At 51.3% G+C, this 137,170-nt stretch overlaps 7 protein-coding genes, 2 non-coding genes and 1 pseudogene across 23 annotated transcripts; 2 read left to right on the top strand and 8 right to left on the bottom strand.

The window, feature by feature from the left end:
- Window positions 1-20,031: 20,031 nt before the first annotated feature.
- LOC144457603 (transmembrane epididymal protein 1-like) lies at window positions 20,032-21,368 on the bottom strand (annotated as a pseudogene).
- A 13,598-nt stretch (window positions 21,369-34,966) lies between these two features.
- Window positions 34,967-35,900, bottom strand: LOC110221246 (transmembrane epididymal protein 1A-like). Its single transcript, XM_021005680.1, has one exon. The coding sequence runs from the start codon at window positions 35,898-35,900 to the stop codon at window positions 35,013-35,015; it is 888 nt and encodes a 295-aa protein (XP_020861339.1). The 3' UTR covers window positions 34,967-35,012.
- A 10,487-nt stretch (window positions 35,901-46,387) lies between these two features.
- Window positions 46,388-59,449, bottom strand: CHRD (chordin). 2 transcript variants are annotated; one of them, XM_021005787.2, is made up of 23 exons: window positions 58,853-59,449; window positions 58,507-58,610; window positions 57,929-58,058; window positions 57,493-57,621; window positions 57,181-57,280; window positions 56,887-56,974; window positions 56,284-56,425; window positions 55,724-55,864; window positions 55,461-55,543; window positions 55,230-55,377; window positions 54,843-54,949; window positions 54,569-54,688; window positions 53,536-53,692; window positions 53,140-53,360; window positions 52,505-52,618; window positions 52,086-52,415; window positions 51,874-51,967; window positions 51,690-51,746; window positions 48,278-48,381; window positions 47,645-47,747; window positions 47,338-47,489; window positions 47,050-47,146; window positions 46,388-46,900 (listed from the first exon to the last, which is right to left on the bottom strand). In XM_021005787.2, the coding sequence occupies exons 1-23, from the start codon at window positions 59,166-59,168 to the stop codon at window positions 46,848-46,850; spliced, it is 3,090 nt and encodes a 1,029-aa protein (XP_020861446.1). In that variant the 5' UTR covers window positions 59,169-59,449; the 3' UTR covers window positions 46,388-46,847. The 2 variants fall into 2 exon arrangements, with proteins under 2 accessions (XP_020861446.1, XP_020861444.1); XM_021005785.2 differs by having other exon boundaries at window positions 47,338-47,492; window positions 58,853-59,448.
- Window positions 59,450-60,390: 941 nt separating this feature from the next.
- THPO (thrombopoietin) lies at window positions 60,391-67,056 on the top strand. The gene is given in 9 exon segments (XM_021005788.2): window positions 60,391-60,439; window positions 61,826-61,986; window positions 61,988-62,077; window positions 63,281-63,382; window positions 63,384-63,480; window positions 63,910-64,040; window positions 64,184-64,270; window positions 65,761-65,928; window positions 66,108-67,056. Coding segments are annotated over 9 exon segments (1,569 nt in total). The 3' UTR covers window positions 66,792-67,056.
- Window positions 67,057-70,132: 3,076 nt separating this feature from the next.
- POLR2H (RNA polymerase II, I and III subunit H) lies at window positions 70,133-76,744 on the bottom strand. Of its 3 annotated transcripts, XM_021005797.2 has the most exons (6): window positions 76,582-76,599; window positions 75,562-75,621; window positions 73,073-73,156; window positions 71,296-71,389; window positions 70,911-70,994; window positions 70,133-70,523 (listed from the first exon to the last, which is right to left on the bottom strand). In XM_021005797.2, the coding sequence occupies exons 3-6, from the start codon at window positions 73,119-73,121 to the stop codon at window positions 70,406-70,408; spliced, it is 345 nt and encodes a 114-aa protein (XP_020861456.1). In that variant the 5' UTR covers window positions 73,122-73,156; window positions 75,562-75,621; window positions 76,582-76,599; the 3' UTR covers window positions 70,133-70,405. The 3 variants fall into 3 exon arrangements, with proteins under 3 accessions (XP_020861456.1, XP_020861454.1, XP_020861455.1); XM_021005795.2 differs by lacking the exon at window positions 75,562-75,621 and having other exon boundaries at window positions 76,582-76,744; XM_021005796.2 differs by lacking the exons at window positions 75,562-75,621; window positions 76,582-76,599 and adding an exon at window positions 76,378-76,575.
- Window positions 76,745-79,754: 3,010 nt separating this feature from the next.
- On the top strand, window positions 79,755-104,670 carry CLCN2 (chloride voltage-gated channel 2). Of its 7 annotated transcripts, none has more exons than XM_078154675.1 (24): window positions 79,756-80,497; window positions 83,540-83,696; window positions 83,854-83,985; window positions 84,493-84,621; window positions 84,731-84,864; window positions 84,999-85,076; window positions 85,209-85,319; window positions 85,628-85,753; window positions 86,516-86,541; window positions 86,689-86,790; window positions 88,257-88,341; window positions 88,754-88,909; window positions 90,749-90,818; window positions 91,335-91,445; window positions 92,981-93,194; window positions 94,307-94,440; window positions 95,979-96,151; window positions 96,829-96,946; window positions 97,196-97,269; window positions 97,437-97,496; window positions 97,685-97,723; window positions 97,826-97,930; window positions 103,812-103,898; window positions 104,072-104,670. In XM_078154675.1, the coding sequence occupies exons 1-24, from the start codon at window positions 80,438-80,440 to the stop codon at window positions 104,264-104,266; spliced, it is 2,676 nt and encodes an 891-aa protein (XP_078010801.1). In that variant the 5' UTR covers window positions 79,756-80,437; the 3' UTR covers window positions 104,267-104,670. The 7 variants fall into 7 exon arrangements, with proteins under 7 accessions (XP_078010799.1, XP_078010801.1, XP_078010802.1 ...); XM_021005776.2 differs by having other exon boundaries at window positions 79,758-80,497; window positions 85,241-85,319; window positions 86,457-86,541; XM_078154673.1 differs by having other exon boundaries at window positions 79,755-80,497; window positions 84,731-85,076; window positions 85,241-85,319.
- FAM131A (family with sequence similarity 131 member A) lies at window positions 104,604-114,080 on the bottom strand. 2 transcript variants are annotated; one of them, XM_021005783.2, is made up of 7 exons: window positions 113,930-114,080; window positions 112,256-112,316; window positions 111,122-111,264; window positions 110,078-110,171; window positions 108,750-108,932; window positions 108,455-108,583; window positions 104,604-106,771 (listed from the first exon to the last, which is right to left on the bottom strand). In XM_021005783.2, the coding sequence occupies exons 4-7, from the start codon at window positions 110,145-110,147 to the stop codon at window positions 106,302-106,304; spliced, it is 852 nt and encodes a 283-aa protein (XP_020861442.1). In that variant the 5' UTR covers window positions 110,148-110,171; window positions 111,122-111,264; window positions 112,256-112,316; window positions 113,930-114,080; the 3' UTR covers window positions 104,604-106,301. The 2 variants fall into 2 exon arrangements, with proteins under 2 accessions (XP_020861442.1, XP_020861443.1); XM_021005784.2 differs by lacking the exons at window positions 112,256-112,316; window positions 113,930-114,080 and adding an exon at window positions 111,363-111,446.
- Window positions 114,081-114,637: 557 nt separating this feature from the next.
- On the bottom strand, window positions 114,638-135,833 carry EIF4G1 (eukaryotic translation initiation factor 4 gamma 1). Of its 5 annotated transcripts, XM_021005599.2 has the most exons (33): window positions 135,706-135,833; window positions 133,887-133,944; window positions 133,621-133,714; window positions 133,270-133,356; window positions 132,039-132,215; window positions 131,773-131,872; window positions 130,935-131,047; window positions 130,092-130,184; window positions 129,952-130,018; window positions 128,983-129,825; window positions 128,516-128,607; window positions 128,245-128,431; window positions 128,020-128,153; window positions 127,743-127,913; window positions 127,452-127,640; window positions 127,124-127,321; window positions 126,882-127,028; window positions 125,855-126,091; window positions 125,633-125,737; window positions 125,334-125,493; window positions 124,975-125,075; window positions 124,765-124,867; window positions 124,532-124,634; window positions 124,212-124,444; window positions 123,999-124,117; window positions 123,732-123,904; window positions 123,458-123,583; window positions 123,265-123,346; window positions 116,289-116,387; window positions 116,020-116,154; window positions 115,852-115,933; window positions 115,614-115,754; window positions 114,638-115,246 (listed from the first exon to the last, which is right to left on the bottom strand). In XM_021005599.2, the coding sequence occupies exons 3-33, from the start codon at window positions 133,678-133,680 to the stop codon at window positions 115,065-115,067; spliced, it is 4,839 nt and encodes a 1,612-aa protein (XP_020861258.1). In that variant the 5' UTR covers window positions 133,681-133,714; window positions 133,887-133,944; window positions 135,706-135,833; the 3' UTR covers window positions 114,638-115,064. The 5 variants fall into 5 exon arrangements, with proteins under 5 accessions (XP_020861258.1, XP_078010798.1, XP_078010797.1 ...); XM_078154672.1 differs by lacking the exon at window positions 133,621-133,714; XM_078154671.1 differs by lacking the exon at window positions 133,887-133,944.
- Window positions 125,139-125,214, bottom strand: LOC144458121 (small nucleolar RNA SNORD66). The gene has a single exon (XR_013487673.1). It is a non-coding gene; the product is annotated as a small nucleolar RNA SNORD66 (small nucleolar RNA).
- Window positions 128,708-128,784, bottom strand: LOC144458122 (small nucleolar RNA SNORD66). The gene has a single exon (XR_013487674.1). It is a non-coding gene; the product is annotated as a small nucleolar RNA SNORD66 (small nucleolar RNA).
- Window positions 135,834-137,170: the final 1,337 nt, after the last annotated feature.

Genomic DNA, 137,170 nt, shown 5'->3' with positions numbered 1-137,170 from the left:
GATAACCACAAATGCGGTTGACCTTAGGTCTCCACGTCATTTAAACTGCTTCTGTTCAAGAACTATGAATTTCCCCTTTTTGATCATAATCTCCTTTTCACCTGGCACTCCCCCAGCCTAACTCCACCTAAACCTGTTTGTTCATCACTCCCCAGTTCTCCCGGTCTATTAAACCTGTTTCAGTCTCACTCCCCTCCCTTCTTTTTCTTTCTCATTAGCTGCTTCAACAATAGACTCTTCTGCAATAGTGTGCCTACTCTGGCCCAGACCAGAATGGGATTCTGGCTCAGGGCTGGAACAAAATGAGATACCCACAGATGGTCTCCTATTTAACAAAAGGAGGTGAACGTAACAACAGCATGGAAGGCACAGTCAGCCAAGATCCAGCGCTGAGCCGTCCAGGGGCAGCTCCCCTGCTTCCACACGCTTTGCTTAGTCAGAAGCACATGTCGGGCGTGAGGAATCACAGACTCTTCACTTACTCGGCTTTTTTACCAAGAAGACCAGGAGCTCCACCCACTGCAAGAAGTCTCAGAATTATAAAATACCTGGAGTTTTGAAGGAAAAGAGTAGTGAAGGAAGAGAGAGAACAAATACGTGGGACCTCTCCTTGGTAAAGGTCCTCAGAGTCAGTGGCTCTTTATTCCCCGTGGCCAATTACAGGCGTGCTTTGCCATCTGAACCAAATATGTCCCTGGGCAGCTAGGTGGATGCAGTGCTGGGCCTGGAGTCAGGAAGACTTCCCTTCATGACTTCAAATCTGGCCTCAGACACTTACTAGCTGTGTGCCCTTGAGTAAGTCACCTAACCCTGTTTGCCTCAGTTTCCCCACATATGAAATGAGTTAGAGAAGGAAATGGCAAGCCATTTTGGTATCTCTGCCAAGAAAACCCCAAATGGGGTCACAAAGAGTCAGGAGCAATTGAAATGACTGAACAACAAGCTATCGTATCTCCACTCTATCTTCTCTTCTCCAGGCTAAGCATTCCCAGCTCTTCCTTCCCTCACAGGGCATGGTCTGGAGGCCCTTCACTATCCCCGTTGTTCCTGTCTCTGTAGACACAAGTCACAAGTTGTGTGGTGACCATAAGTGAACGGATGACTCCAAATGGGTCTGACATAAGCAGAAGACAGCAGAACTCTAAATCGCCTGATCCTGATCACTGTGAGTCTCTTACTCCTACCTAAAATCACATTAACTTTCTTGGGAGCCTTGGTGCCCTGATTCCTATTGACTGTGACACCCCCCATCTCTAGATCTTTTGAGATGACTTGCTCCCGAGTGGCAGGAAGGACCGTCTGAGAGGAGAGAGAGCTGACATAGAGAAGAGAAGACATGGGAGAGACGTGATGGCTATCATCATGTTTCCCTGTGGTAGAAGGCTCAGATTTACTGTTTGGCCTCCAAGGACAAACCTGGGAACAAGAGGTTGACATTGCGCAGACAGAGGTCAAGATAGTCTAGATAAAAGGAAGAACTTCCTAATAATAGAATTCTCAAAAATTCAGTTGGGCTGCCCCAGGAGGGAGTGGGCATCTCCTCATGGGGGGGGGGGTCCAAGCAAGGGACAGGCGACCACTTGTCAAGTGTGCTCGGGGGGAGGGGATGCTTATTCAAGTGTAGCTTAGGACCCCAAACCAATGATTGGCATTCTGTGATTCTAGAAATGGTCTCCGTCCAACAGTCGGTCGGTCAACAAGTGTTTAGTCTATGTGTCAGAAACTATGCCAAGCTGGAAATGCAGAAGAAAACCATGATCCTGCCTTCATGGAGCTAACATTTTAATAGGAGAGAAAGTATGCAATGAAATGATGCCCATGCAAGACACGTCCAGTGTAAATGGGAGACAATCTCAGAGAATGAGGCACTAGTAGAGATAGGCGGACACTGGCAAAAACACTGTAGAAAGTGGGGCCTGAGATGACTCTTGAAGGAAGCCAGGGAGGATGGGAAGTAGAAAGGAGGAGGAGCACGGAGGTGAGGGGGAGCACTTCAGGCACTGGGGACAGCCCATGCAAAGGCAAGGAGTAAGTAGACGGAGTATCAAGTATGGTCTATAGCAAGAAGGCCAGTGTAGCTGGATTATAGACTGCATGGGGGCTAGTACAGTGTAAGAAGACTGACGAAGTAGGAAGGAGTCAGGCTATGAGATGCCAAAGAAAGAACTCCATCTTTGATCCTGCAAGAAATAGAGAACCACTCAAGTTTATTGATCTAGGAAGTGACGTGTGTGTGTGTGTGTGTGTGTGTGTGTGTGTGTATGTGTGTGTGTGTGTGTGTGTGTGTGTGTGTGTGTGTGTGTGTGTGTTATGTGAAGGGGCGAGGGTGTCATCGGCAGACCTGTGCTCTGAGAAAATCACTTTGGCAACTAAATAGGGGATGAAGGAGAGAGGTCAGCCAAAAGCTGCTTATAATAGTCCAGGTCAAAGGTGATGAGGCCCTGAACCAAGATAATATCTATGTGAGTGAAGGGAAGGGGTCATATGTGAGAGATGGTTTAAAAGTAGAAAGGACAAGACTTGGGCATGTGATTAGGTATGTGAGAGAAATGAGATTAAGTAGATGATGACACTGAAATTACATGGACTGGTGACTGTAAGGATCATGATGCCTTTGACAGAAAAAAGGAAATTTGTGGGGAAGGGAGTTTTTTTGGAGAAAGATAATGAGTTCTGTCATGGCCAAGTTGAGTGGGAGATGCCTACAGGACACCTAACTCAACATGTCCATAGAGCATATGGTGATTTGGGAGTTGAGCTCAGGAGAGAGGTTAGAGCTGCATATGTGATCTGTGAATCATCCACATAGAGATGATAATTAAACCCTTGGGAGATGATGAGATCACTAAGTGAGACAGACGGAAAAGAGAAAACAGTCTTGAGAAGACCCAGAGTTAACAGATGTGACCTAGATGCAGATCCAGTAAAGGAGACTGCGAAATAGTGGAGGAGGACCAGGGGAGAGCAGTCACATAAGCCTAGAGAGGAGACAGTATCCAGGACAAGTGAGTGATCAAAAATGTCAAAGGCTACAGAGAGGTCAAGAAGGGTAAGGATGGGGGAAGGCCATGAAATCTTATCATTGAGAGATCATTGGTTACTTTGGAGAGAACAGTTTTAGTTGAATGATGACGTTGGAAGTCAGTTTGCAGAGGGTTTGGAAGGGAGGAGAGAAGGAGTAAGCAAACCACTAAGGATAGAGAGCTTTCTCAAGGAGGTTAGCCAAGACAGGGATGATGGCTAACCAGCATGGCCAGCTCCAGTGAAGAGTTTGGTAAAGAATGAGGGAGACAGGGGTATTTTTGTAGGCCACAAGGAAGGAGCCAGTAGATAGAGAGAAATCAAATAGTAGACAGTGGGGATGATAGTGGGGACTATCTACTGGAGAAGACAGCAGGGCTACACTTTGATCCAGCAATACCACTACTAGGTCTGTATCCCAAAAGAGATCATAAAAGAGGGGGAATAACCTACATGTACAAAAATAGTCATAGCAGATCTTTTTGTGGTGCCAAAGAATTGGAAATTGAGGGGATGCCTATCAACTGGGGAGTAGCTGAACAAGTTGTGGTACATAAATGTAATGGAATACTATTATGCTATAAGAAATGATGAGCAGGTGGATTTCAGAAACCCTAGAAAGACTTACATGAACTGATGCTGAGTGAAGTGAGAAGAACCAGGAGAATATTGTACACAGTAACAGCAACATTGTACAATGATCAACTATGATAGACTTAGTTCTTCTCAGCAATACAGTGATCCAAGACAATTACAAAAGACTCATGATAGAAAATGCTGTCCACATCCAGAGAAAGAACTATGGAGTCTGAATGCAGATTGAAGCATACTATTTCCACTTTGTTTTTTGTTTTTTCTTTTTCATAATTTTTCCCTTTTGTTCTGATTCTTCTTTCACAACATGACTAATGTGGAAATGTGTTTAACATGATTACATGTATAGCCTATATCAGACTGCTTGCTATCTTGAGGAGGAGGGATGAAAGGAAGGGAAAAAAAATTGGAGCTCAAAATCTAATAAAATTGAATGTTGAAAACTGAAAAGAAAAAAAAAATGTAGCTAGCCAATGAGGAGTGAGTCCAGGCATAGTAGCAATGACTGGATAGACATCTGTTGAGGAAGGCTGGTGTTAAGTCTGTTCAAGGTCTTCACTCGAGGTCCTACCTCATGGCAAATTGTGATGTGTCCTGGGAAGTCCGCTTCATAGCAGGCAGGAGCAGAATGAGGTACGGAAATAGGACAAATGGTATATTTTCTACATGCCCGTGTATGGGGCTTGTGTATCAATTCCCTATCGGCCATTTTGGTTACACTCTTTCCAATACAAAAACTAATTTTCCTGGTGAAGAAAATAGGACAATGAGTTGGACAGCTGCACCATTGAACAGATTGCCATCCACCCACCATCCTAGCCTCTCTTTGATTCTCTTCTCTTCTCCAATGTTCAATATAAAAAACCTGAGCAGGTAGGTGGCTCAGTGGATAGAGCACCGGCCCTGGAGTCAGGAGGACCTGAGTTCAAATTCAGCCTCAGATACATGACACTAGCTGTGTGACTCTGGGCAAGTCACTTAACCCCAATTGCCTCACCAAAAAAACAAACAACAAAAACAATATAAAAAAATTTTTTGCAACCCTTTTCCTCCATATCAGATTCCTCCAGAATCAGAATTCCATTCTTGGGAGCTCCCCTTTCTTTCTGGGATGAAAATGCTAGTCCCTGGGATTCTTTCAACCAATAGTTTTTCTGTTTCCCTTGAAATCTATTCTCCAAAACCCTCAGGTTTGTGACAATCTATGGTCTGTTATGTGGTTTTTAATTTCCAATCTCATTCTCACGGCACCGTTTTCTTAGCCAGCTGTTTATTTTGCAGGCTTTCATTTCTCTCCTGCAGCCCTTCCCTTAATGGGCACCAGTAATGCATATATCACCTGTGCTCTGCAGTCTCATCATTATCCTTGGCAATGATAAACCTCTCTGATTGGATCATTCGTGCCCCAGTGAGTCATCAGGAGTGGTCATTCACATGACAGGTGTGGAGAGGTTCTTTATTTCTGTTCTGGGTACGTGCCCAGGAAGAGAGCACACCTCTCTCGTCACTGTTGCTGTTGGATTGTTTCAGTTGTGTCTGACTCTTTGTGGCCCCATTTGGGGTTTTCTTGGCAGAGACACTGGAGTGGTTTGCCATTTCCTTCTCCAGCTCATATTAAGATGAGGAAATTGAGGCACACAGAGTGAAATGACTTGCCCACGGTCACACAGCTAGTAAATGTCTGAAGCCAGATTTGAACTCATGAAGATGGGCCTTCGTGACTTCAGGCCCAGTGCTCTATCTACTGTGCCACCTAGCTGCCTTCTCTTATCACTAGCCAGATAAACAGCTGCCTCAGCAGAGAAGCACCTACCACCACCATGTGTCTCTTCTTCCCCTGACCCTCACTGAGCATCTGCACACACATCATCATTCCTTGGAAGACAAGGCTGTCTCCTCCAAGCATCCAGTTCCCTTCTCTTTAGGAAGAGCCTTGTAGCTTTTCTTCAGTCCTTCTTCCCTTTATGCTAAGCATGACATGCTGCAACCCTCCCCCAAAACACACATCGTTTCTTACCTGCCTCTTCAATTTTTTCATTCTTGTTTTCAAAGCAATGCCCTTCTTTACACACACACACACACACACACACACACACACACACACACACACACCTTACTGATCTTCTTCCATTACACGGAGAAAGAGGAGGCCTTTGTTACACTATCCCTTTTACCCCTTCCAGAAGGGAGATCAGCTTATGCCTTGAGGAGAAGCCTGGGTCACACTGGAGGCAGCTGAGCATAAAATTTTCCTTCTCCTTCATACTCTCTGGAAGTGAGATCTTCAGTCCTATGCAGTTCTTGTCAGGGACTCTTGTGGACCCTCACACACACATTTACACACAAACCACATTTGCCCATATTAACCACACACACCCCAACTTATGTACAAACACTTACGCCTACATAATAGCACTGATACCTTATGCTGTTGTGCCTTCGAGGCTCCCACAGGGCTTTACATAAATTACAGCAGTTGATTACTCAGTCCCTGAACAAGGCTTTATTGCTTGCCTTCTATGTCTGAATTGCCATAGTAGGCACTGGGGAGGTCAGTACAAAGAATGAAATGATCCACTTTCATAGGGAGCTCACATTCTAATGAAGGAGGAGGATCAGTAAGGACAGCCAGAAAAATAGGCAGCATACACACAGAGTGATAAATACAAATGAGAAGCAGGTAGATACAAGGTGATCTGGGGGAATGGGCTCTAGTAGTGGAGGGGGAACAGGAAATGCTACAGCTGCCTCCCAAAGGAAGAGGGGAGCTCTCTGAGTGAGGGGGAGGCATTCCAGTCAAGGGGGACAGCTCGGCTTCATCAGACAGCCAAAGGGGCCAGAACCTCTGAAGTACATGCAAAAAAGCCACGTATACACATTGACATGACCCAAATATACACAAAACCCCACAAACACACAGTCTGATTACAATAGTACTTTATTCCCAGGGAAAACAAACATGGCTATGCCCGGTATATGATTCAGGCAGTCATGGGAACAGAAGACAGACGGAGCCCAGCTCTGCAGGACAGCCATACTTTAGGCAGGGTTAGACTGGGTGCCCTCTGAGATTCCTTCCAACTCTCAGGACCAGCTTTGGAGACGTACTTGCTTAGCGTGTGAAGTCTGGACAGCCTTAGCCTCCCTTCTCCAGCTGCTTCTTGGTTCTGGGTGTTTTATCTCCATTCCACAAGAATTTCAATTCCTTCTCTTCCTCAGGAGAAGCGTCCGCCGTGTTTTTCCTGTGTGTCCCCATTCTCGCCCCCATACATGGCATCTTTCCATGAGCCACATATTCATTTGTATCCCAGCAAGTTGCCTGTTGCCTCACTAGTACTTTAGATGTTTGGTGTGAACCCCTAAACACGTGTGCTCGATTCAGGACATTGCATGGATCCACATTTGGGGGAGGACACTCTATACGAATGGGAATTAAAGTAAGAAACCAGCAGCGTGGCATTGTAGACTGGGGCTCAGAAGACAATTTAAACCCCACCTTTGTCACTTTCCTCGTTGTGAACTCAGACAAGTTGGATATCCTGGCTGAGCTCCTGTCTTTCCATTTGGAAAGTGACAGGGCTAGACGATGTAGCTCCCAAGCTCCCTTCCAGCCCTGAGGCCTACCGTCCTAAGCTTAAAGCAGTCAAGGAAGCAAAAAGGTGTTGAGCATCTACTCTACAAAGTCTCATTGGTACACATTCCCAACACCTAGCAGTGCCCCAAGCTGGGTGATGGAAATACAAAGGGAAAAAATGGGCTCCCTTTTCTTCAGTAACAAGCTCTACAAAGCACTTTCTTAGAAACAACCCTGTGAGATGCACAGTGCAGGTGCTACAAATCTTGATTTACAGATAAGGACACTGAGGGTCATAGAAGGGAAGTGACTTATCCAAAGTCACAAGGCTTGGAAATGTTGGACTGGAACCCAGGTTTCTCATCTCCAAATCCAGTACCATCTCATTACATCTCACTGCTTCTTAAGATGAAAATCAATAGAGTCTCTGTTCTTAAGGAGTTCAGAGTCTTATCAGGAAAATATCACACACACACACACACACACAGAAATGGACACAAGGTAAGAGGCGTGCATACATAGATGAAGTCAAACAGAGGGCTAAGAGACAAGAGAGGTCAGATTCAACTCTGGCTGCTGGGACTTGAGAAGATTCCAAGTGAGACCTGCATTGGGACTTTGAGGAGGAGAAGGAGTTCAACAAGTGGAGATATAGAGAAGGTCTAGTTTTAGGTATGGTATTAGTTGCACAGATTTTTAAATTTTAAAATTTTTTTCAGCCAAAGACAAGGTTTATTAGAACATTGTCATATTGGGCAGACTCTTAAGGGAGTCTGAACATGAGTAAGCAGTTGCTAGATTATAAGAATCTAAGCAGTGGCTAGATTTTAAGAATCTGAGCAGTGGCTAGATTATGAGAATCTGACCAGTGGCTACATTATAAGAACCGAAGCAGTGGCTAGATTTGAAGAATCCCAGCCCATTTTTAAACTTTGAGTTCCAAAATTCTTACCCTCCCTCTAGACTCTCCCACACACATTGAGAGGGCAAGCAATATGATTCCCATTATACAGGCATACCTTGGAGATATTGCAGGTTCAGTTCCAGACCACTGCAATAAAACAAATGTTGCAACAAAGTGAGTCACATGAATTATTTTGTTTCTCAGTGCATATAAAAGTTATGCTTACTCTATACTGTCGTCTATTAAGCATGCACTAGTATTATATCTAAAAAATGTGCATACCTTAATTTAAAATATTTTATTGCTTAAAAATACTAACCATCACTTGAGCCTTCAGTGAGTTGTAAACTTTTTGGTGGTAGAGGGTCTTGCCTCAGCGTTGATGGCTGCTGACTGATCAGGGTGGTCCAAGTCGCTGAAGGTTGAAACGACTATGGTAATTTCTTAAAATAAGACAACAGTGAAGTTCGTCACATCAATTGACTCTTCCTTTCACTTGAACACTTGGGGCCTTTGTAGAGTTATTAATTGACCTAATTTCAGTATTTTTGTGTCTCAGGAAATAGGGAAGCCCGAAGAGAGGCGGGGGGGGGGGGATGGGTGGGTTGGTGGAGTGGTCAGAATACACAAGATTTCTTGATTAAGTTCACTGTCTTATATGGATATGGTTTGTGTTGCCCCAAAACCATGCCATTAGTAACATCAAAGATCACTGATTACAGATCACCATAACAGACATAATAATACTAATGAAAAAGTTTGAAATATTGTGAGAATTACCAAAATGTGACACAGAGATACAATGTGAGCACATTATTGAAAAAAATGATGCTTGTTGTGGGTTGCATCAAACCTTCAATTTGTAGAAAGCGTAATGTCTGTGGAGTGCAATGAAATTAGGTATTCCTGTACGCATGAAGTCATGCAAAACATATATCTACATTAGTCCTGTTGCTCTCCCAATAAAAGAAAGAAAAATAAAAATAGATGAAAAAAGGTAAAAACAGTATGCTTCAGTCTGCACTCGGAGGTTCATCAGTTCTCTCTTTGGAGATAGATGGCAATTTTCATCATACACAGATCTTAATCCTAGGAGTTGGAAGGGACCCAGGAGTCATCTGGTCCAAGTGCATACCCCACCACCACTGCACCGAGAATCCCTGTTACAATATATCTGATTTGTGCTTTGAAGTCCTCCCATGACAGGCTACCTTCTCCAGAAGCCTTTTCCCCTTTTTTCTATCATTAAGACGTTTTTCCTGACTTCAAGCCTAGATGTACCTCTTTGTAGCCTCCAAGTTCTGCCCTTCAGGGCCAGCCAAAATGAGCCTAATTACTCTTCAATATGACAGCCCTTCAGATCCTTGAAGCCTGATATCATGTCCCTTCTGAGCCTTCTTTTCTTTAGGGCAAGCTCTCCAGCTCCTTCAACCAGCCTTCCTAAGGTATGGACTCAAGGCCTTTCTCCATGCTGGTTACCCAGACATTCTCCAGCTATCTTTGCTAAACTATGGCGTGCAGAACTGAACAGGAAGTTAAGGAGAACATCTAACAGGACTTACACTGTCTTATTCCTTCAGGCCTCTCATAATGCAAAGATCACATTTCCTTTTTGGCTGCTATATTATTATTGATTCATATTAAGCTTACTATTCACTAAGCCCTGCCAGATCTTTTTTTGAAAAACTTCAAACTAACTATGTTTCCTCTATCTTGTACTTATGAAGTTGGTTTTTTGAGCCCTTGAAAAACTTTACATTTGTTCCCATTAAACTTCACCTTATTATATTCAGTTCAATGTTTTATCTTTTAAGATGCATTTCTTTGAGTTCCTGACTCTTCCAGTGTGTTGGCTATTCCTCCCAACTTTGTGTTATCTGCAGATGTAACAGCACATTGTTTATCAATGTATATCCAAGTCATTAGGAAGACTCATCTTCATGAGTTCAAATCTGGTATCAGACACTTACTAGCTCTCTAACCCTGGGCAAATCACTTGACCTTGTTTGCCTCACTTTCCTCATCTGTAAAAGTAGCTAGAGAAGGAAATGGCATATGACTCCAGTATCTCTACCAAGAAAACCCCAAATGGGGTCACAAAGAGTCAGACACAACAGAAACAACTGACGACAACAATCCAGGTCATTGATTAAAATATAGCACAAAGATAATCAGAGATCCCTGAAGCACTTCTCTGGAGACCTCCTTCAAGGTTCAGGGTGAGCAATTAGTGAATGTTAGTTGAGACCAGCCACCAATTCCACATCCATCTAACTGGGTTATCAGCCAGCTCACATTTCTCTCCATTTTCCACAAGAATGGCCTGAGATAGCTTGCCAAACACTTTGCCAAAATATAAGTAAACCATATCTGCAGCATTTCCTCGGCTTATTCAATTAGTAACACTGTCATTTAGAAAGAGAGAGAGAGAGAGAAAGAGAAAGAAAAAAGAAAGAAAGAAGGAAGGAAGGAAGGAAGGAAGGAAGGAAGGAAGGAAGGAAGGAAGGAAGGAAGGAAGGAAGGAAAGGAAAGGAAAGGTTAGTTTAGTGTGATCTCTTTTGGATGAAGACTTGTGGGTTCTTTGTGATCACTGTTTTGTTTTCTAGATGTTCACTGATCACCTTGATATCAATTAAAAAGCATTTTTAAGCACCTACTACATACCAGGCACAGAGTACATACAGCAACTGGAATAATCCTGACTCTCAGGAAATTTATAGCCTATAATAACATGTCCTAGAATTTGGGCAGGAAGTGAAATCAGGCTCACTGGCCTCTGGTTTGCAGACCCTGTCATCTTCCCTGTTTTTGAAAATCAGGACAACACCTGCCCTTCAACAATTGCGTCTGCCAGGTCTTGTAGTAGCAAAGGAGAGCATTCATTTGGGCCAGGTGACTGGAAGGGGCCACAGGTGCTCTTTTGATTATCTATATTAGGATTCAATGCAACATTGGCCATTTTCTGCTTGGTCATTTCTAGTCCAAAAGTCTTTCTCCTTGGTAGAGAGAACAGAAGTAAAGGAAGAATTGAGTTGGTCTCTGCCTTCTCTCTGTTGACAGCTGTTGTCCCATCCACCCCAAGCAATGATCTTATCCATTCTTCCATCCTCCCCTCTTTTCCTCAATAGATCCTTTTTAAAAAACTGACCCCATTTATTTTTGTTAGACTTCACTTTCTTAGCAGACTCAGCTCATTCTGAGCTTTCACACTCCTCATGCTATTATTACATGACCACGTGATCTCTTTTGTATTTATCCACTTTTACATCCCCTTGCTTTTGTCTTCTGTTTGCATCTTTTTAAAAATCAAAATATTGATGAGATCTCTGCCAATCCACATTGGTCTCTTCAAGTCACTCCCATTTCTAGTTCTCTTTGGATTTGTCCTCCCTTTGACGTTTTAATTTGACCCTCCACGATGTGGTCCCAACTTACCTTTTTAACCTTATGATGCATTACTCTCCCTTACTAGATCTCTGATGCAGGCAAATGTGCCATCCTGCTGTTGCTTACAGGCAACATTCAATCTCCTCTCCCAGATCTAGAATGGACTTCTTCCTCTTCATTACCTCCTTTGAGGCTCAATTCAATTGACACTTCCTACATGAAGATGTCCTGATCCCTCAGCCTCCACTGTCTCCATCTAAAAATATTACTTTGTCTATGCACACACACAAACACATATAATATTCAATATGTATCTTATGTCTAAAACATATAAAATACATATCAAGGATATAATGTGTAAATATATAACATGTTAAGGATGTAGCATATAATGTATGAGTGCATCACGTATATTCTGTAGATCCATGTCGCTCCTTTCTGTTTCTGTTTTCATTGTTTCGTGGTCCCAGTGCCTGGAATGCGGCAGGCTCTTAATAAGTGCTTCTTGATTAGTTATGTCTCTGTGTTTTCAGAATTTCATGCTTTAATTTCTCATCTCTCCTGAGCTGATTTCCCCTGGAGGATTTTAGTCCGTGAGATGCTACATCCCCTTCCCTCAAACTCATTGAAATCTACTCTTCCCAAATCTAAGGGGCATGCCAATCTGTGCCCGGCTTTCCTCTCCTCTGTCTCAAACTCAATGAAAGAGTAGGCATCTCCTCACAAGCTTTCCATCATTTTCACCCCAGCAACTGGTTCTCCATTGGTAAGAGTCAGATGCGGAATAAAAGTTCTTCTTTTTGACCAGCATTTGTCAATGGAAAGTTTAAAGCTGCTTTTGTCTAGCCAGTCCAATACTTTCACAATCTTTCTTCATGCTTTTCCAAGGTCTTCCCAGAGACATGATGTCATCAAGGCATAACAACATTTGCAGGTAATTTATGTCTCAATTACTTTTTCCTTCCATCTTGGAAAAGTAGCTGGTTGCCCCTGTGAGATATGCTCAAATTTGTAAAATCTAGATGGGTAGATGAAAGCAGCCCTCTCTCTCTTCCTCTGTCACAGAGATATTAGTAGGCACTGCATAGGTCCAACATAAATCTTTCTAACAAACTACCCAAGGCATCTTCAATTATTGGCATGGTATATCAGTCCACTTTGGTTCTTTTGTCCCAGATGCAGTTGTCAACACACACATATATCTTTCCCCTCCTCGTCAATACCACTACTGTGGGTGGTGTATATGGGCTGTTGGACTCTGTGATGACGCCATTCATAAGGTTCATGAGATGTTCTCTGAGATCATTCATCACAGACAAAGGGATTTTAGTTGGATGTTATGAGTCACTTCTTGGACACATCTAATATTCCATTCATGCATTGAGAATATATTTGTCTTCTTGCCAAGCTTCTCTGTCAACCACTCCTTCCTTTCTGCTGCTTTGGGGGAATTGTCCAAATCACATTTCTCTGGATGTATACATTTCAGAGTTGGAAAGTCCAGGACTCTTTCACTGTTCACTGCAACAACCTAACTCTATCCTCTTGTAAGCTTCTTCACAAACTGTATGGATGGTCGTGTATGAGCATTGTCTTCCAATCAGTTTGCAGTATTCTGACAGTATCTGAATAGACTGAAATTCATTCCAGCCAAAGCTGACATTCCATTTATGCAGGTTGAATCTGGACATACCAGGACTTTGGGGAACCCAATCTTCCTCCCTCACCACGTCTAAATCTGGTCAGTATGCTCCAGAAAAAAAGGACCCCACAATGGCAGAGCATTTGTAACAATTTCAATACTCCCAACCTGTCTAAGATAGTATCCAAAGGGATTTACACTCAGGAATTGTTCCACAGCCTTCTGCAATAGAAGATCGTGTATTTACTCTGTGGAAAAATGAGCCCAATCACTGTTGATATCACTGCTGCTGGGGCATGATTATGTGTATATACTGTATGTACTATATGCTATGTATATATACTTTAAGTCTTATTTGAGCCTCATCTCACTGGTCTTGTGACCCAGAAGTAGAACTGTCTGGGGTGTGTGTGTGTGTGTGTGTGTGCACCAGATTCTTTATGCCTTCACAGAGGGGAGTCATTGGTGATACATCATAGAAATAGAAGTAGTGCCCCTGCTGACTGTAGACTTTGAGGTCATTGCCAAAAACAAGCAGGGCAGAAGAGGAGCAGTGTCTGTGGTGGAACAAAATTATTTCATCATTTTGCCAACTGGGTAAGAGATCAGAACCTAGGGGGCACAGTGGATAGAGCACGGGGCTTGGAATCAGGAAGACTCATCTTCATATATGTTCTTGTAGAAGATGCATCACAGCCACTTGGCTTTTGGAAGACAGGCAAGTGAAGGGCATGTGAATCCCACTGATGCCTCCAGATGGTGGGAAGGGTGCTTCCAGAAAAAAGGACGTGTCCATCTGAGCTTGGAGCACTTCTGTTGCTCTGCCTTCCCCATGCTAACACAAGAACCAGCACCCATCAGAGGGTCAAAACATGAGACTTCAACTGCAGTGATTTGAGGCCACATCTAGCATCTTTCTATCTTTCCTCAAAGAAGGAATTTGTGATCTGTAGGTGTGACAATTCTGGGTCGCCTCCAATTCGGCCAAGGCTATTTTCAGTGACAGTGTGAAAATGTATGTAGAGAGTAATCCCTCAATTCCCCTCACTTAAGAAGAAAAAAATATCGATTTCTGTGGATAACATGTGTGATTCCCAACAAAAGAGGAATGTAGGAGAACTTCATTTTTATGCATTCCAAGATTCAATGATTTCTGGCATTGACCAACTATTTGATTAAGGACCTTGTAAAATGATGGCTATAATGGGAAAGCAGCTGAGCTTAGACACAGGCAGAGGCATATGACAAACATTGCCAGCCAATTTCAAGTGTCCTGGAATGAACTGGAAGCTGATGTGCGATTTGCTTCATGGTAATGACAGACATCAGCACTGATGGGCCATAGGAAATGGATCATCTTTCACATTCCAGGCTCTTTAATAGATCCTTCAATGCTTCGCCATCTTGCCTATTGTTGAGAAGGAGCTTTTTCTTAATTAGCATGACTTAAAAACAAACTAACTAAGAAATAGAAAATCCCAATAGTACTTTGACTCACTGAGAATTTGGACTATTGAATAATAATAATTGGCCTCACCTCCACAGTTAATTACAAGAACATAATTGAGAAATTTCAGTCCATAACATCCCATTCTCCAGAATAGGAAGATGCAAAAGCCTTAGTCTGTTTCATGTCGTTATGTGATTAAAGAGCAAGCTCATGAAATCTGACAGCATCTTTGCACATTCCTGGTTATGGCTACAGCAACAATTTCATATTTGCATCCCACTTTAAGTAAAATTTAGTTGTTCGTTTATTTAAAAATTCAGTTTAGTTTCTTTACTTTGATGAATGAAAATAATATTCTTTATTAATTTAACATTTGATAAATGTTCATCTTTTTTTAAAATAAAAAATAAAAAAGGTCTGGCTGTACTTCTTAGCAAGATGTGTCATATCTACTCATGTTAATGACTGCCAGTGGACTGAGAAGAGATGAGAAAGTGGCCCGCCCTCCCCCTCCTCGGAGGCAATGAGTCTGGGACACTTGCATTTGCTGTCAGACTCCGCTGATGACTTGGTTAGTTTTGCTGAATAGCTTTTTTTTTCTCTTTCTAGCTTTATTGTCAGTCACAAGGAAGCTTTTCTGTGTGGGGGTGGGAAAAGGAAAGGAAGTTGATACAAAAGCAAAAGATGGCAATAACTATTTTAAGAGAGCCACCCCCTTACCCCTGCCAAAAAAAATAGGGTGGATGGGTATGACTGGATGAAGAAGGTTCCTTGTGAGTGGTCGAGAGAAAAATGGGAAAAGAGATTTCAGGGAGCTGTACTCTCACAGGTAACATCCCATTCTATCACCATTCACTGGATCTGCATGGGGACATCTTCCTTCCCCTTCTCTAGATTTGAGGTTTATTCAGCAGATGTGCCGTAGGCTTAACCTACTACTTGGGTTTGAAGCTTAAAAAGCAATAAGCACTTGGAGATCACAAAAATCCAATTAAAACCAACTTTACTAACGAGGCCTTAAAAGGACACACTTCAAAGTTGAAAAGGGTAATAGTTATTCCTTTTTGCCCTTCCCAATGACCAGATCAGAAAATTCAAGAGAGGGTCCCCAGGGACAGCAAGAGCTCAGCAGCCCCTTAGCACCCAGGCCAGTGGAGCTCTCTGGAAGCAGGAAAAATTTGAGTTTTTATTCTCTGCCCACCACCATCCTTTTGCTAAACATTTAATATGTCAAGTAGAGGTTTAATCAGAATTATCTCCCTACCCCTTAAAGGAACAGACCACACTTCTTCCTCTTGCTGCTGGAGCAGCTGCCTGGGGTGTGAAGAAGAGGGGAGGAAGGTGGGATAAAGGAGACAGGAAGTAAGGGGGCAAGTGAAAGTGACAGGAGAGAGAAGCAGCCCCCCAGAGGTGACAACACAACCTTGCTCTCAGAAATGCACCATGGTTCTTTCCAGCATCCCTGCTTGCTAGCCACATCAAATCAGGCCAGCTCCTTGCCCAGAATTGTTCGGGGAAAAGAGGTAGCCCTATATACCTCTGGGTCATTCCATCTATCTGGATCTCCAAAGCCGGTAAAGGAAGACACTCTCCCTTCTTCCTATCGCCCTGCATTTAGGGTGATAGTGCCAAAGGGGAAGGCTGACTGAGCCAGGAAGAGGCAGCTTCTTAGTAGGTTAAGTAAGGAAAACAAAAAACTGTCTTTCCCAAGTCCCCTCTTTGTTCAGGCACAGGATATGCTAGCTCTCCCTTGAATATCTGTTGGGGAGCCAGGGGAGGAACGGATTTCTCTCCTTTCCACTTCTCAGAAGTAACTATGGCGGCTTCGTGCACATGGCCAAGAGACCACGCTTGTGTGTGACTGCTTCTCAATTCTCCAGCTGCCCCTTCTGCTTGGTATTTCTTTCCCTGAGCACAGATGAGCAAACAGCCATTGGGACAGACAAACTTTTCCAGCCTTGGGACCGACTTCATGAGATCAAGAAGTTTGGAGTCCTTGAATCAGGTTCTGGTTACCCAGCAGGACTTGCTTCTTGAGAAGGGTGACCACTGCTGCAAGAGGATGCACCAGGCATGCCTGACTGGCCGCAAGGTATGGACTTTGAGCTGCTGCCCAAATAGTGCAGATTTAAGGCAAATGTAAATATTTGTCCAATGCTCCCTCAAGTTGCCTGAGGAGTACTACCCCTAGGGAAAGCAGAATAGGGATGATGGTTCATAATTCATGTTTTAAGCATGTGCTAATGCATGTTTTTATGAGTCTTAAGTTTTAAGAATTTGTATTATTTTGTATGGTGAGTAACTTCTAAAAGGTACCTTGATAATTCTTTTTGGGGAGATCCTGGACGTGAGCCAGACTTAATCTTTGTTTCAGAGATTTATCCCAGGTTCTCTTTGAGGTGAGGGAATAATGAGCCTGAGATTGTGAGACAAGCCTGATCTTCCCTGTGAAGGTTCTGACTTCCCAAAGACTGAGCCCAGGATTCAAGGGAGACCTGAAGAGAACAGGCTGGCCCCAGGGCCTCAGGTAACACAGGTACACAGGGAACTGGAGTGGGAACTCCTTAGGAACAAGTGGGACTGACCAGACGCCATTTGTCTCCCTTTGTTCTGGAGAGCTCTAGCTTAGATTCTAGCCACCCTACCAGTGGCCGTGGTCTATATCCACCTGAGAAAGAAGGAGGATACAGATAAAGCTACGCAGCCAAACTGGTCAACAACATCACCCTTATGTGAATCAGACTACGCGTGGGACTTAGGATGTCATCACCATCATTATCATAGCTTTCACATGGAATTTTGAGGTTTGTACAGCTCCTTACAAATATTATCTCATTTTGTCTTAACAACCCTGGGTATAGGTGCTATTCTTTTTTTATATATCAGAAAAGGCAATTTCATAGACATTACTTTGAGTACATTAACTCATAAATTTCCATTGAACAGCAAGGAAGGAAGAAAGCATTTATTAAGTGTCTACTAGGCACCAAGTGCTGTGCTAAGGGACCTTACAGATATTATCTCATTTGACCCTCACAACAACCCTAGGAGGGAGGTGCTATTATTATTTTCCCTTTGCAAGTGAGGAAATTGGGGCAGACAAATTTTAAGTGAATTTCCCAGAGTCCCACAGCTAGGAAGTATTTGAGGACAGATTTTAACTCAGGTCTTCCTGTCTCCAGGCCCAGCCCTCTATCCGCAGTGCTACATAGCTGCTTCACAGGCCTGGTTAGACCCAGTAATCTAGGGGTTAGAAGGTACCTCAGTGGCCATCAGATCTAATCTAGTCCTGATCAAGAATTCACTTCCCATCATCAACATGGGGTCATTTAGATCATTCAACTTTTGCTTAAAGATCTCCAGTGAGGAGGCATCCATTGTTACCCAAGGAAGCCCATTTCACATTTGGATGGCCTTCATGGATAGAAAGCTATTCTTTGCAACAAGCCTAAATCTACCTCTTTGCAACTTTCACCCATCGTTCCTAGTCCTGGCCCCTGGGACCAAATACAAATCTATTTTCTCTTCTGTCTGACAACCCATGAAATAGTTGAAGGCAGCTGTCATGCTCTCCTCTTACCCTTCTCCCCCAAGTCTTCTCTCCGTCATGTTAAAAAGTTCAGCTTCCTTCAACTAATCCTGATATGGCATGATCTCGAGGTCCTTCAACATCCTGATCCCCTTCCTCTGGATGTTTTCCAACTTACCAATGCTCTTCCTTAAATGTGATGCGCGTAAGTGAACACAAAGCTCCAGATATGGTCTGACCAGGACAGAATAAAGCAGGACTAATACCTTCCTAGCCCTATGCATTTCTTTTTTTTTTCCTCCTTTTTGAATTTATTTGTTTATTTATTTATTTTTCATTTTCAACATTCACTTCCACAAGATTTTGAGTTCCAAATTTTCTCCCCATCTCTCCCCTCCTCCCACCCCCAAGATGGTGTGCATTCTAAATACCTCTTCCCCTAATCTGCCCTCCCTTCTACCACCACCCCCTTCTCTTATCCTCTTCCCCTTCTGTTTTCCTATAGGGCAGGATAGATTTCTATGCCCCTTTGCCTGTATATCTTATTTCCCAGTTGCATGTAAAAACAATTTTTAACATTTATTTTTAAAATTTTGAGTTCCAAATTCTCTCCCTTTCTCCCTCCCCACTCACCCTCATTGAGAAGGCAAGCAATTTGGTATAGGTTATACATGTGTAGTTATGCAAAAATATTTCCATAATGGTCATGTTGTGAAAGACTAACTATATTTCCTTCCGTCCTATACCGCTCCCATTTATTCTATTCTCTCCTTTGACCCTGTCCCTCCTCAAAAGTGTTTGCTTCTGATTACCCCTTCCCCCAATCTGCCCTCCCTTTTATCATCCCCCCTCTCTTAACCCCTTTTTTTCCTTTATGTTAAGATAGATTTCCGTATTCAATTGAGTGTGTATGTTATTCCCTCCTTAAGCCAAATCTGATGAGAGTTAAGGTTCGCTCATTCCCTCTCACATCCACCCTCTTCCCCTCCACTGTAAAAGCTTTTTTCTTGCCTCTTTTATGTGAGATAATGTACCCCATTCTCCTTCTCCCTTTCTCCTTCTCCCAGTACAACCCTCTCTCATCCCTTAATTTTATTTTTTAGATATCATCCCTTCATATTCAATTCACCCTGTGCCTTCTGTCTCTCTCTCTCTAGATATATACATATATATTCCCTCCAACTACATAGGTGCTATTCTTATTTCTATTTTTAGACAAGAAAACTGAGGCTAAGAAGGGATAAGTGACTTGTTCAAGGTCACACAGCTGGTAAGTGTCTGAGGCAGGATTCAAACTCAGGTTTTCCTGACTCCAGGAAAAACACTGCTGGGCAAGTCACTTAATGTCTTGGTTCGCCAGGCAACTCTATTGTGATCGGTTGTGGTAGTAACCTGCAGTGTTAGAAGGGATTTCTTCCTCCAAGAGTTCCTTCTATCAATGAAATCCCAGGTCCAGTGGTTCTCTCTGCCCTATCCTACATGTATCATCTCCTTTGAGCCTCACAAAAACCTGGGAGAAAGGAATTATTCCCATTTTACAAACTGAAAAGCTTAAGTGACTTGCTCAATATCACATAGGTCAGAGAAAAACATGAACATTATTCTCTCCTGGCTATGGGTTGAGCACTCTCTCCACTATACCATCCCCACCACCCTGTCCACTTCACTGTCAGTGCCTCCAGCCAGCTGTCACAGAAGCAGCGCTTCTGCCTCCCTTCTGCCACCACGTTCTCAGAAGTCCCTACAGGATGGCCAGGAAATCCTTCTTCCCATAAAGACAGACAGATAGGGCAACAAACCTTCAATAGTGCTAATAATTTTATTTTAAAATTACAATAACAAAAAACCCCCTAATTTCAATCAAATGAAATAATCTCTGTGGGAAAGATACTTTGCCACGCTCAGCACTGAGTAAATGTTCTGGGAATACTCATTCCATGGTGGAGAAAAGGCACAACAGCTGGATTCTACCCTCATCTTGACTCATCTCAACCAGCAGCTTCTTTATCTCCTCAATGGTGGGGTCTCTGGGGCACAGGTGGTACCCAGTACTCTTTGCCCTCTACTAAGACAGGTACCATTGGTGCCAGAGGCTGCAGAGCCCATAGATGCCAACTATCATCAGAGCAGGTAGGACCAGATGCCAGAAGAAGAAGGTGGTAAGGAACATGACATCTCCAGGTTTATCTGTCCTCCAAGGATGTCCAGTAACTGGGCAACAGAATGAGTTATCCCAGTGTATAAACCATGAGTCAAACAGGAGCATGTGTATCTTGAACACCCAAAACCCAGGCTGGCCAGAGAACCAAAGCTCAGCCCCAGAAGGATCAGCATGTTGGACAGCACCAGCAAGAGGTGGGCATGGACTCCCAGGGTATCCTTGTCCTGAATGTGGGAAATGAGGAGTAGCATGGTCCCTTGGAAGGCCAAGGCCAATATTCTACTCCAGCTTCATCTGCTACCTGGTCTGCCAGCCCTGACTTACTATGTCCACCACACCACTAATGAGGAAGAAGTCATACATTATCATATGTTGCCAGGAGTTGTGATCCAAGAAGCACTGCCTAGGGTCTTCCCAGTCCACAAGGGCAAACCCATTTGACCCCAGTAGTTAGAAAAATCCACGTAAAATGCCAGGCATAGAGCCAACAAGCTTCACCAGATCTTCAGTGGGGAGCTGTTATAGTCAGCCTTGTGCTCTCTTGTCCAGGGGAGAAAGTGGGAGAATTAGGAGCTGCTGCCCCCTCATCATGGCCAAGGATGCCAGCATAGCATAGAGTCCACCAAGAATCAAGATGTCTTCCAGGGAGCAGGTGGCACTCAAGGGTTATCATGGGAGCAGCAGATGTTCAACCAATGCTAAGGACAGACTGAGGAGCCCACACATTACATGGCTGCTCACAAGGAGACGATAGAACATTTGAGGCAAGAGAAGAACTACCAGTTTAGCCCCACCCACCCTGCCCACAGGGCAGGGACCTTCAATTCCTCAACACTTTGCCACCTCTGTTATCACACAGGAACTGGCTAGGCTGCTCCCTCAGCTAGCAGCACTTCAGAAAGCAGTGCTAACAGCCTCTCTTCCACATTGGAGTATGAGCTTTCACTTGCCTCATCTCTCAAGGCCACTAGCTCTGGATTCTAGCAGCCTGGCATGGACTCTGGTCCGCACACATGGAGAGGGGAAAAGGGAGCTCCAACATCACCGGGGTCTCATCTTTGGTTTTCATCTTTACTTTTGATTATGAACTGAACAAACACGAACATTTCGATAAACAAAGAACAGACAGGAGGATATTTGTATATGAAGCTATGAACTTTCCCTCCTGTCGTGTGTTTTAAGTTCAATAACTCAATAAGCACCATAGTAACCAAAGTGCTTGTTTGCATTTCCTTCTGAATTTCCTTTCTTCTCTCTTTTCTGTATTATTATAACGTTCCATTGAAGCTCTTTTCTTTCTTTTGCATCAGTCTCATTTTGTCAGGATCCAAGCTTCCACTGATATTTCAACTCCTTGGCCACACTCTTTCCCTGCCCCTTTCCCTACCCTTTTCAATGTTGTGTTCTCTAATTTGACTATAAGCTCTTTGAGGACAGGGACTGTCTTCTTTGCTTTTTTATATCCTCAGCACTTAGCACAATGATGGCACATAATAAGCTTATAGTAAATCATCTATCTATCTATCTGTCTGTCTACCACCTATCTGTCTATCTGCCTATTTATATATGCATCATCTATCTGTCCATCTGTCTATCTATCTTTATATTATTCACTAGAAACACATTGGAACTAGACCAGGAATTCAGAGTTGGTCCAATATAAGGAAAACTATAAAATAGACCATATTAATAACAAAATTAAAATTTTAAACCATATGATTATATCAACAGATGCTGAAAAAGCTCTTGACAAAATCCAATACTTATTCCTGTTTTTCAAAAAAAGCACAACAAGGGCAGCTACGTGGTGCAGAGGATAAAGCTCCTGCCTTGGAGTCAGGAGGACCTGAGTTCAAATCCAACTTCAGATACTTGACATTTACTAGCTGTGTGACCCTGGGCAAGTCACTTAACCCTGATTGCTTCACCAAAAAGTGAAAAAAAAAAGCACAATAAAGTATTGGAATAAATTGCCTTTCCTTAACATGGTAGGCAGCTAAAACCAAGAGCAAACATGATAGGTCGAGCACACATATTGGCTTTAGGCTCATTCTCCCAACCTACCCACCACCTAGTGGATCTGGTCTCCAGAGCAAGGCTACTGCTCCTCTCAGAGTTCTAGGAATAACCCTGAAGGGTTCTCCAGTTCTACAACTCACAAGCTTCCATCTGGTGTGTTATCATCAATAGCATTCACCCAGTTAATATCTGTCTCCCCAATATCAGTCACTAGTTAATATCTCCACACTGACACTGAGATGAGTTGCTATCCTCAATATCAATTAACCAGGTAAAATCAATTTGCTTTTACCAAGGGATATTTACTAAGTAAGTGTAATAAGACAAAAGTACAAAAAAGTCCCTCTGGACTGGGGCACACATATCCTCTCCATCCCTGGGAAAGGGGATTCAAATTACCAAAAGCATTCTTGCCACCAAGTCTACTCCTGGGTGGGACATAGCCAATGGATGAGTTGTTCCCTTACATGAAGGATGTGCAGTCTTGGTTGCTTCACTCTTGGCCTGGGCCAAACGTGTTGCTCCTAAGAATTGGCTTTTTACCAAGCTCTAACTTAGGTAAACTCTGCTATGGCTCTAATTACCGGACCTTGGGCGGCTCTTCTGACCTCCTAAGGCCACAAAGGTTGTTATTTAGTCCATCCCATCCCTGATACTCATTCACTTAAGATCAGGAGAAATTAGACACAGCAAGGACAGAAGAAACATAGGTCCCGTGCCTTCATGACCACATGGAAGCTGGGTAGGAAATAAGGCAGCACCTGCCACTGACATTGACACGATCTCTCTTCCCTCCAGGAGGTCCATTCTTCTTCCTCACTTGAAAATCGCCTGGAGGGGATGGAAATTTCATCTGTCCATGACTTTTTATATGTGTACTCTGTTCTGGCTGAACTGCCAATTGAAAGGCTTTTCATCATCATGGGATAAGCTGAAACAAAGAATATCAAAGTATGTTCTGAAGTGGGGAAGTAAAAAGCCTCACCTCCATCACACACCTCCAGAAATAGGCTCACCAAGCTTCCATGTGATTTGACATCAGACAGAGTATGTTGTGCATGCAGAAAGGACTTGGCCCCTCATTGGCTAGTCCATACATTACATATGTAATGGAGAAGGTATAATAAAATCAGGGCTAAAGCAAGGGTATCTATTTTTACCAGTGTTATGTATACCGTTAGAAATGCTACCTATAGCAATAAGACTAAAATAAGAAATAGAGGGAATGAGTATAGACAAAGCAGCAATCATCAAAACTATTTGTTAGTGACTTTTAAAAAAGAGAAGAACAATGAAACAGATTGAGTAAATGACACTCAGGGACAAATTAGCATAGTAACATAATGGTTGATAAACCCAAAGACCCCTTGAATAAGGAAAAAAGACTGCTTGCTTGACAAAAACAGTTGGAGGAAATGAAAAATAGTGGCAGATAGTAGGTTTACATCATTTACCAAGATAAGGTAAAAATGAACAAATAAAAAGAGTGAGAAGGAAAAGATCTTTCATAGCAATGGATAGGGAAGTGTTCATAACCAAACAAGGGACAGAGAGACTCACAGAAGATAAAATGAACAATTGTGATTACCTAAAATTTATACGTTTTTGCACAAACAAAACAATAAAGGAAAAAGTTAATTGGGAAAAATATATTTGCTGCAAATTTTTCTGATAAAGAGAAACATAAAAAATTTAATATACAAGACATATAAGACTAAGAGCCATTCTCCAATAGACAGTCAAATGATATGAGCAAGTAGTTTTCAAAGGAAGAACTTTAAGCTATCAAAAACCATGTGAAAAAGTGCTAAGTCACTAACAATTTGACAAACACAAATTAAAGCAACTCTATGGTTCCACCTCATGCTATCAGATTGACAATGAAAACAGGAAAATGACAGTTGTTGGAGGGAATATCGGAAAACGGGCATATAAACGTGCTAGAGGTGGCACTATGAATCGATTAATGGAATCTGGAATGCAATTTGAATTGTTCCCAAAAAATCCCTGAATTGTGTATACCCTTTAACCCAATAATACCACTTATGTCTCATAGAGATCAAAAAAAGGGGGGAAGAACCCATTTGTACAAAAATATTTAGAGCAGGGGTTTTTTTGTTATAGAAAAGAACTAGAAACAAAAGAGGTGCCCACCAACTGGAGAAATACTTAACAAATTATGATATACGAATATAATTGAATATTTTTGTGCCATGCGATATGACAAAAGGGATAATTTCAGAAAATCTCAAGACTTGTATGAAGTGATTCAGAGGTAAATGAACAGAACTGGGAGGAAAATTTATACAATAATAACAACAGTGTAAAAACAACTTTAAAAGATTTAACAACTGATGAATGCAATGACCATTCACAATTCAAGAGGGCCCTTGACAAAGCATGCTACCAATCTCCTGACAGAAAGGGAATGGACTCAAGATTCAGACAAAGACATACATTTTCAGATCCAGTGTGGGAATCTGTTTTGCTTGACTATATATTTGTTACAAGGGTTTTCTTTCTCTTACATTTTTGATTTTCAATTTAGTAAGGTGGGAGGGAAAACAAAGCTAGGGATAGTATAACAGGAGGAGGAGGAAGAAGAAGAAGAAAAAAAAAGAGAGTCCTTGAAGCATATTTTAAAATACACAGAGGAGAGTAGAAGGGAGGCCAGAAAGAATCACAGACAAGTAGGACAGCTTTGAAAGTTACATAATAAGTTGATCGTTTCAAAGAAAATCAAGTTGTATATAGAGATTTTACAGTTTTATATATGGTTTTCTTCTGTTCTACTATGTTTATTGAAATGGGCATTTTCTTGGGTGCTTATTAAATTCAATGCAAAAATTTCTAGAAAGACAGAAAATTGCTTGTTTAAATCTTTTGATCATTGTCTTTTGAGAAATGGCTCTTCTTGTATATTTGCATCAATTCCCTCTATCTCTTGGATAGCAGATCTTTGCCAGAGAAATTTACTGCCAGGATATTTTTCTCAGTTAACTGTTTCCCTTCTTATGTTAGCTACATTGATTTTGTTAGTGCAAAAGCTTTTCAATTTTATGTAATGAGACCTGTCCATTTTATCTTTTACAATCATTTTTATGTCTTGTTTAATTTAGAATTCTTCCTCTATCCATAGCTGCGGAAGGTACTTTTCCACTTTCTCCTCAAATTTGTTTATAAAACTTTTTATATTTCAGTCATATGTCTATTTGGGACTTACTGTAGTATGTGGTACGAGATATTGGGCTACACCCAATTTCCGTCAGACTACTTTCCAATCTTCCCGGATGTTTTTCGCTGAATGAGATTTTGTAACCTGGTATGTCACGTCCTTTGGTTAACACTATACTGCTATGTTCAGTTGCTTCTCAATCTTTTTCACCTAATCTGTTTCACTGCTGAACTTTCCTGTTTTGTAACCAGGACCAAAAAGGTTTGATGATTGCTAGCTAGGCTCCCTTTATTCCTATTCCTTTTCATTATTTCACTTAGGATTCTTGACCTTCCGCAGGGTGAACTTTGTTATTATTTTATCTAGTTCTTGAAAGAAGCCCTTTCGTAGTTTAATTGGCATCACATGAAATCTGTTAATTAATTTAAGTAGTATCTATTTATTATGTTGTCAAGGCTCAGTAATGAGCAATTTACATACCTCCAATTCCCTTTATCGAATATCATTTTATTGTCTGGTAGTCAGTAAAGAATATGTGTCTTATTTCACTCAACAAGGATCATAGATTTGAAGCTGAAAGAGTCCTTAGAGGTCACTTTGATCTTGTGTGATCCTCGTGTGGTCAACTGCTGGGAGCTGACCTTGTTCTCTGCTTTAGCTCTAGCAGGGAGGGGATGAGATCCTGATGGTCTCAGGCACCATTCTTATGAGAGATGAATCCAAGTCCCCAGGCTTCCCACCAAAATACCCACAGGTTTCCCAGTCATCTTATGTGGTCCCTGATGGGATGGAGAAGCTCACCACTTATTAAGATTGGATTCCTCTCCTTTGTCTTTCATCTTCACTGACATGTTTCCAAGGTGAGCTGGGCTTAGCCAGAACCTTGACTGTCACCATCTTTCCCAGAAAAACTGTGACTTTGCCAGTGACCTCAGAATCACTAAATCCAATGGCCCCTTATTGGTCCTCATACTTCTGTGCCATATTTCACCCTGCCAGCCCTCTCCTCCCTGGGCTTTTGTGATACTGCTCCCCCATAAGTTTCCTCGTACGTCTCTGGATACTCCTCAGTCTCCTTTACTGAATCATCATCCCTATCATTCCTCTTATACTTGGGTCTGCTCCAGGACTCTTTCTTTCTCTCCACATGTTCTTGTTCATCTCCTAGGTTCCCATGGATTCGATGGTCCCCTCTACAAAGATGGCTCCCAGATCCACGCATCCAACACCAGAATCACTATTGAACTTCACTCCTAGAGCACTCTTTTTGGAAATCTTCAGCTATTTCCAGGACACTTCCAAATGGATGTCCCACAGGCATATGGAACTCAACATGTGCGAAAGAGCACACTTTAACCTTGCCCTTCCCCCTTTCTGGCTTTGTTATTTATGCTGGGGGTACATTATTCTACCAATTAACCTGGTTCATAGCCTTGAAATTTTCTGGCACTTTTCCATGCCCCTCAGTGTCCCTCGACTATGCAATAAGCAGCCAAGTCTTGTGGAATCTCCATCCACAACATCAGACTCAGCGCTTTCTTTGCTTTCAAACCCCAACCCACCAAAGTCAGGCCCTCATTACCTCTCTCCTAGACCACTGCAATTGCTCACTAATTAGTCTGTTTGCCTCCAGCCTCTGCCCCCTCCCATTCATCCTCCTCTGAACTACAAATCAATATATCCAAAGAATATACCCAAGAAACTCCACTGGCTCCCTCTTGCCTCTAGAATAAAATACAACTTTTCTGGCTGTAGCTCAAGTTTACTGCACATTTCTCTCTTTCCCTTTATACTCCATGGGTGGCTTGATGTTCTTTGTATAGGACGTTCTATCTCCTGTCTCTTTACAGAGGCTGTCCCCCATGTTTATAATGCACCTTTCCTTATCTCTGCCTCACAGAATCCCCACCTCCTTTCAAGGCCCAGCTCAAGGGTCACCTCCCACATGAAGTCTACCCTGATTCCCCCAATTACTGCTGCTCACCCACACCCTATATAGATTTTGTGTTTATTTTCATGTGTACATGTTTCCCTTACCCTCCCTGATAGAATAAAGGCTCCATGAGGGCCTGGACAGTTTTCAACTTTGTCTTTCTGTCCCAGGCACCTGATACAGGCACTGCTGAGTACAGTGTTTAATGAATGCTTACTGAGTGAACCAGCTAAGGGTGTCAAAGCCAAGGATGACTACAGCCTGTGGAAAACAGGGTGTTAACCGAACAGTGCCTGAGATTTCATATCACAGTCATTAGCTAGGGGCTGTAAGGGATTTTATTGATCATCTCTTCCAACCCCCTCATTTTCGACTCCACAATACTTGAAAATATCTGCACTTGGTAGTACCATCACCACTCCAAGTTGTTGTTCTATGTCACTCCTCCCTTGCACAGCCAAATTCCTAGAAAAAGCAGTTCACATTCAACAATCCGCTTCTCACTGCCCCCTCTGTCCTCATCCCCTTGAAATCTGGCATCCCTCTCCACCGCAATGGTGACATTGCTCTCTTAAAGGTCACCAATGATCTCTTTATTGCTAAACCCAATGGCCTTTTCTCAGTCCTCATCCTTTGTGACTCTCTGCAATGTTTCAGACGAGTTCCCATCCTCACTCGGATATGCTCTTCCCTGGATTTGTCACCCCTTTATTTTTTGGTTCTACTTTTATTCATTAATCAGATCTTTCTCACTCACCTTTGTAGGTTCATTGCTGTCATCCTCCCCCTACCCATGGGTGTAGCCCAAAACTGTCACTGCTCTCTGCTTTTCTTTCTACATTTTCAGTGATCTTATCAGTCTGCTTGGTTTCAGCCATCACCCCCACATGGAGAACTCCCAAATCTACATGTGCAGCTTTCATCTGCATTCTGATCTCGCCTTGAATGTCCACAGCCTATTGGATCCCTCCGCCTGGATAGTTGTCCCTTAGGCATGTCCATTTCAACATTCCCAATTCTTTTCTCTGCCAGAAAGTATGGGTTTTTTTCTTCTTAAATTAAAATGTTCCTTCCCAGTTTTCTTTAGTGATTGTATCCCAGACTGTGGGTGCACCTCCAAAGATTTGTCCTGAGCCCTCTTTTCTCCATATACTCTTCTCTCTCTCTCCCTTTTTTTTTTGTTTGCTTTTTGGTGAGGCGATCAGGGTTAAGTGACTTGCCCAGGGTCACACAACTCGTAAGTGTTAAGTGTCTGAGGCCAGATTTGAACTCAGGTTCTCCTGACTCCAAGGCCAGAGCTCTGTTCACTGCACCACCTAACTGCCCCTCTCTATATATTCTCTAAATGACCTCATCACCTTCCATGGTTTTAATAATCACCCCTGAATGCAAGCTCCCTGAGGGCAAAGACTACCTTGCTTATTTCTATCAGTATCTCCAGCACTTTAGCATCATTTCTGGAACATAATAAGAACTTAATAAAGGCCTTTTCACATTTTCATTCATTCATTTTGACTTTGACTTTCATTCAAGTATTTTGACAGATAAAATCCTGGCAATGAGATTTACCTCAATTCCTGTGGAGACTCTAAAACCGAGGTCTTTGAAGAGATGGTCACTGAACATCTGAGAAAGGTACAGGAGATGACAAAGAGCCAACCTGGCTTCATCAAGAAGACGTCATGCCAGACTCAGCCCATTTCCTTTTTTGACAGGATTACTAAGCTAGTAGATGAGGGGAATGCTGTTGATGTCATCTGTCCAGATTTTAGCAAAGCTTTTGATAAAGTATGTCATACCTTTCTTATGGAGAACATAGAGAAATGTGGAGTAGAAAATATTATAATCAGATGGAGAAAAACCCTTTATTGAACCAATCAAAGAGTAGCTATTAATGGTTCACTATTATTGTGGCAAGTGGTCTCCAGTGGAGTACTCCAAGTATCTGCTGCTCACTGGGACTGGCTCCTTGCAGGCATGGAATCCTCACTGCATGGTCTCCCTTCCTCAAATCTCTTCTCATTCCAGTACATCTTCTAATCAGCTGCCACAGTGATCTTCCTAAAGTGTTGGTCTGACCATTTTGCCCCCTTATTCAATAAATTCCAATGGCTCCGTATAACCTCCAAGATCAAATATAAAATCCTTGGTCTGGCATTCAAAGCTCTTCATTACCTGGCTTCTTCCTACCTTTTTAGTCTTCTTACACTCTACTCACCTCCATGTTCTCTGCAGTCCAGTGAAACTGGTTTTCTTCCTGTTCCTTGAATATGACATTTCATTTCCCAACTCCGTGCCTTTTCCCTGGCTATCCTTCATGCCTGGAATTCTCTCCCTCCTTATCTCCATCCATCCCAGATTCCCTGGTTTCTTTCAGGTCTCAGCTAAAATTCTATTTTCTTCAAGAATACTTGCCCAGTTCCCCTTAATGTTAGTTCCTGCCCTCTACGGATTGTCTCCAACATTGGATGTGGAGGGGTCAGCCTTAGCAAGAAGAGCCACCTCATTATCAGAGATGAGAGTGAAGGAGGAGATGATGGGGGATGATATCAGGGGAATGTAAGGTAAGGAAGAGAAGATTTCAGTAAATACCCCAAAATTTTTCACTGACATAATGAAGTGAGATCGTAAGTAGATAACATTGGGGAAAGACAGTCATGGTAGGCTTGAGGAGGGAAAAGAAGGTTTGGGACATTAGATGTGGTGAGTGGAGTAGGGAATCAATTAGTGGGCAGGGGTGAGTTTGCCTTACTACAGCAACTAAGGGCCCAGTTGAAATTAATGAACATAAATTTGTAGTGGCTGCATCAGGCATGGTTTCATGATAGTCAACAGCTATGTTCAGTAGTGGCACATGAGCAAGAGCAAAGGAGGTGAATAGTAGCAATAAATCGGGTTTGAGGTTTGGCAAGACATTATCAGAAATAGTCCAAGGAAAGAGGAATTCAAGTGTAGAGAACAGGGTAAAATTGAACTGGTTCACCAAGAAGTCAAGACTGGGAAGAGAAGAAAATATAGCCAGAGTAAGGATAATGCAGGAGTACTGAGAAACAGATTAAAATTCATGGTAAGGACAAAGAGTAGGGATTAGAAGTAAAGCACAACAAGGAATGAAAAGATAAAAGATTATGATGAGACAAAGGCAATTCTGAGATCTTGAAAGTGGAAGTGGAACCATCACTTGTGGGTGATGGCAAAATCAAGAGCATGACCATCCCTGTACGTAACGAACATAAGTGAAGTGAAAGGTTGTGTTACTGGAGTTAAGTGGATTGAAGAACTGATTGGTGGTCAGGTGTGCAACATGATCTAAAAGAAGCCAGGTTATAATGAATGCCCAAAGATGGAAAGAGCAAGAGAGAAAACAGTGCAAAGTGAGAAGGGTTTTAATTATGGAACGAGTATTTCAGAGGGCACAGCGGAGGGGGAGACAGATCTACGAGGGGACATTGGGAGGCCAAAATGGTTAGAAATGAGGACAGCTAGGGTCAGAAAGGAGGTTTGTTCTTTAGCAGTGGGACGTTCAGTATCACAGGGAAGGGAAAAGTAAGAAGGAAATGAGAATATTCAATCTAACCATTGAAGAATGAGTGCCTCTTGAGCATAAATAACAACATATAGGTAGGACTTTTCAGATTTGCAGACTGCTTTACACTGTTATCTCCTGTGGTCTGCATAGCAACCCTAGGAGGCAGGTGCTGTTATTATCCCCATTTTACAGATGAGGAAAATGAGGTTAAGATAGATTAGTGACTTACTCAGGATCACACAGCTAGCAAATGTCTGAAGCAAGATTGAACTCGGATCTTCAAGCTTCCAAGTCCAGCACTCCATCCACTACGCCACCCAGTAAGAAAGTCAAGCAAAGAGGCAGGGGACAGTAACTCAGGGAAGTACGGGAACCATGCGTACTGGACTGGTCCAGAAGCCTACCAAGGAGGTAAGATGTAGCATGTCTCAGGTCAACTGTGAGCAGTGTCTGACCACGTGCTGACCCTGAGGGTGTCCAGAAGCCTAGTAAGGAGGTGAGAGCAAGTGTGTGCCAGCTCCTGGGCCAGCTACTGGAGCCTTTTTCCTTTTCCTGACTTGAAGTTTATCTTACTTACTAAGAGAATCCAGCAGGGATTGTGGCTATTCAGAGAAATGACCAGAACAATAGTAAACTTATTGTACTTCATATCTCTTCTCTGTTTTATTCTCACATGCAACAGTCACACAGTCCATAACTATTTCTTTTCTACGCTAAATTTTGTTTGCTGGCTATTAACATTTTAAATGGTTTGCTAAATTAAGGGAATTTTGATTACCTCTTGAATTTGTGTTTTTGCTATGGAATGTGATGAGGAGTGGGGGTGAGCATAATTGATTGCAACCAATTTACCTGGCTGTGAGATCACCCTCCCAGTTCATCAACAAGTTGGCCAGGGGCTCAGAGTATTTTATGGATCTTATTGAAAGTCTGTATTTTTAGCTTTGCAGAAGAAAAAAGGCCATGTGAAACTGAGACCTTTGTCACTAACTAATCTCATTTCCAAGCAGATGGGTTGCCCTGAGTTTTTCTCTTCTACCTGAGGCAAGAGATTGGAAGGAGTATGAAGAGTGCTCCTCATCCAAACTGTGGCTTTGCTGTCCTTCCACACACCTCCACTGTGGCGTCTTTTGGATATTACAAAGAAAGGCAAAGATGCTGCCGTGTGTTGAGAGAAGAGGGAAGAAAGGAAGGGAGGGAGGGAGGGAGGAAACAAGCATTTATTAAGTGCTTACCATGTGTCAGGCACCGTGCTAAACACTGCAGACATAAATACAAACTAAAAGGAGGACAGTCCCTTCCCCCAAGCAGCTTACATTCTAAAGGGAGAAGACAGTACACAAAAGGGAACTGAAAAGGGAGGGAGAGAGATACAGGGAGAGGAATGAAGGTAGCCTGTATAGAGGCATAGTTTTGAAAACCAGAAAACCAGGAACAGGGCAGGTAGAATAATGAAGGCAGGCTGGTGCCCTGGGCCCTTCCACAAAATGGAGGCTCCAAGAGAAATTCACCAATGGAAGAAGAGGAAGATGGGCCTTGTGAGCTGGGGCAAGCTTGTTAGGCTTTTCAAAGGCAAGAAAGCCTCAGGCACTGAGAGAAGTTCCAAGATTAGCCAACAGTAGAGGGATGACTGCATGATTTCGAAATCCCAAAAGCCAGGAACAAATCAGGGATGGGAATTCTTAAGATAGAAATTGTCCCTGAGGTTCTTCACAACTGCAAAGGCAAGCCTGTTCAACTGGAGTGGATAGAAGAAAGCACGTCAAAAATGTGTGCATGATTTAGACATAAAGGGTGATACTATAAGCAGATTAGGAGAGCAAGGAATTGTTTACCTGTCAGATCTATGGATAATAGAAGAATGTATGACCAAACAAGAGAGAGAGAACATTATGAAATGCAAAATAGATCATTTTGATTCCGTTCGATTAAAAAGTCTTTGCACAAACAAAGCCAATGCAACCAAGACTAGAAGGGAAGCAGGAAGTTGGGAAGTAATTTTTACAGTCAGTATTTCTGATAAAAGCCTCATTTCTAAAAGATATAGGAAACTGACTCAAATTTATAAGACTCTAAGTCATTCCCCAATTGATAAATGGTCAAAGGATATGAACAGGCAGTTTTCAGATGAAGAAATTAAAGCTATCTATAATCGTATGAAAAAATGCTCTAAATCGTTATTGATTAGAGAAATGCAAATCAAAACAAGTCTGAGGTACCACGTCACCCCTATCAGACTGGCTAACATGACAAAACAGGAAAATGAGAAATGTTGGAGAAGACGTGGGAAAATTGGAACGCTAATGCATTGTTGGTGAAGTTGTGAAATGATCCAATCATTCTAGAGAACAGTTTGGAACCATGCCCAAAGGGCTATAAAACTGTGTATACTCTTTGATCCTATCACAACTAGGTCTGTATCCCAAAGAGATTATTAAAAAAGGAAATGGACCCACATGTACAAAAATATTCATAGCAGCTCTTTTAGTGGTGGCAAAGAATTGGAAATTGAGAGGATGCCCATCAACTGTGGAATGGCTAAACAAGTTGTGGTATATGAATGTAATGGAATACTTTTGTGCTATAAGAAATGAAGAGCAGGCAGACTTCAGAAAAACCTGGAAAGATTTACATGAACTGTTTGCTAAGTGAAATGAGCAGAACCAGGAGAACATTGTACATAGTAACAGGAACATTGTGTGATGACCAACTTTGATAGACTTAGCTCTTCTCAGCAATGCAAGGATCTAAGACAATTCCAAAAAACTCATGATGGAAAAATGTTAACCCACATCCAGAGAAAAAACATGGAGTGATTGCAGATCGAAGCATACTATTTTCTCTTTTTGGTTTTTCTTTCTCACGGTCTTTTCCCCAGGTTCTGATTCTTCTTTCACAACATGACTAATGTTGAAATACTAATATAATTAATACATGTGTATTACATATAATATGTTAATATGATCATACATGTATAGCCTATATCAGATTGCATGCTCTCTTGGGAAGGGGGAAGGGCAGGGAAGGGGAAAATTTAGAACTCAAAATCTCATAAAAGTGAATGTTGAAAACTAAAAAAAAAGAAAAAGACAGAAAAAAAAAAAGACAGAAAGCACCTAGGATGCTAACCATAGATAGGGAGTTGCAGCCATCCTTGTGGTCTTGTCCCAGGAAGGAAATGGACGGCTGCTGCCAGGATGGCACTAGAGCAGAGTGGACCCAGGAAGGAAATGGACAACTGCTGCCAGGACAGAACATGGGCAAGCCAGGGAATGCTTAGGTTGTGGAGGCCAGCAGATGGGCAGACCTCTAAGAGAAAGGGACTCAGGGGAAGAGGTGGCTGGTCAAGGGGATGTCATTCATCAGATAGAGAGGTGATTCTCTTGCACATCTTGACTATAAAGATAGACAATTGCTCATCATGTTAATGCTGCCAAGGGGAAAAATTTCTCACCTCCCTGGTGTGCCAACCCCCAGGGACTGCACTCCCCTTTCTTTCTGTTGGAAATAGCTACACAGGGGCCCCAGAGCACCAGCCCCCACTTGTGCCCATCAATCCATAGTGATGATAGTACACTCTTCCATGGGGCTTTGACATCTGCAAAGCACTCTACGCAAGTCACCTCATTTGAGCCTCTCATCCACCCTGAGCAGTAGGTCCTATGAGGGTAAGCTCCATTTTAAAGCTGAAGATACTGGGTCTTAGAGAAACTAAGTGACTTACCCAAGGTCACACAGGCAGTAAAGTGGGAGAGCTGGGCTTTGGAGCCTGTCTTCCTCTGCCTTGGGGAAGCCATCCCTGCCACCTTCTCTACCACACTGAGACTCCCTCTGGCCAAACAGCTCAGGCTGTCAGAGGACCCCTCCTCCTTGGTCACCCTGTTTTCAGAAATCTACATGAAAGAGTCAAGAAATTGCACTCACATAAAGACAGGCAAAGCAAGAAGTCTGAATCATGGCTGTCCTTTTTATTGAAGAAAAAACATCCTTCTAGGCTGGAGAAAGGTTCTCTGCCACACTCTGTACCAAGTGAATATGCCAGGAATACTGAATCCCTGATGGGGAAAAGGCACAGCACATAACTATCTCACACCCTAGATCCTACCACTCTCCTGATTCATCTCAACCAGCAGCTTCTTTAGCTCCTCAGTGGTGGGATCTGTGGGGCACAGCTGGTACTTAGTACTCTTTGCCCCCTGCTGAGGTGGGTACCGATGTTGCCAGAGACTGCAGAGCCCATAGACGCCAGCCATCAGCAGAGCATCCAGGATCAGGTGCCAGCAGAAGAAGGTTGTGAGGAACATGACATCTCCAGGTTTATCTGCCCTCCAAGGATGGCCAGTAATTGGAAGAAAGATTATGCTCCCCAGGTGGACAAACCATGAGCCAGACAGGAGAAGCATCCAGACCTTGAACACCCAAAGCACAGGCTGGTCAGGGAGCCAGAGTTCAATAGTCAGCACTTGAGCAATCAGCATGATGGGCAACACCAGCAGAAAGTGGGCACGGGCCTCCAGGACATTCTTGCCCTCAGTGTGGGAGAGCAGGAGCAGGGCAGTTCCTTGGAAGGCCAAGGCCAGGGCAGCCTGCTCCAGCCTCACCTGCTGCCTGGCCAGCCAGCTCTGACTCACTATGTCCACCAGACCACTGATGAGAAGGAAGCTGTATATGGTCACATGTTGCCAGGTGTTGTGATACAAGAATTTCCTCTCAGGGTCTTCCCAGTCTATAATAGCAAGCCTGTTCGAGCCTAATGGATAGAACAAAGCACCTGCCATGCCAGGGATGCAGACAGCAACCTTGATCAAACCCTCAATGGGGAGCTTCTGCAGCCAACCCCTTGCTCTCTTATCCCGGGGAGGAAGTGGTGAAACCAGGAGCCGCTGCCCCCTCAAGATGGCCAATGATACCAGCATGGCATAGTAGAGTCCAGAGAAAAACAGAAGCAATCCAGGGAACAGATGGCCGGCAAAGTCAGTCATGGAGGCCCCAAAGCCAAGGACAAAGGCGAGGAGAACAAATTCTAAGCGACTGTTCAGAAGGAGAAGCTGGCTGTGTCAGAGGGAGAAAGAGCCTGCCCACTCAGTGCATATACCTCCAAGTGGCCTCCACACCTTCTTGGGCTGCTCCCAAGGGAGGGACTAGAAGAGCTCAGAGGAGGAATCCATCCTCCGAGGCATGTCCCTCACCAGGCATTGACAGGAGCTCCTCCCTCAGTCCTGCCAAGGGCCCTGACTCCTCTCCACCTTCCAAGATGCTGCCAGCTAAGCTGCCTGCTCTAGTCTCTACCATCCTGCGCCTCTAGCCCTGGAGAGAGAGGAAGGAGTTGACCTGGAGTTCCTAAAAGAGTTGGTGCACCTCCACGTACAGCACCGAAAAGAACCGAGACTCTGATAAGATCTGCAATCAGCGGTTACCATCTCACAGCACAAAACTCACCCACCGGGTCTGGCGCCCTTGTCTTCCCTCCTGTCAGCACCTGTCAGACCGAGAGTCGTTGCTTGGCTGTAGTTTCCTTTTGAACCAATCAGTCTTCCTTCTCCCCCCTTTGGAGAGCTCACATGCTCATTGTTCCTCTGATTCCTCTCACATTTTCTTTCTCCAAGCTCCTCTGTTCTCCCTCGTTTCTCCCCCGCATGTGGCACTCGCTGACCAGTGCCCATAGCAGCCTGTGTAGCGTTAGGGCAGCATGCAGTCCTCACAGCACAGCAGACTGTAAGCAAAGTGAATGGAGCGGGGCTTGAAGGCAAGATCAGCAATTTCACTCCTTCTTGGGCTAGCTGCTAACTGGGTGATCTTGGACAAGGTCTTAACCTCAAGCACACAGGATCTCTCTAATCCTGTTTCTTCATCTTTGAAATGAAAATAATAGTGCCTTACAGCCTACCTTGTCATTAAAAGGCTCAAATGACGGAATGTTTAGAAAGGACGTTGCAAACTTTCAAGCCCTACAAATATTCCAGGTATTATTACAATTGTAGCCTTTTGGACTTGGGAGATCCTTATCCCAACTCACATTCACACGGTTGAGTTGGGTTCCCAGAGGGCTCTCTGCCTGCGTCAGCTCTAGGGATGCACCTAAAGAGTTAGGAAGACTTTCTACCACTATCAGATCACAGCCCCCATTCTAGTGGGGTCCATGATGCCAATCGCCCAGTAAATGTCTCCTCAATATCATCAATACCATTGATTGGTACTCCCATATCATGGTACAGATTAACATCAACTAGGTTTTACCAAAGGGATATTGACTAAGAACTGAAGTATAAACATAATCCCCCTGAACCAGGGACACACTCTACCCTAGACCTCCTTGGTCCCTGGGGAGACTGACTCAGACTGAAAACATTTGATGTGCCAAATTCTTTTCCAAAGTTGGCACAGCTGATGGACAGGGTTTCTCCTTTACTTGCAGGAACCAGCCTCTTGTCACTGTTGCTGGGTCGAGTCGAGGAGGCCACTTTATGCCACCTTTCTTATTGGCCCTGGCTGCCCTCAGACTCTGGTATGGACTCCAGTTGACAAACCTCTGGTTCTCTCGTGACCTTTGAAGCTCACACGGTCCCAGACTGGTCCATTCCGTTTCTAACACTTAGGACAGGAAAGATGGGGACAGAAGCAAGAGCAGAGCCATGTGCTCATGGATTTCTGTCAACCTGGGGGAAGGGAAGGGGAGAGCAGGACACAGATGCTCTGCCCACCTGGAGGCTTGCAGCAATCTCACTTACAGCTTCTGACTCAAATGCAGCCAGGCAGGAAAGAGGCAGAGTTGCCTCCATGGGAATCTTTTGTATGCACACTCATTTCTGAGTCAGCAGCCAATCAAAAAAGCACCAAGGAAGCAGACCAGAAGCAGCCGTAGAATGCCTACCTGCACACGCTCCAAAGTAGAGAACAAGGCCTTGTGTTGTGTGTTCCAACAAACAGGCTCACCAAACATGCCCATGCTCCCAAGACTGGGCTCTGATCGGTCAATCCCCATTACATTAGCATCAGAAATCCATTGGCTAATTGGCCATAGGGTCCAGGGCCCTTTAACTTTATGATGTGGTCCTGTCTTAGCAGGAGTATGATCATTCCACCTCCTTCTGGAATTGACAGTCCTTCCCCTGTAGCCTTGGGCTCTAACAAGTGAGCGTTTCATCTTTTCTTAGTGAGTGTCAAGCCCTCAGTGCCATTTCACAGCCATCTCCAAGCCTCTACTTGCATCCAGAAGTGAAGGGCCCAGCCCATGGCCCTGGGCTCTGATAGGTGACCATTTCATCTTGTCACACCAAGGAGTCTCAAGCCCTCCATACCACTTCCTTCTCCTTCTTATACTGTGACAGGTAGCAACCACCCTCTGGGCCCACTTTCCAACTCTGGCTCAGAGAACACAATTCAGATCAGGACCACCATTCCTCGTCAGGATATGTCAATCATTCATCTGTCTGAAGCACCCCTTCCTGATGTGTGTCATCTTTCTCTGTTAGAAAGTAAGCTCCCTGAGGGCAAGGACTACCTTGCTTATTTCTATCAGTTTCTTCAGCACTTTAGCATCATTCCTGGAAAATGAAAAGAACATAATAAAAGCCTTTTCATATTTTCCTTCATTCATTTTAACTTTGACATTCATTCAAGTATTTTGACAGGGAAGGTCCTGGAGATGAGATTCACTTTCTTCTACTTGGACCCATAGGGTAGAACTTAGTGCAAGGAGGGACAGTTACAAAGAGAAAAAGTTGAATCTGCAGCTGTGGAGACCAGCCCATACTCCAAGAGAATCCTTGCTGTAACAGACCCAACAAATGGTCACCAAGCCTCTGCCTTCTTTAGGAGCAAAGGAACCTTGGCTCTTGTACAACAGCTTCCGGTGGTTCTGGGTGAAAGACCCCCTCCTGGATCGCTGTCTTATTGTGGCAGAGGGGCTTGTGTGGCACAGTGAAAGCAGGAGGCATGCCATGCAGGGTCACCCAAGACAAGTCTTGGTGCAGAGTTCTGACAAAACTGGAAAAGGAAACGGAAACCCCACCAGTATCTTTGCTAAGAAAATCTATAGACAGTACAAAAATGATCAGAGATAACATTGGAAGACGAACCCCTCAGCTTGGAACGTATGCAGTAGGCTACTAAGGAAATGGACAGCTGCTACCAGGATAGCCCTAGAGCAGAGTGGAGTCTGCCTAGCACCTAGCACAGTTCCTGAACCACAGCAGTTGCTTCTTCATTCAGAGAAAGGAAGTTACTGGCCCAGCATCACAAAGCCGCTATCCAAACTGACTCCATCTGATTCCAAATGCATGGCTACAGTCCCCCATAAAATACAGTAAGGCCCTCTCCCCAAAGCACCCGCCTGGCAGCCTCCTGGCTGCCACCCACTCTAGGCTTGACTCCACCCTTCTGTGTCTGGGATCCCAGGCATCCAGACCTTGAACACCCAAATCACAGGCTGGTCAGGGAACCAGAGTTCAAGGTCAGTACCAGAGCAATCAGCATGATGGGCAACACCAGCAGAAGGTGGGCACGGGCTTCCAGGACATCCTTGCCCTCAGTGTGGGAGAGCAGGAGCAGGGCAGTTCCTTGGAAGGCCAAGGCCAGGGCAGCCTGCTCCAGCTTCACTTGCTGCCTGGCCAGCCAGCTCAGACTCACTATGTCCCCCAGACCACCGATGATGCAGTTATACATGGTCACTTGTTGCCAGGTATTGTGATACAAGAACTGCCACCTAGGGTCTTTCCAGGCCGTGATCGCCAATCTATTTATTACTGGTAAGTAATCTGTGGTGGCAGCTGTGCAGATAGTAACCTTCACCAGACCTTCACTGAAGAATTGCTACCAGCAGCCCTGTGGTCTCTTGTCCCCGGACAACCGAGAGCCATTGCCAAGCATTCCAGCATCTCACAGAGTCCAAAAAGGAAAGAAAACAGAACCAGGGACCAGAGGTCCCATGAATGTGGTCATAGAAAGTCAGTGCCAAGAACAGAGTGAGAAGCACAAAGTGAGCAGGACTGCTCCCTAGGAGACAGAGCCTCTGAGCTATGGAGACCAGCCACTACTTGGGCCTCGCCCATCCTGCCCACTTGGAGGATTTGCAGTGCCTCTGGCTGACCCTATCACAGCTATGGGTCCAGGATGAGCTGCCTCATCTGCTCCAAAGGGTTGGACTGCCACAGCTTCAGGAGGGACTCCATCCTCCGAGCCATCCTGTCATCAAAGCATTGACATGTGCTCTCTCCTCAGTTCTGCCACTGTCCCTTCTATTTTGCTGCTTCCCAGATCCTACCAGCTGAGCTGCCTGCTCTAGCCCACACCCTCCTGATACTTTAGCCCTGGAAAGGCTGAGAGGTATAGGCTATACGATGCCCAAGCTATTACCAAACTGCCGCTCATGCCATATTCCGTAATTGAATTTCAATTCCAAAATTGAACCGCTTCCATTTGAATTGTCTTAGGAAGATTCTGCAGATGACTTGGCAAGATAAGGTACCAGGCACTGAGGTCCTTTCTTGACCTGAACTTCCCAGCATTCAAATTACTTCAGAAGGCGCAATTCCAATGGGCTGGCCATGTTGTCCAGATGCCAAACGTTTACCTGAAAGATTATTTTACAGAGAACCCACACAAGGCAAATACTTACATGGCGGTCAGAAGAAGTGGTACAAGGACACTTTCAAGGTGTCTCTGAAGAACTTTGGGAGTGGTTGTGGGATATGGGAGACACTGGCACAGGGCCACCCAGCATGGCACGCCCACAGCAAAGAAGGCGCTGTGCATCATGAGCAAATCAGAGTCACAGCAGCTCCAAAGAAACATGGGATGCACAAATCTAGAGACATCTCCATCCTAAACGTTCCAACAGACTGTTTTGTGGCTGACCTCCGGTATAGCCTCCTGAGCTGGTCATCAGCCCCAGGTGGACACACTGTACTTTGACCCCCAACATAGTGACATCATTTCGGCCCTCTTCAAGTACAAAGGACAAATGACAACAGTAACTAAACTGCTAAGAGACTAGTTTGATCTCCTTGCAGTGAGGCGTCATCAATGAGCACGCAAAGATCCTTCCTCCCCAGGCCTTTGACACCGGCAGATTTGGTTTTAGGGCCATAGGCTGTGCAGCTATTGCACTTCCATGGCCTTGGGACTTGTCTCCTTCCTATCTATCATCTCTTCCCTATTTTTCTTTCTATCCCCTTTCAGGTGACAACATTTTCCCCCATTCTCCCAACTCTCTTCCCCTTCCCTTTCTCCTTTTCCTAATCTTCTCCCTTTGTTCTTCCTGACATCTGGCACCCACATAACGGACACCCCTTTGTGAGAGAAGGACCACCCTCCAGCTGGCATCTGGAATACAAAGTATGGTAGAGAGCGTATCAGAGTTGGGGTCAGGAAAACAGATTTTAGGACCATGGGCAAGTTAGAGGTTAAGTGACTTGTCCAGAGTCACACAGCTTGTAAGTGTCAGAAGCTGGACTTGAACTCAGGTCTTTCCATCTACATAGAGCCTGGTGCTCTATCCACTGTGGACCTAATTAGCACCTGATAATGATAGAATGGCAGAAGAGTGTCTCATGATCCTAGCACAAGGTAGCCCTCGGGCTCTCCCTGGGGGATAGTCCTTCTCCCCTCATCTCTTGCAACTGAGCAGAAGTCCCACGTAAGGAGACTGGGGAATATGTTCCATACTTTGTGATGTCTATGTTGGCACCCTTCCTCCTTCTCCTCTGCTTACCCTGCCTGCCATGCACTGTTTCAGAAAGAGAGAGAGTTCCTGGGGCATGACTGCGACAGCTCCTGCTGTTGATGCAAGAGACTCAGGTGGGACATGGGAAGAACCACATGGAAAGTGAAAAAGAGCCATGGATAGGTCTGTACCCACAGAATCCTGAAAACATCAGGAGCCCATCACAGAGGAAAGAAGCTGGAACGGACTGGGAGCTGGAGGATAACAAGACTCGTAGCAGCCCAGCCTGCCTGCTTTTGGAATCACTTTGAGCTGCTAGGTTGGAAGGGAGAATGGTTCTCCTCTCTGTCTTACACACTTTCCCTCCCTTGTCCATGGTCCTGTCTCTGTCTGTGTCCTGAGATGCCCATGGTCTGAGATGAGCTGTGTTTAGCCCTTCTCTCATCCCTTTGCCATAAACTGCTGGTGCCTGTTGGTGGCATTCATCCAGCCACATCTGAATTTGGGGATGCAATTGGGGGAGAAGGTTTTGGAGGTGACTAGTGGCTGATGGCTCCATGAAGGCACACAATCTATTTCTCTTTGGCTTTTGCTCAATACATAATTACCCAAATGATCACAACAGGGAAAGCCCCTGTGTTCTGTGATAGCATCAGACTGAGAACTGAGAGAAGGGAGCCCAGATGGGATTAGAGCTTCTGAGAGACTTAATGGAGAACCTCGGCACCATATGACCATATTCTGGGTGTCATTTCATCTCATCCCCTAGACTGATTTTGGACCCACCTCTTGAGGGATAATCCACTCTGCTTATCTCATCTGCCAGCAATGGGGTCTGAAGCCTGATTTCAAATCCCATTTCTGTCATTTACTACCTGTGTGACCTTGAGTAAGTCATTTAACCCACAGGCCTCAGTTTCCTTATCTGTAAAATAATGGGGTTGAACTAGATGGCCTGTCCAGCAGCAGAGCGGCAAAACTACCATCCAACGAAGTCACGGGTAGGGAAAGAAGCCTTGGTACTTGTGAGCTAAGTGCCCTCTGGTGGCCACTTGCAATATGGCAGCCTCCCAGAAAGACCATCCCATTCATGATAGAAGCCAACAGCAGTTATAAAAGCAAAGAGTGAATAGTATTACAATAGCCTTAGGCTGGTATCCTTTGCCTCCATTCTCCCGAACAGAAGATTTAGTCAATTAAAGGAAAGATCTTAATTCCCGGTAGCTAAATCAATCGAGAGAGTATACTCGATCAGCAATATATCGCTGATTTAAGTCAAGAAAGAATATCCTTTTAATAGCCAAATCAAGAGAAGTTGTGCCGTTAGGTTATCTGAAACCAAATTAAGAGAATCCCCTAACCGCAAGAGGTAGATACATTCATGTTCTGAGAAGACAGATCTTCTTCCAGGGGGGTGCCATCAGTAACATTGTTATTCCGTTTGATAAGTCAAAAACCTTAGTTGAGCTACATGTTTTTGTTTCACGTTGCTTCAGGAATTTCATTTTTTTTTTGGTATGTCCATTGGTAGTTTGATTGGTATGGTATTAAATCTGTAAATTAATTCTGACAGTGTCATCACTCTATTGCATAGTCCAACAATGAATAGCCAATATCTCTCCAATTATTTGTCTTTATTTCTGTGAAAAGGGTTTAATAGTGGAATTTGTCCAAGTTCTGAGTGTGTCTTTGTAAGTGGTCTGCCACGACCCCGCTGCATTTCAGCTGCCGTTCCCTCCCCCAGGCACATTGAACATGGCATAATAGAGTAGATCACACATGCACATTTGACTATATATATAGTGCATAACTCATTATCATAGAAGCAAAAGGGATAAAAAAAAAATCAGGTATATTTATATCAGGTTTTTCATTTGTTTTGCTAGGCAATAGGGTGAAGTGACTTGCCCAAGGTCACACATCTAGTGTCAAGTGTCTGAGGCCAGATTTGAACTCAAGTCTTTCTGAATCCAGAACCTGTGCTCTATCCACTGCGCCATCTAGCTGCCCCCATAATATAGTTATTTTTGTTTTGTTTTGTTTTGTTTTGTTTTGCTAGGCAATGGGGTTAAGTGACTTGCCCAGGGTCACACACTAGTAAGTATCAAGTATATGAGGTTGGATTTGAACTCACATTCTCCTGACTCCAGGGCAGTGCTCTATCCACTGTGCCACCTAACCTCCTTAAGGTTTTTCTTTTTTTTTTCTTCTTTTTTGTGAGGCAGTTGGGGTTAAGTGACTTGCCCAGGATCACACAGCTAGTAAGTTTCAAGTGTCTGAGGCTGTATTTGAACTTAGGTCCTCCTGACTCCAAGGCCAGAGTACTATCTACTATTCCACCTAGCTGCCCCTATATCAGGTTTTAGGGTCAGCCTTCACATACAGCCTAGATGGGACAAGCACATTTCTCTTCACGTGCTACTAGTACACTTTTCTTATTTATTCTCATCCCAGTTTGTAAGGTTAATCGGGGTGTATGGGATATTTTCATGTTAATTACTCAACATGGCGGCTCTCACTAGCTAGTTAGCTGTGAGATTCCATCACAGTTTATTAAGTACAATTTTTAACAGTTTGATAAACTGTTATATATTATTTATTTGACAAAGTAAAGAAACTTCATTTCCTCTGAGTCATTTAACTTCTCTGAACCTGTGTTTACTCATCTGTAAGACAAGAGGTTTGGACTTGAACACCTATAAGGTCACTTTCAGCTTGAAATCTACAATCCTATGATTGCGTTGGCTCATTTTCTCTATATATCAAACTCCAGAATTTCTTAGACTTAAACAAACTTCAAGGATACTGCCTACACTGTTTATTAACAGTACAACTGGCAACAAAGTGACGTCATAAATAAGTATTTACAATGTAACCGTTTTGAGAAAGATCCCAGTCAATTCCTTTTAACTATCATTTCCCCTTTTGAATTCTCAATTCTTAAAACACAGTCCCATCATTCAGTTTTCTCGAAATATCTAAGTCTCTTTTTAATACTTATTTTCATGTTTCTTTGAAACACAAGGGCTAATACAGTCCCCACTGAGATCTCATCCTGGGGTAGCTAGGTGGCGCAGTGGATAGAGCACCCGCCCTGGAGTCAGGAGGCCCTGAGTTCCAGTTCCGCCTCAGACACATAACACTCACTAGCTGCGTGACTCTGGGCAAGTCACTTAACCCCAATTGCCTCACATGAAAAAGAGAGAGATCTTGTTCTAAAAGTACCAGGAAGATGGATACTTCATGTGGCAGGCTATCACTGCACTAGTTAATACAGGGAAACAGGAAGGAGAGATGGAAAGGAAACGAATCAATGAAACTTTTTTTTTTAAGTTGGGAATATATTGGGGAAAAGGCTGCTACGTGGTGCAGTGAATAGAGTACTGGGCCTAGAGTCAGGAAGACCTGAGTTCAAATCCAACTGCAGACACTAACTAGTTGTGTGACCCTGGGCAGGTTCCTTCACCCTGTTTGCCTCAGTTTCCTCATCTGTAAAATAAGCTGGAGAAGGAAATGGCAAACCATTCTAGTATCTCTGCCAAGAAAACCCCAAATGGAGTTATGGAGAGCTGGACACAACTGAAATGACTGAACAACAACATACAGCAACCTACTGGGCAAGGAAGATGATCTGGAGAAGTGGTCAATAAAAATAACTTTAAGTTAGAAAAAAAAAGACAAGGGCTAAGCTTGCTATCCACTGAGCACCTGGCTGCCCCCAACGTACATGACTTCTGGCTTTGTCTGTGATGTGTCCGCACGGCTCTCCTGTCCTGGCAGAGGTCTAGGTCTGCCTCTGGTCAGTGCCACCCTTGTAGCTGAGCTGCTGGAAGCATGCGCCTGGCCTGTCGGCTCTGCTGCTGCGTGGTGGCCACGGTGTTTCCAGTCATTCATGTCATAGGGCTGGCCGCATGGGTCCAGGGGTCAGCTTTCAAGCCTCCTTTTATATGTTGTTTCCTTTCTAGTATAAGCTCCTTCAGGGAAGAGACTGACTTTCTTTTTTTTTTTTACTAATTGTATCTCCTGCCCTTAGCATAGTGACTGGCATACAGGAGGTGCTTAATAAATGTTTATTGGACTGGATTGGAGTTAAGCATCACTTGTGTACGAGTGACTAGCCCAAGATTCCTTAAGGGCCCAGCCTGGGTCATGGTGGATTCTAGGCCCAAGCCTACCTCTTTGACCAGAACAAGGCTGGCTTCCAGGAAAGAGAAAAGGCTGGGCCACTTCATCTCTCTACAGCCTTTTGGAAAGCTGTAGTTTGTAAGGCTTCTGTGCTCCTGCTTCGTACCAGGGCAGCTCTGAGAGAGAAGCCCTCACCGCCTGTCCGTGTGTTGGCAGATCCGGCAGGTTAGCCAGGCTTTCTGCCAAGCTGTTACTCATGGGGCCCGCCCAGCATGCTCAAGGACTTCCATCACTGACCCAGCTGCCAGGAGGGACGCAGAGAGCTTAGGGCAGGCTGGGGCTGAAGCAGCCCAGGCCCCAGTGAGACAGATCCAGTGATGGAGGAGATGGGAGACAGGTGTCTTGCCTGTCAAGGTGGGGTATAGCCCTTCCTGCTCCCTGGCTTTCCTCCGTACCCCTCAAATCACAGCCCCCAAGTCCACACCAGGCATGGTTGCTCCCAAACTGTGCCTCCTCCCTTTCTTTGGGCTTTCAATCTTTGAAGACAAAAAGCAGGAAAAACCACTAGCCCCTAGCAAGTCAGGGGATCTCATCCCCATCACAAGTGACCTGCAGCCCAGAGCTCCCGTCCCATGCCTCCCCCCCCCTCCTCTTCAACTAAGTGGAAACATCAGACTCATGAACTGAAAAATTTTTTTTAATAAATATACATATTTCCAGTAATGACTCTGCTCAGCTCAGGGCAAGGACAGTGAGGCTGGGAGAGAGGAAGAAAAGGAGCCTTTGTGCTGAGTGAGGATAAATTAAAAATCCCAAAAAGCCCGTGGCACTATATACAGGGGTACGGAGGAAAGAGGGGCAAAGGGGCTAAAAGGCCAGGGAAGCGGCCTCTTAGGCAATTGTGGGGGAGGGGAGGGAAGAGGGGGAGCAGGCAATGCAGTGTCGGGGCCCAGTACTGGCTCCAGCTTGGGACACAAGTCCCAAATAGAGGTGGGGGCTGGGCACGGCAGACACAGGGACCCTGCTGCCATTGGTCTTCCCATAGAGGAAAGGACACTCCCCATCCACCTCTCTCTCAGCCCGGCCGCCCACTCCCCTCACCCCCTGGGCCTTCTTGTATGTGCTTTGTTCAGTCAGTTGCCTATGAGTCCCCAGCTTCTTTCTCTAGCTCTGGCTCCATCCTGGTCTCTGGGGCTGCAGGAGACACATTGAGAGGTGGTGGGGCAGAGCGGCCATCCCTTTCCTATTCCCAACGCTTCTCTTCCCCTCCCAAGTCCCTGGATCCCCACTCAGCCTGAATCCCTACAAGCCAGCAGGAACCCCTCCACAGATTCCATGCTTACGTCGTGGCGAGCAGCGGGAACAACAGCGGTCTTCCTTCCCGGAGCCACAAGCCAAGGCAGGGGGACAGTCATCCCTCTCACAGTGAGGCACCCCAGCCTAGGGGCAGGATAAAACGCAAGGTCAGTCATCCCGGGGGTCTCTCACACCTGGGCTGCTCCTGTCTCTCCCAATCCCTTTCCTCTTAATCTCTGTGCCCTTACATGTATCCCATGCCAGTCTTCCCCGCTAGGCCCTCCCTTCTGTGTCCCTCGCACTATAACCACCCCACACCCATATATACAACTCACCCCACACCTGCATGTAATACAGGTCATCTCCCCAAAGGGGGGCACTGATGGGTGCCACCGCTGACTCTCAGGGAACCACTGGCCCCCAAAGCGGCAGCCTCTTGGCCCATCTGCCTGCATGGGGTCCCCCAGCCAGGCCCGAGATCCAGATCCTGCTGTATGGAGGGAGGAAAGGAGACAAGGAAGGAGGAGATGTCAGAGGCAGGGAGGGGTCCCCTTCCCCTCCCAGCCAAGGAGCTCAAAGCCAGATATTCCTTGGGGCAGGGAGCCCCCCTTCCAGGAATTTGGCTCTGACTGACTCCCTCACCTGGGCACTGTTTGCAGCAGTCGGTGGGGTTGGCACGGATAGGCTGGGCACAGGTCAGTCGGGGACATTGCACCTTCTCGCAGTGCACTTCCCCTGTTGCTCCCTGTAGGGGAATCGTCAAGGTCGGAGGGGACGGGGAGGGAGGAAAGGGGCAAGCTAGCCCACTTGCCCCTGCCAACCCAAACGCTTCATCTTAATACAAAGCAACAGCCTGCAGTAAGTACCTGCTGTGTTTCAGGAATGGCAGCAGATGCCCTGGATACGAAACCACAGAAATCACCGCTGCCCTCCCCCCCCCACCTGAGTCTCCGCTCTCTGCCCTCCAGGCTAAACATCCTCTACTTCTTCCACAGATTTTCATGTGACACAGATGCAGGCCCTTCACCACACTGGTTTCCCTTCTCTCAACAGACCAGCTTGTCAGGGCCCTTAAACTGTGCCTCAGTACTGAGCACAATAGTCCAGATGCGGTCAGAGCAGGACAGAGCCCGGCAGAACTGTCGCCCCTTGTTCTCGGAGGCCAACAGCTTCTCTAGTGGCCACGCCCCACTACCAACTCATGCTAAGGCCCTGGAAGGATGGGAAATCCAGAGGTCACACGTTTAGAGACCAGTTCGGGAACTCGGGCTGTACCTTGCAGGTGCAGACAGCACACTTGATGAGACCAAAGGGGGGCACCACAGGATGCCAACGGGTGCCTGCAGCACGCCAGCTTCGGTCACCATCAAAGTAGCAACCTGTAGAGAGAAAACAAAATCAGGTCCAAGGTCAAGATCATGGCAGCTTTTCTCAGGGCCTAGACCAAAGTCAGTCAGTCAATAACATTTATTAAGCATTTACTATGTGCCAGGCACTATGCTAAGACCAGGGATACAAAGAAAGGCAAAAACACAGTCCTTATCCTTCAAGGAGCTAACATTCTAACAGGCCACAGCAGATAAATAACTATGTATATACAATACAAAGGAGAGGAAATCTCAGAGGGAAGGCACTAGCAGTGAGGGCGGCCAAGAGAGGTCCCCTGGGGAAGGCAGAATTGGAGCTGTCTTCAGTGAAGCCCAGAGGCCAGGATGAGGACATGCGGGACAGCCAGGACATGGAGAGTCATGTGTTAGGAGCAGCAAGGAGGCACTTGGCATAGGATTGTCGAGCTCATCGAATACAGTGTAAAAAGAAGAGAAAGGTTGGGAGATGAAGGACTTTAAATGCCAAAGCATTTTATCTTTGATCCTGGAGATTAGTCAAATGTAAATTCTAGAAACATTTGGTAAGCACCTACTATGTGCCTGGGCGCTGTCCAAGGTACTGGGAATAAGTGCCTTGAGAATGCTTCATTCTGGGCAGTTCTTTCCCCAGCTCCCAGCACAAATGGGAGCTTAACAAATCCTCCTTGTACCATTGATTAATTGAGTACAAAGAGGAAAAACAACCGACTGAGGCCGCAAGGAGCTTCTTGGCCTCAGTGGGGAAGGAGGGGCACAATCAATGTGACTGGGTAGAATGTAGTGAGTACAGAAGGGAGGCCTGTAGAGTTAGGGGAAATCTGAAGACAGCTGGGGGAGATTAGGGAAGGCTCCTTGGAAGGGCAGCAGTGGAGCTAGGTGGTGAAAGAAGGGAAGGGCTTCAAGAAGCAGCAGTGGAATGGAAGTCCTTCCTGCGCGAGTAAAAGCCCAGAGGCAAGACTGGGCAGGACAAGAAGAAAGACAAGAAGAAACCATATTGGAAGACAGTGTGGTTTGGCTGGGATGTAATGTGGGAAAAGAAATAAGAGCCAGACAACAGGAGGTCTTAAATGCTAGGCTCAGGGGGTTAGATCTATTCTCGTGGGAGACAGTAAGGAGCCAGGAAAGGCTTTTGAACAGAGCAATGATGCGATCCGATGTGTGCCTTAAGAAGATGAGTTGGGCATCCAGTAAAGGATGGAGTGGAGAAGTGGCAGAGGGGATCATAGGATCATAGCACTCAAGCTGAAGACCATCTCATCTAACCCTCTCAATTTACACAAGGGGAAATTGATGTACTCTCACAGGCATCTCAAACCCAATTTATCCAACAGAGAACTCATTATTTTTACCCCAGGACCTTTTCCTCTTTCTGTGGTGGGCACCCTCATCCTCCCAAAGGCCCAAGTCAGAATCCTTGAAATCATCCTTGTCTTCTCTCTCTTAACCCCCATATTCAGTCAGTGGCCAAGTCTTGTTATTCTAACTTCATCTCCCACACTCATTCTCCTCTCTCCACTGACATAATCACTTCTTTCCTGGACTATGGTCTAACTGTTCTCCCTCCTTCCCATCTCTCCTCTTTCCATCATCCATAGAGCTAACAAACTGTACTCCCAAAACACGTTTCTGATTATGCCACTTCCCTACTCAACAATCCAAAGTGAGTCACTATTAATGCTAGAAAATGACACAAAATCTTAGCCTGGCATTTAGAGGACTTTACTAGATGACTTCCACCTAATCTTATTTCACATACTCTCTGTTCTGGTCAAACTGGTCTACCAGCCATTCTCCATCCATGACATCCCATCTGTTTCCATCCAGGCCTTTGCCCAGGGAGGCCCTTCTATTAGGAATGCATTCTCTCCTCATTTCTGTCTTCCTGTAGCCTCCCTCAGTTCATTTAAAGCACAGTTCCTACGATGCCTCCTACAGAGACCTTTCTTCATCTCTCCAGCTGTTAGGACTCTCTCTGGCTCACTCTGTCTCTCTGTCTCTGTTTCTCTGTCTCTCTCTATCTCTGTCTCTCTCTGTCTGTCTGTCTGTCTCTGTCTCTCTCTGTCTCTCTCTCTGTCAGTAGATGCCCATGAATTGGAGAATGGCTAAGCAAGTGGTGCATGAATAGAGTGGAATAACATTGTGACGTAAGAAATGAAAAAGGAAATAACAGAGAAACCTGGGAAGATTTCTGGACACCGAAACAGAGTGAAGTCAAGAGAACCAGGAAAACAATATAGACAGTGATGACCACAATATGAATGGAAAGAACCGTTAAATAACTGAAGGCCAATGTGGTAAAGAGATGGCACCAAACTGGCCCCCAGAGAAGAGCTGGGAGAAGGCACCTTCTTCTGCTTCTTGGCTAAGGTGGGAGAACTCGGGTGAACAACACTGCAGATAATCAGCATAATAACATTGGCTAACATTTATATAGCACTCATGACATGGCAAGCTTTGTGCTAAGTGCTTTGTAATTGTTATCATAATTAATCCTCACAACAACCCTGTGAAGGGAGGTGCTGTTATTATCCTCTTTTTACAGCTGAGGAAACTGAAGCAGCAGAGGCTAAGTGACCTGTCCACGGTCAGCCAGCTAGTAAGTGTCTGAGGTTGGATTTGAGCTCAGCTCTTCAGACCCAGCACTCTATCCACTGCACCACCCGACTTCCTCCAGTGTCAGATAGACAATGTCAGGTGTTTCCACCGTGTTGATTAGGCTTACTAAACTGTGGGGTTTTTTTTCTTCTCTTTTTTATTCTTTGTCCTAAACGAAGTCTCTCTGGGAGGTGGAATGTAATGCATGGGGTAAAGTTAGTTCTAAAAAAAAAAAGTTTAATTTAAAATAATAGCATGCTTTGCATTACTTTGGGACTACTTTGGATGGACTTAGTTATCCATCTGTCCATCCCTACGCTCCCTGGTAGAGTGGAAGCTATCTGCAGGCAGGCAGAAATGGTTAGGTTTCTGTATGTACATCGCCAGTGCCTCGAGGGCTCGTTGTAGGGGCTTAGTAAATGTCGCTTTAATTTAAGTAGATTGAAGGCGGCCAGTGAGAAGCCTGTGACTCATAGTGCAGGGAAGAGATGATGAAGGCTTACACTGGGGGGGGGGGGCTGGGGGGAGACGGGAAGGGGGGAAGAAGGAGGGCGGCAGATTCAAGAGCACTCAAGGAGGTGGATTTAATTTTCCCCCAAGAAAGTGGTTTCCTTGATGGCCGATTTACACACCCACTGCTCTCACACCCTTCAGCTCCCCTCTCGACTCCTAGAGGTACCAGCAGTTCCCTCTTCTCCCCGCCCCCCCTCCGGTTCCTCCATCACCTTCTCCCGGGTCCCGACTCCGATCCAGCCCTTGCCTGTCTCCAATGTCCGATTTTTCTGCAGAGTCAAAGAGGCAGGGAGTGGAGAGTCAATTTCCTCCTGTCCTCCAAACTGTCCTCTTCTCCCTTCCCCTTCCTGTTCTTCTCCTCTGTTCCTCCACCTCCCCCCATCCCTGTTTGGTTACTAGGACAAACGGGACAGCATTGGTCCGGAGCCTGCACAGGGTGAGGACAGCTCAGGGGTGGACACACCACAGGGTCACAGATCACTGTTCGTCTCTGTCAGGAGAGATGGCAAAGGGAGACGTGAAACCCACTAGCCTCCTCTGATCTCCAGTCCCTCCCTTACCTCACTGCATTACCTCCTTCCCAATCTCCTCCCATCCAGCAGCCTTACCTGACAGGTGCAGAGAGAACAGACGGGGTCATAGTTGGGAGCCCAGTGGGCTCCATGGGGGCGCTGCTGCCCCTCAAAGAAACAAGTGTTGGGATCACGGAGGTGTCCACCCCCGCCCGTTTTAGGGACTGCTGACACAGAAGTTTCCGGCATGGGCTGGGCCTCCACCGGGCCCACAGAAGCAGGTATCATAGACGCCACCACTTCCGGAGCTTCGGAGTTCAGGGATCTCATTGGAGCTGCAGCTGCCGTCAGGTCAGGAGCCATCCTGTCAGGCAGAGGTGCTGCCAGCCGCAGGCTGCCCACCTCACACTGGTTGGGGATGTGCACCTGGTTGGACAGGAATCGCCAGTGGATAGGTCCCGAGGATTCCCTCCCTCCTTCCCGTGCCCCTCTGCCTGGGCTGCCAGAAAGCCTACCTGTCCCCGAAGCTCCCCACGGGGGCTGCTCTTGGTGCTGACCAGCAGGAAGGCCATGCCTTGGGAGAGGTGGTGCAGTAACTCAGACTCCAGGTCCTTGACAATCCCCTGGGCCTACGGACACAGAGACACAGAATCAAAGATTTGAGCTAGGGCTGGAAGGGACCTCAAACACCATCAAGTTCAACTCCTTAATTTTACAGATAAGGAAACTGAGGTACAAAGAAAGTGACTTGTTCAAGGTTACACACATGGTAAGCGGAAGTCAGGACTTGAACTCAGGTCCTCCAACTCCAAGCCCAGTGTTCTCAATATCACACAGAACAGAGCCTTTTCCTATAAGGCCCGTATCCTTCCAAGCCTGTCAATGAGAGGTTTTCTAGTCTAACCCTCTGAATTCACAGAGGAGGAAACGTAAGCTGAGGGGAAGGGACATGCCCAAGGTTATAAGGTCACGAGCAGTGTGAAGAAGACTCAAAGCCAGGGCCTTTCCATCACACCGGGGCCACCAGCCCTCCATCTCCCCAGGAGGGGCCCAGCTAGTGAAATCCATATGCCTCACTCCCTGGAGGGCCACGGACCATTCCTTTTTGCTCACAGAGTGCTCCCCATTATTCCTCAATGAGTTCACTCACCTCGGGCCCATAGAATCCCTTCAGCAGGCGTTGGGGCCCTGGGAGGCCAGGGGGGCCAATGAGGTGGATGGTGACAGTGCCCTGCTCAGAACCACTGAGCCCAGCCAGAAGCACCTCATAATGCAGGTGGCAGTGCCCATCCAGGAAAAGCCAGGCATGCCCTGCAGCCTGGCTTCGTATGGGTGGCAGGGCCAGAGCTCCTGCCAAGGGCACAGGAAGCACTAGGGAAGGAGGGAGTGCACAAGGTAAGGAGAGGAGCTTCCACAACTCTGAGCACCAACCTCACCCTGCTTCCTGCCCCATGGTGCCCACCCACATGCCCTGAAAGTCAGCCACTTCATCCTCCTGACCGTAAGGTTCCAGGGGCAAACCAGGAGAAAGCACTGTGGTACTCACTGTCTTGACGGGCACTGTACCCACTATAAGGCACAGTGGCAACATGCCCACGCAGCTCTCCCTCAGGGAAGTCCTTGGTGCCCACATTCAGAAACAGCTCATTCTGTAGCAGCATGTGGACTCCCCGGGCACCCAGTCCTGGACACATGCCCACAACCTGGCAAAGCAAGGCACAAGAAGGGGAGCCCATGGGATGGGATGGAAGGAGCAGGTCAACAGAGCTAAAGAGGAAGCCTTTAGCACCCAAGCATGTGTGTGTGTACACACACACACACACACACACACACACACACACACACACACACGCATACATGCACACTCCCCAACTCCTATGCAGCGATAGGGAACTTTGGGTGTAAACATAACACTGCATAGAACATCAGACTTTTTCAAAAGATTGGTTAATTTGGATAAACTTTTTTTTTCCTTTTTCCTCCTTTTAATTTTTCATTACAAAAGATGGCTCTCTAGAAGGGGAAAGGGGAAGAATATATTGGGAGATTTAGGTGATAGAAAAACAAAAGACATCAATAAAAATCCATTATTTAAAACATGAAGCCCTCAGTCAGCCTCCTCACCCAGAGGAGGGCTCCCCTGGCCTTGCGCCCCCTCAGTCAGCCTCCTCACCCAGAGGAGGGCTCCCCTGGCCTTGCGCCCCCTCAGTCAGCCTCCTCACCCAGAGGAGGGCTCCCCTGGCCTTGCGCCCCCTCAGTCAGCCTCCTCACCCAGAGGAGGGCTCCCCTGGCCTTGCGCCCCCTCAGTCAGCCTCCTCACCCAGAGGAGGGCTCCCCTGGCCTTGCGCCCCCTCAGTCAGCCTCCTCACCCAGAGGAGGGCTCCCCTGGCCTTGCGCCCCCTCAGTCAGCCTCCTCACCCAGAGGAGGGCTCCCCTGGCCTTGCGCCCCCTCAGTCAGCCTCCTCACCCAGAGGAGGGCTCCCCTGGCCTTGCGCCCCCTCAGTCAGCCTCCTCACCCAGAGGAGGGCTCCCCTGGCCTTGTGCCCCAGCCCTGCCCTCCTTCCTCAGGATCCCCTCACCACGTGCCCCTCTTGTTGGCTCCTGGGCATTTGGCATAGGACACTGTGCTGGTCCCTCCTCCGAGGTTTGGTCTCCAGGGTTACAGTTGTGACCTCACTGGCTGTGCCAACTACCTGCACCTGGGGGCCAGGGACAAAATGAAGAGGGGGAGAGGTCAGGGACCTGAAGGCTCGGATCTGCAGCCAGAACACAAAACCCACCTGGCCCAAACCCTCAAATGCCCAGCCTCCCTGGTAGCCAGCTGTCCTCCACCCCTGCCTGGCAGCCCCTAACCTGATAGAGCAGGGAGCCATTCCTTAGAAGCCTCAGACTGGCTGAGCCCGCTGCACCAGTCTGCACTGGCACCAAGGCATCTGCACCACACAGGACACTCTGCAGGGCTTTGAAAGAACAAAAAGACAGAGAGGGGTGGCAGTGGGGTAGGAAGGGCTCAGGCCACACCTGGAACCAGCCCTCAGCTGAATGAGCCCCACTGGTTTGGCCTAAGCTTGAATACTCAGAGATGCTAGCCTGCCTCACCCCTGCCTTCCCCCTACTCAGGCCTGGGATGGGCCCTTCCACCTTCATCATCTTCCTATGGTCTTAAGACCCACTAGCACTTCCTCTCCCAGGGCCGTTGCCCCTACAGCTGGGGATGGTGGCCCCAGGGCAGCCACTCACTGTCACAGCTCTGCCTGGCGGTGATGTGCCCACTGATTCGGGGGCCAGGGCCCTCCTTCCTCTCCAGGGATATCTGAAGCTCTCCCAGAGCCAGCCACTGCATCTCCTGAGCCGTAAGGTCAGGCAACACCTCAGCAAAGCCAGGCTCCTGGAGACAGAGTGAGGGACAGCATGGAAAACCAGGGCTGGGGCCAGAGGGAGAGGCCTGGGAGAACAGGCATGGGTACTTACCTGGGCAGAGACATTGGCCTGAAGCTCTCGGAGGAGCTGGTCCTCGTGTTGAATCTGCAGCCGAAGGGGAGTGTGGAAAGATCCTGCAGAAACATGGATGGGTGCCTGTCTGCTCTCTACACAGCTCTTTGCCCAGGGTTCAGATACCCATGCCCTGCCCCCTCCTCCCTCCTGGCTCCCTGGAGGCCTCCCTGTGAGGCCTCCTGCAAGGAGTCCAGGAGTCCAGGGCACACCAATGCCTTGCCCTTGTTCTTCTCACTCACCACCATTCTTAGAGTCCAGCAGGCCCTGGGAAAGCAGGAGGAAGTGTAGGGAGTCCTCTGTGTCACTGAGGGTAAGCAGGGCGATCCCCCCAGTATTGGCTTGGGGTGGGCCCTCTAAGGTCAGGATGGCACTAAAGGTCTCTGGGTACAGGGGGAGAAGGGAATTTCAAAGCAGGCCTCCCCTTTCCCCCTCCCGAACCATACCTCTCCAGCACTGACTCAAAAGGGGGGTGGGGCAAAAAGACCCCCACCCTCTGCTGAGACTAGGGCTTCCCTTTGGAGGAATAGGTGGATAGATGGACAAATAAAGCATTTGTTGTGTGCCAGGCACTGCACAAAGATTTGGGGATACAAATACAAAAAGCAAAAAGGCCCCTTCCTCAAGAAGCTGACATTCTAATGGGGGAAATAGCATAGAGAGGTAAGGTACCCAGAGCGGGTGTTATGGTCAGGGAAGTAACAGGAATCATGAGTGGGGGTCGTGAAGTAATTGATTAAGATCTCCAAGCCAAGGCTCAATATCTCACAGGTTCCCCCCTCCCTCCCTCAACAGTCCTCACCTGCAGCCAGTTCCCGGTGTCGGATCAGGGGCCCCCAGACCTCACCTGAGGGGTGAGTGGGTGTGACCAGCACCACGTGCAGTTGTTCAGCCCGAAGGAGCCGAAGGGATTGCCGGGGTAGTGCCCGCCACATCCCACAGACCTGTAGTAGACAGATGGAGAGACAGACAGACACAAAGAAAGAGACACATGCACAGAAAGAGGGAGAGAGAGAAATACACACCACCCAAAAGAAGAAGCCTTGAGTGGGGCCCAGGCCCAACTAGATGAGCGCAATCCCCCAAGAGAACTTCTAGGAAAGAACTCTGAATTTCGACTCATAGGCCTGAATGAGAGCTCATTTCCAGCTCACTAGCCATGTCACTCCCTTCTCTGGCCCTCTGCTTCCTCAGCTATGAATTTCAAGGGTTGGACTGGGTGGTCTGGAAGGTTTCTTCCAGCTGTAAATCTGTGATCCTCTAACTTGATAAGCAAACAGACGAGGTCCTCTTGGCACCAATCAAACCACCCCCTCCCCCTCCCACGCAGTCCTGCAGCCTGGCCCAGGGAGCAGGCAGGTGGGGAAGGGACAGGACAGCATCCAGATCTGGGGGAAGGTCTTACCAAACCATCCTGGGCTTGGGGAGCAGGGTGCTCGAACAGGATGCTTCCGCTTGGGTCTGTGAATCGGACTCGGGTGACGCGGTCCATCCTGAGGAGTGCAAAGAAAGGGGTGAGGAGGCAGGAACCAGGGCACGGAGCTCCTAGGGTGACCCTTGCCCCTTTGTTAATTCTTCCCTGCCCTTTCCCTAGGTTCCCGTTGGCTCCCCAGCCCGGTGCTGCCCTTCCCTCAGGCACCACCACACCGGAACAATCTAGTACTCTAGTTTCGCTGGACCCTGTTCCCTCTCAACTCACCCTCGGTAGGAGACAGAGAAGCGCAGGGTGGACCGCAGCAGCAGCACCCGGGTTCTGGCTACTGCCTGCGACCCTCTGCCAGTCAGCAGCGCCACAAAGTCTGCAGGGAGAGAGAAGCCCTGATCCCTACTCAGGAACTTCGCTTCTGCAGGCCTCAAAAGCTGAGCCCTCTTGGGCCCCGAGCGCCCCCCGTGGCCTGCCAAGAGCCACCCATTCCCCCCACCTCTGTGCCCCTACCCGCACACATTCTCCCGCCAGGCGCCCCTGATCGAGCCAGCCCTTTTCTCCTCCCTGCCCCAACCCCTCCTGTACCTGTGTGACCATCCTCTCGGGCCCTCTTTTCAGCTCCAGGGTCTCCGCGGTTGCTGTAGCTGCGATGCTCCGGGTCCCGAGGGTACTCGAAGGCCGAAGCTGAGTTCTGCTTTTCGGAAGGGGTCCGTTCTGGTCAGTGGCGGACGAGGATCGAAGAGAAAGCGTCAAAAAAGCTTCAGCCCAGCCACGAACAGCTGAGAGGTGCAGAAGGGGGAGGTCCCCTGGGACCACCTGCCCCCCAACTCCCCAAGGGTTGCCACCCCGACAGGGCTACAGGTGGAGTGGAGGAAGAACTCTGTGGCCCTGACTCCCTCTTCCCCGCCCCCCACCCCCCATGAAGCCAGCAAGTAGAAGGGGAGAGGGGAATGAAACGAGATCAGCCCGTCTGGGCACTGGGGTTGAGGGGCGGAGCCTGAGCCTCAGGGGCGGGCCTTACCAGGGGGGCAAGTCTGACAGCAGTGACCCGGCAGCTGGCGGGGTTGCCCGCAGTTCGGCACCGGACACTCGGGTTTAATGTTCTTACAGCTCACCCGTCCTGGACCCCTGCCCCGGCGACCCCAAGAGGGCTGCGGCCAAAGTGGAGATAGGAAGGGAAGGTGGTCAGGACCGGGGTGGGGGGCAGTCCAGAACCTAGAGACCGCTTGGGATATTGGGGACGAGATGAGGGCGGCCTTCCTTCAAGCATCCGGGACAGAGAGGGAGGGAGAACAGACAGGGCGGTCGGGAATTATGGAAATTCAGCAGAGGCCAACCGAAGACCCCAGTGCCCTGAGATGAGGGAGGAAGGGAAGGAACCTGGGCACCCGCCCTCTCCCGTGGTTGCCACATACCCGCGAGGTAGTCTACAAAATATGTTCTGGAGGACTGGTCTCCCCCACCCCTCTCCATCACCACCACCACATCTCGGCTCCCGGCAGTCCGAGGTCCTCCAAATCATGGTACCCAAACTGTAGCTTCCCAGACCCTTGCCCAGGATTGAGGGTCCCCGTCCCCCGTGTCCCAGGAACCACTCACCAGCTCGCAGGCGCACAGAACGCAGCGCATCACCCCAAAAGGCTCCCCCAGGTCCGGGTGCCACGTCTCCTCCAGGGCATAGAGCTTTCCCCCGAAGGAACAGCCTGCAAGATGGGCATTCAGCTGGCAGCCGCTGCCTACCTTCCCATCTCCCGCCTGCCCCTGAGGCTATTCCCTCCCTAGAGCCGGCCAGCTGACGCCCTCTCGCCCCTTCGAGCTCCCGCTCTCCTCTCCTCTCTTCTCCTCCCCTCGCCTCGATTCGCCTCGCCTCGCCTCGTGCCAGACGTGCCCCCCAGTCCCGTGCCAGCAGCAGCGTCGGGCACCTGCGCCACCCGTGGCCACCTACCTGCCGAACCCCGGGCGGGCAGAGGCTCTTTCTCGGGCCGGATGGGTAGCTGGGGGAGCTCGGGGCCGGAACAGCGGGCCGCCCGGAACCCCAGCACCAAGAGCCCGAAAAGCAGAAACTGAGCCGGCGGGCCCGGGAGGCTCCGCATGACGCGGGCCGACGAGGGCAGGCAGCCGCGGGGCTGGGCCGGGCCGGGTGGGGCGGGCGACGCGAGGCGAGGAGGTCGGGCGGGCCGGCCGGCCGGGGACTCTCGGAGGCCGGGCCGGGGACGGGGCCGGGCCGAGCTGAGCGAGGGACTGCGATGCTGGCGGGGCATTACAGCGGCGGCCAACCGGGCGGGACAGGGCGGGCAGACGGTGCCTAGACGCGGGCTCCAGGAGGCTCAGCTGCCCGGGGACGGCGGCTTCGGCCCCAGCCCGGGCCCGGGCCCGTTTTATGCCCGGCGCCCAGGGCCCCGGCCGGGGGCCTCCTCGTCAGCAAACGGGGCGGCGGCGGCGGCGGCGGCGACACTGCGAGGGGCCGGGCCGAGCCCAGCCCGGGGGGTCCGGCCCTGCAGACGCGGCCCGCTAGAGCTGGGGGAGGGGAGGGGCAGAGCGGGAGGGAGGGGCTGGAGGGGGGCCAGGGGAGGGAATGTCCCTACGCGGGGGCGGGGCGGGAGCCCCCCATAGCCCCCCCTCCTCCAGGGGACGCCACCTGGGGGGAGGCGGGCGAAGCCAAGGACGCACTGACCATTAGCAGCTAGGTGCCGGGGACACCCGTTTGAGGGGATACAAATGGGAGGGCCTTCTGTGGCTCAGGCATCCCGGGGAGAGGACTGGGGCTGCCAGATCAAGTGGGGTTCTCCCTGGAGAAGGAGCACAGTTCAGGGGCCAGGCGCTCAGGCACAGCCCTACGCAGGAAGCAAAGGAAAGACCCCCAACACCTGTCTCTTGCCCGGAGATTTCAGCTCCTTTACTCAGAGTCCAGTTACAACCGCTACCCTCCCCCATTCCATTCCTGCTTCTTCCCAGCTCTGCTCCCGCTACAGACACATGCCACACCCGGATCCATCTGCCTTGCCCTCGATTCAGCCTCTTCTCTGGATACTTTCTGCTCCCCAAACTCTGGGGACCACTGGCAGTTTTTCTCAGGAGGGCCAGTCCCCCACCAGTGACCTCGCCTGCTCGCCTCGCTCCGTTCAGTATCTCTTACAGACCATCTCAGCCGCAGGCCAAGCGTGGCCGCTCTCCCCCTCTCGTCCTCCCAGCTCCTTGGACTCCGTCTTTGTCAGAACCTCCCATCTTGACTTTCTAACCCTGTTTGCCTCTCTGCTCACCACCTGCACACACACACACACACACACACACACACACACACACACACACACACACACACACACCACTACCTCAGCTCACAGACACCCCTCCCTTCCTAATCTGAAAAGACATCTTGTCTGGCTAGACTGGAAAATTCCAGGGTTTAGGCCTCGTTCCTGAGGAGACAACATTAAACGGAGAGAGGAGCTGAGTAACAAGCACCGTGAAGGAGGCCAAGGGAGAATGAGGAAGCAGAAGCTGAAGGGGGTGTGCAAGGAGCAGTGGTGTGTTCGTAAATGTTTAACAACCAGCTCTCCAGACTACAACCACAACACCTTTTAAGTTTCATCTGCAGCAGTGACATTTTATCCATCACTTTCCTAAGTCTAGATCACCAACAAAATAATAAATTGAGACCCCATTTGTAGTATTAGCCCATTCCTGAGATATAAATGCTCACCCTAAAGAATGAACATCCCACTCTGTGCAGCTCAGAGCTCCTGGGATTTAGCTGCAGCACACCACTGATATTCCCTAACAGGGGAGGTTCACCCACATAAGTACACACAGACCTAGTTATTTCCTCTGTCACATCAGCAAGCTCCTATTATGTGTCAGACACTGTGCTGAGCACTGGAGATTGGCGCAGGAAAGCAAACACTGTCCCTCCCCTAAAGAAGGTTCCATTCTAATGGGGAGCCAACGTGAAAACTCGGTACATACAGGATGTATACCGAATCGAGGCCAGTCATCTCAGAGGGGAGGCATATGGAGCAGAAGGAGGTAGAATCAGCAAGAGATGAGGGAGAAGGGAACAGAGAAGAAAGGGGAAGGACAAAGAGGAGGACATTTCAACTGCCCAAAGCAACCAGCACATCTTTTCCCCCCTAACCTCCCGTGCCCCCAAACACATCTGCACTGCTTTCCCTCAGCACTGTCTCCCGACAGGATTGTTTTTCTAATACAAGGAGCCTCCAATTGGTGGAGACTGTGAAAAAGGAGATATGAGGAATAGTGGAGGGTTACTGGAAAGCCAGTACACAGAGAGTTATCAGGGAACAAGGCACCCCATCAAAGGACGTCATTAACAAATGTCATTCATGGGGAAGATATAGTATAGGGTGGGTCAGGAGAGAGACAGACAGAGAGGAGAGACAAAGAGAGAAGAGACAGAGAGACAGAGAGGAGAAAGACAGGAGAGAGAGAGAGAGAGAGAGAGAGAGAGAGAGAGAGAGAGAGAGAGAGAGAGAGAGAGAGAGAGAGAAACATGGAATTTCCAAAACCAAAACAAGTCTTCTATGTGTTTTTTGAGATGCAGCATGACTTAGTAGATAGAGACTTGGCCTCAGGTACAGGAAGATCTGGGTTCAGGTCTTGTTTCTGCCACTTACTGGCTATGGGAACCAATGAAGTCATGGAATTTCTGAGTACTTTCTAGGGATTCCCAGCAGAAAAGGTGCTGACCTGAACCCATACAAGGAGCTCACCTCATCAGTGAGATCTCAGGTCCAGTCCCTATGGGGGGGGGGGTCCTTCTTGTCAGAACCATCCCAGGAGTAGTCTTGGGTTCCAACTGCCCCCCATCCCCCATCTTCTTCCTAGACCAGGTGCCATGTTTCCCATTTCCTGGAGAGGAGGCCCCAAGTTCAACTGAACAGAACGCTGTCTAGTCTGTGAGTTTGTGGAGGGGCTTCTCTGGGAGAGTGGAACAAGGTGCAGCCTAGGGGCTGTGGGTCCAGAGTGGGCGGGAAGAGGAGGGCGTCACATCCGGGGCCCCGGTCAGTGCTTGGGTGGCTCCCTGCTCTGATTGGGCAGGAGTGACCAGGACAGACAAGTGACCCTACTGCTTTGGAAGGGCTGGGCCCCAGAACCCTGGGCCCCTGCTGTGCCATCTTCAAAGCACCTGGACCCTTGCGCTCTTCTCCACCTGGTAAGTGTGGGCATGGGGGCTGCGGGCAGTGTGGCTAGCTGGGGGTTGAAGAGGTAGGAAGGAGGCATCGGACTCCCAGCTGGGGGAAGGGCAGCTACACTGGATCCTCCAGCCACTGACCTTTGTCAGGAAGCCTGGAGCCTCTTCCCAGAATGGGAGGAGCAGGTCAGAGCCAGAGCTGGAGTAGGGGGTGGGGTGCGGGAGAGAGTAAGGAGGCCTTGTTCCTAAGGCAGTTCATCATGGGGAGCTATAAAGGGGTATAACCCTACAGCAGTAAACAGAGGAAAAGTTGGCGTGGCTGGAGGGGAGCTGACTCAACCCTGGGAACCCTACCGCTGGGGAGGCAGGGGCTTCTTAGGATGAATGCGAACCTCCCCATCACTTTCCTGGTCTGTCCCTGTCCAATCTGAGCCTGATTTCAGGGCCTGGGGATCTGGGGGGAGAAAGACAAGGCAGAGGAATTGAAGGTAAAAGGGGGGAGGGTCCAGCCCTGTTGACAGACTTACAGGAAATCCCAATATTGAATCAGGTGCAGACCTCTTTGCACAACTTGTGAAAAGAGGAAGCCATGTGGGGGGTCCTGTGAGGGGATGGAAAGGGGCCTGCTGGGGGCAGGGAGGAAGGAACAGACTTGGAAGTGTCTGGGTCACAATTAGCCCCAGAAGGGAGACATGATCCTTTGCATTGGGAACCCAGCTCCTGGACGCCATCCCCCTACTCTAAGGTCCAGGCTGGTCTGCTTAGGAACCACAGATCCCAAGAGACAGTGAGGAGGAAAAAAAAAAAAAGATCCAAACGGCTTTAGGTGATTCTATGGAGAGGAAGAAAGCTAACTCAGCCAGCAGTCCTCTTGAATCTGCCCCTAACCTTTTGGTGCTCTCCAGCCTCCAGGGCCCCAGTTCTATTCTATGCTTCTCAGTAACTCCAGGTACCCCCTCAGATGCCTCGAATTCTCGTCCATCCACACCACCCCCATCCTCTAAGTAATGTCAGTGCTTAGGGGCTGGGCACTCCTGGAGGCTATGCCAGCAGCTGTGCTCCTCTGGACAGAGCCTGCTCCGCTCACCCACCCCATCCCCATCTCCATCTCCATCCTCCCTCCAGCCAAAGCAGGAGGAGCTCCCTGAGGGATGCCCCACTCAATAATTCCAAGGCCTTGTCACAATAAACACTCGTGACAATATCGCTGTTTTTCTCGTGTAGTTAGCCCACAGATCCAAGGAGCGTTGCTATCGCCCCCATAGCTTGGAGCTGGTCAGGAAGCCAGACCCCAGCCCCTCTCCCCCAGGCGCCAGCAGCCCACTACGCCCAGCCGCCTCCATGGCCTCAGGCAGAGCCCAGCGGAGAAGGCCCCACACAGGGAGCCACCCCAGCAGCCCACCTGCTCAGCATGGAGCTGACTGGTGAGTGGACCTCAGTGGAGGGAGGGGGGAGGCGGGAGGACACTTCAAGGCATCTGGAGTCTCTAAATCCTCTTGGGAATTGGGGTTTGGAGCTTCAGAGTGCTTGGACGGCCTGCCTGCATTTAGAATAGGAATTTCTGGACCATCTCCAGACTAATAATAGCTCCTATTTTTATAGCGCTCTAAAATTTACAAGACACTTGCCTTTCAATATAGGGAGTATACAGAATATTGTCATCTTCGTTTTACAGTCGAGGAAACTGAGGTTTCCAGGGGGAAGTAACTTGCTCAACATCGTATAGTTAATGAGTGGCAGGGTAAGGATTTGAACCCAGAGCCTGAGGTTTCAAATCCCTTCCACCACCCTCACGCTGGCAGCCACGTCTGTGTTCCTCCCAACTAATATCCTGACTCTCCTCCTCATGCCAGAGCTGCTTGTCGTGATGATGTTTCTTCTCAGTTCAAGACTGACCCTCACCCTGACCAGCCCTGCCCCTGTCTGCGACCCCAGACTCTTCAACAAGCTGCTTCGAGACTCTGCTGCCTTACACAGCAGACTGGTAAGACCCCCGGGGGGCCCCTCCCATGGCACCACCCCTCCTCCCCCACATGGACCCGTGACCCTTCCCTCCTCTGAGGCCCCTGTGGAGAGCTCAGAGGGCACGCCGCTGGGACTCAACACCCACTCAATCCTGATTCACAGAGTCAATGCTCGGACCTCAGTCCTCTGCCCATACCTGTCCTGCTGCCCACCGTGGACTTCAGCCTTCGGGAATGGAGAGCAAAGACGGTGAGAGACCACCCCTAGGTCCTGGGGCTTGCTTCCCCAAACCCTGTGGCCATGAACCTTTCACCTTTGTCCCCCTCTCCTTGTCAATCTCAGGCAACCTTGGCAGCCTGCTAGGATTAGTCTGACATCTACTGTATTGTTGAGCCCTTCCAACTCTGGGTCATTCACAAACTGGAAAAGCAACCAGCTTCATCCACGTTAATAAAATAAAAAAATATACGAAGCAACAGGGCCATCCCTACAGGGTGACAGTCATGAATCCACGTTCTGGGCTCATCTCAGCTAGCTTCCCATTTCCTGAACAGTTGAAACATCCAGGCACAGATCCCTCAGAACCTGGAAGAGCCTAAGAAATGGGAAAGGAGATTCTTCTGATAGAGGACAGGAGGCTTCCCCAAAAACCTAATGGAGTCTGGGGAGCCTCACACCTCCTCTGAACCCCATCTTACTCAAGAGTGATTTAAATGCGAGAGTTGAGTCCCAAACTTAGGTTAAGGATCAAGTGAGCTAGCACAGCATCATACGGGTACTGGACCCCATCCCTGCCCACAATACCCCTCCTCTTCTTTATGTGGAATTTCTGCTGCTGACTTGGCAAAAGTTCTAATGAAAAAGATCAGATTGTGTTTGACCACAAGCTTTCTGTGAGCCAACAATGGGATGTAGCAGCTACCTATCTTCTTTCCCCATTAGAATGTAAGCACCTTGAAGGGAGAGATGGCTTTATTCTTCCTGCTATCCCCAGCACTGGGTGAAGTGCCCGGCCCGCAGAAACACTTAATAACTGCTTGCTGACTGACTGACTGACTGGTGTAGGTCCTCCATCCCCATCTTAGGAAACATATTTATAAAGGGAGGGGGCTCCAAATTGCCTAATTTGGTGACCAGTCATCTAGTTAGAAGCCTCTGTCAGTTCATCTGGGCTGGTTAGAGAGGATCACAGATCAAGAGCCGGAAGGGCCTTTGGAGTCCCAACTAGGCCAACCTACACATGGGGAAACTGAGGCCCAGAAGATAATGTGACTCACCTATGGTCACACATGTGGTAAGAGATCAGGGTGGGATGTGAACCCAGAACTTCTGACTCTAAAGTCCGTGCTTAGTCTTCTTGGAGAGCTTTCTTCATACCCTGTGACAGAACAGAGGGAGGAGGTCCAGGAGGTACAGAAGCAGTCCCGTGACCTCTGTCCCGGTCAGACTGTGCAGTTTAAGGCATCACAGTCAGAGACAGACCGTCCGAGAAGACCAACCATGAGCAATGAGGAGTGAGCCTCGGCAGTGCTACTCTGGAGGGTGGGCGAGGGCCGATGTGAGCACGCTGGGAGCCAGACCCAAATGCAGCATGAGGAAGAAGGGTGCTTCCAAGGATAGATGGGCGGCCTCAGTAGTCAGGAGCGCCACAGAAGGGAGATTATGGGACTGCTATCCTAGAAGCGTCCCACCCATAAGCTCCTTCAATGTGGTCTTCCTGCCCCACCTTTCTTACCCAGGAGCAGACCAAGGGGCAGGAGGTCCTCGGAGCTGTGACCTTACTGCTGGAAGGTGTGATTTCAGCCCGAAGACAGCTGAACCCCAGCTGCCTCTCCTCCCTGCTTGGGCAGCTCTCAGCCCAGACACGTATCCTCCTCGGAGCTCTGCAAGGCCTCCTGGGAACCCCGGTAAGGCCCAGCTGAAGGCATCTATGGGAACGATCTTCCCTGGACCAATTGGAACTTCTAGTATTGGGTGATAGGCATTGGGTGGGCTATGCTGTTCTTCTTCCTAACCCCTGGGTTTAGGGACCCCAGCCCTTGCCAGAGACATGATCTCTGGCCTTGGGCCCCTCCTCTGCCCCCAGTCTCTCCCAAAGGGCCAGACTGCAGCTCACAGAGAGCCCACGGCCATCTTCCTGAGCTTTCAGCAGCTCCTCCGAGGAAAGGTGCGTTTCCTGCTGCATGCACTAAGACCCATCCTCTGCGCCAGGCAGGATCAGACGGCCACAGCAGCCCCAGACAGTGGCTCTATGCCCTCTGTCAGGACAACCTCTGGGCTCAAAGACAAGGCCCTTGCATCATTGGAAAGGGCCCCTGGGAGCTCAGCCAGAGCTACAGAAGCTCCCAAGAGAGCGTTCAGACCCCTGAACAGAATTCCTGGATCGCTGAACCACACAGCCAACCCCCTGGACGAAGACCCTGCACACTTGAACATGACTCTTGGGCCCTCAAACAGAATCCATGGTATCTCTCCTGTACCCTCAAACAATACTGTGGGGAAGTCAAACAAGCCCCCTGGAACTCTAGATGTAACCTTCCAATCACCCATTCCCTTGCCTGGACTGATTACTCCCCCAAGTACTCCTCCTACTGGACACCAGGTGCTTTCCTCTCCCTCCCCAGCCCTACCAACCCCTACACCCAGGCCTCACGTCCCTTCTACTTCCCCCTCAGCCACAGGTAACTCGGCTTTTTCTACAACCTGCTGTCTTCACTCCCAGGATACGACCAAGGTCATGCAGGGCCCCACCACCTCATCCCCTAGTTAAGTCCCACAGTCTGAAAAGAAAGGCCTCCTGGGAGCAGGCCAGGACCCCCAGGATACCCACTCAACTTCAGCCTGGCCTAAACTCCTCACGCAGCCCTGCTGACCTCTCAGGAGCCCAAGGGCATGCAACAAGGACCAGGAGGCCTCCCCAAGATCCCTCCTGGAAGCCTTCTCCTGCCACACAGACGGAAAGGGAACATTTTTCACTGTCTAATTTCAGAAAGTATTTTTTTAAGCAGATAAATAATATTTGTCAGGAAAGCTGATTCTCCTGGAACCTTCGGTTCATTTCTCCACAACTCTTCCCTTCCCGGTCCCCCTGCTTGCCTCAAGGCTACCTTTGCCAGAAGCTCATTGGAGAATAGAAAAAGCAGGATCCCTTGTTCCAGGCACCAGCCCTCTAGCCTCCACTGCCTTCTACCGGTGGAACCTTCTGTCAAGGACTCTGAGTTGTATCCCTCAGCCTGGCAGGCTTCTGGAAGGCATTCCAAATACCCTCCCCCTGCCAACACACACGTGCCTGGAAGGTGCTCCAAACTATCCCTGATTCCAGCCCACCGGGAGCTCACAGCAAAGTGGCCCAAGAAAAGTAGGGGAGAAAACAAGTGAAGGTGACAAAGGTGAAGCTGAGCATTGCAGCACACTGTCCTTCTAGTTGGGGCAGTAGGCTCCCTGAAAGCTGACAGGAAGCCCAGGGGACCTCACACCTCAGCTAAGGTTTAGAGACAGCCCCAGGGAAGGCGAGACCTGGCTAGCACAGCTGAGCAAACAGCCCGCCTGGGAGAGGAAATTTCACCAGGTCCAAGCTCCTGCTTCCCTCCCGTGGAGGCGGGGAGAAGTGCAGGAAGCAGCCCTGCCCACCCCCTCGAGCACACCACAGTGGGAGGTAGAGTCTATGCCCTATTTCCCAGAAGCCCCAAGTGACTAAAGAGGATCTCTGTGGGCTTAATGGGCTGAGTGAGCTCTGCTGAGTATCAGATAATGAATCACAGAATAACAGGTTATCAGAGCTGGACCAGACCTAGGTGATCTAGGGCAACTCATTTTTATAGATGAGACCCAGAAAGCACCCCTTTTCCCCCTCACCCTCAAAGTCACAGGTTTTCCAACTCTAGTACAGTGCTCTCTACCATCTACCACACAGCCTCTTCCAAGGAGAGCCTGTTCAGGAAGCCCTGCAATGAGGCAAGGTCCCAGGGTAAAACAGGAGCTCTCCAAGGACAACGCCCGGTAAGCTCTGCAATGGAATCCCTCTGGAACTAGGTTCTAGTCTTCCAGTCTCCAAAGCCAGGGGGGCACTGCTGCCTTGGTGCTGCACCCAGGCTGAGAAGGCCTTATCTCGAATGACAACCTACAGCCTCCAGAGGCCCTTCTCTGCGGGGCAGGTAGGGGCCAAAGAGCACAAATGGCAGGCATTGCATAGGACGGCAGTCACGGTGCTACCACAAATGCCTTAATGCCTACTGGGCCCTCTGTGGCTCAACTAAATGAGGATGGGGAAAATACTCTACCCCCTTAAAGGGTCTCAGGCTAAGGCAAATCACACTCAGTGAGTGAAATGCAGCATTAGATGAGAATATCTCAGAGCTGCTGTCTCTCCCTTCCCAGAAAAATACGAAAGGTCGGAGAGGGACAAAATCCATGAAGCCACCAAGTCTGGAAAGCCCAGTGTCAATCTTAGGTTGGCAGTACAGGCCTGATTCCAGAGAAGTGAGCTTTGTGCTTGCAGAGAGAAGTTAGCATGCCCAAGTGCGGGAGGGAAGTGTAAGAAATTTCCTGCAATTTACTTCTGTGGAAACTGGATGAAAGGCAATGACCAAATAAAACTCTTTACGGCATGTAAATAAGCCAACACCCAGATACAAACTATGTCAACAGCACCATAAGATAAGATTCAGGGTGATGCGAACATTAACGCCAGGAAGCTCCAAGCAGAGACTGAAGGCTGACCTACATAGCTCAGGACCAACAGCCCCTCCACTCATGTAAAGAAAAAGAAGATCTTTCTAGTCCAGACTAGGCCAGTCCCCAAACCCAGCCAACTCTTGGACACCTGCCAAGCCAAGGAGAGGGAAAGTAGCACCCTTCTTTCCTGACATGCCAGGCCCACAGTTTCACTGGCAGGACATCATCCCAACTGCCTTCAGGGGCAATCCAACCTTCTTCTAACCCTCCAAATTTTCAGAAAAAAACTTGAGTTTTTCTCCTGCCATCCACACTGAATTCACTCCCATTCTTCCCCCAAACTTAAGGCTTCAGAAAGGTGCTGAGATTCCCATAGACATTCATCCCATTCCCTATCACCCCCCCCCCCGCATCCCCCCCACAGTGAGAAACCAACAGAAACATCTTTCCTTTCTTCCTGCAGAGCTCATTCACTTTCAATCCATTTCCCTAAATCCCATTCTTAACACCTTCTTCACAGACCTGAAAATGACAGGGAAGGAAACACCCCAGGCAGTATCTAAGGGAGGCCAACTCCTGGGGTCAAACAGCTTCAAAAGGACAGATTCTGGATGTGCCCTCAAGCAGGGTTCCTCTGGGGCAGAATTCCTCAGGAGAACCACAGGCTCCTGAGCTTGCTTCCCTTCATGCAGAAAGAAAACCAGGGATTCTCAGGCAGTTTCAGGTTTCGGCTAACATGCTGCCATTTCCCAAGGTTCTGCCAGCGCAGTACAGCCATGAAAGTTACAGGGACACAAGGTTCTGGAGCAAAGGGATGAGAATGAGCCCCACTGCTGTCGCTGGTGACCTGATGGTGCTCACAGCAGCTCCCTCTCCCTGTTCAGTTATCAATGGGTGGCAAACACATCCAACAGTTACCTGCCCTCCTGGCTCCCTGGCAGAAATGCCACCCCTGCATTCACAACCACTAAATCCTCCCCCATTCCCACTGTCCCTAGACACAACCATGCTACACACCCACGTCTAAAGCCTCCCCTCATGATTACACACACACACACACACACACACACACACACACACACACACACACACACACACACACACCCCATCTCCAGGCTATGCAGATGACTCTTCTCGAAGAATTGAACAGACTTCCTAGACTAGGGAAGCAAGTGCTAGAAAGATTCAGTACGTCCCCTCGCCAATGTGCCCTGTGCCATCCTCACAGCTGGCCCCAGAAGCCTGGGGCACAGCAGCACAGGATAAATACTGAGGCCGGCTAGCTGAGGGTGACCCCAAGGAGTCAACCTTGAGTGCTGAGGAAGTCCTGGCCAGACACACCATCCTCCAGCCTTAGGTCAGATGCATAAAAAGCTTTAGGAGGAGAAATGAAAAGACAAATTTCCAGGCAGATAGTAGGATGAGAAGAGAAACAGATACAAAAAAGCACAGTTTAATTGAACCATCACACAAAGTATCTGAAAGCTCAACCTGAGCTCATCCAATGGGATCCCAAGCAGGGGCCAACAACCAGTTTTCAACTCATTTCAGACCAACCAAGAGAGATCCCAAGTCCATCAGGCGAAGAATGGATTCCCCTTCCTCAGCCAGCATTCTTCCCGCTGCAGCAGCTCTTGGCAGGGGCGGCAATGCCCAGACCAGGCCTCACCGGACAGGAAAGGGGCAAACAGCGAAGGCTCCCTAGGTGGCTCAGAAAGCCAGCTTCTTCATCAGGAGGTAAACTCGGGAGTCCACTTCAAAGCCGTGCAAGTTGTTCGCATCTCCCTGGAGTCTCATGAGCAGCCCCCCGTAAGACACATAGGCTGAGCTATAGCAAGAGGACAGCACTAAAGTCATCCTGGTCTCCTTAGCAGCTCTACCTCAGCATTTCTGGGCAGCCCGGACCAAACAACAGAAGCACGTGGTGGCCAAGAAGGCGAGAAGGGAGCCCCTGGACACCCCACCCCCCCCCCACACCCCCGCCGAAGAGGACAGGTTCTAAGCATGGGCTCTAGAGGTCACCAAAAATGTCATACCCACCTTCTGGTCCAGAACACCCTGATACGAGATAAACAGAACTCCCCAAAGAGCCCACTCTTACCCCACCCCACCCCATCCAGCAGCCATGTCTGTGACCAAAGCGCAAGGTCTGGCAGCCTGTCTCTTCTCCAGGAAACAGAAAAGCCAGTCTCTTACGCGCTGTGAAGTTACTTACAGGCGAGTGGCTGCTTCTGTGGAGGTCTCGTCTCCCTCAATTCTGTACACCTTCCCATACATCACGTACTCAAACTGGTCGGCCCTGTGGAGTAAAAGGCAGGTGCTCCTTGGGTCTCCCTCCCCGAACTGCACAGGAATCAGCAGAAGCCACCACATCTAGAGCTGGGCAGAGGAGAAACTCCACAAGAACTTGCTGACTGAGCGCTTACAAGCAGCAGACAAGGGAGGTGTGACTTCCCTCTGGTGCCCCAGGCCCTGCTAAGCGCCAGGTATCCAGACCTAGGTCACCTGTTGTCCTTAGAGAATATCACCAAAGAAATAACTTAAAATCAGAATAAAGTGGAAAAACCTGGCATTGTACCTTCTCTTCCCTGATCCCTCACCTGGATGGCCGGTCATCTGTGGGATTATATTCCCCATCGTCCAGGGTCCCATCTTCATACAAGGTGCTAGCTATCACCAATCGGAACTTGTCCCCTGAAAATCAACCACAGATTTTGTGGGGCATGAGATTCTGTACATGTGATCACTCTCATGGGCCTCTGCTTCACTCCACTCAAGCCGCTGCCCTGCCACAACACCACCTGCCTAGCTCCTGCCAAGCTGGATGGTTCTGCTGCTTCTAGCCTTTGTCTTCACCAAGTCCTGGCTTCCACAGCTCTGAATGTGCCACTGCCCTGCTCTAACACCTGCACTAGCTCACTAGGGCCTCCAGCAGGATTTCTTAATGGGGCTCAGTACATCAATATATATGTACACACACAACTCTTTTTCTACACTATTACTCTCCTTTTTATTTTATACACTTAAAAAGGGATACAAAGGCTTTTCCAGAGAGCCAAGGAAACACCAGAAAGCTTAAGAACTCTACAGGATAAAATACAAATTCTGTAGCCTGGGATTCAAGGCCTGCCATAATTTGGCACCAGCCTACCTTTGGCAGCCTAATTTCACATCACCTTCTCTTTCCCCCTTCCCATCCTCACAATCCATCGTGTTCCTGTCAGACCAAACTATTTTTCCATGAATCTGACATAGTCCACCCTGAACATTCCCTTAGTCTTGGAGTGCACCTTTGCCTCCTCTCCCTCCTCATCGAGATGTTTCACACTCTTTTTCTTACTTCAAGGTTCCACTCAGAGGCTGCCACCACCACCGCCTTCATGAAATCTTCCCTGCCCCCCTCAGCTGAAAATACTCTCTTCCCAGTGAAATGTTCCTAGAGTACTTCTTATCTGGATCTTGCCTTTGCCTCCATCACATCGTCCTTGGTGTTATATGTACCTATCACTACTGCATCCTTATCCCTCTCCCCTGGCCAGCAGAAGGTAAGCACTTTGAGGGCAGGAACTATAACTTACTACCTCTGCATCCCCTACCACCTGACACAGTGCCTTGTATAAAGTGGGAACTTCACTCTTGGCTGCATTATTATCGCATCACTTCCTAAGTCTTCATATATTTCTCTGGATGCTTCCCATCTGTCACTGTTGATGGCACGAGAGTCTCGAGTGCGATCACCATCCATGGTTCAGCCATCCCTCAACTACTGACTATGTGGTCTCTTTCCAGTCCTTCACGATGACAACACTGTGAATGTGAGTGCTACCCATCTTCTGCTTCCAACAACAGTCCTCCAAAGCACCAATCACAGCATACGAACAATTCTGGGGCTCCTGTCCTCAGCTGCTCCGCTCTCCAAAGGATTCTGCCAAGGCACCATTCTCTCATCAGTGTGACAGTGTGCCCCCACAACAGGAGAGGGTGTCATTTTTCATTCCTTTGGCCAATTCCATTCGTGTAAAGTGGCACCTCTGAGTTGCTCTGCTTTCCATTTCTCTGCTTAGAGAGGCCAACCAGTTTTAGGTGGCTACTGACCATTTGTGTTTCTCCTTTTGAGAACTTCACAATATCCAAAAATAAATCTATAGAAAAAATTCAGGGGATGACACAAGCAAGCTAGACGTTTTGGTTATTTTTTAAAAATTGTAAATAAGAATGTTGATAGTTTCAAGTGCAACCTCTTCGATTTTGTTCTTCGCTGCTTGTTTTTATAGATGGTATCTATGTGTGGAACACAAATCACTTTCATTCAATAACAGCTCCCAACAACACCAAAAAGAACAGCAGATTGTCCAGCCATTCCCATAAAACACTTACCCAAGTCCACAGGATAGATCTGGATGTTAACATCTAAGATGAGGTCCATCTTGAAGGATTCACTCTCACAGTGCAAGCGGGACACTAACAACAAGAGAGAAATAATTACAGGAGAGATGCTGGTGAAGGCCAGAGGAGATAACAAAGAATGGCCAAGCCTCTGGCTTCCAATCCATCTTCTACCAGTGATTCACTGTGAATTGGGGCAAATCATTTCCTCTCCCCCAGAAAACGTGGCCTGTTTCCATATATGTAAAGTGAGCAGGCTGAACCAGAGGATCCCTGGGGTCCTTTCCAGCTGCTGCCATGAGATGGCCAACAGGGGAGCGTCCCCCTAGAGGATCTGAGGGGAGCAGACAGGATCCCCAGACATGAGGAGTTACCTTCAAGTATTGTGTGTGCTGATGCTGGGGGCAGAAGGCATCTTCCCCAGAAAGGGCCAATGGATGTGGATGGTGTGGAAGTGGTGCTAACAAGAATGGATGTGTGTAATGGCATTAGGGGTGAAGGAAGACAGCATCTCCTAAGTTGGGGGGAGCAGTGTAAGATATCAGAGGAAGGGTGTGTGTGTGTGTGTGTGTGTGTGTGTGTGTGTGTGTGTGTGTGATCCAGAAAGACTATGTGGCAGGTAGGGGAAGAAAAGTCTCTGCATTTGGTGGAAAGAGGGGTAGTGATCTCAGTGGGAGGAAAATCCCTTTGGAAAAGCAATAAGAATGAGTGTCAATGAATATTGGGCATAGGTATATTATGGGGGGGACCTCTGAAGGAGAGAAGGAAGCAGACGATGCCTTAGGTCAATGGGGAGGCAGCTGAAACACCCCAGTACACGTAGGCAGGGAAAATCCTCTTGGGAGGATGAGAATCTCCTCTGTAAGGAAAGTATCTCTGGAAGGGTGAAACAAACCACCAACAAACTCTTATTAAGTACAAGTGAGAGTCCCTGTGCTAGGTGCTGAGGATACAAAGAAAAAATCGGTAACTATCCTCAATGAACTTACATTCTAATAGGGAAGATTGACAAATAAACAGAAATAGACACAAGATAAACATGAGGGGTATCTAAGGTAATCCAACCTTCCCTTAAGTGACGTACCCTCCGAGGAAAAAGCCCTAGCAGCTGAGAGGACCCAGAAAGCCTTCTGCACAACACTAGGGACATTTGAGCTGAATCTTGAAGAAAGTCGTGGATTCTTGGAGGCAGGAGGGAAAGCATCTCAAGAATGACAGACAGCCCAGACGTGGGAGATAGTGGGTTGGGTGTCAGGAACAAGTAGGTTAGCATGGCAGAAGCTCTGAGTGCATGGAGAATAGGAAGCAGTCAGGCTGTGAGGAACTTTAAATACTAACCAGAGTTTATCCAATACATGAGATGATCTGGTCAGACTTGTGCCTTAAGAAAATTACTGGCAGCTACACCGAGGACAGATGAGAGAGAAGAAACCAAAGGCAAGGAGACTGTTAGCAGGTGACAAGGGCCTAAACTTGGGAACTGACTGTGTGAGTAGAGGGAAGACTGCTTTTTGTCTCCTTTTGTATTCGAGGCACACGGCTCTTAAAACGTTTTTCCTGACTGACTGAGGAGATTCAGCCACAAGACATGGTGGAGAAAGAAGCAAGATTTGGAAACAGCCTGCGGGGTGAGTGAGAATGCGTGAGGGTTGAGAATAATGTCAAGGCTGTGAATCTGGGTGATGCCATATGGAAGTCTGAAAGAAGGGCAGCTTTGGGTAGAAAGACAGTGAGTTGTTTTGGACACGTTAAGTCGGAGATGCCTAGATATAGCCAGTTCAAAATATCCAACAGGCAGCTGGCAGGATGCAGGATGGGAGATCAGGAGACAGACCAGGACTAAATGTACAGATCCAGGAGTCATCTGCATAGAGATGATAAGTGAACACAGACATCACATGAGAAGGCATAGAGAGAAAAGAGAAGAGGAATCGGGACAGAGCCTTGGAGGGCATTCCCATGGTGGCTGTCTGGTACACATAAGCCTATTTAGGTTCATGTTGTCTCCCCCATTAAATATAAGCTCCTAGAGGACAGACACTGGCTTCCCTTTTCCACCAAACAGCCAGCACTTAGCTCAGTCCTTGGAAGATCGGAATGTTTAATAAGTGCTTGTTGACTGAGTGATTTCAATCCCCCTTCCCAAGTCTTCCTTCCCCAGAAACACAGGGTCATTCATTGCCTATCTTTTGACCTAAGAGCCCCCTCTCCCTCTCCCACACTACGGGCACTTTCTCCCCTTCTTGACTTCACTAAGGTGGCCTTCCTCCTCCCCTACGATGATCTCCCCCCATCACATATGCACACACCAATATTCTTCCAATCTTGCTCCAATCTCTCACCCCCCCCATTCTTTCCCAGGCCTTGCAATGGCTACATTCTCCTCTGTTCCCCATCTTCATCTCTTCCCGAACCAGTTCAACTCTACACTATTCTCTTCCCTCCAGTCTCTTGCCCCTTTGTCCTATCTTCAATCTCACCCTGCAAAGCTCCAGCTTTGAGCTACTGCCACCATCGGCTGCCTTCACGCCTGAATGGAGCTGGAGAAAAAAACCACAAAACCAAGCTAACTGGATACAGCACAAACTTAGGCCACATCATCTCAGCCGGGCCCTGGCTGCAGCAAGGCAATCCTTTCACGCTGCCCTAATGGATTAACCACCACACTCATCCCTCCTCAACCCTCCCACTGAACCCTCTCGATCTATAACCAGCCTCATATTTCAGCGAAAAAGCTGAGGCCATGGACAGAGAGGTCCCTCTTCCTCCTCTCACACTAAGTGGCCCTTCTCCCGGCCCAAGCAACCCCTCCACACACACAAGGGATCCCAGTCCCGCCTCAGCCCGCCTCTGTCATCCCCAGCGTTCACCCTCTCTCTGTCTCCTGGCTGCGTCCCGCTGCCCACCAGGCCCCGTCTCAGCTGGGGGGGCGGGGCGGGGGCGTCCTGCTTCAGTCTCCCCACCCCAGCTCACCCTCCTTTCAGCCACCAGAGTGGTCCGACCACGCCACCCTCCCCCCCCCGAAGCCCCCTCCCCAGGCTGCTGACCCCTCTCTCCCTGAGCCGGGCTCGCGGCTATTCCAGGAACAAGACCCTCCGACCGCTGACCCCCCCCCCGGCCCCTCTTCGTCTCAGCGCTTTCTGCACGTTATTCCCCATCTGTCCGTGTATAACTTTGTTTGCACACGTTCACTTGGGTTAGACCGGAAGCTCCCTGAGGGAAGCGCCTCTCTGGCCTTTCCCTGGATCCGCAGCGCTCAAGCACAGCGCGTGGCACACACTAGGCGCTTCACACACCGGCTCCGATGCTTTCAGAGAATGAAAGGCGGGAAAGGGTCTCCTCGGAGGCGGCGTGAGAGGGCTCAAAGAGGCGTCTCCTTGGGGGCGGGGTCTCCTGTAGGTGGGGGAGGAGTGGGTCTCCTCAGTCAGAAAAGAAACGTGAGGCGGGGTCTCCTCGGTGACGCACGCTGGGGGGCGGGGTCTCCCCGAGGGGAGCCTCACCTCGGTCGAACTTCTTGCCCTCCGGGTCGATGTCCTTCACGTCGAAAATGTCCTCGAACAGGATCCCGGCCATGGTCGGCCGCGGGAGGCGAGCGAGGCCGAACCACCCCGAGCGCGAGGGCCCCGCGAGAAGCGCGCAAAAAAAAAAAAGTCAGGGGCCGCGCGTGCGCACGGCACGCAAGCTAGGGGAGGACGTCTATACACGTAGTTCCGCTTCCGCTTCTCCTCTTCATCGTTTCCTGTCCCGCCCCCTCTCGCCTCAGGCCTCTGGCCTTCTGGCGACCCTGTTCAGAGCATGCGCACTTCGCCAAGGGGGGCGGGGCCCGACTCAGCGCCTGGCTCTCTGGGCACCGGCTTCGCCCCTGTCCCTGACGCCCCAGCAGTTTCCCGGGCCTCCTCTCCGCATCCCGCCTTGCCACCCAGTTCCTAGTACAGTCCATGAATCTAGCTGCGTGTTCCCGAGCCGGAGACCTTGAAAACCCGGACCTCGGCGGGTGGAAGATAGAGCTTTCCCAGCCCCTCAACCCCGGTTCCGCCCCCTCCAGGTCCCTGAGAGTGAAGGACGGGCTCTGGTACCGCCCCTCAGCCCCTCTAAGGCCTATAAGAACGCTGGGCGGGCTCCCCCGCCTCCTAGACCCTGTCCCTCCCCCCAAGCCCGCACGGGCCTATGAAGATGCCTAGAGGAAGCTGGTCCCACCACCTTCCCCGCCCCCTGGGTCCGGGGCCGCCCCGAATACGTTCGGGCCTATAAGGGCGCAGAATGGGCCGCTGTCCCGCCCGAGGCCCCGCCTCCCCGCTCGGCTCTAGTGGTTCAGAGTCCAGTGCGCGCCCCGCCCGTCCACAGGTCGTCCCCGGGCTTTGGCACACTCTGTCCCCTACTAGGGCTGGGCCTGGGGGCTGGTGCGGACCTCGCCCCCCTCCTTCTTCTCCTCCTCCTCTGATGTCGGGACTGGGGGCGGTGAGCATGGCCAGTCCTCAAAGTGACCGCCTCCCCCGGGCGGCCTGGCGGCCAGACCCGAGATCCTGGGACGTGGCCCTGCCCTCCTGGGGATCTGCCATGAGGTCATCGGGCAGTGGCCCTTCCTCCTTCCCCGGCGCAGCCCACCCAGGCACTCCCCGCTCGGCACAGTCTATTCCAGGCACTGCCCATGCTACCTGTCCCCGGTGCTGCCCACACGTGGCACCTGCTTGCTCCACCCCCAGCTCCATCCCTGGGCACTCGCCCCTTGGCCGCCTTCTCCTGCTACCCTCACCTGCCCCTGTATCCCCTCCCCCACCCGCATTCACTCGTGTGCTGCCTCTTCCATTCTTTCCCCACTGGGTTAGCACGTCAGCAGCTCCTCAGGTTTCGAGCCTGGGGCCATGCCAGGAAAAAGCGACCTCTGCCCCCCCCCCCGCCCCTGCTTAGAGCCAGTCTCAGGGGAGCGGCCTCCGCAACTCCCTCCGAGGTTCTCTGCTTTTTCTGCCTTCAGCCTCCCCTAGGCTTCCCCCATCCCCATCATTCCAGCCTAGCCCGTCAGATTCAGGCCCAGCTCTCATCAGATGCGGCACCCAAGAGAGGCACACAGACATAAAGAGAGAAGGGAACCATCCCACCCCCCAAAGAAGTTAGTTCCTAATATCCTTGCTATCCATGTTATGATTCTGTTCTCATTCTGGCTCCAGGAAGAAACCCTCCCCCAAATCACACTCAGTTTTTCTTCCACCTCTGGCTGATGGAGACTTCTCCCATTGAGAAATCAATTCAACAAGTTCTTATGAAGTGGTCCATACACATCGAAATTACAGGAAGATTTAGACACAGCAGACCAGGTACCCTTCAGGTACTCAGGTCCTACAAAGAGATGCAAAATACCAAATAAAGTACATCAAAGCAAAAGAGAGACTCGAAGTACTCGAGGAAATTTTCAGGAAGGAGCTAGGACTTTTGGCTGGAGAGTTCAAAGAAGGTCAGCAGTGGAGGTTGCACCTGAGCTAAGCCTGGAGAGGACAGAAGGAATCTAAGGAGCAGATGGAATGAGGGAGTAAATTCCAGGCAGGTGTGCTCCCTTCATCATGGCACTGAGGCAGGGGAAATGGCATGTTAATTTCAGGGAACTCATAATCCAGCTTGGTTGAATAAACAAATGAATGCATTTAAAAAGCCTTTATTAAGCTTTAAAGAGTGCATGAAGGTAAAGTAATGTGAAATGAACTTGGAAAGGTAGGTCAAAAGAAGCAGACTGAGGAGAACTTTAAATCCTAGGCTGAGAAATTTGAAATTCATAGTAAAGGCAATAGGGAGTCCCTAAAAGTATTAGAACAGGAGAATCCTATTCAAGCCTGTGCAGGAAGATGACTTGGTAGCCCTGTAAAGAATGGATTGGAAAAGGGAGAGACTGGAAGCAGGAAGATCAGTATACTCCAAGCAAGAGGTGGAGAGGCCCTGAAGGAACAAAAGATCCTGGACCGAAAAGAGAGGGACTTCATGCGTCTAAAAGGAGTTGAGTGGGCGGCATTTGTCATCTAGAGAATGTTGCTCAGCTATGGGAGCCCCAATATAAGCCTGGCCTCTTAGCCTCTCCTTCTTAAAGGCAGGGACTCTCACTGGTGCATGGTAAATGTTTAATCATTGTTGGCTGACTGATTGATTACACCCTTATCCCCTCCAGCTCCCACCTACAGAATGATGTTAGGGCAAGAGGACTGGATTTGGAGTCAGCAGACCTGAGTTTGAAACCTGTTTCAGCTACCTAGGTGATCTTAGACACGTCACCAACCTGTAAAATGCGCTGGGGTAGACTGGTCTTTCCAACTAGGTTCTATAGGATCCAGGTTCCATGAGGAGCAGCTCGGAGGGTGGTTCCTTCTGTCCCTACTTCAGATCCCTTCTCAAGTGCCCTCCCCAGGATTCCTGTTTGCCCCTAAACGAAGCTCCAAGAACTTTCCCCTAAGTCCCTAGGTCCTGGAGTGCCGAGGCTGGAATAGATTGTAGGGGAAAGATGGAGAGAATAAGGAAACAAGAGACCCCAGCTTTGGTGGGAGATCAGGGGACAGCAGTTCAAAGCCTGTCGCTGGACCAAAGACCCAAACACAATTCTCACTCCCTGATTCAGCACTCCGTGGCTCCGCCACATTGGCCCGTGACCCGTTGGCTCAGGGCTGGTATTCCTCTCCCAGTTCTAGGATCGCCGACTTCGGTCTAGAGGTTATCTCAATATCACAGACTCATAGATCTTAGAGCTGGGAGGGATCTTAGACGTCCTCTATACAACGCCTTCATTTACAGCTCTGGAAACTGAGGTTTGGTAACTTTTCCAAGGTCACACAAAGCTGAACGGGAACCATGTCCCTGGCGTCTAAATACAGCGCGGTTCTTCCAGTCTGGGGGCGGGACAGCAGAGTTCTGCAGGGCCTTCGAGGGGAGGGACTAGTGCCCAAGTGGGAAGAGCCAAGAGAGGGGAGGGGGCGCTGTCCCAGGGAGAGATCTCTGACTGCTTGGGCGCTCCCCCAGCCCCCGCGGGACCCCCAGAACAGCCAGGGGTGCGGGGTGGGGGAGGGGCGCAGTCGCTCCCGGGGCCTGAGCTGCCCCCTCCGGGAGGAGCAGCACTGCCCTTGTCCAGCGCAGCCCAGACCAGTTCAGCTCCTCGGGAACCGCCCCTGGCCCGCCCGAGAGGGGAGGAGACGGGAGGAAAGTGGGGGAGACAACACCAGGCTCTGGCGGCACTTTGGGAGCCTGCGGGGACAGGACTGGAGCTGAGCAGGCGGGAGTGCTGGGAGGGAGGACAGACCCGAAGAGAGAGAACCCAGGCTTGGGGCACTGAGGCTGAGCTGTCTGGAGTCGGAGCCCCAGGCCAGGCTGTCCTACGTGGAGGAGATGGCGGCGGCGGTAGAGGAAGGGATGGAGCCCCGGGCTCTCCAGTATGAGCAGACCCTGGTGAGTGGAGACCCCTCGTAGTCAATCCCAGATCTCTCTCCAGCCACCGCTGGGGCTGCGGTTTGGGGTGGAGGGAAGGGGATGTTTTTTCCTGGCCTGGACGTAGTGATTACTGTATCTGCCTCTTTCCCCTGCCCCCCCAATCCCCTCCCACTTACACACACAAGGGAGCAGGAATTAAGAGATCTACCTATGTGGGGAAACTGAGGCAGGCAAGGGGTGAATAACTGAATTGTCAAAAAAGGCTAAGATCTGAGTGGAGGAGCTAGGAGTACTGGACAAAGACTCCAGGTGAGATGTCCCCAGGTCAGCATGATTGTTCTCACCCCTTACTCCTACCTCTCTCACCTGGGCAGAGGCCAGAGCCTCAGCACCATCCACCACAGGGCCCCTTGACCTTTCTCTCCTCTGCTGCTCCTTTCTCTTCATCTCCTGCTCCATCTATTACCTCCAGTGGCAGGCCATACTCCCCATTCTTGTTGAACTCTTTATCAGCCCAGAGCTAGGCAGGAGCTGGGCTCAGACAGAGTTGAGGGTGGTGGGGTGTCTCTTCTAGTTTGGGATGGTCCAGTTCAGCCTGAAGCCAGACCCTGGGTGGTAGGGTGGAATGCAGGCCCAGATCCAGTCCTGGACCTTGTGTCCTCTAACCCCATTAGGGGGCCTGATGGCTGGGGCTCTGGGCTAGGATGACTCACTGGGCTGATCTCCACTACAGTTTGGCATTTCAGCTTCCATTTATCTCTTGCCAGCACCCATGGGGAGGGCAGCCAGGGTAAGGGGGTGCTCCCCAGGTTAGAATCCAGCAGTTGGAATCGAACCTTAGCCATGGAAGGAGTGGAAGAACTCCAGCCAGCATGGGCCAGCACTGAGATCAAAGATTGTCAGGGGATGGCCTGCCTAGAGACAGTAAATGAGGGATGGGCTGGCCAAAAAGATCAGTTTGGGGTTGGGGGGAGCTCGGGAACAGGAACAGGAACAGTGGAGAAAGAGGAACAAGAAGAAGGAGAAGAGAGTGAGATTAGGTGAAAATGAGAAAAAGGACGAGGAATCAGAGATGCCCTGAGGTTGGAGACACTTCAGGTACTTTTCTCTGGGGAAAACCCAACCTGCACATGGGACAGTCTCTCAGGGGTAAGAAAGCCCTGAGCTGTCAACCCTGTGAGGCTTCTATCTTAAAGGGCCTCTCAGGCTCTCCCGTTCTCTTTCCCCTTCTCTTTCTAGTGATCTGCCTTCAGTTCTGTCTTCAGGACACAAGGCCGAGCCTTCTTCTCTCAAGTTACTCTCTCACCCTTTGCTAGGTGAAGCTTAGTCTGCCTTCTCCTGGTTCCGTTGCCTTCTACACTTCTCTCTTCTCCCTCCCCATTTCTTTATGTCAGTCTATCTTTTCCTTTCTCTTTTTTTCCTTCTCCTTCCCTTCTTCTACACTTCGCTTCTCTCTCATCATCTTTTTTTTTATTTCCTTCCCCTCTCTCCTTCCCCTTTCCTTCTCCCTTTTGATTTTCCTTCACCTCTCTAGCCTTTCTTTACTTCACTTTCCTGTTCTCCTCCCCTTTCCCTTTATTCTCTTTTCCCTCCTCTGTCTTCTCTTTTACCTCCTATTCTCCTTTCTTTTTTCTTCCTCTCTTTTCTCTTTCCCTTCCTTTCCCCATCTATTTCCCTTCCTTTCATCTCTTCTTCCCTCCTCTTTTATTCTTCCTCTATCTCTTCTTCCCCACCTTCTCCCTTTCCCTTCTTCTATCTTCTCATTCCCATCTCTCCCCTTTCTTTCCTCTCACTTCTCTTTTCCCTTCTCCCCTCTCACCTCTTTTTAACTGTCTCTTTCCTCTTTTCACTTTCCCTTCTCTTTCCCTTCCTCCCTCTTCCCTCTCTGCTTCCCTTCCTTCCTTTCCCTTTTCTTCTCTTCCCTTCTCTTTTTTTCAGCCTTTTCCTTTAATTCTCTTTGATTTTCCCCCTCCCTTCCCTTCCTTCTCCTCTTCCTCCCTCTCTTCCCATTCTCCTTCTTGCTTTTTCCCTTCTCTTTCCCCTTCCCCTCTCTCCTCACCTTCCCTTCCCCCCTCTCCTTATTCTCTCCCCTTCCTCCCTCTCTCTCCTTTCCCTCTCTCTGTCTCTCTCCTCTCTCCACTTGCCTCCCCCTGCTTTCCAGTCCCAACAGGAGCCCTTTGTGTCATGTAGCTCTGCGGGTGGTGGCTGGAATTTACTCTCCCCCCCCCCCCCCACACACACCCAACTTAGCTGGTCTAAACCAGTAGTTCAGTGATTTTTCCCCATTCCCCACCCTCCCCACATCACCATCATCTAAGCCCAGAACCATAGCCCCTCAAGTCGGCTCCTCCCTCATTGCCTTCATGGAAAGGTTTCCCACCCCCCTCAAGTTAACCCCCTCCTTGCAAAGGGGATATAGGATCCCAGAGTGGGGTTGGAGGTGCCAAATTGGAGTTTCCTCCTTCCCTGGGAGTTTAGGGAATGTGTCTCTGGCTCCCTGCTTCTGGCTAGGCTGGCAGTATTGGGGAAGGGTGAGAAGATTGGGGGGGGCACAGAAAGAGGATTAGAAAGGCAGCTGAGGCAGTCCCAGGCCAGGGGAGGCCCAGAGAAAACATCGTGATAGGGATTGCAGTATCCCCTTTCTCTAAGCCAAGAAGCCCTGGGCGGCTCTGGCCTTCAGCTCTTCAGCCTCCCCCATCAGTGCCCCAGGGTACCCCAGGCTCCCTGACCTTCTCTCCTCCTACTTCCTGACTTTCTACCTCCAGTTGTCCAGTTGTCCAAGAGCTATGTTCCTTATCCATGACCCTCAGACATAGCACAAAGGCCCAAGGAGGTTGTCCCCACTGGAGACACGCCCACGCACCCTGCCTTGTCCTCTCACTGGAGCCCCAGCAGCCCCCACAGACTGTGAGGTGTCTCTATTGTTCTCTCCAGCCCTGCTCCACTGGAAATGCCCCAGGTGGAGGAGGAGGGTGGAGGCTGGAGATAATGTGCAGAGCTCTCCTTGAGTCCTTGTCTTCCCCCTACCCTGCCTGATACCCCTCTTCCCCCCCCCACCAGATGTATGGCAGATACACCCAGGACCTCAGCACCTTTGCCAAGGAGGAGGCTGCTCGGATCAGACTGGGGGGTGCCGAGCACTGGAAGGAGCCTCCTTCTCCCCGGGCACCCCCAGAGCTTCTGGAATACGGACAGAGCCGCTGTGCTCGATGCCGCAGTGAGGCCAGGGGCAAGGGGGCAGGGGGGAGCAGGGCTGCTGTCCAGAGAGAGGCTGAGGCATTCAGAGTCTCTTTTGCTGGGCATGAGGAGTGGGAGGGGATGAAGTTGGCTTTGGGTAGTGCCCCACTCCCCTCCCCTTCCCTTCCTTGCCCTAGTCTGCTCTGTCCGCTGCCATAAGTTCCTGATCTCAAGGGTTGGTGAAGACTGGATCTTCCTGGTGTTGCTGGGGCTGCTCATGGCGCTGGTCAGCTGGGCCATGGACTATGCTATTGCTGCCTGTCTGCAGGGTGAGGGGGGGGGAATTCCTTAACACCCCCCTTGGGTCAACAACACGCCATCGGGGGGGGGGCTCAGACTGATGTGCTATGGCCTGCCCTGCCCAGGGTCCCCTGAGCAACTGTCCTGCTGTCTCTCACCCAGTCAACACATCAATACCACCACTCACTGACCTCCCCAACCTCAGTCATGGCTTCCCGATAGATGCCAAGCACTAGTCCCTAGACCAGCCAAATCCCTGTCCCTCTCCAAACCATGCTGACTGCTTCGGCTGCCGCCATTCTGCTACACAGTGACCCCTCACCTGCAGTGGCTGCTGTCACCACTAACGACCCTCATAAGGCCACATTCCTCCCAGTCTCCCACCCCTCGCACTCCCTCACCTCTGCCTGCCATCTCCTAGGAAGATTGGTCATACTCTTGTATCCCCGGTACAAGCTGAGAGTCAAGGGTGCGTGGGGAGAGGCAGGAAGGGAGGGAGGTCACTAGCTGGGAGTCAGCATCCTGTGTCCTCACAGCCCAGCAGTGGATGTCCCGAGGCTTGGACACCAGCCTGCTGCTGCAGTATCTGGCCTGGGTCACCTACCCTGTGGTCCTCATCACCTTCTCAGCTGGATTTACCCAAATCCTGGCCCCTCAAGCTGTTGGTAGGGTAAAGAAAGAAGGGGGTGGGAAGTGGAAGCTATGGAAGTTATGGGGGGGGCAGAATTCCTTCATACCCAGGTCCTGGCTGGCTGACCCCTTTTCCTCCTCCAGGCTCTGGGATCCCAGAGATGAAGACAATCCTACGGGGTGTCGTACTGAAGGAATATCTCACGCTCAAGACCTTTGTGGCCAAGGTCATCGGGCTGACTTGTGCCTTGGGAAGCGGGATGCCCCTTGGCAAGGAGGTGACCTCGGAATGGACAGAGGGCATGGAGGGGGATCTGAGAGGAAGAGCCCTGGCCACAAGGAGTGGCTGGAGAGGAGCCCAGGCTTCCCGGCCAGGCGCCACGCCCACACTCACGCCTCTCTCCCTCCCCAGGGCCCATTTGTGCATATTGCCAGCATGTGCGCCGCGCTCCTCAGCAAGTTCCTCTCCCTCTTTGGAGGCATCTATGAGGTAAAGGCGATGCTGGGGACAGGGAGGGCATTGGAAGCCCCTGGGCAGGAAAGAAGGCGTCTTGGGAGGACCAGGAGGGGATGAGAGAGATGCCCGGGGATGCGTCAGCTGCAGACGCTCCCCGTCCTCCAGTCGCTACGTGCTGTCTTCCTCGGTCCCCTCAGAACGAGTCTCGGAACACGGAGATGCTGGCGGCAGCCTGTGCCGTGGGCGTTGGCTGCTGTTTCGCCGCCCCCATCGGAGGTAGGAGCCCTCAGGTCTGGGGCCCCGTCTCCTGTGGGGCAGGGAAGTGTCCTTGTTCGCCCCTCCTTCCCGTCCGCCCCCTTGCCCTGACAACTTTCTGTATCCTGAGATCCGTGGGCCATACCTAGAGGACTCGACTTGGAGGTTAGGAAGGCCCGCATTCGAATCCTGCCCCAAACATTTACTAGCTCTGTGACCCCAGACAAATCAACGAACCCCTCCTCTATCAAAGCTTTTGATCTGGAAGGTCCCTTCCAGCTCTGGGGCCAGCTCAGGCTCGTCTCCCTCCCTTTTCTTCCTTCCTTCAGGAGTCCTGTTCAGTATTGAGGTCACTTCCACCTTCTTTGCTGTCCGGAACTACTGGCGGGGCTTCTTTGCCGCCACCTTCAGCGCATTCATCTTCCGAGTTCTGGCGGTCTGGAATCGGGATGAAGGTGGGTGAGCGATGAGTTAGGTGACCAGAGGCGTAGGGACTGGGAAATGGGGTGATGTCTACTTGGGATCTGTTTAATGATGACAGCTAGCGCTCAGCTTTGCAAAGAGCTTATCTGATGCTCGTAACAACCCCGGGAGTGATGTGCTGTTATTGTCTTCCCCATTGTATAGATGAGAAAACTGAGCCTGAGTTTAAGTGGCTTACTTGCCCAGGGTTTCACAGCTAGTAAGTGAAGCAGGATTCAAACTCAGGTCTTCTGGACCCCAAGAAAAGCACCAAACTGCCTGATCTCCCTCTATCTTGTATCTAAAGTAAGATCCTTGAGGGCAGAGACTGTTTGACTTTTGTCTTTGTATTCACATAACCCAGAAAAAAATACTTGGTGGGTGCTTACCCACTGCTGGCTGAGTTTAACTGAATTGCCTTCTCCTGGTACAGTGAAAAGAGGGCGGGAAGAACTGGAGATGGGGAGGACCTGGGTTCAAATCTTGCTTTTAATACTTACTGCCTTTGTGATTGTGAGTGACCCAACCTTTCTGGGCCTCAGTTTCCTCCTCTGTAGAAGGAGGAGATTGTGCCGATGACACCTCAAGCTCTAGGCTCCTGTGAATTGAATGAGGGGAGTTCAGTTCAGAGGAGGCAGTTGAGGGGAGCCCTTCGGACCAAGATTGCCTCGCTCTGCTTTCTCTCCTTACTCCCAGAGACCATCACCGCCCTCTTCAAAACTCGATTCCGCCTTGACTTCCCTTTTGACCTACAGGAGCTCCCAGCCTTTGCCGTCATCGGGTGAGACCCAGAGGTTTGGCAAGAAGGGCTGGGGTGAAGGTGCAGGCCAATAAGGAGAAAGGTGGTGGCTGGCTGGGAGCCTGGGCAGCCGAGGGCCTGGGAGAGGGTCCTTCCTAGGCCTTACCCTCGCTCTTCCTCCGCTCCTAGAATTGCAAGTGGCTTTGGGGGGGCCTTGTTTGTCTACCTGAACCGCAAGATTGTCCAGGTGATGCGCAAGCAAAAAACCATCAACCGCTTCCTCATGAAGAAGTGAGTAGTGTCCGGCCCCCCACTGTGCAGAAGTCAGGCAGGGGTCTGGGACAGGTGGAGAGGACCAGCAAGGCTGGGAGGGGAGGACCACAGAGCCAGGGCTGCAAGGAACCCCAGAGGCCCGCTGGTCCCCATTTTACAGATGGGGAAACTGAGGCCCCGGACAATGGAGTGATTGGTGAAAGATCATCGAATCCTAGAAGAAGGTCTGGAAGGGACCTCAGAAGCCTCATTTTACAGATGAGGAAACTGAGGCCCAAGGCAGTGAAACAGTTTGCCAAAGGGCCTAGAGGGAGTGTCAAAGATGGGAACGTGAACACTGGGGTCCTCTGATTCTTTCCATTGTATCACACCAACCCCCCTCTCCCAGAGGACAAAAGGCATCAAAAGAGTAGCAGGAGGGCAGAAGCCAGGCCATAGCCTTTCCAGGCTAAGAGAGCCCTGATCACGTGAGGAGTGAGGGGAAGCAGCCTGGCCCCCGGGATCCTCATCGTCCAACCTCTCTGGCCCCCAGTCCCCTTCACCCTGCAAGGTGCTATAGGAGGGTTCTGGGTTCAAAGTTCCTTTTCTCTGCTGGACCTTGTTTTCCTTCAAAAGGCAGCAGAGACAGAGCAGATTCTGACCTCGACTTTAAGTCTGTTGAAGTGCTTTGCATACACTGTTCTTTGGTCCTCATGACCACCCACTATACAGACAAACAAACTGAGACTCCAAGAGGCAGAGGCTCAGCAGGTCTCTAGGATACCGCCCAGGTCCTAATACTGGTGATCCAATGAGCTTCCAGGTCCCTTCCGGCTTGACATGCGGCTTTGGGAAAGGGGAATGAAGAGGAGGGGGAGAGGACAGGAGAGAGAGGCAGGGACGATGGCCAGAGGAGGCGGTCTCTCTGAGCGTCCTAGGCAAGCACCAGGCAGCGCTGGGGGAAGGGGAAGGCAGCTCTCGATGGAACACAGCATCTGAATAAACAAGGGTGGCTTTCCTCTGGTCCTGACCTTCCCCGGAGAATCTCAGAGAGATGAAAGCACCTCCTTCTCAGCAGTCTCCCCCCATGAGCCCTTCAGGAAGGTGTGGGAGGAGGCTCAGCCCAGGGTGTACATCCGGAGCATTGGGGGAAGGACTACATGTATGTACGAAAGCCAGGCTCAGAGAGACCACACCCTGCCACCATTGTGTGGCTCCCCTCTCCAGGCCTCAGTTTCCCCATCTGTAAAATGAGATGTTTAGGATAGGCAGCCTCTAAGGTCCATCTCAGTCTTAGTTTAGCAGCCTCTCTGGACCTCTGGTTACTCATCTATCAAACGACCTCAGTGGCCTCTCCCAGCTCCAATACTGCGATCCATCCTTCGGCGTCTCGACTAGCTGGTGGCTGCGTCAGGGCCTCTGCTATCAGCAGCCCCAAAGGCAGCTGCAGATGCGAGATAACCTGGCCTTCCCATCCCCTTGGCCTTGACTTCTCTTGTCTTTAGGCGCCTGCTATTCCCAGCCCTCGTGACCCTGCTCATCTCCACCCTGACCTTCCCACCTGGCTTTGGTCAGTTCATGGCTGGACAGGTAACTTTTCAAGGCTCCGGCCTGCCCTTTATTCTGTCCTGGCCCCTTTATTTTCACATTCCCTCCATTTTCCAGTATCCCCCTCTCTGCACCCCCACCTGAGGAGCCATCCCTTGTAACAAGGAACAAAAGAGGAAAGAGGTGGTGCAGAGAACCTGACCTGGGTGTCAACCACAGCTAACAGTGTATGGAGTATTCCACACCCAGAGTCTCCCACCTCTGTTCCCACCTCGTGATAAAATGGAAATTCAACCCTCTGGAGACCAAAACCGTGCCCACTCCCTGTTCAGATAGGGCTTCCAACACTCCTACCAGACTCAGCTCTCAGTCTTCTTCCTAAGGTGTCTCCTGGGCCCCTCCAGGCCTCCTCCCTACTTGTCTCTCCAGCCCAAATAACCCTGTCCGCCTTCAGCTCTCGCAGAAGGAGACTCTAGTCACTCTGTTCGACAACCGGACCTGGGTGCGCCAGGGCGTCGTAGAGGACCTGGAGATGCCCAGCACTTCCCAGGCCTGGAGCCCTCCACGTGCCAATGTCTTCCTCACGCTCGTCATCTTCATCCTCATGAAGGTGTGAGGGCTTTCCCCTCTTGGGACAGTTTGGTAGAGTGGGTAGCAAGCCCCCTGAGTCTTAAATCTCAGTTCTTGGCACCTACCTGCTTGGCTTCAGAAGGCAGAACCATGAGCCAGGGATAGAAGTTACAAAGAGACAAATTCAGGCCCGATCCTAGGGGACATCAGACCATTGTGCCTCTCTTGGGAAATGCCGGGCTCCCCTGAGTGGCGGTCTTTAAGTAGAGAGGAGCCCTGCAGTGAGGATTCTGGGGGTTCAGGGAGTGTCACTGCTATCCCTGAGGCTTAGACTAAATGGAAGCTGAGGTCACTCCCATCTCTCAGATTCTGGGATGTTGGAGAAGTCACATAATCTCCCAAGCCTCAGTGTCTTCATCTGTAAAATGAGGATTACACCAACAGTCAATCAGGAGGGGAGAGTTTTGTCAGCCTTAAAGTACCCCAGAAATGGGAGCCAGGGTTACAGTCTAGACCAGGTTCCCCACCCTTGAATTCTAGAGCCTCCTCCTCCCTGGCTCTCCCAGTCCCTTTGGGGTGGCAGGACAGAATGTGGGTAAAACTAGGCCAGTGAACTAAGGAAGCTCCTCGTGGCAAGAATAGTCAACAATAATAGTAATAAATAGCTAATATTTATACATCACTTTAGAGGTTAAAAAGCATTTCACATGTATTCTCATCTGCTTCTCACTACAAATGCTATGAAACTGAGGCAGAGAAAGGTTAGTTGATCTGCTTGGGGTCACCCGGCCAGCAGGTGTCTGCACAGGTGACACCCAGGGCAGAGGCTACATTCTGCCCCCCCCAACCTGCCAGTACCAGGGCACCTGGGAGGTGACGCAGTCAGCCAGCATCTAGTAAGTGCCTACTGTGCCAGACACCGTACAAAGTGCTGGGGGCAGAAAGAAGGGAAAAAATCAACTTACCCCTCAAGAAGCTTATGTTTTCATAGAAGAGACAGATCTATAAATCAGTAGGAGATACACACACACGTTTCCTTTGCAAACCTTATTAGGTAAAAGTTATAATCAAGATATATACAGAAACGAAGGAAAACAGTCTGAAAGAAGGCACACTAGGATCTGAGAAAAACAGAAAAAAGCCTTCTACAGGAAGGGGGTGACACAGAAGTGGGGAGGGAAGGTATTCCAGGCATGAGGGACAGCCAGGGCAAAGGCTTAGAGATGCGGAATGGAATGTCATGTGCTAGGAGCAGCCAGGAGACCACTCTGGATCCTAGAATGTGTGGAAAGGAATCAAGTGTAAGAAGAACAGGAAGGTAGGAAGAGGAGAGATTGTGAAGGGTTTTACATGCCAAATAGAGACCTTAATGTTTGATCCTGGCATTAATAGGGGTATCTAGGTTGGTGTAGCTCATAAGGCAGAGGACTTGAAGTCAGGATTTCAAATCCTGCCTTAGACATATAGCAACTGTGTGACCTTGGACCGGTTACTTAGTTTCTCTGTTCCTCAGTTTCCTCATCTGTAGTATAGGGATAATAATATCACTTATAGGGTTGTTGTGAGGGTCACTGAGTTAATATATATAAAGCACTTTGTAAATATTAAAACATTATATAAGTGCTAGCAATGATGGTGATGGTGATGGTGGTGATGGTGATGGTGGTGATGGTGATGGTGGTGATGGTGATGATGATGGTGATGATGGTGATGGGGATGGGGATGATGATGATGATGATGATGAAGTCACTTGGGATTTGGAGGCTGAGAGGGGGTTGGAGGCAGGAGACACTGGAGGCTGGAACAAGCTGGGAGGCTCTTGCTAGAGACCCAAGGAGGAGGTGACGTGGGCATGCCCCCTTGTCCTCCTCCTCTGCAGTTCTGGATGTCAGCTCTGGCCACCACCATCCCTGTTCCCTGTGGCGCCTTCATGCCCGTCTTTGTGATTGGTGAGTGCCGTCACCTGCTGGCTGACCTCGCCAGCCCTGCAAGCTCACCGGCTGGGGCTCCTCCTCCCTGGCCTATGCCTTCCTTCCAAGCTGTGTCTGCTCTGTCTCTCTCATTGTTGGGTATGGGCAGCTGTGATGCAGTGACAGGAGGGTCAGCTTTGGAAAAAAGATTCTGTTCCAAATCTGGGCTTTGTCATTTACTCCCTGTGCGAACAAGCTGCTTCCTCTCTCTGGGCCTCTGATTCCTCATATGTAAAATGCGGGGGGTGGGACTAGATGGCCTCTGGGGACCTTTCCAACGATGACCCCTCTTTGTGCCTCAGTTTCCCCTTCTGTATAAATTTGGGGCTAGTCCCTGCCAGTTCTCAGCCCTGTGGCCATGAAATCCTGACAGCTGGCGCCATGAGCTGAGAGCAACTGGGATCTGGCCAGGACAGTCCCAGGGCTGCTTTCGGGGTCACCCTCTCTTTGTCCCTTTCCCATCCCCGAGCTTTTGTTCTAAACCCTCTCTTCCAGGAGCCGCATTTGGGCGCTTGGTCGGGGAGAGCATGGCCGCTTGGTTCCCTGATGGGATTCACACAGACAGCAGCACCTATCGGATAGTGCCCGGGGGCTATGCTGTGGTCGGTGAGAGCCAAACACCAGCCCCCAGGCCCCTGAGGAATGCTTCTCTCCTTGGGAAACTCTCACTCCAGCCCCGCAGCAGCCGCAGGGTTCTTAGCCTCTGCTGCCACCTGCTGGCAGAAAAAAGGCCTTCCGACCTCTCCGGGTGCCCAGAGCTGAACAGGGATGCCCCCGATGTGCCAGGCCCTCTCCCACCCACAGTATTCAATTCTTAGGCTTTCAATCAAGTAATCAGTCAATAAGTCTTTATTGAGCATCTGCACTGTGAGAGGCACTGGAGGTACAAAGAGCAAGGAAGGCAGGAAGACAGGAAGGGAGAAAGGGAGAAAGAAAGAAAGAAAGAAAGAAAGAAAGAAAGAAAGAAAGAAAGAAAGAAAGAAAGAAAGAAAGAAAGAAAGAAAAAAGAAAGAAAGAAAGAAAGAAAGAAAGAAAGAAAGAAAGAAAGAAAGAAAGAAAGAAAGAAAGAGAGGAAGGGAGGAAGAAAGAGAGGAAGGGAGGAAGGAAGGAAGAGGAAGGGAAGGCAGGGAGAAAGAAAGAAAGGAAAGAAAGAAATGAAGGAAGGAAGAGGGAGGGAAGGAAGGGAAAAAGAAAGAGAAGGAAGAAAATGGAAGGGAGGGAGGGAGGAAAAGAGAAAGAGAGGAAGGAAGAAAGGAAAAGATAGGAAAGAAGGAAGGAAAAGAGAAAGAGAGGAAGAGAGAAAGAAAGGAAGGGAGGGAGGAAGAAAGAAAGGGAAGAAGGAAGAGGGAGGGAAGGGAGGGAGGAAGGAAGGAAGGAAAGAAAGGAAGGGAGAGAAAAGAAGGAAGGAAGAGGGAGGGAAGGAATGGAGGAAGGAAGGAAGGAAAGAAAGGAAGGGAGAGAAAAGAAGGAAGGAAAAAAGAAATAAAGGAAGGAAAGAAGAAAGAGAGGAAGAGATAGAAACAAAGAAAGGGAAGGAAGGAAAAAACAAAGAAAAAAGGAAAGAGGAAGAGAGGGAGGGAGCAAGGAAGAAAGGAAGAAAGAAGAAGAAATATGGAAGGGAGAGAGGAAGGGAAAAGGAGGGAAGGGAGGAAGGAAGAGAAAGAAAGAAAGAGAGAGAGAGAGAGAAAGAGAGAGAGAGAGAGAAAGAAAGAAAGAAAGAAAGAAAGAAAGAAAGAAAGAAAGAAAGAAAGAAAGAAAGAAAGAAAGAAAGAAAGAAAGAAAGAAAGAGAAAGGAAGGAAGGAGGGAGGGAGGGAGGGAGGGAGGGAAGGAAGGAAGGAAGGAAGGAAGGAAGGAAGGAAGGAAGGAAGGAAGGAAGGAAGGAGGGAAGGAAGGAAGGAAGGAAGGAAGGAAGGAAGGAAGGAAGAAAAATTGAAGGGAGGGAGGAAAAAAGAGGAAAGAAGGAAAGAAGGAAGGAAGGAATCCTTGCCTTCAAGTTTACCTTTCTTTTCACAAGAGTGAAAGGTCACACTCTGTGGTCCCTTGTCTGGCCCTTCCCAGGGATGTCTGCCTCTTGGGTGTTGAGGCAGGAATGTGATAACTCAGGGCTCTGCCCCCAAGAAACGTGGGTGCTCTTCCCCAGGTGCAGCAGCATTGTCAGGGGCAGTGACCCACACCGTCTCCACGGCGGTGATTGTGTTTGAGCTGACGGGCCAGATCGCGCATATCCTGCCTGTTATGATCGCTGTGATCCTGGCCAACGCGGTAGCCCAGAGCCTGCAGCCCTCCCTCTACGACAGCATCATCCGCATCAAGAAGCTGCCCTATCTGCCTGAGCTGGGCTGGGGCCGGCACCAGTATGGAAGGGGCTGTTGGGTGGGATGGGGGTGAGGAGAACCGAAAGGGCACAGTGTGGTGTCTATCTCAGTATCCGTCTCTGGTTTCAGACCCCAGAATCCTGGGAGTCAGTCTCAATGACTGCTCTCCCTCCCTCCCTCCCACCTCTCAGTGACTTTGAACCTGCTTTATGAACAAATCCATTCTTGTGTCCTGCCCAAGGGCAACTGAGACCCCAGGCCTGTCCTCCTATGAGATCCAGGCTGGGAAATGAGCTCCTCTGGTCACTGCTAACTCCAGGAATCACTCTCCAAATGGTGCTGGCTCTCAGAGGACCTCAGGGGGCCTTCTGCTCTCCCAGTGCTGTCCTTTGCCTCCCTAGGCTCTTGGCACTTCCAAATAGCCCCCCAAAAGATTTAGATACTTTCCGTTAGCCATCTTTGTGAGGCTAGGTGACCCCTCTCAAACCCAAGTCAACAAGCATTTACCACCAATAATACAAAAGCAACATGGCATAATGAATAGTCATGAAGACTCCAGGTTCAAGGCTGACCTTCACACAAATTGGCTTGTGACCTTGGCCATGTCCCTGGGCCTCAGCGCCCTTTCCTGTAAGATGCAGAGAGCTCTGCAGCTGTGAACCTATAACTTCAGCTCTCCACGCTCCCATTGGTAGAAGGCATTTCCTTGCTGGGAGTTCCCCTCACCAGTAAAAGTCTGGTGAAAAATGGGCCAGGCAATGTGCTAGATTCTGGGGACACAAAGGCAAACCCGACTGTGCTTGTCCTCAAGCAGCTTATATTTTCCTGGGCAAAGCTCCCACCTGCCCCAGGCTATCGAGGTTCCCAGCAGGTTCCTGATAACAGTATTGACCTTGTTAAGGCAGCATGCTCCGAAAAGAGCCCTGGCTCAGGCGTTCTACCACCACCCATACCACTATGACCTTGGACAAGCTCCTCCTCTCTGGGCCTCAGTTTCTTCTTCTGTGAACGGGGGTGAGGGGTGGAAGAGATTGTCTGCAAGGTGTCCTCTCCCCCACCCCCAGCTCTGGAGCTATGACTCCCGACTCGGCACCAAGCAGTCTTGTGGCTTCCCTGCCTCCGCCTTTGCCACAGTTCCCTTTGTCTTCCAGGCAGTACCGGGTTCGAGTTGAGGACATCATGGTACGGGACGTGCCCCACATCGCCCTGAGCAGCACCTTCCGCGATCTTCGGATGGCGTTACATCGCACCAAGGGCCGGACCCTGGCGCTCGTGGAATCCACAGGTAAAAGGAAGGCGGAGCGGGGTGGCTGGGGCTGGTCCAAGGCCTGGGCTCCCAGCTGGAGCAAGATGGCCCCAGTGATAGTAGAGAAGAAAAATGAAGGACACCAGGTGCTTCTAGAGCACTGCATGCAGCTCGTGGTATTGTTAGTTGAGTTACTTCCCTGGCCACAACAAGCCACCGATTGTAGAGTTCTAAGTACAAAATCAGAGAACCTGGACTCATATCCTGCCTCTAACCCTTCTTATCCATGTGGCCTTGGGAAAACCACTTCCCTCTAGGAGACAGTGATGTCATAGATTGAGGTCTTGAGGTCTGGAAGATCTGGGTTAGAATCCTGCCTCTGACGCTTCCCGGTTGTGTAACCCGGGGCAAGTCACTCCATTTCTCTGCACCTCTTGATAGGGTTGGGCCAGATGGACTCTGAGGCTCCTTCCAGCTCTAAGGAACCTGGGTTCAAATCCTAATCCTGCCACTTGGTACCTATGAGACCTTGGCCCAGTCACTGTCCTGTTTCCAGAGCGGCCCACCTTTGAGACATGCAACGTTGGTGTCCTGGGCTAGGGCCAGCGTGAACTTAGAATGACTCCAGTTATAGTGGGCACACATTTCTGTCTCTACCATGAGCCCAGCTGGCACAGAATTGGGAGTCAAAGGCCCTGGGCTCAAATCCCGCATCACTTCATGGTTTTAGGCCTCAGTATCCTCATCTGCAAAGAATGAGGCAGTTGGGCTAAATCAGTTCCTAACCTGGGGTCCATGACCTTGAACTTGGGTTTGTTTGTTTTAAGTATCTTGACAACCTTATTTCAACACGCCTGGTTTCCCTTCTAAGCCTTTGGATTTTATTCTAAGCATTTAAGAGGCATTGTCTCGAGAAAGCGTTGATCGACTTGAGCTGTCTGCCTGCCTCAAGGGGTCCATGACGCCAAAAAGCTTAGCTAGGTGGGCTACGTCAGCCGCTCAAATAGAAACACATTCCTGCCGGTCCACAAAACCACAAATTAAGGTTATCCGTGCAGGACCGTGTTTTCATTTATTTTGTTAACTATTTCGATCTGGTTTGGCCTAGACTCTGGAGGGCCATGTAAGCTTCTAATGTTCCTCGTGCTGGATCCCAAGTCGGGGTTGGGGGGGGGGGCCCGAGTTCTGTGACCATGGCCAAGTCACAACCCGTTCGGCCCTCAGCATGAAATGACACCGACGTGACCTTCTCTTTGGGCCCGGTGTTCCTCATTTTTACACTCAAGGAGTTGATTGAGTGGCCTCTGGGGGTCCCTCTAGATCCAGGAGCCTCTGTGCCTCAGTTTCCGCTTCTAGAGAATGAGAGAGTTGGGCCTCTAAGTGCCCTTCTAGCTGCGGTCTATCCTGGGCAACTCATTTAAGCTCTCGCTGCCTCAGTTCCTCTTCCATATATTGAAGGGACTAGAAGAAATCACCTGTAAGGCACCCGTCTAAGCTACTGGATGCCAACATTGGCCCACAGCCCCCTTTCTCCCTTGGTGAGGCCCCGCCACACTCACAGGCCTTCGTCTCCCCAGAGTCCATGATCCTGCTGGGCTCCATGGAGCGCTCCCAAGTGGTGGCGCTACTCAGTGCCCAGTTCAGCCCCGCCCGGCGCAGGCAGTACCAGCGGGAGCACAGGGCTGCCCAGGCCTCCCCCGCTCCAGAGCAGGAGGACTCCCGTGGCCCAGAGGCGGGCGTCCGCTTTCAGGTGAGTGAGGCCCAGCAGGGAGAGGGAAGGGCCCGAGGCTGACTCCTTCGGCTTTTCCACGGGGCACAAGGCCGCGGTGGCGGTGGACGTTATAGACATGCAGACTGGGCCGTAGGGTGAGAAGAGAGAGGAAGATGGGGTCGGGGGCCTGATTCCTACCTTTGTCATTTCCTCCTGGGGCAAGACACTTGGAACCTCTCTAAGCTTCATTTGGTGACAGCTAGGCACCATAGTGCACAGAGCGCTGGGCTTGGAATCAGGAAGGCTCCTCTTCCTGAGTTCAAATCCAGCCTCAGACACTTACCTGCTGGGTGACCCTGGGCAAGTCACTCAACCCCGCTGGCCTCAGTTTCCTCGAAGGTACACTGAGAGGGTGGAACGAGATAGCTTCCGAGGCCTTCCAGTCCCAGATTTGTAAATGAGCCTGTGAAGACAGCTGCCTCAACCTGAAAAGTAAAGGGCCGCCTTGGGGGTCAAGCCTGTCACTGGAAGCAGAGAGCTGAGTGACCACTAGTCATTCGGAGACTCTCGGCCAGGGCCAGGAAGGACTAGGTGGCCTCAGAGGAGGGACCCTTCCGATTCTGAGATGTCTCTATTTGTAAATGTGGGGTTTGGGTTCGATGGCCTCCAAGGCCCCTGCCCCCCCCCTGGGTGCAGGCTCCTCTGATCCTCTGCAGGGGAGCTCCGAGGAATCAGGTCTCCCTCCCCCCCGGGGGCAGCCACGAAAGCCACTGAAGCCCGCCCTCAAACGAGGGCCCAGCAATGCCTCCAGTCCCGGGGTGGAAAGCCCTTCTGGTGAGTCTTGGTCCCCGGCCCTCCCCTACTAGCACCAAATCCCGTCCTCTAACACCAAGAGCACCTTTGCAGCCGCTGTTGTCCAAATCCTGACCACTCCTGCATCCTGGGGGCCATGCCAGGCTGCTCCCACGTTCCAACTGGAAAGGGAGACCGTGTGAGAGAGGGGAGAGCCGGACCTGGGAGCACAGAGCTGCCTTCAGCTGGGCCTGGGGCCTCTCCATTCACCCGGGCGCGTTTGGCCTGCAGGGGTCCACGAGACGGCCGGCATCGCCCTCAGGAGCCTCTTCTGTGCCAGCCCGCCACCGGAGGGGAACTCAGAGGTACCCCAGACCCCGGCCCCGCCGCTTCTTGCCTGGGCTTCCTGCCCAGCTTTGTGTGGCCTGGCCTCCCCTTCCACCTCTGTCTAACCTCTGCACTTCCTTCCCCCTGAGCTCTGCTCCCCACCCCATCCCATAACATTCTTCTTTCTGGTTTGGCTCTAACCAAGTTGGAAAAGTCGGAACCATGCGAAAAACGCAAGCTGAAGAGGGTCCGCATATCCGTGGCGGTGAGTGCCTGCCGCCTCCTTCTCTCCCTCGTCCTCCTCTCCTCTTCCGTGCCTTCCAGCCCTCCTCCCCCCCCCCATCCCCAAACCCAAGGCCCTCAGCTCGGGGAGGGCAGGGGATCTGCAGCGAGGGCTGCCTTTCCTCTGCCGCACAGCAACCAATCGTACCCCCATCTTCTCTCCTCTTCCAGAGTGACTCAGACCTGGATGTGGAGATGACCACGGCAGAGGTGAGGGTCTTTCCCACGTCAGGTAGGCTGGAGCCCCCCCCCCCACCAGTGGCATTGATTGGAGAGTCAGCCTTCTCACCTCTGGTTCTCCCCTTCCCCCAGATTCTAGAATGGGAGGAGCAGCAGCTGGACGAGCCTGTGAATTTTAGTGACTGCAAGATCGACCCCGCCCCTTTCCAGCTGGTGGAGAGGACGTCTTTGCACAAGGTAGGATTCAAGCTGGGAGGACCTCCAACCTCTTCTTAGAGAGGAGGATTTGGCCAAGGGCAGGATTTGAACTCAGGTCCTTGACCTACAACTGTAGGGCTCACTCTCCTATTACATGGCTCCAGACTCGGTCCACAGAAGCTTACGGATAGACCAGGCTGGCAGGGACATTGCAGGCTGCCCTGCGGGGCAGCCCCAGCCCCTCCTGGGCTAGGATGCCCGCCGAGGCTTTTGTGCAGGATGCATTCAGCCCACAGGGTTCAGCACTGAGGCAACCACAAAGCGGGAGGGGAGGGGGGAAAGCCAGGAAGTTGGGTCCAGAGTCAGAGACAGGAGGGAGGGAGGGAGGGAAGGCGCTGCCAGAAAGCCAGGAGGCTGCTTACCAGCATAGGGAGAGAAAGACCAGGAGAACGAATAGTTCTGAACACCCACGGGAACAGATCCTGGGCTGGGGAAACGGGGGACCACCCAGAAAAGTTAGACAAGGAGAAAGGGCCCAGAGGTCGTGAGAGCGGATCAGACCGCAGAGGGGCTGGCCGTGTGGCCCAAGGGTGCCCCCTTTCCCAGCACAGTCCTCGGGGAGAGGCCGGACTAGCCTCCTCCTGTCGATGGAGCAGGGGACTCTGGTCAGCTCCTCCCTCGCGAGGACCCGGGCAGCCCTCAGCCATGCCACTGGCAACATTCAGGGGCCAAATGGGCAGTCACTGAGGGAGGAGAGGAGGAGGGCCGGAAGCTGCTGCCAGGGAACCGTCCCCGATGCCAGCTCCATTCAGGCTTGGCAGAAAGGACGGAGACATCCAGCTTATAGAGAGAGACCAAGAAAGCGCCAACAGTAAGAGGCAGACTCCTTGGGGCCCATAAGCCCAGGAAGAAACAAGAGCCAAAAAAGAAAGGGGCCAGGGAGGCAGAGGTCCTCCGTTCGAATCCCACACGGGCCAATGAAGTCCTCTCTGCAAACCTCCGTTTCTCCCCCTGTAAAATGGGCGGTTTGGATAAGGTCTAACGAAGGCTCGTTCCAGTCCCTCAGCCTGAGGACAGTAAATTAGGGAACAAACAGTCCCATGGGAAGGGGGTTGGGAGACTCTGGGACAAGCGCATAGGATGCCCAGAAGCTGACGCCTCGACCCTGCTAACGGCCTGCCAGCCCAGGCAGCAAGGAAGGGGCCACCTTCTGGTTTACAGAGAATGCTCTTCATGGGCAGCTAGATGGCACCACCAAACACAGAGTGCTGGGCCTGGAGTCAGGAAGACCCGAGTTCAAATCCAGCCTCAGACAGTTACTAGCTGTGTGACCCTGGGCAAGTCATTTTACCCTATCTGCCTCAGTTTCCTCATCTGTCAAATAAGCTGGAGAAGGCAATGGCAAACCACTCCAGTATCTTTGCCAAGAAAACCCCAAATGGGGTCACGGAGAGTCATACGTGACTGACCCGAGTCAACAACAAAATCTTCACCCCACCCCTAGGAGACAGGCCATGTAATTATTATCATCATCCCTGTTTTATGGGTGAGAAATTGTGGCCCAGCCTGGAATGTGGCTTGCTTAAAGTCCCCTAGCGAGTGGAGGCCAGGGCCGGCTTGGGGCCAGATCTATGGCACCACGCCCGGAGCCTCCACCGTTGCCACAAGCTGCCCCCTCCTCGGGTGGAAGGGGAGGAGCAAGCCGACTAAGCATCTGGGGGAAGGCTTAGGAACCCGAGGGAAAGGAGGAAGGGGACAAGCGTAGCAAGCCTCAGAGAAGGCCAAGACGAGTGCTCCTGGGGGCCGCCTCACTCGTGACGTTGGGTAACTGTAGGAGTGTCTGTGTCCCTCACCAGTGATGCAGTCCAACCGCCTCGTTTTACAGGGGGGTAAACTGAGGCTCTAGCATCATAGCTCTAGAGCTGGAAGGGACCCCAGACCATGTAGACTCCCTCATTTTGCTGGTGAGTAAATGGAGGCCCCCCAAGGAAGTCAAGTGACTCATCCAAGATCACCCAGATAATGTCCGAGGATTTGAACCCAGACCCAGATCCAGGTCCAGTGCCTTTTCCCCTGTACCGCGCTGCCTCCGCACACTTTCCAGGGTAGGTATTGGCAGCCTTCTTGATGCTATCTTATAAGCCAGAAATGGACACCGGAAAAAGTGAGGCCACTGTCATCCTGGACAGAGCGCTAGCCCTGGAGTGACGAGACAGCCGGGTTCAGATCCCACCACTGACATTTACCAGCCGCGTCAAATCACTTCCCTTCTCTGAGACCCAGTTTTCCTTCTGTAAAATGGGGATGATCAAACCCACAGTAGCTACCACATGGAGAAGTTTTAGGTCCACAGGGTCAGGGGTCCAGAGCCGGAAGAGACGTTGGAAGGGATGTCGAGTCCGACCCCATCCATTTGCAAATGAGGAAGCCGAGGCTCACAAAGGTAAAGGAAGGAAACAAGCATGTATTAAGTACCGACTGTGTGCCCTCTACAAATAGTATCTCATTTGATCCTCACAATAACCCTGGGAGGTCGGTGCTGTTATTATTCCCATTTTAGAGACGAGAAAACTGAGGCTGAGGCAGGATGTGTGAAGTGACTTAGCATCATCACTCTAAGGCAGAATCAACCCCAGAGGCCACCTAGTGCACTCCCTTCATTTTACAGAAAAGGAAACTGAGGCTGAGAGAGGATAAACCACAAAGCATCAGAGTCCTAGATCCCTAGGCCGAAGGGGCCTCCAAGGCTTCTAGTCCAGACTCGTTAAATGACTGCCCAAGGTCACCCGGGGGATTCTCATCCGAGGCAGAATTTGAACCCAGATTCTCCTATGCTTCCTCCTCTACTGAGATGTGCAAACTTTCAAGCCCTAGATATCTGCCCTTCATATCACTATCGGGGGTTAGCACAGTGCCTGGCACACAGTAGGCATTTAATAAGTGCTGAGTCAAGACCAGAGCCCTTATTTCCTGCCTCCTGTTCCACTCTCCTTTCTGGGAGCCTGGCATCATGGCCGCCTCCAAAGTCTATAGACTGTCCTCAAGCCCAGGGAGTCAGGGGGCTGCCGGAGGTGGGGAAATGCCTTCCAAATTAACCTCTGGTTCCATTTAATTTAGGAAACATTTATTAATTGTCTGCCCAAAGAGCACTGTGGGGGCAGTTAGGGTACAGAAGTGGCACCGTGCCTGCCCTGTTGAGCTTACAGTTTAAGAGGAGTGGCCGAGATGCACACACAGACAGGACAATGCAGGACAATGGTTAATCAATAGAACCGGGCAAGCTGCTGTGAGAAGTTTCTGGAGAACAAGGTCACTTCTAGCTGGGAAACAAGAAGTCAGCAGGTTGGATCTAGCCGGAGGGTCCCCTAGAGACACTCTAGTCCAGCCACTTCATTCTGTAATTGAGAGAACCTTCAAGGCCCAGAAAGACTTGCCTAACACTGCTAAGTGGCAGAACCAGGCCTCAGACCCAGGATTCCCGACTCTTGGCTCAGTCTTCTTTCCAGGATATTATATGAAGAAAAAGAAATAAGAAATCAAAGATGGTGATGGATTGCTGAGGCCCAAGAACAATGAAAAATGATCTACGGGTAACAGTGGACCACAAGCTCAGGGCAGAATTGGTGATGCCAACAGCTCACATTTCTAGGGTGCTTTAAGGTTTACAAAATGCTTTCCTCACAACAATCTAATGAAACAGGCAGTTCAGGTTATTATTATCCCCATTGGACAGATGAGGAAAATGAGGCTCGCAGTGACTAAGAGACTTTCCTAATGTCACTTAGATAGGAGGTAGCAGCAGAGAGGGGGCTTGGACCCGTGTTTTCTGACTCAAGGCTAATTTTCAAAAAAGGGAAGACTCCCAGTCCCTGAGTTTGACTTGATTCCTGGAAGAAAAAAATCTTGGATGTAATAGTGAAAGGATGGCTTAGGAAGATCTGGAAAAGGAAGCAGCGATCACAAAGTCAGCCTGGCTTCATTAAGATTGAGTTGTGCCAGACTGAACTCATTTCCTTTTTTGGACAGGGTTGTCAGAGAAATACAGCAAATAAAGTTTGTCCAATTTTTAGCAGAGTATCTGACAAAGTATCTTATGCTAATTCTTGAGGAAAATCTGGAAAGGTGCAGGAGAGCTGATAGTACAATTAGATAGACTCAGAAGTGGCTGAGTGGCCAGAGCCAAAGGGAGTCATTAATGGCTCCCTGTCACTTTGGAAGGAAGCCCTCGTGGAGTGTGCCAGACATCTGTGCTTTGGCCCTGTGCCATTTATGTTTGCTCCATGTCTTGGATAAAGACATTGAAATCATGCTGATCAAATTTGTAGACAGCTCAAAGCTAGGAAAGATGCTATCATGTTGGGCAACTGTGTCAGGATCCAAAAAGACTTTGTCAGGATAGAATTCCAGGTCCACTCTATTAACTTGAAATTGAATAGGGATAAGGGAAAAAAGTCTTGCATTTGAGTTTAAAAAAAAAAACACTTCACAAATAAAAGATGTGAGAGGCATGGCTAGATAGCATAGAAAGATCTGGGGGGGGGGTAAAAAAAATTGATCTCTGGGTTTTAGCCAGCCATAAGTTCAATATACATTAACAATATGATATGGAAGCTGAGGGGGGGAATCTAATACAATCTTAGATAACATTAAAAGAGTTGTAGCATCAAGGACTAGAGAGAGGACATGAACACCATTCCTCTTCCCTAGTCAGACACTATTTGGAGCATTGTGTTTGGCTCAGGGCACCACTGGTATCCTAAAGAGGGCCTATTAGAGGGTATCCAGAGGAGCAACCATAATATTGAGAGGTCTCAAGTTAAAGCTATAGAAGGATCAGCCAAAGGAAATGGCAATATTTATTTAGCCTGGAGAAGATTTAGAGAGGCCATCAAGCATTTGAAGTGTTATCCTGTAGAGAAAAAAAAAAGATTATCTTTCTTCTGCTTGGCCCCAGAGGAAGAACCAGGAGCAATAAATGGGAGGAAGCTGCCAAGAGATGGATTTGGGGTGGGTGTTGGGCAAAGCTTGACAATGAGAGTTGCCCCCAAAGTGACTGTGCTGCCTGGAAAGGCGGTGGGTGCCTCTTTCGGGAGGGCTGTCAGCAGAGGTTGGATGGCTGCTCATGGGCATAGGTCAGGCCAGGTGGCCACAGAGGTCCCCTCTAGCTGGTAGCTTTGGGGATTGTGTGACCCCTGGAGCGCTCCCGACTCCAGGCTTCTATTATGACAAAGTCAGCTTTCTTCCTGCGTCCAGCTCCATCATTTTACAGTGGAGGAAACAGAGGCCCAGAAAACACAAATGATTCACCCAAGGCCTCACACCCTTGTTGACAAAGGATGTATTTTAAATAAAAAAAAAAGAGCAAGAGAAGTCCAGAGGGAAACACAGATATTGCCGCCCTCCCCCCCCACCCCAGTGCCCAGCAGATTGTTAAGACTTCAATAAAATGCTTGTTGAATGAATGAGTGAATGAATGAATGAATGAATGATAATGAGATAGGAGCCATGAGAAGAAAGATTAAAGAATAAGAAAATAAGGCTATAGGATTGTACCAGTAAAGAAAATCTCATAATGAAGAGACATTTCCCCTAAGGAGAACAGTGAAAACAAGTGAGACAAAGACTGGACAGAAGGACCCATTTTCTGCCCATAGTGCAGCGGAGCTGGTTTTACTAAGAGTCCGGGAGGTTATGGCCCAGAGAGGCCTTCCTCCTCCAGTCTGTACTCCTGGCTCTGACCTCTCCATAAAGATCTCCCAGATGGGACATGGGGGGGGAGGGGTGCCCTGGGAGGCCAGGATGGACAGCTGAGTCCTTCCCCCCCGCACCTTGGGGGTCTCCTCACACTCTGGGTGACTCCCTCTTTGAACCTTTGGGTCAAGTTTCCCTAACAAGGTTGATTCTCCTGGTCACCCTGCAGACTCACACCATCTTCTCCCTGCTGGGAGTGGACCATGCGTACGTCACCAGCATCGGCCGGCTCGTCGGCATCGTCACGCTGAAGGAGGTGAGGGGAGGCATTTCTGAAGGGAGGCCGAGGCTGCTCTCCTGTCCCCCTTGCCCCCTTCCCTGCTGGCACCCAGTCAGTCTCAGCTGATGGGGTGTCGAGGGGAGAGCCTTGAGAAGGACTAGCTGTTTCCCCCTCCCCCTGCCCACACCGGCCCTCTGTCCCCTCCCCAGCTTCGGAAAGCCATCGAGGGATCTGTCACGGCCCAAGGCGTGAAGGTGAGGCCGCCGCTGGCCAGCTTCCGAGACAGCGGAACCAGCAGCAGCGACACAGAAACCACCGAAGTGCACTCCCTATGGGGCCGGCGCCCCCGCCATAGCCCGCCCCACGAAGGCAGCCCCTCAGACAGCGACGACAAGTGTCAGTGAGCGTGGCGGGAGCCCCCGCATCACCACGGACACCGGCCTGCCCCACACAGCCCTCACTCTGGAGCCAGACTCTCTTCCGGGAGACTCGTGGGAGCAAGCAGGCACCAGCCCTGGAGGCCTCCCAGGGAGGTGCCTGCCCCTTCCCTCCAGACTGGAGTGCCAGCTGCACCCAGGGTGTCTCCCAACTGGCGTCTGGGTTGTGAGCAGGCAGCTTCTGGATTTTCCAGGGCAGAGGAGGGACCTGGGCTGCCCAGCTGCTGCTCCTCTCCTGTAGAGCAGGACTGGAATGGGGGACATCCTGGAATCTCCAGGGACCAGATGTACATAGAGATTTACAAAGATTTTTATATTAATTTAATAAAACAGAGTCTTAAATAGAACAAAATAAACCCCTAATAGAACCACTCAAGCCTGGAATGTCTGTTCCCATGCCCTTACCCTGGCCACACTCTCAGTGCCATGCCTCCAGGGCCTGGTCTGCCGACATCCTCAGGGCTCTGTCCTTGGACACCTACCAGTGATGCCCTGACCCAGGCTCCAGGTGGGAGCCCAAGCTCAAGTCTACCTTTCCAGGTACCGCTGAAAGATGATCACCCTTCCCCAAGGATACACCCTCTCAACTGGCTGAGCCCCACCAGCCACTCGTGACCCAACTCTAGCCCTCAGAGACAGGATTTCACTCCTTCCAACCCCTGCCCTCCTGGGACCCTCGGTGAAGTTTCCTGGTCTGGGATTTTGTCCTGCGCGTCCCACACACACCTCTCCCCCAGTTCCATGTGTTGGAACTACTCAGTTATGGAAGATGGGAGGGAGAGTAGGGAGAGGAGGTACAAGGGGTCTGCTCCCCCAGTCAGTCCCCATCCCCAGGGTGCATCCAATACAGGGGAAAGAGGAAATGAGAAGAAGGTGGACAGGAGAACAGGAGCCAGGGCCTAACCAGGGTATAAAACTGGATGGAGGTAGGGAAGGCAGTGGGGGGAGGGGGCAGAGTTAAAGAAAAGGAAATACAGCAGAGAGGAAATCATGAAATCCAAATTTAGAACCAGGAGGGACCAGAAAATCCATCTAGTTTAACCCTCTCATTTTACATGGGAGGACAGTGAGGCCCAGAGGTAAAATGACTTGGCCAGGGTCAGACAGGAAGTAAGCATCAAAGGCAGAATCTGCACCCAGGTTGTATGACTCCAGACTCAGGATGCTTCCCCCTGCACCATGCTGTCTCTATGCCTGAGAGGAGGAAAGGAGAGGAGAGCCAGCAGGAAAGATGGGTGGCTTGTTTTCTTCAATTCCCATGCCTCCCCTTCCAAGGTAGGGCCAAGACTGAAAGAATAGACCAGAAACCCCATTTCTTTGGGGGAAAGATTTAGCAAACATGAGAAGCACAGCCTCCAAGCACAGAGCATGGCACAACACGAACCCAGCTGGGCTGGGGGCCCTCCAGCTGCCAGAGGCCGGGAGGTAAGGAGGGGGCCAGCCCAGCTTGGGGGGCGGGGGTGATCACTCACTCAAGCACAGCATTTGGAGGGGGGTGGGAGTGACAGGTGACAAAGAAGAGAATGAGGACAGGGGGCTGGGGAGGGGCTAGGGAAGGAGAGTAGAGAGAAGAGAGCCTTCTCTTTCTCCCACAGAATAGTCCCGGTGGCGAGAAGCACCCCCCTTGGGGGGGTCACCTCTCTCAAGGGAAGGGTGGAGGTGAAGAGGAGGTACGTGTAACAACTTTTTGTTTTGTCTTGTTTAAGAACACGGACATTACTGTCTGCCACAGCTGGAGCAGTGCCTCAAGGGGTCCCGGGCAGCCCCCGGCAAACCCCCGGGAGCTGGGGCAGAACATGCGTCCCCGGCCCCGGCTCCGCCTCCTCTCCAAACACTTTCATGCAAAACAGACAATGGAGGAGCAGGAGCCGCCTGGGACCCGTCGGGGCGCTGGGGCTCCTCCCCTGCTGTGGGTGGGCCCGAGCTGGGCCAGGGCACGGAGGGCCCTGCCCCCCAGCCAAGGCCAAGGCCGAGGAAAGCGTGCCGTCAGCCGCCGCGGCGTTCACTGCTCGTCTGGCTCAGCCTCGGTCTCCTCCAGGGACACCACCCCGGAGGAGGCCACGTCAGACACTTTCCGTCGCAGCTCCCAACTGCTCCCGGGTGGGGGGCACAGTGGCTGGCAGTCCTTGCAGGCTATGGACTCATCCTCGGCAGGCGACAGGCAGGACTCCGTGTAGGACACAGAGTAGAGCGAGTCCCGGCGCTCCAGGGGGCCCAGGCTCTGGAAGGCACTTTCCCTGCTCGGGGGCAGTTTGGAGAGGAGAAGCTCTTCGGTTAGCAACTTGGCGGCCAGATGGGTAGGGGAGCCCAGCAGCCCGTCCTCCAGGCTGCAGAGGCTGGAGCACAGCGTCTCTGGAGACACGGTCTGCGAGGAATCGCTCTCCGGATCGCAGGAGCCTTGACGCAAGGGTCGTGAATAGCGCCGCCCGGTGAGGAGGTCCTGGAGATGTGGCCCCAGCTGCCCAGCTGCGTCTGGAGGGCAGGAGGACAAAGAAATCAGCCGTGCCACGGCCCTGGCTCGCGGAGTCAAGTGGCAGAAGGAAAAGGCAAGAGCAAAACCCAGAAGGACGTGGCTAAGAGCTCTGTCGGGCCCTTCTACGGGAAGGGCTCCACCAAGGCCGGTGAAGAAAGGAGCAGATCCAAGCAGATCCAGGAATGTGGTCTCTAGCCCCAGCTGAGAAACCCCGGCTGAACTGGGGCCCACCTTGACAAGGCCTGGCTGCCTGCGAGCTGAGGCTGGCGAGGGGAAGGAATGTGGGGCCGCCTGTCCAAGCTCAGTGGGGCGCTCTTCCTGTTTGCCTGCCCCCCCCCAGCCACCCCCAACTCAGCCCCGAGCTGCATATCCCAGTTTTCAGCTGGAGCCACCTGGCATGCAGCCTGCCCCGGAGGCGAGGGGAGGGGAGGGGAGGAACTTAGCCAGACCCCTCACAGAGGGAAGAGAGGCCTCTGAGTGAAGGGGACAGTCAGAGAAACTTCTGGGCTTTGGGAGAACTTGGCCAAGGGGATTTGGGGGAGCACAATTCCTGAACTGACTATTTGGAGTCATAGACCGGGGAGCTGGAGAGGACAGGGGAGGCCACTAAATCCAACCTCCTCATTTTACAGAGGAGGAAACTGAGGCACAGGAAATGTAGTGATTTGCTTCCTAGAGGGAAGAAGGCCCAGCCCCCTCAGCTCCATTTGGGTGGGAGGGAGGGGTTTGGACCTAGTTAGGAAATGCCCTCCATCCAATGAAATCAGCTGCCACCCTGCAATTTATAGTCTCAGAAAGGTGACTGAGGCAGCACGGGGGTCAGCAGCTTGCCTAGGGACGGACATGTGGCTGGCATGTGTTAGAGGCAGGATCTGAACGTGGGTCTTCCTGCCTCCGAGGGAGGCTCTCCCCCTCTACGGTGCCTCTAATGTCTCCTCCACACTCCAAGGAATCATCGAGCACTAGAGGTGAAAGGTCCTTGCCCCAGATCAGTCCAACATGTGCCCGTGGAGGGAGTCCCCTTGGAAGCCTCCCCAGAAGGAGGCCCTCCAGCCGGCTTCACCACTCCACCTCCAGTGATGTAGAACTCAGGACCTGGGTTCTAATTCTTAGCAAGCTCTTCCTGACATTCAAACTAAATCTGCCTCTCGGCCGGTCTACTTACGTTATTCTTTCCATCACAGCCATTCTCTCGGGCTTTTTTTCTCCAAGATAAATATTCTCCCCTCACACTCCTCCCCCAAGTTCCTTCGATGGAATCCCATGACCCTTCCGGGGGCTGACAGAGCCCTCCCCCAAGGAGCAGCCCCCCCATCGCAGGGAGCACAGCCCAGGAGCAGGAGGAATACCAAAGTGCCAGCTGGTCTCACCTGCTCAGTGAAGCGATCGGAGCAAAGGTCAGAGGGACAACAGGGCTAGAGCCGAAGGGACCTCGCAGGCCATCTACTCCAAGCCCCTCAGTTTATAGAGGGGGAAACTGAGGCCCAGGGAGATGATGAGAGGAGTGACTTAGGAAATGACTTCTAGAGCCGAAAGGCACCATGCAAGTCATCCATTTTACAACTGGGTAAACTGAGGCTCAGGGCGGTCATACAGGCAGTAAAGGAGAATTTGAATCCAGGCCCTCGGACTCCAAAGGCCAAAGGGAGAGAGAATTAGTATTATTATTATTTTTCACATACCTGTAGACTGAGGGCTGTCAGCTCCTGCAGCAAAGTCCTCATCATAGGATTCATCAGTGGAGTCCTCCCCATCCACAGAGGACCACGCTCGAAGCTTGGCTTCAGCAATAGCGAACTGTTCTGCCACCCCTGGGGTGGGGGGGGGACACACCACAATTCATCAGAACATCAAATTGAGAGGAGGGGGCCAGGTGGGGGTGGGGGCCAGGATGGGAAAGCACAGAGGAAGGTACCTGTCCCAAGAAGAAGGACCACCCCCCAGCCCACCCCACCCCCTCCCTGCCCCGGGATTCACCTGCGGCAAACCGAGCTTCCTGTTCCCCCTCACTGAGGTCTGAGTAGGAGGAGAAGGCAGATTCCAGGGCAGAAGGGGAGTCTCTAGGCTTGCTCCAGCCCTTCCATTCAATGAGGTGGGCAACTCGGCCCTGAGCCATGGCGGTAGGCTTTGTCACGTGGTCCTTCACCACCTGGGAAATTCCTAAGGGATGAGGAGAGGGGGCCTTGGTCAGGGAAGCATGCCCAGAAAACGCTCCCAGGGGAGTCTGAGGCACTTGTCCAGCAGAGGATTGTTACTGGAGCTGACCCCCTCATCCTACAGGTGGGGGAAACTGAGGCTCAAAGAGATCTAGAGCCAGAAAGGACCTTAGCATTCTAAACATAGGGAAAGTGAGGCTTAGAGATGTGATAGGACCATAAACTTACAGCTGAAGGGACCTCAAAGGTCAAACAGTTGTACCCCTTCCTCTTACAGATGGAGAAACTGAGGTCCAGATAAACAAAATGGTGATAGTATAGGCAGCATGGCACAATGGAATAGACCCGAGTTCCAATCCCACCTCTAAGGTTTATTACCCTTGTGACCTTGGCCAAGACCCCTCCCCTTCATGGGCCTCTGTAAAGTGAAGCAGTTGGACTCTATGTCCTCCTAGGTGACTTCCAGCCCCTGCTCTAGCGCCCTGCGTCATTCAGTAACTTGTTCAAGGTTCAAGGGGAGGAAACAGAAGAGCTGAGAATGCAACCCAGGTCCCCTGACTCCAAATCCAGCATTTTTCCCAAGGCACCAGGAGGCAGTGGGTGTGGGCACATCCACGCACATATGTCTTCCTGTTTACATGAAGGAGCCTCTGGTTCATCCAAAAAAGGGGAGGAAGGGAGGTCTCAGAAGCATTTGGGAAGAAACAGTGAAGAAAAGGAAAGATTTCTGCAGCATGTCACCAAGTACAAAGCACGCTCCTTGAAATAGCTCTGTGGTGGGCAGCACACATAACCCATCCCTAAAACACAAGTGAGGAATGACGGAGGCAGAGAATGGTCACCAAGCTCAGGTCACCAAGAGCTGCCCCTATGGGGGAGAGACAGCCGGGCACACAGTGTGGGCATGGCCACTCTTTAGGAGTCCCTAGGACCACCTGGAGGGACCTTGGGGAGCAGGCTCTTGATGAGGCAAATGCCCTCTGGGAGGCCTTTTAGCTGAGATTCTGTGACTGGTGTAGGGGGGAATTCTCGGCCTAGCTGGCTGGCCTAGACGGTCCTTTCCAGCTCTAATGCCCCACAGTGTTGAGTCTGAGCTCTGTAGGAGCTGGAATGAGGGGTGGGAGGGAGGGGATGAGGAGGGGACCATACCATGCAGGGAAGAGCGAGCCAGTGCGGCAATCTCCTGAATGGTGAGTGCTCTCCGGGACTTGGGAAGCATTTCGACAGTGTCTTCAACATTCACCTGAGGTGGGGGGAGCCAACACATTAGACAGTCAGCTTGCTCCCCCCTCTCCCAGCTGCTCTAGGGTACTCCCCAGCAGCACCCATCTTCCCATGGCTTCTGGGAAGAATCAAAGGACCAAGGTTGAAATTCAGGTTTGGCCCAACTAGGACTGGTTCTGCAAGGCATCGGTCACTGGCAGAGAAAGAAGGTCACCGAGGGAGGAAGGCTTGGGTGTCGGGGGAAACAAGGGTATCTCTGAGAAACAATAATAATAGCAACATACATTTATAAAAATGTACTTAGGAAGGTTTGCCAAGAGCTCTAGGTGCATTCTCTCCGAGGGGACAGAACTGGAGCAGAGTTCAACAGGGAATGTCCCTGAGCTCTCACACCCAGCCCCACCTAGGCTGTTTGCTCCTGGCCCCCATCCCCAAGGCTTACTTAGCACCTGGACAGCACCAGTGGCCTCCATGACGACCCAGAGTCCTAAGGCCCAATGCAGGACCTTAGGGTGAGGGGGGCGGGTAAGGAATTCGACGATCCTTCCCATCCTCTAGGCCTGACACTAACCCCATTCATGTTCCCTCCCAGGGCTCCCAATTGCCGCCTGCCTGAGACAAGGTGTACGTCTCCATGGCAACAGATCACCATGGAACAGTCTCCCCGGATACCATCAGGGATGCACTGACGTCAGCCCTGGTGGGGCTGGCATGCTAGGAGCGGGGGCGTGGGGTCTGGGATAAGACATTTGCCAAGAAAGGTACCCCTGTATTTGTGAGGAGGGGGGGAGAATTAAATGATGGGGGGAGGGGAAGAGGGAAGAAAGGAAAGGAAAAGAAAGGAGGAGGTTTGAATTTACAGGACTGCAGGATCCTCACTCACCATGAAGAAATGGTTCCTCTACCCCTGATTCCATCTCCTGTTTCCCCCCCACTCCCCCCCACCCCCAAACAGAAGGAACATGGCACCTCGGATAAGTCCTGGCTGTCCACAGATGGCGGGTAGGAGGGTCGGCTCCACCCAAGCAAGGTTCTTGCAGGTCGACGAGGGGCCAGCCCCAGGGCTCTCGGAAGCTCTATCCACTCCACACCCCACTTGGGGTCAGCAGCCACTACAGGGAGGACAGGGGCTGATCAGCCAGGACATCTCTCCTCCTAGTCTTCTTTTCCAGCTTTCCTAAATGCCTCCACATCAATCTTTCCACCTCACCTTTAGGAAGACAGCCAATAGACCTTGTCTCCTCTCGTCCCAAAAGAGAGCCCTGTGGAGGTCTGAGCACTGAAAGACCCTTTTTCCAGCCCCCTTTTGGCTTCCTCTCCCCGATGGAATGCCTCACCTCGCTATCACTCCCTCTACCCCCCACTGAAACCAAACCTTCTGACTCCCAAATCCATCCCCCTGTCAACTTCTCTGCTCACCCGTCCCAGATAAAAAGCCTACAAACATCGAAGTGCCTCCTTCCTGCCTGCCTGTCTGCCTGTCTGTCTGTCTGCCTGCCTGTCTGTCTGCCTGCCTGCCTGCCTGCCTGTCTGTCTGCCTGCCTGCCTGCCTGCCTGCCTGCCGTCTGTCTGTCTGCCTGCCTGCCTGCCTGCCTCTAGACCTCACAGCACATTGCCACTGCTGGCTCCTCTCCGGGTTTTTATGCCTGTTTTGCCACAGCTTCTTCCTCCTCCCCTCCCCATCTTCAGTCAGTTCCCAACAGCCAAGCCCATCCTACACAGGATGCCCAGCTCCCATCCCCAGTTTCGTGGTCTCGTGTCTACCCATTCTCTTCTGAGAAGCCCACCTTGCCGCCTCCTCCTCTTCCCGAGCACTGCCACAGAAACACTTGGTCCCCACAGTGATATTCCAGCCATGATGTTTCCGAGAGCCCAAATCCCCCGATTTAGGGACTTGCTTTCTAGTTCCCTTCCTGTTTGGTCTCTGGACCTGGACCAGTTTCCTCCCCAGTCAGAATCCCCACTCTGATTCACACAAAGAGGACTCCGGTCCTTCTGCAGGGAGGCAGGGGGCTCAGGACTGAGCTCTCTGGGGCTCGGGGAGCTAGGGGCTTAGGGGCATCCCCTGGACAGTGCCAACAGACAGGGCATATCCTAACTGACCTTTAGCCGGAGCAGCCGTCTCTGTCCCCGAGCCTCAGCCAGCTGGTGGTCCCCAGAAACGCTAACAACCAGAAGGAAGATACAAGGTTACTTTCCCCTTCTCTACTTGTCACCTCACCTCATCCGAGCTCACCAGGGTGACTCTGGGGCTGGCTCTCTCATCTGACTACGAGTTTGTCAGTGCGGGTGATGGAGGGATGGCTCCCTGGCCTCTCAGCCATGTCCCCCCTCATGGGAGTCACCTCAGCTGGGTCCAAGGGACCAGAGCACTCCAAGGTCAGTCAACAGTCTGTCCTAAGCATTTATTCAGAGCCTACAATGTGCTAAAGACCAGGGTACCAAAGGAGGCAAAAGTCTGCTGCCTCTCAAGTTAAATAGAGACCACCTCACTCAAGAGATCCCAGCTTCCGTCCTTCCATGCCAGAGGCCCGGCCCCGCCCCCCACCCACCCCCGTGAATGGCAAAGGCTCTGTGAGCCAGGGCCCACCAGAACTTTGAGTGCTAACAGCAGGAAGAGACAGCCAACGGACTAGACCGGGATGTCAGATATGGGAGAGACAATCCAATCCAAACCTGTCACTTTTGCAAGTGAGGAAACTGAGGCCGAGAGGGGAGGGACTTGACCAGTCGTCTCCCAGCTGTTGACAGATCTGGAACAAAAATTCATAGCTCCCTACTCTATGATGATGTCAACCCTATAAACACCCCAGGAACCAGCCTCGCTGTAGGTACCACGAGGCCCAGGAGTCCATACCTGCCTTGGGCTCACCCAGAGGGAGCCCGCTGACACAAAGTAGGTTAACAGACCTAAAATGTACTACAGGTCCCAGCATGCAACTCTGGCCCTAGCACGCAGTGGGACCCATGGGGAAGCTAAGGGCTTGCTCTTAGGATGGGGAGCAAGAGATGGGCTAGGGAGGGAAGCTGAACCCGCCTCCCTCTCTGGTTCTCCATTCTCCAGTGTGGCTTGGGGGTGGGGGTGGGGTACTAGACAGCTGTCAAAGCTCCATCCCACACACTCCTGGGGCAGTGACTCCAAGAGGTCTTCTGGTGGGAAGCGGCTGGCTGCTCAGAGGCAAAGTGGACAGGCGAGCCAGGAGCCTGGCAGAGAACACGGGGAAGGACGCTCTGAGGAAGGGGCAGAAGTAGCTGGGTGTCCGTATGGATGTGTGGGAAGGCAGAAGGGAACGGATGGAGTGCAGGGAGATAGATGTTGGGTGGGGTGAGAGGGCCGCGTCAAGGTAGGCAGGAGACCGGCCCATCACCATCCTAGGTGGAAAAACTGAGAGCCAAGGTGGGTCGGGAGAGGTCTGCGGCCATACCGTTCTGTGCTCCCACCTCCAGGCCAGGAAAACGAGCAGGTAAGAGCGCCGAAGCTAAGCCGCCCACCACCCTCAGCTCCCTCCCGCTCTAGCTCCTTCTTCCCTCCCCCTCCTCTCGGCGGGGACCAGGCTCCTCCCCTCCTCCCCGTGCCCAGGCTCTGGCCCCTTCCCCAGCTCCTTCCCTTCCTGCATCCTTCCAATCATTCATCCCTCCGTCCCTCGGCCCTTCCATCCTTCCGTCCCTCGGGCCCACCTGCCTGGGGACCCGCCGCGCTGCGCCGCGCTGCCCTAGGCTGGACCCCGCCGCGCTGCGCCGCCGAGACCCCGCTCCCCGCCCGCCGCCCCCTCTTACCCGCGGGGCTCCGGGAGCCGATGCAGCCCATGGCCAAGGAAGGCCCCGCGGAGGCTCAGCTGGGGCCGCGGGCCATCACCTTCCCGAGACCCGGGAGGGAGGGGAGCAGGCGGGGAAGGGAGGGGCCGGAGCAGCTAGTCCGCCGGCAGGAGGGGGGGAGGGAACGTCAGAACTGGGGGCGGGCTCCGTGACGCCACTGGGCCCGGGAGGGCGGGGAGCAGGGCTGACGTCACAGCTGGGGGAGGGGGACCCCCGGAGCCGGACGGGCCCCCGAGAGCCCGGCCAGGGACCTAGGTAGAGAGCGGCCGCCTGGCCGCAGATGCTCAGAACACAAGGAGGGACGTTAGGGTTGCCTTAGTCAACCTCCCGCAACCCACCCAAGGCCAAGCCAAAGCCGGCACCTGCCCGTGTTTGCTCGTCCCCTTCCGGCTCCCCCCGCCCCATCTCGCACTGGCAGGGGGACCTCCAGGCCCGGTGGGCAGAAGCATCTCTGCCAACCGCCGACCCATCAGGTCTGGGCTTCGCGAGGCTCCTGTGGGCCCACTACCATGGGCCACCGGGGAAAACGAGGCCTGAGCCAGCTCTCCAGCCCCGCCCTGGCTGACCACTGCCCAGGAAGGTTCTGGGGACACACAAGCCCCCCATGCAGAGGCCAGTGCCCAAGGCCCCCTCCAGGGAGAGCAGGGCAGAAAGCAGAGGCATGGAACGTAATTGAATTCATGTTTAATAATTACAGGCACCGTGCCCCCCCTTTCCCCTGCCCAGGCAGCAGCAGAGGAGGTGCAGGGGGGGCTGGGGCGGAACGCCCCCAGCAGCGAGGACGGCCGTCCCAAAAGTGATTTTCTTAAAATAAAAAAAAAGGACCCCAGGGGTAGGCGGTGGTACCCAACCCCCACACCAATTTTTATGACTTTATATATAATATATCTCTATGCCCCCGGGGGGAGGGGCACCTGGCATCGTCCGGGGGGGGGGAGGGGGCCCAGGCAGCCCCAAGCCATCCTGCCTCGTCAGCCACCACTTTATTAGCTCAGACACACACCGCGTTCCAGGCCCACGCCGCAGCCCCCCCTGCAGTCCGTGCGGCTGCTATCTGCGCAGTCCACTTGGGTGGCCCCTGGCCGGCCCCCCGCCCTCAGTTGTGGTCAGACTCGTCCTCGGCCTCCCGCAGCCACGTGAAGAAAGCGGTGACAGACTTGAGGGCTACGCCCTTCCCTTGCTGCTCGGCGGGGTCCTTGCTGCTCTCCCAGCTGTAGAAGGCCTCCTCTTTGATCACATCTTCATCATAGAGCGCATCGAAGAACATGCGTAGTAGGTCTGCAGGGAGCAAGGAAGGCAAGGCCTGCGAGGGGGGCAGGGCCCTGGCAAAGACCCCCGTGATGCAGGTACCAGGACAGGCCTCAGTCCTCATCCTCCTTTACAGATTTGGGGGGGGGGGCCGCAAACAGAGACTGGAAACCCTAGATTCACTAGAAACAGAAGGGGGAGAAGGACAGAGAGAGGGGAAAGAAGCTAGAGAGGGAAGGAAGGAGACAAGGGGAGGGAGAGAGAGAAGGAAGGTAGCAGAAGGGGGCGAAGGGGAGAGATTTGGCAGCAGAGAGGAACAGAGAGACAGAATGCTCACAGAATGAGTCCCAAACCAGAGGTCCCACTGGCAGCCCCAGCCCCAGCCCCTGCCCCTTACTGGCTGGCTGCTCCAGGGTGACCACAAGCGCCTGGAGGGCATAGAGCGCCTGCAGCTCCTTCTGTTCATCATTCACATACTTCTGGAGAAGCTTCGCTCGTGCCTTCAGCACGGCCACATCCAACCGCAAGGGGGACTCAACTGGAAAGGAAGACACTGAGTCAGCCAGGCCCATCTCCAGCCCTGAACCCCTCTCAAGGGTTGGCGTCCCTCTCCCAAGAGCCCCCCCAACCCTTACAAATGATGGCTGAATAGCAGACGGCAGTCATAAGCGCACGGACCAAGGTATTGGAAGCCACCTGCTGCTCGCTCAGGTTGGCCTGTGAAGAAGAAAGGATGCTGGTGAGCAAGGCCGCCTCCCCTCCAGCCAAGCTTCCCCCCTTGGCCTCGGAGAGCCTCTTCTCACCTCTAACCAGTCATAGATTCGTTGGTTGCTGGTGCTCTCCTGAAGCAGCTTCTTCAGCTGCTGGCTCAGCTCCTCGGGGGATAGCTCTCGCTGGCTGGGGGGCTCAGACTCCTCTCCCAGTGTGTACTCTACTTTCTGAGGCCAAGAGTTCAAGGGTCAGGTGATGGGGCACAGGCAGGAACCAAACAAGGTAAGGGTGAGGGACGAGGAACACAGCCAGCTTTGTAGCAGGGCCAGGACACCAGGCCACGTGAAGCCCCGCTCCCTACCTGCTCAATGACAAAGGTGTTGATGTCCTGGTCCTCAGGTAGGAATTCCTTCCAGCTGAGCCCAGCCTCTCGCCACAGCACCCCGACCTTTTTGTGACCCTGTAAAAAAGGCAAGATCCCTTCAGCAACCCTCAAGCTACTCTCCTGGAGGGCTGGGGCAGCCCAGCTGCACATCTTCCCTCCTGAAGGTCTCCCTGAACACCGGACCACAGTCTGGCAGCTGCTGGATTCAGACCAACACATCACACCACACACGAAGAGAAGTTCCAAATGGATACACGAACCAGATATCAGAAAACCAGAGAAGAAATTTACCTTTCAGATCTGTGGTCAAGGGAAGAATTCATAAAGAGGATTATGTAAGATAAAATGAGCAATTTTATCTAATGGGAAATTAAAACAAAGAAATGAATCTAATGAATTAAACAATTAGAAGGAAAATAGATAACTGGGAAAGTCTGCAACAAATTTCTCTGATAACAGGTCTCATCCACAACAGATACAAATGAGTAAAACTGATTTCCCAAATGATGTCTGGCCTTAAGCCAGGAAGAGGCATTTTTCTTGGGGGCTTTTTTTTGGGGGGGGGTTTAGGCAATTGGGGTTTAAGTGACTTGCCCAGGGTCACACAGCTAGTAAGTGTCAAGTGTTTGGTCTGAGGCCAGATCTGAACCTGGGTCCTCCTGACTTCAGGGCCAAGACCGGTGTTCTACCTACTGTGCCACTGAGCTGCCCCTTGGAATAGGCATTCTTCAAAGAAAAAATCCAAGCTATCAACCACATGAAAATCATTCTCTAAATCACTAATAATTTTTCAAATGCAAGTGAAAAAGCACTTATGATATTCAGACTGGCAAAGACCACAAAACAGGGAAATTTTAACAAAGAGGAGTTGTGAGAACAGAGGTACCCCTCTGTACTGGTGGGGGAGCTGGGAGTTGGTACAGCCGTTCTGGGAAGCAATCTGAAATCAGGCCCTCAACACCACAGGAAATGACCATGGTAATTAGTGTTTGACCAATGCAAAGATCCCAGCTTGGAGGCTAAGAATTAGGCCTCAGATAAAAACGGCTCGTAAACTGGAAAGTAGCTTGGCAAAAACTAGGTACAGACCAACATCTCTTGGATACCATATGTATGTACGTCTGTATGTATGTGTGTGTGTATATATATGGTCAAAGTGGGCATGTGATTTAAACATAAAGGGTGACAACATGAGCATAACAGGGAAGGATGGCATGGTTTACCTGTCAGATCTATGGAGAAGGGAAGAATTTAGGACCAAACGAGACAAAGCATTACAAAACATAAGATGGATAATTTTGATTACATTAAATTTAAAGGTTTTTGCACAAACAAAACCAAAGAAACTGGAGAAAAAAAATCTCACAGCCAGTGTCTCTGACAAAGGTCTCAGTTCTCAAATATATAATCAAGTCAAATTGTTAAGAATACAAGTCATTCTCCAATTGATAAATAGTCAAAGGAAAATGACAGGCAGTTTTCAGGAGAAATCAAAGCTATCTACAGTTACAAAAATGCTCTAAATCCCTATTGATCAGAGAAATACAAATTAAAACAACTGAGGTACCACTTCACACCTATCAGATTGGCTAATCTGACAACAGGAAAGTGATACACGTAGGAAGGGGATGTGGGAAAACTGGAACATTCACGCACTGTTGGTAGAGTTGTGAATTGATCCAACCATTGTGGACAGCAATTTGGAACTACGCCCAAAGGGCAACTAAATTGTGCACACCCTTTGACCCAGCAATGCCGCTAGGTCTGGACCCCAAAGAGATCAAAGAAAAAGGAAAAGGACCTATTTGTACAAAAATACTTATAGCAGCCCGTTTTGTGGGGGCAAAGAATTAGAAATGGAAGGGATGCCCAACAACTGGGGAATGGCTGAGCAAGTTGTGTCTAAGTATGATGGAATACTAAAAGAAATGAAAGAAGGGATGGTTTCAGAAAAACATGCGAAGACTTCTACGAATTGATGCAAAGTGAAGTGAGCAAGACCATGCTGGACACTCTAACAGCAATATTGTACAATGTTCAACTGTGAACAACAGCCCTTCTCAGCAATGCAATGATCCAAGACAATCCCAAAGGACTCACGATGAAAAGTGCTCTCCGCCTCTGGAGAAAGCGCTGATGGAAACTGAATGCAGATGCAAGCAGACTCTTTTTACTTTGTTTTTCTTGAGTTTTTGGAGCATACTTTCTTTTGGCTACGTGGCTGACATGGAAATGATCCACATGCTTGTGTATAAATTGTCTATAGCAAAGTAAGTGCTCACCTTCTCAAGTAAGGAGAGAATTTGGAACTCAAAATTTTGAAAAACAATTATTAAAAAATGTTCTTACATGTAATTGAGAAAAAAAGAAAATTTAAAAATGTACTGGCCCACCAAAAAAAAGAAATCAGGTCCACAAAGTTACTAAAATGTTCAGACCCAATGTCCCAACTACCCCACCAAAACACCACAGGATCCTGATGTACAAAAATCTTTGTGGCATCCCCCAAACTGGGAACTAAGGGGGTGTCCTCCTGTAGAGGAATGACCAAAGCAAGTGCAGCCTGTGAAGGTAATGGGGTCTTTACTGTGCTTTAAGAAATGAGGAGGGAGGGGCAGCTAGGTGGCGCAGTGGATAGAACACTGGCCCTGAAGCCAGAAGTACCTGAGTTCAAATCTGACCTCAGACATGTAACACTCACTAGCTGTGTGACTCTGGGCAAGTCACTTAACCACAACTGCCTCACTAAAAAAATTAAAAAAGGGAAAAAAATAATAAAAAGAAAAAAAGAAAAAGAAAAAAGAAATGAGGAAATGGCAAAACAAAACCAAAAAAAGGAGCAGCTAGGTGGTACAGTGGATACCTGGCCCTGGGGTCAGGAGGACCTGAGTTCAAATCCAGCCTCAGACACATGATACTTACTAGCTGTTGTGACTCTGGGAAAGCCACTTAACCCCACTGCCTACCCCACCCCACCCCCCAAAAAAGAGAAAATGGGACAGTTTCATGGGAAACTAGGAAGACCTTACTGAACTGGGACAGAGCAAAGTGAGCAGAGCCAGGAGAACAATTCATACAATGAGCAACGTCAGTCTTTAGAACTCAGGTCTGCACCACTCGCCCAAAGAATGATGATAAGCACAGCCCTCCCCCTCTCCTAAGAGACGTGCTGTGGCTTCAGCTGCAGAAAGGAGAGCCGAAAACTTACTAAGCACACCCTACTGGCTAGGGACTGTGAGAAGCACTTCACAAAGTTCTCTTACCCAGTCACGTTTTCAGACATGGCCAATATGGGAAACTGCCGTGCTGGACCACACAAGTATGTATCGGGGGACTTCTTTAGCTAGCTCAATGGGAACAGTGGTGAAACGTGTCTACGTCTGCACATGGGAATGTGTTTAAGAACACATGTACATCTATGTGTGCACACATGCATGTGTGTATGGTTCAACAAGAAACCGTCCCTGCTGCTAGTTCTTAGCCATGGACTACCACTGACAGATGCCACGGAAGGCACGAGGGATGAGGAGAGCATTTTGAAGAAAAAGCCATTTGCTAAGTGCTGTCACCGCCCTCTTGCATCTCTGACCCCCCACCCCACCGCCTTGTCACCGTCCTTGATGCCTCCTTTCCCTGACCTATGTGGCCAGCTGCCTCCCAAACACAGCCTGCAGTCACACAGCCATCCGCCTCCTCGCCTGGACCATGGCCACGCAGTCCGTTCTCCTAAGTGCCCTTGCCGCTATCAGCCTCTTCTCTCGCCCATCCATCGTCACGGCTACCAAAATCGCATCCCTGAAGAACAAGCTGGATTGTGTCGGTCCCCACTGCCACCACGATGAAACACAGACTCTCATCATGGCATCTTGAAGTTCACCAGCGTCAGGCTCCCATCCATCTCCTTCACTGGCCAGCTGGCCGACACAGTGGAACAGAGCTGACCTTGGATCCCGCCTCAGACACTGACTAGCCATATGGTTCTGGCCAAGTCGCCATCTCTCTCAGCCCAATGCCTCATCTGTGAGATGTCTCCCAGTGATTATCTCTGCAAACCTCGGAGGGCTATAAAACGTACACTGCTACTGCCCCTCACTGTCCCTCCCATCTCCCCTCCTATGAGAAGCCCCTCTGGAGTCCCAGAGCTGGCAGGGCTGTCTCAAGTTACAAGCTACAGACTCATCTGCTTAGATACCCTCCTAGCATGTAAGCTGCTTTAGGGTAGAGGCTGGTTTTCACATTCTTTGTACCCCTGGAACTCATCCTTAATAAATCCTTAGCAAATGGGTCTCAAGAACACTGGATGCCACTGGTGCTAACAGAGAGGACTGGGTGTGCCTCAGTGGAACAAAGGGGAGGTTCCAGGGGACACGTGCCACCCAGCAGTGCCCGTCACTCTTCTGTTGTGGAGATGCCACGTGGAAAGACACTGGGAAGTTCTGCTTTGTTGAGAGCCCCATCAAATCCCAGCTTCCCACTGTCTGAACAGCCAGCCCATCTACTCATCACTTCTTTTCTAAGATAAGGGAGGGGCCTTTTCCCACACCTTCAATGGCCACCTCAATTAAGAAGCGTGCAGTAAGCACTCACTGTGTGCCCCCCTACCCCCAGTCCCAAGTGGGGAAGGCTGGTAAACAGAGAATCCAGACAAAACAAGCATGACATAATTTAGGACAAACAGCACTCAAGTCACAGCAGGAGAATCAAGGTTTCATGGAATGGTCTACCTGTCAGATCTACAGATAAGGGACAGATTCAGGACCAAACAAGATAGAGACAACAATACGAACTGTAAAATAACTCTGACTACATAACATGGAAAAGGTTTTGCACAAAACCAATGAAACCAAAACTAGAACTGGGAAGAAATTTTTGCAGCAAGTACCACTGACAGAAGACCTCTTCTCTGAAATACATACAGAACTGAGTCAAATTTATAAGAATACAAGTCATTCTCCAACTGATAAACGGTCAAAGGAGATGAAGAGGCAATCTTCAGAAGAAGAAATCAAAGCTATCTACAGTCACATGAAAAAACGCTCCAAATCCCTATTGATTAGAGAACTGCAAATTAAAACAACTCTGAGGCACCACCTCACACCTATGAAGATTGGCTGACAGGACAAAAAAGGAAAATAATAAATGTTGGAGACATGGAAAAACTGAGACACTAATGCACTGCTGATAAGAGTTGTGAACTGATCCAACCATTCTGGAAAGCAACTTGGAACTACGCCCAAAGGGCTAAAAACTTTGTATACCGATTGCTAGATCTGTATCCCAGACATCAAAAAGAGAGAGAGAGAGAGAGAGAGAAAGAGAGAAGAGAGAGAGAGAGAGAGAGAGAGAGAGAGAGAGAGAGAGAGAGAGAGAGAGAGAGAGAAAAGAACCCACATGTACGAAAATACTTACACTCTTTTTGAGATAGCAAAGAATCAGAAATACAGGGGATGCCCATCAACTGGGGAATGGTTGACCAAGTTATGGTATGTGAATGTAATGGAATATTATTGTGCTATAAGAAATGATGAGCAGGCAGACTTCAGAAAAACCTGGAAAGACTTCCACGAACTAATGCAAAGTGAGGTGAGCAAAAACAGATCAATGCTGTACACAGTAACAGCAATGTTACATGATGATCAACTGTGAATGATTTAGCTGTTCTCAGCAATACGATAATCTAAGACAATCCCAAAGGACTTACAATGAAAAATGTTATCGGCCTCCAAAGAACTGATATTTGTTTGAATACAGACTGAAGCATTCTATCTTTCTTTCTTTTCTCGTCTTCTTGTACAAAATGACTAATATGGAAATGGTTCACATGATTGCACATATATAACCTATAATACCTGCTTACCATCTCAGGGAGGAGGATGGTGAAGGGAGGGAGGGATAGAATTTGGAACTCAAGACTTTATAAATGTAGTGAGATGTGTTTAAAGAACATGGAGACAAAAGTGGCTGGACTAGAAGGGGGACCATCCACAATAAGGCTGCAAAGGAGCCAAGGTGGGGCCAAGCTTTAAAAAGCCAGAGGACCTTACATTTCATCCTATGGAGTCACCAGATTTGGTAAGGGAACAAAATGCTAGACACTCAACTTAGGAAAGGACAGATGGGAGATAGGGGTGAGCTCAAGAGAGGGAGGATGAGTCTGAGGCTGCAAGCCTGGGTGCCTGAGAAGATGGGGATGCCCTTGACAGACAGAGGTACATTCAAAAGAAAGGTGGCTTTGGGGGGAAATCTACTGAGCTCTTTTTCGGTCATGCTGAATGTGAAATGCCAACAGAACACACCATTTTGAAACACCCACCACACAGATGGAAATGTGCAAATGGGGCTCAGAAGAGCCCATAGCGATGACTACAGACTGGGAAGTCATCTGCAGAGAGATAATAACTGAGCCCCTGGGAGCCAGGACCCAGGCCAAAGTTGGGCTATGCCCCCGGGGAGGGGGGATGGTGGAGACTGAGCAGTCAGCCAGGAAGAGATCTACCAAGAGAATCCCTGCCCCTCCTTCCAGGCCATCTTCTCCCTGGTGAGCTTGTCAACTCCTACTTACTCTTGCCCCTTAATGGCTCACCATCGATTCAGAGCTGGAAGGAAGCCTGCAGGCACCCTCCTCAATGCCTCATCGTACTGTAAAGATGAGGACAGTGACTCCCAGAGATGAAGGGCCTTGCCCAAAGGGATGAATACAGGTAAGAAGTGAAGATCCAGGAATCTGTCAGACCACCCCTACCCTGCAGGACTGAGAGTATCACCAGAAAGTTTGTGACTTGCCCAGCAGAGATGCGATCTGAGCCCAGGCCCCACTGACCCTGGCCTGAGCCCTACAGCGTGCTCCACGGCATGTGGGGATGGTGGAGGGGGTGATGCGCTCCCACGTGAAGGGACGGGTGTTGGCCCAAAGGGTCTGTGTGCGCCCCTGCCCTCGGCGCTCTCTACTCACCACACTTCTGCACAGAAGCCCCAGGATCTCCAGCAGCAGGGGGGAAGCTTTGCCGAGGGGTTTCAGCGGCTTTGATATCTCCCTGTGGGGACAGAGAAAGCCAGACCTTGGATCACTTCACCACCTCACCAAAAGACAGGCCTAAGTCTGGCCCATTAGTCTGGGGGAGCTAAAGTACACAAAGGATAATTACCTGAAAAACTCCCCCATGGGCACCCCCCCTTCCCTAAGGATGGGAGTCACCAGTTCTGCCAAGTACAGCCACACATGGGGGATGTCAATCTCCATGTCCTCAGCCACTTCCAGGATCTCATGGAGCCTGCAAAGACCAGAGGTGAGGACCCCAGGGGCTCCACCTAGGGGGAGCCTTGCCCCCAGCAGACCCTCACTCCAGGTGCCTCCCCTGCCAAAGGCTACATACATACGAGGCAGAGCTGGCGGACAGAGGACCCCAAGGGCTGGCTTACCCCTGATAATATTGGATGGTAGTGAGGTGACCGGCACAGAGAAGCTGGTGCAGCAACTGGCCCATGTGCTCCCGGGCGATGGTGCTGCGTTCCAGAGTCGACTCGATGCCGTTCCGAACGAAAATGAAAAGCAGCGACGGGGAGGCAAGTTCCTGCACACACTGTACCGCTTCCTGGAAGCAGCGACGGGGGAGTCAGTCTGCCCCGGGGTCCCCAGCAGCCCAACTGCCCTCCCCCCGGCAGCCCCTTTCCCGGCGCTCCCCTCACCTTCATGTCATTGAGATGCAGGAACTCCTCAATGATGGCTTTTGACTTCTTCTCTAGCTCTTCCTCAGACAGCGCAGCCTTCGAGGGACCGGGGTGGGCGGCGGCTCCTTCCCGTTTCACTGCAGAGAGAGAGCAAGAGGGAGATGGAGGGGCCCCGACGTGGCCTGGGCACCCCCTCCTTCCCGGCCCCCGCCTCGGCCGCCCCCCCCTTACCCGCGTCCCGACTGCGGTCCCGCTCCTCGGTCAGGCTGGCCGCCTTGCGTAGACCCTCAGGTTGCAGGGGTCGCTCTCGGCTCCGCTCCTCCACTTCCTTGCTGAAGCTCCGCTTGGGGATCTGGGCCCGGGCTCGGTCCAGGCGGTCCCCACGCTCCCCTCCCCGCTCACTACGCTCCAGGCGGTCTCCACGATCCCCAGCTTTCTCACCACGTTCCCGGCTCAGACTGCTCCTGTGAGAAGAACCAGCTGAGCTTCAGCACAAAACCCAGCCCCACCCGTGGCCAGGGAGGAACAGGCAAGCACGACGAAGGCCTCACCTCTGTACCACCCGCCGCGTGTCAGCGCTCTCTGGGGGGGCCGCTTGCTGAAGGGCTGAGAATCGGTTCAAGGTGCTGGTGGACGGCCGGGCTGTCTCAGAGGCTGGGGAGAAAAGAGGCCAGAGATGCAAACCCCCTCCTTTCTCGCCCGGGACCCCTTCCCATTTCTACGGGCGCTTGGCTGCGCCCCCCCCCCAGACTGCCGCCGAGTGCCACCGCCCCTCTGCTCCTACCCGAGTCCGCAGGCTTGGCTCCCGTGCCGCCACTGCTGCCCTTGCCCCAGCTCAGGCGTCCGCCAGGGGCAAAGAGTTGGTTGTTGGAGTCGATGGACCCAGGCTAAGGGGTTCCAAACAGGAGAACGGGATCATGGGGTGCTCCCGTTCCCGTCCCAACTTCTCCCAGTAAACAAGTCTCCCCTCCCCCTTTCTTCTCTGGCTGCCTACCTTAGTGATCTTTGTGAGCCGGGAAGTGTCGATGGGCCTGCTGCCTTTGCTGATAGGAACAGTGTTCCAGCCTCCATCATCCACAATCAAAGCCCCTCGGCCTAGGAAGAGGCGGAGGTCAGCACTCCCCCACCGACCCCGAGCGGCCCCTGCCAGCCACCACCCTCCTCAGAACCTCAGCTCCATCACAGGGTCTCAGTGGCCCAGACACATGGCACTAACGAGAGGTCATCATCGGAGAGTCCTACTCCTGCCAGCTCCGCCCGAGCCCTCTGACCACTGGACCCTCCCGTGCAGGGCGCTCAGAGAGAACGCTCCGCAGGCCAAAGAAGCCCGACACCTCCCTCTCGTGGACTCACTGCCTGGGGAAGGCCCTGGAGGGCCCCGACGCTTGTCCCCGCCCTTGGCCATGAGCTGCTGGACTTTGATATGCTCACGGTGTTCCTCCATCTCGGCCTCCTTGTGAATCTGGTCGATGGTCTTGGGGCCCTGGTCCCCCCGGCGGGGCACCCAGCTGCTCTACAAGGATGAGGTGAAGACCACTCAAGGCAAGAAGGAGCAGAAGATCTACACGGGGACTGTGGTCAGGAGTGGGCCATGGGCTCAGGGAGCAGGGGCTAGTCAGGGGGGTGAGAGGCGCAGCCTAGGGAATGCTTACTCTTCGGAGATCTAACACATCCTGCAGCATAAACCGGATCCTCGAGGAAGTCTTCTTTTCCTTAATGATCTTCTCCATTTGATTGAAATACTGATCCATGCGGGGCTGGAAGAACGAGAGGCAGAGCCCTCAGAGGGGCAGGGAGGCACCCCAAGCTTCCCAGGAGGCGCGTGTCCCCCTGCCCCGGCTCCGCCTCCCTCACCCTTGGCGAGGGGGTGCTACCTTGGCCTTCTCAAAGTCCAGGTCTTTGCCAATGGTGGTGAGCAGCCGGCAGAGGCACTCCAGGGACTCCTCATCATGGTTCTTCAGTAACTTGACCACGCAGTCATGCATGATGGCCTCTGTCAGCATCTTTAGCTTAAACAGCTCCCCAATGAACTTGATGTTGCCGAGGGAGCGTCGGCGGGCGACATCTCGAGCCTCCTCCAGCTCCTCCTTCAGGCGGCCTCGTTCCTCCGCCTGGGAGGGGCAGAGATAGAGTCAGCTGGGGGTGGGGGGCCCTCCACAATCACGAGAGGAACTAGCCTTGTCCTCCTCCCTCAACACCGACTCCTGAGCTCGGTACGCAGAGGGCCATGCCAGGCACTGAGAAGGCTCTGAGCCAGGCCTGCACAAGCGGCCCGCCAAAGGATTTCGGGCAGCTGTCACGGGGCCTGCCTCTAGGCTAGCCTACGAGCTAAGCCTATTTGAATTCTGGCTCCTATCTACTACCATGTTGTGCAGGTCTGACATAAATGGATCAATGAGACAGATCCAGTGATGAAAAAGGAACCTAAGCATCTAGGAAGTACGAGTGAAGGGCGTGACCGAAGCAGAGAAAGACCATGCCTGACATAAAGGCCAACAAAGTTACAGAGAAGGACCACCTGGACCAGGGAATGAACAAAAAGGTGGGGGGGGGGAACGGGGGGACAGGGGGACACGCCACATTAAATATGCCCTTGGGTTGCAGCCTGAATAGATGAAGGAAAAGAACACGAGATCCTGGTGGAAAATAGCTCAGAGCCCAATTGCAGAAAGTCCCAGATGCCGAGCCAAGCCTAGACTTTCTTTGGGAGGCGATGGGAAGCTGCCCAAGATTCTGGAGCGACAAAGAGGATGGGGGAATCAGGTGTGCGTGCTGGCGGCGCACTGGACGCGAGGGGCGGTCCTGAAGCCTCCCCAAGGGGAAGCATGAGGCTCGGCTGGCAGAGTCCCTGGTCACCTTCCCATCTCACCCCACCCCCACCCCACCCCGGCCCACCCGCACCGTTGCGGCCTCATCCATCTCCTTCTGCTTTTTCTCAAACACTTCATCATCGTCTTTGTCTTTCTCAAACTCCTTCTGGCACCTGTTTAGCAGCAGTTTCCGGAAATTGACGGTGACCGTGGGCTTGTCGGTGGTGGGCACCTTCAGCTGTGGGAGAGGGGAGGGAGGCATCAGAAGGGAGAAGATGGGACTCTGGGGCAGGGCCGGGGCGGGGGAGGAGGGCGTGGAGGGACAGCACTGACCCCCATGAGGCAGCGGCACATGTTGGCATAGGCCACCGAGAAGTTGGGCTCGGAGATGGCCTTCTCGAAGATCAGGTCAATGACCCCTTTGAGGCGCTCCTCCGTGTCGATAGCCAGCTGCTGCACCTGCTTCATCAGCTGCTGGAACATCTGGGGTGTCAGCTTGTTCAGAATGGATCGCACCCTTCGGAACAGGTCCTGGAAAGCAAGGAGGACAGAGCGTGCAGAGTGAGGCTCCCCAGCCTAGGACGGGGAGCCGAGGGCAAGTCCAGTCCCCAGGGAGAGGGGAAGGGGAGGAACAGGGAGGACCAGCCCCACCCTCGGGCACCTGGGTTTTGCTGCCATCGGCATCTTCTTCTCCCCGGTCCTTTTCCGTAGGGCCACGTTTGCTACTGGGCTTCCAGGCCTTCTCGGCTTTATTAAGCTTCACGTCCTCACTGAGCAATACCGTGGCAATGATCTTCCTCGGCTCCTTCCGAAGGCCCTGCTGGGAGCGCCGGGGGCCGAGGCCGGCCGGCTAAGAGGGGAGCCAGGTGAGAAAGGCCAAGCAAGGCCACGGCAGAAGCCTTGATTTCCCTAAGCCAGCAACTATTCCGTCAGCCCAGCACTTGTCACTCACCGGTCCGCGGGGTAGCTCGCTGCCCGGTCCCCCGCCAGGGCCCCCTCTCGGGGGACCTCGACTGCTGAGGTTAGGGCGACCCAGGTTGGCAAAAGATGGGGTGAAGTCAGGGCCAGAGTTCATGATGGTTAGCCGGGTGGGGTCTAGTGGCCGCAGGGGTGTCTTGTTTACCTGTGCACAGAAGGGGAGCTTTCACCGGCAGGACAGGAGCGCCTTGGGTACCCCGGGCAGAGCTCCTCCCCAAGTTAGCCAGTGCCCACCACCTGGCTGCACCCACCTTGTCCAACACCACATCACTGATGTGAGGCAAGCCCTCTGGCTTCTGCAAACTGGCAAAAATGAACTGGAATCCAAGCAGGAACTCCCGGTCATAGCGCTTCTTCTCCTCTGGATTCAAAGGCTTCCACTGATCTGAGAACATGGAGGTGCGAGGGGTTCCAGACAGCGCTGCTCCCCGCCCCACCCCACAGCCTTGGCCCGCTACCCCAGCCCCCAAGCTCACCTGACTTGTACTGGTACTTCTGGTCCCCAGGCTGGATGTTCTCAGCATCATCAATCTTGTCTTCCTTTTCCTCCCAGGTCTCGTCAGCCTCCTCGGGCCGGGGGCTCCGCAGGCCACCCTCAGGCTCGGGGGTTGGCGCACCGCCCGCAGGGGACTGACTTTCCGCCTCTGGCATGCCCTCGTTCCCCTGTGGGCACAGGACCCGGGCAGTAGGGCTGACCACTGCCCTCCCATCTCCCCCACCCCGCTTGGCCACACCCTCACCACTCACCTCTTTGAAGGCATCCAACAGATCGCCCACGGTCTCCTTCTTGTTCAGTTCCTTGATTCTCCGTCTCCTCTTTGGCACAGATATTGCCACCACTAAAGGGGGACCAAAGGCCGGCATATTTAAGAACGCTCCCCCCTCCTCCCTCATCAGCCCAGTCTCCCCGGGCTGCCTCCAGTGCCTCAATCCTCGTTTCTCCTCAGCTCTTCAGCTCCATCACAAGGCTGCAGTGGCTCAGACACAATGGCACCAACAGGAGCTCATCAGTGAAGGAACAGGAAGCCCGCTGTCAGCTGGCTCCCCCCCTCCCCATCCCCTTCCTCGTCTCAGGGAATCTTTGGGGCCCCCGCCCTCCCCGAACCTATGCCACGGGGTGCGCTCCATACAAAACAAGCTAAGGAGGGCCTCAGCTGCTTCCACAACTGAGCAAACGAGTCCGTGAACGGCGATCCCACCCCTCTACCCCTCACCTTGGGTGGCTGTCTCGTCAAGGCTCTGGGGAAGGGGGGCTGGGGTGGGGGTGGTCTCAGGGGGCAACGACTCCTCTCCTCCCTTCTCCCCTTCAGTCTCCCCTTCCTCCTCGTCCTCCTCCTCCTCCTCCTCCTCATTCTCTAGCTCTTCCTCCTGGGCAGGAGGTGCAGCAGGTGGCCCGGGAAGGTCGGCAGGGAGGGTGGGGAGTGCCGGCGCTGGTGCCGGCGCCGCCGCCGCCACCTCCTCCGCCGGCTCCTCGGGCTCGGCAATAGGGCTCAGGTCCGTGGCAGGGGGAGAGGGGGCCCCGTTGGGCAGCTCCTCAGGCTGGGCCGTAGGGGCCACAACTGTGAATTCCTGGGGACAGGCTGGGGGGGTTGGCGGCACTGGAACCGCTTCAGCCTGGCCCACCTCTGGCTGGGCCTCGGGCTCCTCCGGGGGGGCCACGCCGTTGGGCTGGGGAGAGAGCTCGGTGTCCGGAGGCTGTTGGAGGCTGGGGGCCTGGGCAGTGGCAGGCTCGGGGGCCGGCGGAGGACTAGTCACTTCTGCCTCTGGGGAGGGTCCAGGGGAGGCACGGGGCTGCTGGAGAGCAAGAGCAGGGCAGGGCGGCTCTGGGGCGTCGGGGGCGGGCTCCCCCACAGAAATCTCCATGACCACCGTGGCTGTCACCGTGTCCTCGGTCATGGTGAGGCCCGAGAGGGCCGGCTCAGGCCCTGGCTGTAAAACTGGAGGTGGCGGTGACTGGGCCGGGGAAGGAGAGGATGGCTGCGATGGAGATTCAGCGGGGCTGTGCTCTGGGCCACCCCCCGGCCGGCTCCCGACGGTCACTCCCTGAGGCCGCTCATCTGCCAACAGAGAGCAAAGAATGACTGCTCACATCTGTCACCACCATCCCACAGCTGCCAGTTCACAACCCATTCCCTTCTTCACCACCACACTGTCCCTTGACAAGGCCAGAGGAGACCACTTACCTGGGCGGACGATGACAGCAACCTGGGGAGTCTCCCCATTAGCCTGAGGCTCCAGACCTCCTCCTGTCTGTGGGAAGCAAAAGGTCAGACTGCTGGTCCCGAGGACCTTCCTCTCCCCAGGTCGTGACACCCCTCAATACCTGGGGAGGAGTGGGGGTGGAGGAGGTCCGGGCCCCAGACATGATCTCCTCTGTGATATCCTTCCCTCCCTGGTTGGGATCTCGGATCCGAATCTGGGAAAAGGTGTAAGCTGAGCGGGGAGCAGGGGGAGCCCACTTCTCCTCCCTGCCCCCCTTCCCCCCCTTGCAAACAGGTAGGGAGATAGCAGGAACCCCCTGAATTCCCCTGCTGACCCAAGCCCCCTGATCCTGGAGTTGGAGCCCCTCGACCTCACAGAGCACCCAGTACATCACAATGCCCTCCTTCACTACTGCCCCCCCAATGCTCCAAGCCAACAGCATACTCCTCCCCCCTCCCACCTCGAAGACTCCAATCCAGCCCTCAAACGGCCCAATTCTGGCCAAGGATGGCCTGCTTTCTGGGCAGGGCCCAGGCTCCAAGGGGTGGAGCCACAGTGACTCAGCGGCTTCCCCAGCCCTGGCACCCCATTCTGGGCACCACGCCCAGGGCTGGAGGACTGAGCAGAGGCGGAGGCTAGCAAGAGCTTCCAGGACGTGGGGGAGTGGGGGGGGGCACAGAACGCAGGACAGATCATTCCCAAGAGACAAAAACCCACACGGAACCCCCAAAAACCCAGGCCCCTCAGGTCTCCCCAACACCCTCTCAGGGTCCTTCCCCCCTCAAGGCTGAACATTCATGACCAAGCTTGCAAAATCCAAGGGCCCCTTTCCCTTGCCCCCTCCCCTCCTGACTAGAGCCCTTCTCCCAGAATCCCCCTGCTCTGACCCACAGTGCCCTAGCTCCCACCTGACCTGGCCTCCTCCTTCCCAGATCCCCAATTCTCCCTTGCTGCTGTGGCTCACCGTCTTTCGTTCCCTCTTGGGAGCAATCTGGGGCGGCTGGTTCATCATGACTGGGGCGGGGGCCACGCCAGGTGGAAACTGCTGCACACCCTGGGCTGGGTAGTAGGCGCCGGCTTTGCAGAAGGGGGCCAGGTAGGGGTGGGGAGGACAAGGAAGGATGGCAACGTCAGGACCCGACCATGGACAGACACCCGCTTGTGTGCCCCTCACACCCCCAGAACCCAGCTTCCCCACACGGGAGAGGAGGGGAGGGGAGCCAGGGCCTCTGCCCCTTGCTCCGCCTCCCACCCCCAGGGAACTCGGCGTCTACAGAAGCCGGGGAACCAGTCTGAGCTGTGCTTTACAAGAATTCCTGATACACGCCTCTCAATGGAAGGCACCCCCCCACACACACACACACAGACACACCCCCCTCCAAATCATCCAGGCCCTAACCCCAGGTCAGAGTGTGGGATACCCTTTCCTTTTTCCTACTCAGGGAACAAGGATGTGTTCCACTAGACCAGAGAGCTCCCCTTATTCCACCTGGCTCTAAGGCTCTTTGGCAGAGGTTTGGACACTGGACAGGGAACAGGAAGCAGCAGCTCGGCCACACCAGGCAAGCAGGGAAGAGGATCGACCATCCACCCCCTGAGATCCCAGACCCCTCTGCACATGGACCTCTGACTTCTGCCAGGCCCCGGGGAAGCCTCCAAGTCTCTTGGCAGCAGGATAAAGTCTACTCCCTCCCACCCCCGACCACTTGTTAAACATTAAGCACCAATTATGAATCCCATCTCTTTGATCCCAACACCAGCGGCCCGGGCTTGTTTTCATAATCTGAGGCTCGCTTGCTTACCGTAGGTCCCAAATTCAGTGGGGCTTGCTCCAGGATAGAAGCTGGGGGCTCCTGGCTGCACTGGATACTGCTGGGTTGGGACAACATATGTGGAACGACCCTGGGGAGGCAGGGAGGGAGGAAGGAAGCGGCAATGAGTAACTGGCCACTCTTGGGCCAGACACCTTAGCCTAGAAACCTGGAAAAGAGGGGCCAGGTAGGAAACGGAGGGAATCAAGATTAGGCATGTGTCTCAGGTCCCACCTCCAGGGAGGTCCCGGCCTCACCTGTCCAGGGATGTAGTAGGCGCCTTGGGAGGCCGGGTAGGAGATCTGGGAGGGGATCATCATCACTTGGGAGCCCGCGGGGTAGACGTGGGCAGCCGGGCCAGGCCTGGCGGGGGCTGCACTCTGCACTCGGGAGGCCGCACTACTCGGGGGCTGAGCCCGGCTTGGATAGAAATGCTGGGAGATCGAGGAAGGAAAAGGAACGGGACAGCGTCACAGCCAGCCCCCGAACCCAAAACAAGCCGGGCTGCTGAGAATGGGGGACCTATACTGACACTAACCAGCTCAGCAGCCCCCAGCCCCAAAGGCCGACTGCTCACTCCTCTGAGCTTTCCTGTCACCTCCAGCCTCTCTCCAGAACTTTCTCACTCCTAGAGAACCATGCACTCCATATGGTGGCATAAAAAGGACCCCTCTCATACAAAAGCGGCCCTGCCTTCCCTGACCCTTCCAGGCAAGAGATAGACCGGCATGCACTGCTCTGCCTCCCTGCCCCGCCCCCCCATCCCCCATCCCCAGGACACTAGGGAGGTGGCTTTTAACATGCAGGGCTCTCTTCCTTCCCAAGAGCACAGGCTCCGTAAAACTAAGCCCCCTCAACATGCACTATACCAGCCCCCTCCACCCTGGGGGGGGCACAGGAAGCTATCTCCCCATCATCCCTCAGGACACACTGTCCCTGCTGCCCCGCCCGTGACTAGGAGACCAGGCTACGGTCCAGGATCAGGCAAGAGGCATTACCTGCAGAGACCTGAATCCTCCCTGAGAGCACATGGGGACAGGAAAGAAGAGAATTATCCCCCAGGTGGCCAGGGATGGAGTGAGGAGAATAGGGAAAGAATCATCCCTTCTAAGGAGGAAGGAAGCAGGGGAGAAAAAATGGGGCTCCTCTCCCCCATGGGCTAGAGTGACAACAAGGGACAATGACCAGAGCTACTGCGACCACCAGGAGAAGAGAGGAGACAGAAAAGATGTAAGCTCCATTAGGGCCACCCCAGGTGCACTGCTCCCAGCTCTGTGGGGCTCCCCGTTAGGGGCACCCCCATAACCTAGGCGTGTCTCCTGTGGGCACTCATTATCAAATAATGCACTGAAAAAGAGTAAGGGGACACAGGAGAACAAGGATTGGAAAAGATCAGAGTCAGGTGCGAGGAGCCAGGCCCTGACCACTCTACTCTCCTGGTCCTTCCCCAGCCCCCCAAGTCCCAGCTACCTCCCCATAGACCCTCACCTGGCGGGGCTGAGAAGGCGTGTTCATTTGGGTCGCTGGTGGCGGATTAAACACCACCGGTGCTGTCTGCCCCGGGGGGAACGCCGGCTGAAGAGGGGGAGACCAGAATTCAACAAGAAGGGAAACTGAGGGAAAGGGAAACCATTGAGGGGAGAACAAAGCGGCTCAAGAGAAGTGAGCTAACAGGGCTAGGGCTGGCAAGTTCCCCCAGAGCCAGGAGGCCACGCCCCCCCGACTCCCACTTTGCCACCCCCACCCCCCCCATCTAGGGGCTGGGGAACCCAACTGGATCTTGTTCTCTCTCCCCCAGCTCAGTTCTGGGCCCAGTCTTCCTCTATACTCCCCCATTACCTGGGGGAGTCCAGGGGACAGGGCAGGTGGGGGGCCTGTGGGCTGTGGAGCTTTGTTCATTTCATTTGGTGCCACATCAGGGTCCCCCCAGCACCTGTGAAGAGAGGCGGGGTGTTCAAAGAGGGACCCCAGGGAGTGAATCTAAGGCCTTGAAGCTCTAAGACTGTAATGATCACTCTGTCCCTACCAATCCTAGGGTCTCCCACCTTCACAAGTTTCTAGCCCACATCAGATCGGGAGCCCAGCCCCAACTGCCCTTCACTCACCCCCTCGGGAAACAACAAATCCACGCTATGGCCTACAGGCTCTGGGCATCCGAGGGGCCTAGGATTAGAAGGGGGAGGGGGAATCAACCTGGCTCCAGGAGCCTAAGACCAACCAGACCAGAAATTCCAGGTCTCCCTGGCACCAAGCTCCAGGAACAAAAAAGGAAGGACCCCCCCCTCCCAGGGGACAGCAAGAGACACACCAAGAGAAATGGTTTTTGCCTAAGAAAGCACATGAAGGACAACGTGCCAGAGGAAGACTCCAGAGAAGCCAGCTGGGGCCCAGTGAGGGTCTGAATTGAATGGGTGGGTGTCCTGGACCTGAGGCATGCAGAGAGTGGGGGGACTTCAGGGAAGAGGATCAGGGCCCAGAGCCAGAACTGACATTGGCCCCTACTCTGGGGGATTGGAGGGAAGGCCCTGAGGCCAGGCCAGGGAGAAGCCCTGAGGATATGCTAGTCCTAGGCAAAGGGGAAGAGCAAAGAGAAGGGGGAGGGGGGGAGATCAGAAGTTCAAAGTGACTGGCACACTGTAGGTGCTAAATAGGAAACGCTTCCTCTTACACAGATGGGGGGAAAGGAACGTCCAGCACACAGTAGGGACCGAAAAGGCAGTGCCTGGTCTTACAGGGCAAAGAAGATGGGGGGGGAGGGCCCCAGTGCCTGGTACACAGGAGGCACTAAACAGGAAAGCCTTCCTCTTACAGAGCAGAGAGGACAGGAGAGAGACAGGGTTGCAGTGCCCGGCACACAGTAGGTGCTAAATAAGATGGCTGCTTCTTACAGAGCAGAGAGGAGGGAGGGGGACAGGGGCCCTCAAGTGCCTGGCACACAGTTGGGGCCGAAGAGGCAGTGTTTAATCTTACAGAGCAAAGAATGGGGCAGGGCCCCAATGCCTGGCACAGTAGGCGATAAACAGGAAAGGCTCCTTACTGAACGCAAGAAGGGGTCCTAGTGCCTAGCACACAGTGGGGGTTGAGCAGGCAGTGCTTGACCTTACAGAGCAAAGACTGAGGTGGTAGGGTCCTGTGCCTGAAACACAGCAGGTGCTAAATAAGAAAGCTTCCTCTTACAGAGCAAAGAGGAGGGAGGGGGAGGGGGCCCCCAAGTGCGTGGCACACACAGTGGGGGCTGAGCAGGCAGTGCTTGATCTTACAGAGCAAAGATGGGGGGAGGGCCCCAATGCCCGGCACACAGTAGGTGCTGAATAGGAAGGCTTCCTCTTACGGAGCAGAGGCTGGGGGAGGGGGCCGCCTGGCCCGCACCCGGGAGGAGCTGAGCCCCGGCCCATGTCGGAGGAGGAGGGGGAACGGGGAGCGAGAGGCCCGGCCGGCCGGCCCGGGCGCGGAGGGCATGTGACCAGCCGGGGTCGGGTCGGGTCGGGCCGGGCCTAGGCCTGGGCCTGGGCCCGGGGCCGGCCCGAGCTCCTCCCTCCCGGGGCGGCGGCGCCAGGGAACAACGTGTCACTCCCCGCCCCGCTGCCCGCCCGGCCGCGGCCCCTCATTCTGCAGGCCCGGCTCCCGGCTCCCGGCCCCGGCTCCGGCCCCGGCCCGGCCCGGCCCCGCGCTCAGCCCGGCTCGGGGGGCGGCCGGCACACGTGGGCAGGCAGAGGGCCGGGCGGACGGCGGGGCCGGGCCGGGCTGAGCGCGGAGCCGGGACCGGACCGGGCCGGGCCGGGCCCGAAGGGAGGGCGGGCGTCGGGGCGTGGCCGGGCCGGGCCTGGCCCGGCGACGGCGGGGTCGGGCGGGCGGCCCCGGGCCGGATGGCGGCGGATGCCGGGGGGAGGGGGCCCGGCTCGGGCCCGGACATGGCGCCGTTACCTTCAGTCTCCTTCAGTCCGCGCGGCCGAGCCCCACGCAGCCGCACAGGCGCCGTCCACGACCATTTCCGGCTCCCGCACACCGCTCCGGCTCCGCCGCCGCCTCTTGCCCGAGGCGCAGGCGCAAGCGCAGGCGCAGGCGCGGCCCGGCCCGCCACGTGACTGCCGCGGCGCAGGAGGCTGGGTGGCGCCGGCCGGGGCTGGGGCCGCCTGCGGCGTGTGTCGTCATCGCCGTCACGCCGGCGTCCCCAGCTGCCGCAGCGAAGAGTCCTCCCCCGCCCTCCCCCTCTGGCGGGGGAGGAGGGGGGGGGCCTTCAGGATCACATGGACCCTGCCCGGCGGCCAGAACTTCCTGCGGCGTTCTGAGCCTGCGAGCCCGGATGAAACCCCTCCTGGGGTGCCGGGGGAGTACGATCCCGGCCCTCTCCCCCCAGGGGCTCCTGGGGCCGGGACCGTGCTCTCCACGCTCCGGTAGAGCAAACCTGGAGCCGCTCTGGGCTTTTCGTCCCCCATGCGTCCAAAGAGGCGGTTGGACCAGAAGACCCCGAGGGCCCTAGTGAGCCCCTCTGGGCGGCCCCTGGCCGGTGCTTTGGTGCATTAAGGCCCAGTTACAGGGGGAGGGTCTTGGACACAGTTATTCCTCCCCCTCCCCCCAGGTCACGAGGTCAGGGAATTGTGTCTGGGAATGAGAACAAAGGGCTCGCGGGGAAACCTTTCACGGGGCTTGGGAGGTGAAGGAGTAGAAAGCATCCCAAGAAGACCTTGGCCCAAAGGACAATCATTCATCCATCGTGTAATATACATCGCTGCCGGCGGAGCGCTGAGCTGGGGGAGCTAGGTTATGTAAAACCTGGCCCTTGCCCTCCCGGAGGGCAGCAAACCGCGCACAACTACAGTAACCGAAGTTTACACGGCCCTTCCAAGTCTGCCAAGGTGCTCTGCAGATGCCCAATGAGTAATGTGTTGGAGGCTTCGTCAGCCATTGTACAGATGAGGGCACAGTGGTTCAGAGGTTTGTTCCCAGCAGCAGTGGGTCTTCCCTACATCCACGCCAGCCTGCCTCTCAGTATTAGATGGCAAACGCCTGAAGAACGTCAACTTCTCGAGGGTTATTGTTTCTCTCACTTCTTACCACTAAAATGCTTGGCGCTGTCAGATGGCTAAACGTCAGAAACTGACCGGGTTTTATCAGTGGAAATGACATGAAAGAGAAAGCGCTGTTCATCCTTCATTTCAAAAGAGGACCAGTGTCCTGCACGGGGTGCTGCACCCTCTCGTTGGCAGCCGAAACTTTCCACATGTGCCCACTCCACCATTGGAACAGGACCTTCTGGAGAACAGGGACTGCACTTAGCTCAGTGTTCTGTACACAGTAAGCACTAAATAAGTGCCTTTTTCATAGCCACAGTACTTTGCCTACAGTAGGTTGCTGATTGATGGATTGGAAGGGTTGCAGATTTTTTTTT

The sequence above is a fragment of the Phascolarctos cinereus genome, unplaced genomic scaffold (assembly GCF_003287225.1).
Source record: "Phascolarctos cinereus isolate Bilbo 61053 unplaced genomic scaffold, phaCin_HiC Scaffold_5;HRSCAF=322, whole genome shotgun sequence".
NCBI classification, from domain to species: Eukaryota; Metazoa; Chordata; class Mammalia; order Diprotodontia; family Phascolarctidae; genus Phascolarctos; species Phascolarctos cinereus.
Note: the sequence above shows the minus strand (reverse complement) of the source record. Positions and strands in the feature narration are given on the sequence as shown.

Bases quoted from the DNA above. Each gene is read 5' to 3' on its own strand.
- LOC110221246 (XM_021005680.1), bottom strand. From the start codon at position 35,900: ATGACTGACTTTGCCGGCCATCTGTTCCCTGGATTGCTTCTGTTTTTC.
- CHRD (XM_021005785.2), bottom strand. From the start codon at position 59,168: ATGCCCCGCCAGCATCGCAGTCCCTCGCTCAGCTCGGCCCGGCCCCGT. The intron at 52,619-53,139 runs GTGAGTGAACTC...CTGTGTCCGTAG, and splicing joins AGGGATTCTATGGGCCCGAG to GCCCAGGGGATTGTCAAGGA. The intron at 48,382-51,689 runs GTGATGGAGGAA...TTCTCTCTACAG, and splicing joins GAGTCGGGACCCGGGAGAAG to GTTGCTACTTTGATGGTGAC.
- POLR2H (XM_021005795.2), bottom strand. From the start codon at position 76,654: ATGGCCGGGATCCTGTTCGAGGACATTTTCGACGTGAAGGACATCGAC. The intron at 73,157-76,581 runs GTGAGGCTCCCC...TCTTGTTGTTAG, and splicing joins GGGCAAGAAGTTCGACCGAG to TGTCCCGCTTGCACTGTGAG. The intron at 70,995-71,295 runs GTGAGGGATCAG...TTTACTCCACAG, and splicing joins ACAGATGACCGGCCATCCAG to GGCCGACCAGTTTGAGTACG.
- CLCN2 (XM_078154673.1), top strand. From the start codon at position 80,438: ATGGCGGCGGCGGTAGAGGAAGGGATGGAGCCCCGGGCTCTCCAGTAT. The intron at 88,342-88,753 runs GTAACTTTTCAA...GTCCGCCTTCAG, and splicing joins GTCAGTTCATGGCTGGACAG to CTCTCGCAGAAGGAGACTCT. The intron at 97,270-97,436 runs GTACCCCAGACC...GCTCTAACCAAG, and splicing joins CACCGGAGGGGAACTCAGAG to TTGGAAAAGTCGGAACCATG.
- FAM131A (XM_021005783.2), bottom strand. From the start codon at position 110,147: ATGCTTCCCAAGTCCCGGAGAGCACTCACCATTCAGGAGATTGCCGCA. The intron at 108,933-110,077 runs GTATGGTCCCCT...CTCATCCCTTAG, and splicing joins GGCTCGCTCTTCCCTGCATG to GAATTTCCCAGGTGGTGAAG. The intron at 106,772-108,454 runs GTATGTGAAAAA...CCTGCCCTCCAG, and splicing joins TGACAGCCCTCAGTCTACAG to ACGCAGCTGGGCAGCTGGGG.
- EIF4G1 (XM_021005599.2), bottom strand. From the start codon at position 133,680: ATGAACAAAGCTCCACAGCCCACAGGCCCCCCACCTGCCCTGTCCCCT. The intron at 127,914-128,019 runs GTGGGTGCAGCC...TTCTGTGCACAG, and splicing joins GTGATGTGGTGTTGGACAAG to GTAAACAAGACACCCCTGCG. The intron at 115,755-115,851 runs GTAAGGGTTGGG...CTTCCTTTCCAG, and splicing joins CTGCTATTCAGCCATCATTT to TTGAGTCCCCCTTGCGGTTG.